Source organism: Saccopteryx leptura, chromosome X, assembly GCF_036850995.1.
Source record: "Saccopteryx leptura isolate mSacLep1 chromosome X, mSacLep1_pri_phased_curated, whole genome shotgun sequence".
NCBI lineage: Eukaryota > Metazoa > Chordata > Mammalia > Chiroptera > Emballonuridae > Saccopteryx > Saccopteryx leptura.
Window position 1 is genome coordinate 44821562 of NC_089516.1, and position 144179 is coordinate 44965740.

Below are 144179 nucleotides of genomic sequence, written 5' to 3' on the forward strand. Positions count from 1 at the left end.
GAAAGAAGCTAGGGAAATTCCTTGACAAGTCAAATAAGGGAAACTGAGACAAAACAATTTTAAAAAGCCAAACAATTTGAGTAATTTATAGTTACCTAATGAATCACAAGGTTTTATTATCTCTAAGCAAAGACACTTAGAAGCAAATGGCTTACATATTCCAGATATTCCCAGGGTAGACTGGCTTTTCCTAACCCTAAAAGTTCTATTTTTAATTGGAAAAACAATTTTCAGAAAACTAAGAATATTCCTAAAAGTATAGAGATGTGTTATAAACTTGTACACCTGAAATTTATATAAAATTATTAACCAATGTTACTCCAATAAAGAATATTCATATAAAAGGGAAAAACTGTATATTTTCTATGTACAATTTATTTGTAAATGCATAGAAAGTGGTCTGGAAAGGTATCCAGTAAACTGGCACACAGCAGTGACCCCCGGCATGAACTCTAGGATCGAAGTGAGTGGTCAAGGGTAAGACAATCAGTCCTGATTGTCAGAAAGCTACAGGAGAGAGTTCTTCAAGCAAAAAGAATGAATAAGCCATTTTTATTATTTGAAAGAGTGGACCCTAGCCAGACTAACTGGGTTTGAATCTCAGTGTCACCACTTGCTAGCCTGTGATTTGAGGTGATGTGGGATAATAGAAAATAGATTCTGGTCTGTGCCCCTGGTTCCTGGTACAGAGCTCTGCAAACTCTTGTAATTTCCTAAGTGATAAGAGCACTAGAAGCATCTTTTGTTCTGATAATTTTGGTCTTTGCCCCCTGACATAGGGCTCCTGAAACCCTTGTAATTTCCTGGATGAGAGGAGTATCTTCTGTTTTAATGAGGTAACTCTTGGTGGGCTCCTGGTTGGCTCCTAGATGGGGGCTGGTTACCAAAAGCCATAATTAGAAGCTTGGATTTTTCAGCCCTGCCCCTCATTCTCCAGAGAGGAAAGAGTGGCTGGAAATGGAGTTAATGATTGGTCACGGCCATGTGAGGAGGCTTCCGTGAAATCCTAATAGCATGGGGTTTGGAGAGCTTCCAGGCTGCTGAACACATGGATGTACCGGGAGAGAGGAGGGTCCCCCAGTTACACACACAGTTGCAAAAACATCCCCAATGGGCCCAAGACTTCACCAAGACACCCTTGAGGGCTAAGCCTGTCACAGTAACAAGTGAATCCCAGAGCCAGGCCATGCTCCAGCCTAGGTTTCAAGGACCTGTCCCATTTCAGCTTTGCTGTCCCCAGAACCCAGCCTGCACCAATATTGGGAGGCCAGCACCTTCAGCTGGCCTGGGTCTTGCACCCCAGAAGGAGCAGGCGGCTGAAAACTAGCCTCCTCTCAGGAGGAACCTTCAGAGACAAGTTTGGGGCATCTTCCCAAATGTGTACCCCACTCAGCCTTCATCAGATTTGCGAAACTAAATGTAGTTTGTCTCTGGCTCTCATGCTACTTGCCCAAGGGAGGCTTTTCGAGTGTTAGAAAAGGAGTGTGGCGGAGGGGTCCATGCTTGCTCTCCAGTGGTTTCCCTGTGGGTATGAAAAGGTAACGTTAGATCTGGGCCCCTTAACCAGGGGTGAAGACCAACGTAACCACTGGTAGAACCCAGAGTCCACCTGCTGCTCTGAAAAGCGGCAGCTGGGGCAGCGGAGTGAGAACTGCCAGGCTCTGCCTGTTCCTGGACGCGGTGTTGACCCAGTCCCTTCTTCTTTGCCTCCTTGATCTCTTCAAGATGAAATTGAAGTGGGGAAAACAGATGAGTTCTGGAGCATTCCCCAATGTCAAACTTGTTGGGCAGCTTCCCCAAGCTTCCAGCAGCTGCCAGAGAAGAGCACAACAAAGGAGGAGTGATTAATCCTTTTTAAAGGAAGTGCAGCTCCACTCACTGAAAGTGTGGTCCTTTCGGCAAACCTCTCAGGAGGCCAGCTGCTGTTCTGCAGGGGCTGCCAGATAGATCTTCAGGAGACGCTTCAGAGCTGATGAAAACCAGTCTTGTCCCTCGCTCAGAGGCGGATTTAACAGCGGGCACACTGGGCACGCGCCCTGGGCCCCAACTTCTGAAGGGCTCAGCAAAACCCCAACTTGACACTTTTTTCCTAATGATACCAAGTTTGGTTTCATATGTGCAATTTTAACATTAATAGTACATAATATTTTTTATTTATTTATTTATTTATTTTTTAAAGTCTATAGGTATTCTTTTTTTTTAATTTTATTTTATTTATTCATTTTTAGAGAGGAGAGAGAGAGAGAGAGAGACAGAGAGAGGAAAGACAGAGAGAGAGAAGGGGGGAGGAGCTGGAAGCACCAACTCCCATATGTGCCTTGACCAGGCAAGCCCAGGGTTTTGAACCGGTGACCTCAGCATTTCCAGGTTGACGCTTTATCCACTGCGCCACCACAGGTCAGGCCAATATTTTTTATTTATTTAAAAATATGGTTAACATGTATTTTTTTTTTCCCTGTCTCTTTTTTTTTAAAGGGGCTCAATATTGTTTTCTGTGCCTGGGGCCTCAACTGACCTTAATCCGCCTCTGCCCTCACTTGTCCCAACTTGTGAATGACTCACCTCACTCACCCTGCTGTTTCCCGGCTGAGCAAGGCTGAATCCAGGTTCACCTGCAGCAGGTAGATGTGGTGCCAGCAAAGACAATCAGAGGATGTATTGGACACCAACACTACTGCCCCTCTTGTCACTTACTAGTTTCTCTGATTCTGGGGTTGGAGCACAGGAATTTCATGCTGTGCCTTGGTTAGAGGAGCCATGTTGGGCTCTAACTCTAAGAAAGCAAGAGGGAATGAACTGCGCCTTCAGCCCCTAAGAAGGTCATAGACTACTGAAAGAGACAGTCAAGCTGACAGGACAGTGCTGTGATGGGAGCACAGCTGCAGGCTGTCCCCAGCCCTGGGATGTACCAGGGCTCCTAGAAGAGAGGGAACAGAGAACTGGTCTACAAGACGAGCCTTCCCCTCCACTCACCCCATGGAGGGCCTGCAAGGAGCAGCCTCACCTTACCATTAGGCAGGCTTAGTTAAGCTGTGTCTGGGTGTGGATAGGTGTTGCCACCATCAAAACCCACCAGCTGGCAATATCTGATGATGGCTGGTACAAGTCTGAAGGCCACATCTGGGCATGGGAACTCAAAGCTCAGGGTTTGTGGCTAGGAGGTCCCATTAACTGGCTTATCAGCTGCTTCTGCCTGCTCTTCCTACTGCTTTCCCTGTACTGGGAGTGGGTGACTCTCTTTTCTTGGGTGCCTCCATCCTGGGCAGAGAGGGGACTGTGACCAGGTTCTCCAGGTGGTTCTGGCACTCAACTCAGGGCAACAAGTGTGAACCTCGCCCTCACAAACCCTCTGTTCTGTGAAGAGAACAGAGCTCGACCCAAAGGATTAAGGCACATACCAGGGCTTTGGTTTGAATCCTGTCTCTGCCACTTGATTACTGTGTGAACTCCTTGCTCTGCTGACCTCTCTGGGTCTATTTCCCCATGTGTAAGACAACATAAAACACCTACTTATTAGGGCTGCCTTGAGGACGAAACGAGACCATGTGTATGAACCACTTCCCATAACACCTGGAACTTCCAGTATGCTGTCAGTGAGACATCTGACCCAAGTCTTTCTTCCCATTCCCAATGACATGGGGTCATTTACAACTTACATTTATAATTCAATTTACAAATATTAAGTTCTCATCCATTAAGATGAATTATTGGATAGAGGCAGAGATGGAAAGATGTAGCAAATATAGCAAACTGTTATAAAGCTAAAGTGAGCTATCAATAAAGTAAATATAGCAAAATCTTAATTTTATAATCTAGATGATAGGTACATGGGTCTTCATTGCACAATTTGAACTGTTCTGATGTTTGAAAATTTTCATAATAAAATGTTAAGAAAAAATGTGTAACAAAAACAATTCATGAAATATATGAAACAAAAACAGCAAATTGATGATAATTGTTAGAGCTGGGTAACAGTTCCTAGGAGCTCTTAAATGATTTTTTATTTTGTGTATGTTTGAAATTTTCCAAATTACAAGGATTTAAAATTTTTTTTACTTAGATGCACATTGGGGACACTATGCTAAGTGAAATAAACCAGTCACAAAAAGACAAATATTGTATGATTCCACTTGGCATGAGGTATTTAGAGTTGTCAAATTCATAGAGACAGAAAGTATAATGGTGGTTTCCAGGAGATGGGAGGGGAGGAAAATGGGGAGTTTAGTGCTTAATGGGGACAGAGTTTCAGATTTGCAAGATGGAAAGGTTCTGGAAATGGGTTGCACAACAATGTGAAAATACTTAACGGTACTGAACTGTACACTCAAAAATAATTCAGATGGCACATTTTATGTTCTGTGTATTTTATGACAAATTTTTAATTAAAAAATTTTAAATTTACCAGGCAAATATATCATGGGAGCACTTGACACAGACCACAGTGCTTAGGTACAGTATACAAACTTCAGTAAAAATTGACTCTAGATTTTAGTCATGATGAAATACTGGAAATACCATGCAATTCTGAGTAAAATTAAATGAGTTTCCATTCCAGTTCTTCCTCATCTTAGGTGTGAGAATAGAAAGAAATTGTTTCATTTTAACTTATTTTATCTTAAAGCTGAGTGTGAAAATTCATATAGGTCAATGCAAAGGTATTTTTAGGCAAGGAGTGTAGAAAATTTACCTGAATGTTCTTGGCTTGAGAAAAACATACCATAAAATTCTTTAACTTTAGAACAGAAATCTCAAAATAGGAGGAAAACAGTATCAAACAATGACTCTTGCAACATATGCATAAAATGAAATCTAAATGGATAATGACTGAGCACTTAAGATAAATATTCTCTACTAAAAGGAAAAAAAAAATAGCCCAGAACTTGAATGATTCTAGTAAAAAATTAAAATATAGATGCAGAATGTCATATAACACAAAAGTATAGCTTAATGGGTTATTATAAGGCAACCCTCCGTGTAACCATTACAGAATTCAAAGAAAAACTTCCACTCAGCTCTGAAGCCCTATTCAGTTTAAACCCATCAACCATTACCCTAACTTTGCAGCAATTATTTTGCATTTCTTTATCATTACATCACCCAAGTGTATATCCCGAATATTGCAGTTTAATCTTGCCTGGTTAAAAAAATTGTTAGGTTTTAAGTCTCTTTATTCTCAAGTTTCTCACTCAAGTCTGGATTTGCCACCGCCTTGATTTGAGTGATAGCATACGTGTGGTACAGCATATCGAAAGCCTACACTGCTTATCCTGTATGTTTCTCCTGTATTCTCACACGAGTACCACACTCACAATCCCTCTGATGCCAGATGGGGGGGGGTTCCCCACACCAAGCAATTCTCTACAACACCAGCTGGGTGTTTTACAATTCAGCTCAATTCTGACACTACCTACCTAGAGGTAGCATCAGATTCCTCAGGTTAAGGACTTAGTCCTGCAAGACTGCTCTCCCCCACTTTAGATGCCAATTGCAAGTCCAGGTTGTCACCTGTGTTTCTGATGTTGGGTTATGAATCAGAGTTTCCTACAACGCCCTCCTTAGGTTCAATTAATCTGCTAGAGCAGCTCACAGGAAACCAGTTTACTTACTGTTTACCAGTTTATTATAAAAGAATATGATAAAAGGCCCTGGCCGGTTGGCTCAGTGGTAGAGCGTCGGCCTGGCATGCAGAAGTCCCGGGTTCGATTCCTGGCCAGGGCACACAGGAGGGGCGCCCATCTGCTTCTCCACCCCTCCCCCTCTCCTTCCTCTCTGTCTCTCTCTTCCTCTCCCGCAGCCGAGGCTCCACTGGAGCAAAGATGGCCCGCGGGCTCTGGGGATGGCTCCTTGGCCTCTGCCCCAGGTGCTAGAGTGGCTCTGGTCGCAACGAAGCGATGGCCTGGAGGGGCAGAGCATCGCCCCTTGGTGGGCAGAGCGTTGCCCTTGGTGGGCGTGCCAGGTGGATCCCGGTCGGGCGCATGCGGGAGTCTGTCTGACTGTCTCTCCCCATTTCCAGCTTCAGAAAAATACAAAAAAAAAAAAAAAAAAAGAATATGATAAAAGATACAAATGAACAGCCAGATGTAAGAGACGCATAAGTCAAAGCACGTGAGAAAGGGCGCTTCCCTGCCCCCTCCAAGCACTCCTCACCTCCCATCGCCTCCGCCTGTTCACCAACCCGGAAGCTCTCTGAACCCCAGGTTTTGGGATTTCATGGAGGCTTCTTCACACAGGCATGACTGATCATTAATTAACTTCATTTCTTTTTCCCTTTTCAGGAGAATAGGGGATGAACCTAAGAATTCCAAGCTCTTAATCATGGCTGGCTCTCTCTGCTTAAAGCACTTACTCAGGAAAACACCCAGAGCCACCTTATTAGAAGAAAATACATTGCTGTCAGCCAGAAAAATTCCAAATAAGTGAGTTTTTTTTTTTCATGCTCTCTGACCCCTGGGAGTGAGTTTTGTTTTTTTTTTTCAAAAAATGAAATTAGTTCCAGTTCCAGTTTTATTAAGTTAAAGTCATGTTTGTTTGATAACTAATTTATGGAAACAAGAACATACATTTGCCTTTGTTAAATGTTGCCTTACACATTTTTAAAATAAAAATTTTCATACAATCATACTCTGAATGGTCAGGAGGCACGAGGACATACGTGAACGTTCATGCTACTCAAAGGGTTAAGAACTCTGTGTCAGGAACTGGAGTCAAGGACCAAATACCAGAACAAAAGATGCACCTAGTCTCTTATCACTTAGGAAATCACAATGATTTTAACAGCTTTGTGCCAAGAAAAAAAAATATATATATATATACACACACACACACACACACACATATATATATATATATACACATACATACATACATACACACACACACACCATTTCACAAGCAGTTTGAACATATTTCTCTGTACTGTTTCCTGCAGATTGGCAGCTGGATGCAGAGGTCAGATCTGGTTCAAGTTTGATCTCTTTAACAAAACTGCAGATAGTGGCATGTCTTCTCATTAGGGGGCACATGATGTCATTCTGTCTATGATGTTAGCAGATGCTAGATACATTCATTGGTGGTTACAAAATGATAGTATTCAAATTTTAACAATTATTTTTTGGGTATAAAATATTACCCTGTTAAATTTAATTGTCTGAATAAAATAAAAAAATTTTTTTACTGATTGATTTGAGAGAGAGAGGAAGGGCGACAGAGAAAGAACACCAATTTGTTGTTTCACTTATTTATGAATTCATGGGTTGATTCTTGTATGTGCCCTGATCAGGAATCGAACCCACAACCTTGGTGTATCAGGATGATGCTCCAACCAAATGAGCTACCCAGCTAGGGTGCAGTAATTTTATAGAGATGTTTTCACTCATCTATCATTTGGCTACCAATGTTACAGTTGTTAAAAGAAAGGCAGGATAAATGTTTTATTCTTTTCCCTTTCTATACCAGTTTTCAAGAAAAATACTTGGTTTCCCATCATTCTCCAAATGTCAACAGATCATTCTGAATTCATTAATTTAAACATATTAGGTGGTTTTCAATCAAATTGCAATTATCTTCTTGGAGCTCAGATTGTCTCATCTGTGGCCAGTGGGAAACTGCTGAAGCTGACTCCCAGGTCCTGTAACCATGACCCTTCTAGGACTTTACAGCTTTCTTAGCATCTGTTATTATGACAAGATTTCAAGGTTATCTTTACATTCCCAGTCCCAAACCTGGAATCAGCCATTCCCCCCACACACACACACACATACAAAATGCTGTTTTTTCTTCCCACAATCTGGGTACCAAATTGTGTTGCTCATTGCTACTGAGTTGGTCATTCCTTCTAGGCCTCTTCGGCAGACAGAGCTAGAAAGTGTACACACACACATATTTTTTAATAAAAAAGTGAACTACCTTATGAGATTGTACTACTTCCAATGCAAATTCAGGAATATAGGCTGTTTTTAATTTAAGCTATTTTAGGTTATATCTGTATTTCCTTTATTACACACACACACACACACACACACACACACACACACACACACACACACAAACGCAGGTTCTCAAAGATAGCATAGGATGATAGAATTAGAATATCTCATAATTACTTATTTACTTTATACCGCTATATTAAGGGTACTCAGGACCATCTCACATTTGATGACTCACTAGAAGGAGTGACTGAGCATATATTTGTGTTTACAGTGAAGGTTTATTACAGCAAATGGATATGCAGTGAAATCAGCAATGGAAAAGACGCAGGCAGAGGCTGAGAGATGCCATGCACAGGCTTCCTCCCTCAACGAGTCAAGCAGAACTGGCAGTTTCCTAGCAACAAAAATGCAGCAAAACATGTACGTTGTTTCAGCCCAGGGAAGCTGTTAGAAACCCAGTGCCCAAAGTTTTTGTTGGGGGCTGGTCACTAGACACTTTGTGTGTAGCCTGTACCTAAATTCCAGACTCTGAGAATGAAAGCAGGTGACCAGCATAAAATCTGTTTGCACAAAGTCCAGGCGTAATGAACCATCCTTATCAGTTAAGGAATAATGGAAACACTCCCCAAATGTAAGTTCCCAGCCAAGGACCAACCGTGCAAGCCAGACTTTCAAAGGATAGCAGTCTCAAGCTGGCTTTTTTAACCTCCTTCTGGATAGTTGACTGTTTGGGCCTTGGCCAAGGCAACTTTACAGCACAATTGTCAGTAGGACCTCCTGCATCTGGTGAGACCAACCTGCAGCATTGACCTCAGTTATAACTGACAGGGGTCCTAGATCTCACCTGTTAAAACAAATGCCATTCACCACAAAAAGCTATTTTAGAAAGCCAGGTAGCCTCCTCCTTAAACTTCTATACTGACCCCTTTTTACCTGCTCATGGCATCTATTCAGGTACAATATATTCTGGTCAGTAGGTAGAAGCTGACTGGAAAACCATTTAGGCGGAGGCAGTGTTGAGATAGTCAGGACACACACAGGAAGTGAAATCCTAGGCACATGTGGCACCCCTGGAAACAGAGGGTGTCTAATAATTGTTTGGGTACCCAGAGCAGGACAGACATTAGTAAGGCAGTACAAGTTAACAAGGCCTGCAGTGTTGCCGTGCAGTATGGAGCCCCCTGCCTAGTCCATCCAAATATACTGCTCACAAAAATTAGGAAATATTTCAAAATGAATATGAAGAGATTTTTAAAAAGCAGCATTTGATATTTTTATTAAAGAACATCAGAAAAGCAAATGACAAGTCAAAGAAAGTTGTTCAATTATGCAAATGAGATGCAAAACCTGCTTTTATTTCATTGGTGAACATGCACTATACAAAAGGCTGAAAGTACTGGAGTATCTGCTCGTTCCCTGTCCCCTAATTTTTGAGAGCAGTGTAATTGTTCAGCCCTTGGTTTCAGAGGGACTGCCTGAAAGCAGACAGTTTCCTTCAGTTATGTTTCAATCATTCCCCTCTTGAATGTGGACAACATCTGTAGGTACTGTGCATGGAAAGTACAGGGGCTGGGGCTCCTCCTGCTGCTTCACTGTCAAGCTCTGTCAGGAGTGATCTGCAGTCGTTTGAACGGTGTTCACAGCAGCTTGGTAATGAAACACCACTGGGCACGCTTTTCTTCAGAAAGAGTGAAAAGCAGTTCAGAAAAACAAAGATCATTAATGCCCTCTCTATTCCCTGGCACCTCTCCAGACTTTTCTTTTCTTTTCTCCATGATTACAACATCAGTATGTCTCACTCACATTTCCTAATCATTTTATTGTCCTCCGGGCCTTTTGTCTGGAAGGGTTGTAGGCGAAAAGGAAAAAAATATTTTCCCAGAAAAACATTTTTATACAGATTTAACCAGAAAGACACATCATGGTCAGGAAGAATCCTAAACTTTAGCAATTGGTCAGGAAGAATCCTAAACTTTCCATTTTCTTTTTTTCAAAATGGGTTTATATAACCTCCCACGCCTTTGGTCCCAATCATTTCCCCAGTGAACGGCCTGGAAAAAAAATCAATCCCTTGCTGGGGGCAGCTGCATTTAATAATCAAATGCCTTGTAAATGTATATGTAGCAAGGGTTGAGAGAAGCAGAGCCGGGCTATCAGTTCAATTGTACAAACTGCAAGTCATCTGGAAAGTTGAACACAGCAAGTCAACAGCTGACAGCTGTGAGCCATCTCCAAGAAGAGGTGGAGAATCTGATCTGTGGGGAGCAGGGGAAGGGGTCACACTTCCTGTGTTGTCCTTCTCCAGCTTGCAGCATTTAACAGTAACCCCAAGTTAGCCATATAATTAGTCTCTGTATCGGAAATATGAAGCTCATCAGCAGCTCAATTAAACAAGTGAGCAGTGTAATTGTTCAGCCCTTGAACAATTTGTATCATAATCAGTTATCATAGTCACTCATCATCTGTGATATTTTCACAGTTCATGGCCCTGTGAAAGCTGTCTTAAGTAGCTAACTGTTCCTGATTTTGAGTCCTGTTCTTTGAGATACATGTGCTTTCGGTTGGGCACAGCTCACAGTGAGGCTGAAACAGATGCAGATGACAGTTTCAGGTTTCAATTTAGAGTCAGGCCAGGAATATTAGGATCCTGAATCCAGGATTTTTTTTTAAAGCCAGTAATATTGTAATAATTATGTATGGTGCCAGGTGGTACTTGAAATATCAGGGGAGACCAGTTTGTAAAGTGTGTGGTTGTCTAACCACTATGCCAGGGGTCCCCAAACTTTTTACACAGGGGGCCAGTTCACTGTCCCTCAGACAGTTGGAGGGCCGGACTATTAAAAAAACTATGAACAAATCCCTATGCACACTGCACATATCTTATTTTAAAGTAAAAAAACAAAACAGGAACAAATACAATATTTAAAATAAAAAACAAGTAAATTTAAATCAACAAACTGACCAGTATTTCAATGGGAACTATGGGCCTGCTTTTGGCTAATGAGATGGTCAATGTCCAATTCCATATTTGTCACTGCTAGCCATAACAAGTGATATGACGCGCTTCCAGAGCCGTGATGCGTGCGTTCCGTGTCACCGGAAGTAGTACTATACATGAGCTGTGCTGTGCTTTGCGGCACAGCCACATACAGTACGCCAGGAGCACAGGAGGAGGATGCATTCTGTGCTCCTCTCACTGACCACCAATGAAAGAGGTGCCCCTTCTGGAAGTGCGGCGGGGCCGGATAAATGGCCTCAGGGGGCCGCATGCGGCCGGCGGACCATAGTTTGGGAACCCCTGCACTATACTGTACACTTCAAACTAATACAAAATAATATTGAATGTAAACTGTAATTGAAAAATAAGAAAAATTAAAAAGCTAGTGGCTTTTTCTTCAGTAGAAGCAAAGTGAGACAAGGAAAGGCAAGATAGCTGTGTTTCCAGCCCAAATGACAGCAAGCCCTTTTTACCTTGTCAGTTTTAGCATCCAAGCAGACCAACTCAAAAATATGTATGTGTGGCTGGAAACCCAGCCTCTTCTACTGTTAGGCACTCCATTTCAACAACAGCACATTAGCACAGTGGGTTTCAGATCTTCAAAAGTGCCATTTCTGTCTGAAGATTGCCTCTCTTTTCATGTTGTCCTCCTTTTTTCCAAGGGCTCCTATAGGCAAAAACATTTATTATAGGGTCCTGTTCTTTTCCCAATACTCAAAGAGTTGAAATTGCAATCTGCCCACAGGCAGCAAAAGGCAAGGGAGCTTTGATCCACAAATACTTTTTGTTTTTACCTTTGCAGCTTCCCCCTATCATAAGGTGACCACCTTTTTTACATTGAAAAGGACAAAAATAAATTGAAGAAAACAATATCGTAAGTAAAAGAAACATTTTATTCATTGCAACAATAATGCACTATAATGCCTGACCTGTGGTGGTGCAGTGGATAAAGCATCGACCTGGAAATGCTGAGGTCGCCAGTTCGAAACCCTGGGCTTGCCTGGTCAAGGCACATATGGGAGTTGATGCTTCCAGCTCCTCCCCCCTTCTCTCTCTCTGTGTCTCCTCTCTCTCTCTCTCTCTCTCTGTCTCTCCCTCTCCTCTCTAAAAAAAAAATGAATGAATAAATAAAAATATAATGCATTATAATATGATAAATGCATAATAAAAACATTTGTAATATTTTATATTGTAATTATGCTAACATGCCTATTAATTTTTAATAATAATTATAAGGAAAAAGTACTCATTTAGATACAAATACATCACACCACACGCAATGGATTGACTCTGAATCAATCGAACACGTACATTTACAGATTAGTCTTCCAATATCAAAAAGGAGGACAGCCTGACCAGGCGGTGGCACAGTGGATGAAGTGTCAGACTGGGATGCCGAGGACCCAGGTTCGAGAGCCCGAGGTCGCCAGCTTGAGCGCGGGCTCATCTGGTTTGAGCAAAAGCTCACCAGCTTGGACCCAGGGTCGCTGGCTCAAGCAAGGGGTTACTCGGTCTGCTGAAGGCCCGTGGTCAAGGCACATATGAGAAAGCAATCAATGAACAGCTAAGGTGTCACAATGAAAAACTGATGATTGATGCTTCTCGTCTCTCTACGTTCCTGTCTGTCTGTCCCTATCTATCCCTCTCTCTGACTCTATCTCTGTAAAAAAAAAAAAGGGAGGACATGTAGGAGGACACTTTTCGAGGGAGGACAGAACTTACAAAAGAAGGACTGTCCTCTTTAAAGGAGGACGATTGGTCACCTTACCTATCAGGATGATCTGTGTCTAGCACTGATGAAATAACGCATATAAAAATTTACATCAATTTTTATTATATACCCTGGTGCGAGAGCCATAAAATACAAAGCTTTTAACACAATACACCTCCTTCCCCTCAAACCCTGAGCCCTAAAAGCAGCATTCACAGGGTTAATGTGACAACAGCAACCTGCTGATCAAGGCTGCAAAGTAAAGAGAGGCTGCCATTGAGCTGAGGGGGATGCTAAGCTGAAGAAAAGGCTAGAGTGTTTTTTTTGTTCTTTTCTATTTTTAACCCTTCCTCTCCCACTCTGCTTTAATCTGTAACCTTGCTCCAGCTCTGGGAACCAATTTAGCTATTTTCTTTTGACTTAGAAGACAGAGCAACACAAACTTTTAACATTTCTGTCTACTCAAAGACTGCCTTCAAAATGTTTGGGACCCTTTATCCAACTACAAACTTATTTTTAAAAAATTTATTCTAGAGAGAGAGGAGGGGGAGAGAGAGAAACATCAATTCATTGTTCCACTTATTTATGCATGCAGTGTTTGACTCCTATATGTACTTTGACTCCACAACCTTGGCACATCCAGAGGGACAACGCTCCAACCAACTGAGCTACCTGGCCCAGACTACAAACTAATTTTTATTTTCTTTAGCTTACACAAACCTAGTTTTGAAGGGATTATTTGGGCCCTTTTTCCTCCCACTTGGAGGAGAAAAAAAAAACCCAAGTCAACAGCTGGGTTGCTCCTTTTTCTCCGTTTTTGCCAGCACAGCTAAGAGCAGCCAGGATCCAGCGAGCCAAGTTGCCTATGGTTGGATTTATCATTTTTGAATTCCATAGGTAACTGTTACCTTTCACAAGAGATGGCAGCTCAGTTGCTGTTTAACACTGTAGGTGGCTTTGTAGCCACTCAAGACACTATGATTTTGTCACCTTCCATCCTTTTTTCTTCCCTTTTTCTGAGTAACGCTGTAGACATATTTCAGTGAGTCAGGATTGTTCTGTTGAGTTCCGCCACCACCACCGCAGCTGGTGATTCACGAGAAGGACTCATAGAACTCAGAATAGAGCTGTACTTACAGCAAAGGTTATAACAGTAAATGAATATGCCATAGAATCAGCAAGGGAAAAAAGACACAGGAGGATGCCACGCATAGGCTGTGTCTTCTTCCCACCAGGGGTCACACAGAGAGTGCTGTTCCCCCGGCAACGGAAATGCAGCAATACATGTGTGATGTTTCTTACAGGGAGCCTATTAGAGACTCAGTACTTAAGGGTTTTTTTTTTGGGGGGGGTGCTTTAGTCACCAAGCACCTTCTGCTAAGCACGTACCAATATTCCATATCCCCAGAAGGAAGCAGATGTTCGGTGTAAAACACACTGTTTGCACAGTGGGCTGCCCTTATCAGGTAGGTAATGATGAGGACGCTCCTGAAAACAAGTTCCCAGACTTTAGCCAAAGGCAAACTTTGTGAGTGGGCCTTTCAAGGGCTAACAGTCTCAGGCCTGCTGTGCTAACCACTTTCTGAGAACCCACATTATTCAGTCTCAGAATAGCAATACTAATAATACCACCTCTTCTATAATGACTAAAAATAGTTTTAAAGTGTAAATATATTCCCCCCATTCTCTCTCAATATTTTCATGATTGTACTATATCTACATTACCTGAGCCCTTACATATACATACTAAACTCTCTCTTTGAACTTTTACTAGTTTTTAGATCAATGTTCACCACCAGTCCTTTTCCCCCTTCATTTCCCCTCCCCTTACCTCCACCTCCCCTTTCCCTCTGGCTATTGCTACCCTGTTGTCTGTATATATGGGTTATGTATGCATGATTTTGGTTAATCCATTCACCTTCTTGATCCTGTCCCTTCTTCCCTCTGACAGCTGTCTGTCTGTTCTTTGTGACCCTGCCTCTGTTTCTATTTTGTTCCTTAGTTTAATTGGGTTCATTAGATCCACATATAAGTGAGATCATATGGAATTTGTCTTTCTCTACCTGGCTTATTTCACTTAGCATAATAATCTCCATGTCTATCTATGCCATTGTAAAAGGTAAGATTTCCTTCCTTTATACAGCTGTGTAATATTCCATTGTGCATATGTACCACAGCTTTTTTAGCCACTCATCCACTGATGGACACATGGGCTGTTTTCAGATCTTGGCTATTGAGAACAATGCTGCAATGAACACAGGGGTGCACACCTTTTGAATAGGCGTTTTAAGATTCTTAGAATATATTTTATGATGTGGGATAGCTGGGTCATAAGGAAGTTCCATTTTTAATTTTTTGAGGAATCTCCATACTGTTTTTCACAGTGGCTGCACAAGTCTGCATTCCCACCAGCAATGGAAGAGGGTTCCTTTTTATCCACATTCTTGCCAACACTTATTTGTTGATATAATGAAAAGTCATTCTGGCAGGTGTGAAATGATAGCTCATTGTGGTTTTAATTTGTATTTCTCTTATGATTAGCAATGTTGAGCATTTTTTCTTATGACTATTGACCACCTGTATGTCCTCTTTGGATAAGTGTCTATTCAGTTCCTTTGCCTATTTTGTAATTGGATTGTTTACCTTCCTGGTGTTGACATTTATAAGTACTTTATAAATTTTGGTTATTAATCCCTTATCAGATGTATTGTGAATACATTCTCCCATAGAGTGGATTGTCTTTTTATTTTGTTAAGTGTCTTTTGTTGTGAGAAAGTTTTTTAGTATGATACAGTCCCATTTGTTTATTTTGTCCTTTACTTCACTTGTCCAAGGAGATATATCACCAAAAATATTGCTTCAGAAGACATCTGAGAGTCTATTTCCTATGTTTTCTCCTAGGACTTTTATGGATTCATGACTTACATTTAAGTCTCTTTTATCCATTTTGAATTTATTTCTGAGAATAGTGTAAGTTGGTAGTCTAGTTTCTTTTTTGTTCATGTACCTCTCCAATTTTCCAACACCATTTATTGAAGAGATTGTCTTTACTGTATACTCTTGCTTCCTTTGTCAAATAGTAATTGACCATAAAGGCATGGGTTTATTTCTGGGTTCTCTGTTCTGTTCCATTGATCTGTGTGCCTGTTCTCATGCCAGTACCAGGCTGTTTTGATTACAATGGCTTTGTAGGATAGCTTGATATCAAGAAGTGTGATACCACCCACCTTGATTTTTATTTTCAAGATTGCTGAGGCTATTCTTATTCTTCTTTGGTTCCATATAAATTTTTGAAATATTTGCTCTAGATCTTTGAAGTATGTATGCCATTGGTATTTTTATTTTTTATTAACTGAAAGGCAGGGAGGCAGAGAGACAGACTCCTGCATATGCCCCAATCAGGATCCAACCAGCAAGCCCCCTACAAGGCCATGTTCTGCCCATCTGGGGCTGCTGCTCCATTGCTCAGCAACTGAATTATTACACACCTGAGGTGAGGCCATGGAGCCATCCTCAGTTCTTGGAGCCAACTTGCTTGAACCATTCCAGCGATAGTTGTGGGATGGGAAGAGAGAAAAAGAAGGGGGAGGGAAACAGAGAAGCAGAAGGTCTGTTCTCCTGTGTGCCCTGACTGGGAATTGAACTCAGGACTTCCACATGCCAGGCTGACACTCTATTGCTGAGTCAACCAGCCAGGGCCACCATTGGTATTTTAATAGGAATTGCATTGAATCTATAGATTTCTTTGGTAGTATGAACATTTTAATGATGTGAAGTCTTCCTATCCATGAACACAGTATATGCTTCCACTTGTTTGTATCTTCCTTAATTTCTTTTTTCAATGTCTTATAATTTTCCGAGTACAAATCTTTTACCTCCTTGGTTAAATTTATTCCTAGGTACTTTATTTTTTTTCTTGATGCAATAATAAATGAAATTGTTTTCTTAATTTCTCTTTCAGACAGTTCACTATTGGTGTATAAAAATGCCACTGATTTCTGAATATTAATTTTATATCCTGCTACCTTGATGAATTCATGTATCAAGTCTACTAGTTTTTTGGCTGATACGTTAGGGTTTTCTATGTACAGTATTATGTTATCAGCAAACAATGACAGTTTTACTTCTTCGTTTCCAATTTGGATGCCTTTTATTTCTTCTTCTTGTCTGATTGCTGTGGCTAGGACTTCCAGAACTGTGTTGAATAAGAGTGGTGAAAGGGGACACCCTTGTCTTGTTCTTGATCTTAAGGGGATTAATTTCAATTTTTTCCCATTGAGTATGATATTGACTGTCAGTTTGTCATCATGTTCATCAGGGATATTGGCCTATAGTTTTCTTTCTTTGTATTGTCTTTATCTGGTTTTGGAATTAAGATAATGCTTGCCTTAAAAAATGAGCTTGGAAGTCTGCCCTTCTCTTGAATATTTTGGAATAACTTGAGTTTGTCATATATGGCCTTTATTATGTTGAGGTGTGGTCTCTTTATTCCCAATTTGCTAAGAGTTTTTATCATAAAGGGGTGCTGTATTTTATCAAATCCTTTTTCTGCAGTTATTGATATAATCATGTGATTTTTATCTTTCATTTTGTTTATGTGATGAGTCGTACTTATCAATTTGTAAATATTGTACCAGCCTTGCTTCCTCAGAATACATCCTACTTGATCATGATGTATGATCTTTTAAATGTATTTTTGGATGGGGTTTGCTAATATTTTGTTGAGAATTTTAGCATCTATGTTCATCAGGGATATTGGCCTATAGTTTTCTTTCTTTGTATTGTCTTTATCTGGTTTTGGAATTAAGATAATGTTTGCCTCAAAAAATGAGCTTGGAAGTCTGCCCTTCTCTTGAATATTTTGGAATAACTTGAGAAGGACAAGCATTAGTTCTTCCTTGAATGTTTAGTAAAATTTGCCTGTGAAGCCATCCAGTCCAGGACTTTTGTTTGCTGGGAGTTTTTTGATAACAGTTTCAATTTTATTTATTGTAATCGGTCTGCTCAGGTTTTCTGATTCTTCCAGATTCAGTTTTGGAAGATTGTATGTTTTTAGGAATTTATCCATTTTTCCCAGGTTGTCCAATTTTTTGGCATATAGTTTTTCTTTTAAAGTTTTTATTTGTTTATTTATTTTAGCAAGAGAGGTGGAGAGAAGGGAAAAGGACAGAAACAGATCTGCTCCTGCATGTGCCCCGACTGAGGATCAAACTGGCAACCTCTGCACCTTGGTATGATGCTCCAACCAACTGAGCTGCCCAGCCAGGGAGGCAAGTAGTTTTTCATAGTATTTTCTTACAATCCTTTGGATTTCTGTGATGTCAGTTGTTAATTCTCCTCTTTCATTTCTGAGTTTATTTACAAAAATTAGGGGATCAGGGAATGTGCAGATACTCCAGTACTTTCAACTTTTTGAATAGTGTATTTTCACCAATGAAATAAAAGTTGGTTTTGCATATCATTTGCATAATCAAACAACTTTCTTTGACTTGTCATTTGTTTAATAAAAAAATCAAATGTTTCTTTTTTTATTGCTTCATGTTCATTTTTAATATCTCCTAATTTTTGTGAGCAGTATATTTAGGTCCTCTCTCTTTTTGTCTTGATGAGTTTGGTTAAAGGTTCATCCATCTGTTTACCTCTTTGAAGAACCAGCTCTTGGTTTCATTGATCTTTTGTATTTTTTTAGCCTCTATGTCATTTATTTCCACTCTATGTGATTATTATTTCCTTCTTTCTACTTCCTCTAAGATTTGTTTGTTGTTCTTTTTCTAGTTCTTTTAGGTGCAGGGTTAGATTTTTTATTTAAGATTTTTCTTGCTTCTTAAGTCATGTTATAATGCTATGAGCTTCCCTCTCAGGATTGCTTTCACTGTGTCCCATAGATTTGGTGTTGTTGTATGTTCATTTTCATTTGTTTCAAGGAAAGTTTTGATTTCTTCCTTCATCTCATTGTTAACCCAGTTGTTATTTAATAACATGTTATTTAGTCTCCAAGTGTTTGAATGGTTTTCAGTTTTTCTATTGTAATTGATTTCTAGTTTCATGCCATTGTGATCAGAGAAGATGCTTGATATGATTTCAATCTTCTTAAATTTTCTGAGATTTGTTTTGTGTCCTAACATGTGGTCTATCCTAGAGAATGTACCATGAGCACTTGAGAAAAATATATATTCTACTGCTTTGGGGTGAAAGGTTCTGAAGATATCAATTAAATCCAGTTGATCTAGTGTGTCATTCAAGGCTGCTGTTTCTTTGTTAATTTTCTGTCTGGAGGATCTATCCAATGATGTTAGTGGGGTATTAAAATTTTGTACTACTGCCTCCACTTTTCAGCTCCTCCATTGCCTCTTGAAGTTGCCTGGTCTTCCCACAGAGTCTTCTGTGGAAACACTGTACAGTGGGTGAAGACTGGCCTCACCCCACCAACCCTTCCACAAGTTGCAAGCTTGGTGGGTTAGGGCAACTAAAGTCGAGAGGACATTGTTAATGGGACCCCCTATTTGGGAGGTCTTCTCGTCAGGAAGAGCTCAGTACAGAGAAAGTGGCCCTTACTGTAGCCTAATCCTTCAGCCACTGCTGGATACTCCAATTCTATTTCTCCTCAGAGAAGTTGGCAGTAGGTTCAGGTTGGGTAGGGCCAACTGTCTCCTCTGCAGAAGTCCTTTCAGCTGAGGAACCCCTAGTCTCAGGGAGAAAGATTGTGAGTCTTCCACTGGGGCTGATTGGGACCCTACCCCCAGAAGGTGGCTAAGCCCCTTGACCCATCCCAACAATAGGCTTCAAAGAACTCACACGTTGAATGTCTGAGCTCTAAGCCTCTCTTCTTTCCCCCTGTGGAACTTATCCTGAGGAGCTTATGGAGTAGGGTATCCAGAACTTGGGCCAGCTGACTGTGAGACTCTACCTCTTTCAATGCATGCAAGCCATTGTGCAGGTGCTGACCACAGAAAGCGGAATTTGCCTCAGCTGAGTTTGGTGCCTGATGTGCTCACCCTCTGGATATGCTACTAGTAATGTTCATTGAATTTTTCTTTGATTTTATCTGTAGCTAGCCACTGGATGTGTTGGTTCTGGGCCTCTTAGGAAGAAACCTGGTGCAGACTGGCATAGGACACTGCTGACGACTGGCCCTCAGCAAAATTTTTGGAGGTATAAGCTAACCAGAGTTTGTGGCTGCCTCTGCTAGGCTTAGGTGCACATAGAAGGACCAAGCTGTGCACCTAAGCTGGCTTTTACCAGCATCTTGCCTGAAGGAAAGTCAGCAAAAGACCCAAGGTTCCCTGAGAGCCACCTCCTGCTGCCTCCATCTGCTAGCTGCTTGTTAGGTTTGGCCCTTGAAACAAAGCTGGGGCTAATCAGGCATCCAGAAAGGTAGTGAGTGTGGCTCCCACTCCAGGGCCCCACATGTCAGTCTGTCCTGAGTTTTTTCACAGACATCCGTAGGGTGTGGCCACTAGGAGTCTGATGATTATGGCCTTTGAAACTCAGAGATTTGGTCTTCCCAATCTGGACAGTTTATACTCCATCTCCCACGGGGCAGAAGCACCATATTCTCAGGAAAGTGGGGTGAAAAGCTTTGGCCTTAATGCCAGACAACTGAGTCGCTGTCACCCTTGAGTCTTTTCAGCCCCTGCCAAGGCTGCTTACTTCTCAACAGGGCCTAAGCTCCATAGTCTGGGGCAAGAGAGATTCCCAAGGGTGAGGCAGTTGCTTTCTCTCAGGCTGATGCCACATGGAAGGAATTACTTCACCCAAGAAAGATGGTGACTGCAGTATAGGAGAATGATTCAGCATAGGGGTTCTGGTAGTTGTTCCCCACCATGTCTCTCCCTGGGTTGCCAATTTCACATTCTCCTCATGAGACTCTAATCCTCTCAGGCCTCCTTCTGCTGAAGCCCAGGATAAGTGGCTGTGAATGAGATATTCTGTGTCAGCCCTTTAAGAGGGTGCCTACATCTCTGACTCCATCTCTTTCTTGCAGACAGAAACCTCACCTCTTTGCATTATCAAATGCTGTAGGCACCTCTTCTAGTCTCTGGTGCTAGAGGTTGGGGCACCCAGCCTGGGGCTTAGGATCCCCAATTCTCAGGGAATGATGTCCCTCTGGACCTTCAGCCACCACTCACTCTTGGGAGGTGGGGTAGCCCTTTTCATGTTCCTCATTGTCTACCAGTATTGATGTGGTTTCTTCTGTGAATCCTTGGTTACAGACTCCATTTAGTCCTGAGTTGGTTTTGTCAGATGATTATCCTTAAATTTAGATATAACTCCAGTTTGGTCCTGGTAGTGGAACGTCCATACTCCTACTCCATTACCGCCTACAAGTTCCTAGGTCAAAAACTCTCTAGTCATTTTGGTTTCTGAATCTTTTCTTTAATAGATTCATTAGAAAGGACTTATGAGAACAATATTTTTTCAGTTCTTGAATGTTGACAGCATTTTGTCCATGTCCTTTATACTACAAAGACAATTATTCTTGGTATAAATTTCTTAGCTCACATTTTCTTTTCTTGTGTATCTTAAATATTACTTCATTCTGGCACAAAGGATTGCTATCAAAATCTGATGGTGATCTAAATTCCTTACGCTTATATAATAGATCACTTGCTCTTATTTTCTAGATGCTTAAAAACTTTTCTTCATCTTTAAATCTAATAATTTATGAAAATATGACTTGGTGGTAGTCATTCTGAATAGATATTATCAGGTACACAGTGTACTCTTTCAAATATTTCCTCCATCTCTTCCACCCCATCACTCCAACCCCCAGAGACACCAACTGCATGTATATTAGGCATCTTGAATTTATCGCAGGGTTGATACTGTTTATGTTTAAGAAAACAAAATTTTCCTTCTACATTTCAGTTTAGATAGTTTCTATTACTATGCCTTCAAATTCACTATAACCTTTTCTTCTGCAATGTCTAATTTGCTATTAACCCTATTCATGCATTTTTTTTTTTCTTCCAGATACTATAGCTTTCATCTTTAAAAGTTCTATTTGGGCTTTTAAAAAATCTTCCATGTCTCTGTTTAATATGCTTAATTTAGGTTTTTGAACATTTAGAATAGAGTTATAATGACTGCTTTAATGCTGGATGACAGACATTATGAATTTCATATTGCTTGGGGTTGGACAATTTTGTATTCCTATAAATAGGAACAGAAGCTTTATTCTAGGACACAGTTAATTTATCTGGGAATAATTTGATTCTTTTAGGTCTTGCTTTTAAGCTTTATTAGGCAGGACCAGGATAGCATTTAGTCTAGTGCTAATTTTACCCTCCCTAATGACCTTCTAAGTACTCTACTCAATTCCCTGTGAATTATGAGGTTTTCCACTGTATCTGGTAAGATCAGAAACTATTCCTAGTCCTCTGTGAACTCCAAGGACTATTTCTTCTAATCCTTTCTGGTGGTTCTTTGCTTAGTCTTGAATAGTTTCTTCATGTGCATGAGCTGAGGAGTACTCACTTAACCGAAGATTCCAGAAGGGCCCTCTGCAGATCTCTAGAGCTCTTTCAATCTCTATGGAGCGCTCTCTTTTTCATTGCCTTAGCTGCCTTGGTCTGCTTGGACTCTCAAGACCATCTCCTTAACCAAGGAAGAGTGTTGGGCTCTGCCTGGTTTCCTTCTCTCAACACTGTGACTGGAAACTATCCAGGCTAAGGCACTTGCAAGGCTCACTTTATTTGTTTCTCCTTTTTTCAAGGATCACTGTTCTTTGTTGCCTGATATCTAATGTTTTGAAGACCATTGTTGTATGTACGTATTTCATCATTATTTTATTTTTTCGAGTGGAAGGGTAAATTTGGTCCCTGTTACTCTGTCTTGGCTAGAAGTGAAAGGAAGTCTGGTGTGTTCTCTCAGAATATAGTTTCAAATTTTTAATTATTCCAGGAAGTTTTCTTGAATTATAGTTTTTAGTATTCATTTGTTCCCTTGATCTGCTTTTGTTTTTTAGGAACTCTTAAGGTGTATGAATTGGATCTCTTTTTTAACTGTGATATTTGTCATTTGCTCTCAAAATTTTTTCTTTACTTCTTTTAAAAAAAAAATTCCTCCTTCTTGCCTTCTATTTTTTAAAACTATCATGTATTGTGCTTATTTGTTTTGTGTTCTTGTCATTTAGTCTTCTATTCTGAAATGATTTTTTCTTTTATTCCAAAATATTCCCTGAGATTTATCAAGTAATTTCTGAAATTTTCTTGTTCTTATTTATGTTATTCTCTCATTGTCTTGCATCATTTTCTTAACATTTTTAGCTTGTTTGAAATAGTTGATTATAGTTTTGATCTGTTTGGTGAGCATGTGTTTCTGGTATGCTTTCATTGTCTCTAAGGATGGTATTCAACCTTTTATAATTTTATTTGTATAGCAACATTGTATGGGATTTTTCCCTCTGTACATTTTTATAAGAAATTAGTTTTCCTTAACTTTTAGAAGGAAGTGATGTTCGGGGTAGCTTCTCAAATGTCAGAGCTCCCTCTTCTGTTGTTTTTGCATAGTGCTAAAAATTATAGCAACTTGATTCTGAGATTTCTTTTTTTTTTTACAGGGACAGAGAGAGAGAGTCAGAGAGAGGGATAGATAGGGACAGACAGACAGGAACAGAAAGAGATGAGAAGCATCAATCATCAGTTTCTTGTTATGACACCATAGCTGTTCATTGATTGCTCTCTCATATGTGCCTTGACCGCGGGCCTTCAACAGACTGAGTGACCCCTTGCTCGAGCCAGTGACCTTGGGTCCAAGCTGGTGAGCTTTTTGCTCAAGCCAGATGAGCCCACGCTCAAGCTGGTGACCTCGGGGTCTCAAACCTGGGTCCTCCGCATCACAGTCAGATGCTCTATCCACTGCGCCACTGCCTGGTCAGGCTGATTCTGAGATTTCTTTGCTCTATTTCCCCACACCTATCTAGACATCCTCTTTACTTACTGAAGTAGGCTAAATAAGGCTTCCTAAGAGAGATCCATGTTCTGATCCCTGAAACTTGTGTGTGTTACTATATGGTAAAAAAGGACTTCGCAAGTTTTATTAAGGTTTTTGAGATGAAGAGATTATCTTGGACTATCCACACTGGCCCTAACTACATACAATAACAAGTGTCTTTATAATAGAGAAGCAAAGAGAGATCACACAAATAGAAGAGAAGGAAATGTGACTATAGAGAAAGATATTGGAGTGATGTGGCCATAAGCCAAGGAATGCCAGCAGCCACCAGAAACTATAAGAGTCAAGGATGGATTCTTTCTTAAAGTTTCCAGGAAAAGCATGGCCTTGCCAACATTTTTATTTTGGCCAAGTGATTCTGATTTTTAACTTCTGGCCTCTAGATATGTGAGAGAATAAATTTCTGTTGTTTTAAGCCACTAAGTTTATGGAAATTTATTACAGCAATAATAGAAAACTAATATAGGGTCTGTACCCAAAGTGGAGTATTGTTATAACAAATAACTAAAACTATAAGAATCACTTTGGACTAAAATAATTGGATAATAGTTAGAGACTGAAAGAATATTGAGGAGCATTACAAAAAAAGCCTAGATTGCTTAAAACAAACTTTTTGTAGACATACAGATACTGAAGGCACTGCTGGTGAAGGCTCAGAAGAAATGAAGAACATGGTAGAAATACCTATATTGTCTTAGATAGTGCATATATAATCATAAACAAAATGTTGGTACAAACACAAGCCTTCAGAAGGAAATGTGGAACACGTTATTGGAAACTGTAGGACTGGTAATCTTTGTCATATAGTAATGACAGAAAGCTTTATTGTGTCCTACAGTTATGTGGAAAGCAGAATTTAGAAGCAATAAACTTGGACCTTTAGCTGAGATCTCCAAGCAAATTGTTGAAGACGCAGCCTGGTTTCTACTTGGTGCTTATAGTAAAAGGTGAGAGAAAAGAAATAAACTGAAGGGAAAAAATGCTAAGCAAAAAACAACCAGGACTTGATGATTTGGGAAATTCTCAGCCTATCCAGATTGCCAAAAATGCTAAAATTCGGAGATTCAATGACCAAAAAGTGTTCTCTAGAGAGAAGACCAAGGTTGTGGCCAGACAACCTCTTGTCACTACTGAAGAAATTAAGCGTGGGATTTATGGATCCCTTCCACCTTCACAGCAGAAGCCAGGAATAGAGATGGGATTAATGAGAAATGATCTGTAGAGAATCCTCTTGTCTAATGGTGCAAATTCCTGTGACATACACAGGAAGCTACAAGGTATTTGAGAATGTTATACCAGCAGAAGTATTGCCAGCTTGGACTGAAAGGAACAGAGACAGGATATAATGAAGAAATGCAGTTAGACTCTTAAAAATTCTACAGGTAGAAGACTGGGTTACAAAACTCTTCAGCTTCAAACATGTGTTAACCATCAAGAAAACAAAAGAATGACTCCAAGAGTGGAATTTGGGGGCCATAGGGTAAATCCTTAAGCTACAAAAGATTATTCCCTAATGGAATTTGCCCTGCTGGATTTCAAAATGGTTCAGTTAACAATGACTTCTTTTTTCCCTTCCATTTTAACTCTTTTAGAATAGGAATGTTTATAATTCTTACCCTATGCCTGTCTCACCATTGTATTTTGGGAACAGATAACTTGTTTCCTATTTTCTTGTTTTCCGATTTTGCCCCAGGATGGCATACTTGGTCTCACCCATACCTGATTTATACGATGGGATTTGAGACTTCCAAACTGATGATATTTAGATGAGATTTTGGACTTGAGAGGATGCTGTAATGTTTTGACACTTCCAAGGGTGTTGGAATAGGGTGAATGTATTTTGTATGTGGGATGGATGGTGGCTCTCCCAAAGATATCCATGTGTTAACTCTTGGAACCTATGAATACTATCTTGTTTGGCCAAAAAAAAAAAAAAAAAAATGCAGTTGTAATTAAGTTAAGGATCTCGAGATAGAGAGATTATTTTGGAATTTCCAAATAGGTCCTAACTACAATCACAAGTGTTCTGATGGCCGAGAGATGACACAGAGAGAAGAGGAGAAGATAATGTAACCACAGAGGCAGATTTGAAGAGATACAGATGAAACAGCCCTGCTGACAACTTGATTTTGGCCCAGAGGTACTGATTTTAGGCTTCTTGCCTCCAGAACTGTGAAAGAATAAATTTCAGTTGTTATAAGCCACCATGTTAGAAGTAATTTGTTACAGCAGCCCTAGAAAATGAATAAACTTAGTCTCTATTGTCTGAACCAGCTCATTTTTATTTCACCCCCAGCAGTTTCTCCTCAATATAGAACCTTGTCTTAGAAGAGAGCCTTGATGGATTAGTGTATAGTAAAGGATTAACTTGGCAGGTCTGGGCATCTAAACCTTGCACATTTCAAAGAAAGGTTTGTACCTTGCCAGCTCCTGGAAGACAACCTCAAAGCTCTTGGACTATCTTACCTATTAAAATGGTCTTTGTTTACCAGAGTCCATGAGCTACACCAGAAAATTTGTCTTAAAACTGTGATGTTATCACTACTTAGCCTTTTGACTAAGGTCAAATGTAGTATCTGCTCTTATCAGCTTATTATCTGATAAGAACACAGGGAAAAACAATTAAAACTGTGATTAACGGTAGAAGCCTTGAGCCATGGAGTAACAGTTTGAACTTTAGAGGAACTGAGTAATATGCCTACGTGACTGACTGCAAATAAAAATTCTGGACACCAAGGATCAGGTGTGCTTCTCTGATTGGCAGTACTTCATGTGTGTTGCCCCACATCTTGCTGGTGGAATTAAGCAATGGCCAGATGACTCCACTGGGAGAAGACACTTAGAAACTTGCTCCCGGGCTCTGCCCTATGTGTTCTTTTCCATTGTTGATTTAAATCTCTAACCTTTTGTTGTGATAAACTGTAACCACTAGTATAACAGCTTTGATAAGTTCTGTGAGTTCTTCCAGTGAATCTCTGAACCTGAGAGTGGTGTTGGGGACCCCAAGCACAGTCAGTCTTAAGAGCTCATGGAAATTAGGCTGCTCCAGCCTCTTCAGATCTTACTGCGTGCAGACCTCACGCACTTACTTGTTACAGATGGAGCAAAATGCCTTTCAGTTTCAGCTGCTGAATTCAAGCTGTCTTGCCATCCCTATTGACTTTTTTTTTTTTTGTATTTTTCTGAAGCTGGAAACGGGGAGAGACAGTCAGACAGACTCCCGCAAGCGCCCGACGGGGATCCACCCGGCACGCCCACCAGGGGCGAAGCTCTGCCCACCAGGGGGCGATGCTCTGCCCCTCCGGGGCGTCGCTCTGCCGCAACCAGAGCCACTCTAGCGCCTGGGGCAGAGGCCAAGGAGCCATCCCCAGCACCCGGGCCATCTTTGCTCCAATGGAGCCTCGGCTGCGGAAGGGGAAGAGAGAGACAGAGAGGAAGGAGGGGGCGGGGGTGGAGAAGCAAATGGGCGCTTCTCCTATGTGCCCTGGCCGGGAATCGAACCCGGGTCCCCCGCACGCCAGGCCGACGCTCTACCGCTGAGCCAACCGGCCAGGGCCCCTATTGACGGTTTTATCATTCTCCTGTTCTCAGGTATGTCAAATGCCCCTTGCTTCCTTCTGCTTTATCCCATGCAGTTCTAGGGACTGTTGGTAACTTGTCCTCATTCATATGTATTTTGAAATTCATAGATATTATTTCAGCTGTTTCTATGTAAATAAACTACACCAAAACTTTGCAGCTTAAAATAACATTTTATTTCTCATAATTCTATAGGGCAGGAACTTGAGCAGGGCTCTGTGGCTCATTTCTTTTCCATATGATGTCTGAGGCAGCTGGAACGGGATGGAAGCATTCAAAATGATTTCATCACAATATTGGGACCTGGGTGCTAGTTGCCAGCTGGGGCCTTAGTTCTCATGCACATAACTTTTTCTTTTTTTTTTAATGGTGTCTCATCCTCCAGGGCCTCTTTCTTTTTTCTTTTTCTTTTTTTCAGAGACAGAGAGAGAGTCAGAGAGAGGGATAGACAGGGACAGACAGACAGGAACAGAGAGAGATGAGAAGCATCAATCATTAGTTTTTCGTTGCGCGTTACGACACCTTAGTTGTTCATTGATTGCTTTCTCTTATGTGCCTTGACCACAGGCCTTCAGCAGACCAAGTAACCCCTTGCTGGAGGAAGCGACCTTGGGTTCAAGCTGGTGGGCTTTTTGCTCAAACCAGATGAGCCCACACTCAAGCTGGCGACCTTGGGGTCCTCTGCATCTCAGTCCGACGCTCTATCCACTGCACCACCACCTGGTCAGGCTCCAGGGCCTCTTTCTTCAGAAGAATAGCATGAACTTACTACAGAGTATCTAGGTTTCCCTCTTACTAAAGCAGAAGTTCAAGACTTCATAAGGCCTAGGCACAGTAATCCAAAAATATTACTTTTACCACATTTTATTGGCAAAACAGAACTCAAAACCAGCTCAGTCACAAAGAGTGAAAAAACCACATCTTGATGGGAGGACTAGCAAGCACGTACAGGAATGAAAATATCATTGGCAGCCATATCTACAGAAAATCTACCACTCTGGTAATAAATACTATGTCCTTTAGTTTCATTATGAATGTTGTCCATGGGTTGTTGTTTTTTTTTTGTTTTTTTTTTTTACGTTTTTAAAAAAATTTTATTGATTGATTTTACACAAAGAGGAGGGGGTAGGGACAAGAAGTAGTTGCTTCACTCCAGCTATTCATTGGTTGCTTGTTGTATGTACCTTGGCCAGGCAAGCCCAGGGTTTCGAACTGGCGACCTCAGCATTCCAGGCTGGTGCTCTCTCTACTGTGTCTCCACAGGCCAGGAGTATCTACGGGTTTTGATTTTGCTATCTGGTTGCTCTGTCTGTATGTTGGCATGAAGAGAGATTTAAAAACTGCTTTGCTGCTACCATGTTCCAAGCATCCCTTCAAATTTTTAAAAATTGGCACAGAAAAGAACAGAAATTTTGGGTGAAGGTAGAATGAAGAAGTAAAAACATTCTAAATGGTTTATTCTTCTGAGAAATTAAAAGTAAAATGCAAATAATGCATTTGTGTGTGTTTGTGTTTAATATCCCAGTAGAGATAATTTTAATCATGTTTATAGGTAATGGAAGGATAATCACCAGCAGAATTGATAATCAGAGCTGAACTGAAAAATTACTAATAAAAGAAGAATGAACAGAAATTTGACAGAGATAACAAGTGCAAGGAAATTGAAAAGGAGTAAACAACCAGAAAGTAGAAAAAAGAAAAGCAGTTCTTGATGGAAGCCACCAGACCATGCATATCATTAACAAATAAATTGGACTGGGTTCTCCTATAACAGACTGTGAAATTGGGTTAAAACCAAAAGCTGTGTGCCTGACCAGGCGGTGGCACAGTGACTAAAGCATCAACCAGAACATTGAGGTCTTAGGTTCAAAGCCCTGAGGTTTATGGCTCTGAGCACATGCTCATCAGCACAGGTCACTGGCTTGAGCAGGGGATCATCCACACGATCCCAACTGGCATGAAAAGCCCAAAGTCACTGGCTTGAGCAAGGGACACTGACACAGCCCTGGTCAAGGCACATATGAACAACTAAAGTGAAAGCAACTATGAGTTAATGCTTCTCACCCTCTCTCTCCCTTCCTCTCTCTCTCACTCTCACTCTCAAAAAAATTTTAAAAATATAAAAGAGACATTGTGCATTCAATTGGCCTGACCGGGCAGTGGCACAGTGGACAGAGCATCAGACGGGGACGCAGAAGACCCAAGTTCGAAACCCAAGGTCTCTGGTTTGAGTGTGGGCTCATCTGGTTTGAGCAAGGCTCGCCAGCTTGAGCCCAAGGTCGCTGGCTTGAGCAAGGGGTCACTTGTTCTGCTGTAGCCCTCTGGTCAAGGCACATATGAAAAAGCAATCAATGAACAACTAAGGTGCTGTAATGAAGAATTGATGCTTCTTATCTCTGTCCCTTCCTGTCTGTCTGTCCCTATTTGTCCCTCTCTCTGTCTCTCTTTGTCTCTGTCACACACAAAAAAAAATTCAATTGTCTAACTTTGCATCAGAGAAATGGTTCATTAATACATTTTTTAAAGTAGGGTTTTGACAGGAGTTCTGCCACTGCTGCTGCCTCTGTCTACACCACCACCACACCACCCAATACCATCTGTTCACTTCCCTATCTGAGGGTGCTACGAGGCCATGCACATGCTACTGACTGACCAAGGTCAGAGCTGGAAGGAGGAGGTGGTGACCACGGAGAGCAGGCTGTAGGACTCACTCAAGGCCTACTGTCTATATGGGCTTTCCAAGTTCCAGGATGGAGACCTCACTCTGGACCAGTCTAATGCCATCCTGCCACACCTTAGTTGCACTCCTTTGGGCTGTATGGAAGGACCAGCAGAAGTCAGCCCTGGTGGACGTGGTGAATGACGACGTGGAGGACCTCCACTGCAAATACATCACCCTCATCTACACCAACTACAAGGCTGGCAAGGGGGACTATGTGAAAGGATTTCCCAGGTACCTGAAGCCTTTTGAGACCCTGATGTCTCAGAACCAGGGAGGCCAAAGCCTTCATGGTGGGCAACCAGATCTCCTTCACAGACTATAACCTGCTGGAATTGCTGCGGAATCACCAGATCCTGCCCTTGGCTGTCTGGAATGCAAGCTCAAGGTCTTCCTGGCCTCCTCATGCCCAACATGTGAACCTCCCTATCAATGGCAATGGGAAACTGGGAGTGCTCGTGGCACCCTTAGCAGGAGACAGGGCTGCCTTCCTCCCTTTCCCCAAGACCAATAAAATTTTCAAGAGAGAAAAGGAGAAAAAGCAAGGCTTTGAAGGATTACATTCTCTGATAAGACACAATAAAAGCAGAAATAAATTAAAATATTACCAAAATATCTTAACCACCTGGAAATAAAGAAATATTTTCCTAAATAAATCAAGATGAAATGGGTCTATGTTATATAAACTCTACTAGTCCATAGAGAAGATGAAAATTTACCAAAATATTTTATAAAAGGAGAAAAACCTTAATACCAAACAAATATAGTCCTCAAAATAAAAGATAATTAGAGACAATCTTTCATAAATATAGATAAAATTTTCTAAATAAAATGCAGCATATCAAATCCAACTGTCTTAAGAAAAAATACACCATAACCATTAAGATGATTCCAGGATTAACATTTGTAAATCAATCAACATAACTCATTACACCAACACTTTAGAAAAGCCACATAATGCTATTAATGAATACAAAAAGTATATGATACAATTTCTTTATTTATTTATTAATTTTTTTTTGAGAGAAAGATCGACAGGAAGGAAGAGAAATGATGAGAAGCATCAATTGTTAGTTGTAGCACTTTAGTTGTTCATTGATTGCATCTCATATGTGCCTTGATTGAGCTTAGTGGCTACTGTATAGGACAGCTGATACAGTGAAAATAGAAGAAATAATTACATCAAATATTGGATAAAAGAGATAATATAATATTTTCTATATCTGATATGATTATACAATTAGAAAACCTGAGAGACTATACTATGAAGCTACCAGAATTGGTAGGTAGTTTTATTATTATTATTATTGATTGACTGATTTTAGAGAGAAAAGAAAGAAGAGAGAGAGAGAGAGAAACATTGATCTTTATGTTCCTGTATGTGCTCTGATCAGGAATCAAACCTGCAACCTTTTTATCTTTGGATAATGCTCTAGTAGGTAGTTTTGATAAGGAACTGGGTATAAGATATAATTATAAATGAGTACTTTCTCTCTGGTGTTTTTTTTGTTTTTTTTTTGTTTTTTGTTTTTTTTTTTAGTGAGAAAGAGAGGGAGAGAAAAAGAGAGCCAGAGACAGAAACAGAAACAGGAAGGGAGAGAGATGAGAAGCATCAACTATGTAGCTGTTTACTTTAGTTGTTCAATGATATTGCGGGGGGGGGGGGGCTCCAGCTGAGCCAATGACTCTTGCAGCTAGGACTTTGGGCTCAAGCCAGCGACCTTGGTTCAAGCCAAAGACCATGGGATCCTGTTGATGATCCCACGCTCAAGCCAGTGACCCTGTGCTCAACCTGGATGCGCCTGTGCTCAAGCTGGCAACCTCGGAGTTTCCAACCTAAGGCCTCAGGGTCCCAGGTGGATGCTCTATCCACTGCACCACCACCAGTCAGGTGGTACTTTCTTTCTATACTAGCAGTAAGCAGATAGGAGTAGCAAAAATAAGCCTTAACAATGACAACAAAAATATTATAAATAGCCCTGGCTGGGTAGTTCAGTTGGTTAAAGCATTGTACTAATACACCAAGGTGGGTACATACAAGAATCAACCAATAAATGCATAGATGGGTGGAACAACAAATCTACGTTTCCCTCTCTCTCTCTCTCTCCCTCCCTCCCCCTTTCTCTCTCTCTCTCTCTTGCTCTAAAAATAAATAAATAAATACAATTTATTTTAAAATTATAAATGCCTAATAATAAATTTTACAATAAAAGATAATGAACTTATAAGAAGACTGTAAAATATCATTTCAGTATATAATACAAGACATGATCAAATAGAGACACATGTAAAAAGCATTAAATCTCTCCAAACCATTATTTTACTATAATACAATTCAACTCAAAATCACAATACTTTTGTTTTGTTGGGGTTTGGGGGGGCAAAGGATAGTATTAACTTTAAAATTTGATAAAATAATTTTAAACTTCAGAGTTCCTAAAATAATAAATTTTCAAGAACAAAACTTCTTTGAAATTAGATTACAGAGTTCCGATGAAATGAAATATATTTGTGACTTTATATTACAGCAATGATATTTAATTCAGTGAAATACTGGGCAATGTGTTCCATAAAAGATCCCAGCTGATAATGGATTTTACCTGAGTCCTGTGACCTTGGTAAATGGGGCAGGTTAAGAAATCCCCTTATTTTTTTGTGTTCCAGAAAATGTCTTACTGCAAAGAACCTCATGTATAAACTTACTCATAGTTGCCCCCCTTCTTTATCTAGAACAAGTCTAGAGATGGACCCTCCAAATTCCAATGCTTAGCCTCATAAACACTGACTAATTGGAACAAAATGCTTGTTAGCTGAACTTTTAGTCAGGCTTCTCTCATTCCTACAGGCTCTTGAACTCTGATTGCCCCCAACCCTGAGCAAGTACACAGAAAAAAAGTGAAAGGTGCCTCCTTCTCAGCTTTTCCTGAGAAACTGCTTATCTCAGCTTGCCTTGTCTTTACCCTGGCTATGAAAGAAAGGCCCTTTTTCTGTTCGGTTATGAGATGCTTACAGATTTCTGAGATGGGAGCTTTCTCCCTATTGCAAAAGTCTTTCTTTCTAATTAGTCTCTTTCTATTTATATCCGGATCTGTTTTTATATGACCCAGCAAAAACAAAACTTGACCTTGACCTCAAGCCACATACCAGAGTTAATTCCAACTAAAGGTTCAAGTAAAAAAAAATTAAAACAATAAAAAAGAAATATTAAGACTATGTTTTTAGGGTGAAGGTATTGAGAAGTACAGATTGGTAGTTACAAATTAGTCATGGAGAAGTGAAGTACAGTATGGGGATTATTGTCAATAGTATTGTAATAACTATGCATGGTGCCAAATGGGTTCTGAAAATATGGGGATGAGAACGCTTTATAAAGTATATGATTGTCTAAACACTAGGCTGAACACCTGAAACTAGTATAAAATAATATTGACTATAAACTGTAATTGAAAAAAATTAATAAAATTTTTCAACAATAAAGTTAGAGGCACACATGCAAAAGATAAAATAAAATGTACTTAATGGGCAATAGGTAAACTATGTGATGTTTATTTAAATGGACTTTTACTACATCTTAAAAATAAAAATCTTTTTAGGACTATTTGGAATGGGGAACGAAGACCATGCAAGACAGGCGATACAGAAGCCAGAAAAGAAAGCTTAGACTCTTCTGATGAGAGAATATTTTGCTGATTACAGATCAAAGGACACATAAAATACAAATGACAAAAACAGGGGGAAAATATTGCAATGCAACTAACAAAGGATTAATATCCTTAATATGCAAATAGTTTCTACAAATTGATAAGAAAAAGAAAATTGGACCAAGGGTTTGAAGCTTGCCAGAAGAGAAAATTGAAATGGTCGACAAACAGAAAAATATCCTCAGTTGCATAAGTACAGTGTGTCCGTAAAGTCATGGTGCACTTTTGACCGGTCACAGGAAAGCAACAAAAGACAATAGAAATGTGAAATCTGCACCAAATTAAAGGAAAACTCTCCCAGTTTCATACCTATTTAGTGCAGTTCGATGTGGGCTCACACACAGATTTTTTAGGGCTCCTTAGGTAGCTATCCCGTATAGCCTCTACAGACTCATCACTGACTGATGGCCTACCAGAACGAGATTTCTCCACCAAACTGCCGGTTTCCTTCAACTGCTTATCCCACCGAGTAATGTTATTCCTATGTGGTGGCGCTTCATTATAAACGCACCGATATTCACGTTGCACTTTGGTCACGGATTTGGATTTAGCGAGCCACAGAACACACTGAACTTTCCTCTGTACCATCCACAACTCCACTGGCATGGCCGTGGGATGCTCCGCTGTATACACGGTGTTACATCATCATCTGCGCATGCGCACATGCTGCCACTCATCCTACAGAAACTGGGAGGGTTTTCCTTTTATTTGGTGCAGATTTCACATTTCTATCATCTTTTGTTGCTTTCCTGTGACCGGTAAAAAGTGCACCATGACTTTACGGACACACTGTAGTTAGGAAAACGCAAATTAAAGCAGTTCAATACTACTAGCCCTCAGACTAGCAAAAGTTAAAAAGAGCATGGACATCCAATGCTAAAGTTTTGCCTTAATGAATTCATATTTTTCTGATAGGAACAGGAACTGTTACAGTCTTTTGGGAAAGTGATTAGGCTGTATCTATTAAACAACAAAATACCCTTACCCACATTTAAAAATAAAACTTCAAAATGTAGGCCCTGGCTGGATGCTCAGTTGGTTGGAGCATCCTCCTGACACACCAAGCTTTCAGATTTGATCCTGGGTCAGAATCAACCAATGAATGCATAAATAAGTGGATCATCAAATTGATATTTCTCTCTCTCTTCCTTCCTTTCTCTCTAAAACAAAACAAAATAAAATAAAATAAAAACTTCAAAACAGGAAGCACAAATTGGCTGGTGCTGTGAAGACTTGACTTAACAATACAGTGGGAGAATCTCCTCACTCACTAAGACATGGAGAAAGCAAAAGAAACTCATCAAGGAGATATACATTTTGAACAGCTCAACGAACAAGCTTGAATCAATAAACACATATGCTAAATACAACTGGAAAATACACTGTCTTTTCCATCAAGAGATGACATGTTTTTGAAAATTGGGCCAGTACTTAAGCCTTGAGGCAAGTTTCAACACATTTAGAAGACACAACATCATTCAAACAGCATTCTCAAAATACAGTGCAATTAGGCTAGAAGTCATTAACATCAGATTAACTTTGTGTTTAAGAGAAAGGGAAAACGTTGTGAGCAACTGTAAAGTTTTCTGCACTCCCTCTTAATTCTTTCTTTGAGTCATTAATTCTGAGAACAGGATGCTGCAGACAGAGGTGCCCAAATTGTAAACTGCTCCTTTCAGCTGCATTTCAACACCTGCGGATCAAAGCCCCACCAGACGTGCAGCTGGCAGCCAGGCACTTTGACTTCCTTCCCCTAGAACTCCTCTCCCTTATAAAACTCCGCTTGTGCCAGGGGACTCTGCTGGGCTGCTCTCCCCGTGGCACCCGCCCGAATAAAGTACCCATCCCGTTGCCCTTTTGGTCTCTAAGCATTTTTACAAGTTCGACAATGGCTTTCGAAATGATTCATAGGTCAATAAGGGGGGAAAGTTACTTGAAATTGAACACTAATGAAAATAAATCAAGACTTGAGTCTTTAGAACTTTAGCCTTAATGTTTATATAAAGAAAACAGAAAGGTCGATTAATCGATTTTGAAACATTGCATGACTTGTCCCATCGCAGATGTTACAGACCCCCTAGTTACTCCTTCCACAAATACTTGATATCTGGCGCTCTATCCCCTCAGCTCCCCGCGCCCAGAGTGGTTAAACTCTCGCTGCCGGCGACTTCCGCTTCCTGGCCTAAATCTGACACGTACTATTCCCCTGGTGGCAACGACCCAGGGTCGGCGACAGCCGAGGAGTCGGCCAGTGCCCTCAGCCGACGGGTGAACAGAGACGCCGTCAGGTGGGCACGAAGCGGCGCCCTGGGCTCGGCGAGCGCCAGCTGCCCGCGCCGAATGGGGGCCGGGGCAGGGGCGGGCCAGTTTGGGGGCGGGCTGCTCAGAGGAACCTTTCCAGCAGGGATGGGGGGGCGGAGGCTGGCGACGGGTGAAGCCGCCATGGGCCCCTGGGGTTACATCTGAGGACCAGCACCTGCATGCTGGGAAGGGACAGCGCCTGGCCTGGGAATCGGCGGCGGCCGCGGACAATGCAGTAGGAGAATTCCGGCTGGCACAGCCCGCGGTCTGGCCCCGTTGGCTACCGGGAAGCACCACAGGGGACGGTCGGGCCGGGACCGACGTCTCTGAGGCTGAACTGACCATCCTTTCAAGATGGCGACTCTGGGAGAGATACTCCCAAGGGAACAGCCATGTTAGTTGCTTGACAAAGTCACTCAGAAAATTTGAAAGCTGACATCTCCAACATGCACACTCACTAAGATGTGACTGCACCCGGTTTAATTGTAGGCGGACGGTCACTTCCCAGGCAACACTGAGCATATGTAGGGTGAAGGAGTCCCTCAAATGCACTTTCAACACTTAGGGCTCCTGGCCTGAGTTTAACAGGGGCAGCGATTGACCGCCAGGAAAGCATTCACATAATGATGGGGGTGTTATGACATAGATTTCATACTTAGTGATGGTTCTCTGGAGGGTGAGTGATGGGACTTCTCTGGGGTCACTTAGGAAGTGTGCAGAGTAAGTGCCAGGGGTCAGAGGGGAAAGTAATGGATAGTGTGTGAGATGAGGGATGGGGAGGTAAGTTAGTGATGGGGAGGTCTGTAGGGGTAAATGGAGAGTTTGTCGTATGAGTGATGAAGAAACTGTGGGGCGAGTATTCTGGGGTCAGTGATGTAGAATTTATTGGGTGAGTCATGGGGTATCTGTGTGGTGAATAATGAGGGTCCTCAGAGGTCACTGGTGGGGATCCTTAGAGGTCATTGAAGGGGTCTGGAGTGTAAGTGATTGGATCTGTGGGATAAGTGATGGAAGTCTGTGTGGTGACTGATAAGGGATTAGTCATGTAAGAAATGGGAATTGAATGGGAACTGTGCCTGACCGAGCGGTGGCGCAGTGGATAGAGCATCAGACTGGGATACGGAGGACCCAGGTTCGAGACCCCGAGGTGCTCAGGCTTGAGCACGGGCTCGGACCCAAGCTCGCTGGCTCGAGCAAGGTGTTACTCGGTCTGCTGAAGGCCCAGGGTCAAGGCACAAATGAGAAAGCAATCAATGAACAACTAAAGTGTCACAATGAAAAACTGATCATTGATGCTTCTCATCTCTCTCCGTTCCTGTCTGTCTGTCTCTATTTATCCCTCTCTCTGACTCTCTCTCTGTTCCTGTAAAAAGAAAAAAAAAGAAATGGGAACTGTGGTGTGAGCCTTAGGATCCCTAGGGTATGAGGGGTGGTCTGTGGGATTAGTGGTGGAGGTCTGTGTGGCAAATAACGGAGGGTCTGTGCAGTGAGTCATAGCATGTTAGAGGGGTAACCAACGGGGCTCTGCAAAATGAATGATGGGTGTTCAGTGGAATGAGTCATGAGGGTCTTTGGGGACATTAATGGGTGGTTTGTAGCATCAATGGTGGAGCGTTTGTGAGGTGGAGTATTGGGGAGTTGATCAGTTAGTGATGAGGACTTTGGGGTGAATGATGCAAGGTCTATGAGGTGTGATGTGGTTTACTGGGTGGGTGGTTAAGGTTTCTATGGTTCCATGGAGTAGGGTGATGCATTTATCTGGAACTAGTGATGGAGAGGCCTATGGAATCAGATATGCCATTTCATGGGGTCAGTGATAGTAGGTCTGAGATAGCGTTGTTTCAAAAATCTACTTTTGACTTTGTTGGTCCTCCTGTATCTTTGTTTTCTGTCATTAATTTCTGCCCTTGATTTCATTATTTTTTTATGTTTTTTTAATTATTTTAAAATTACTAACTGAAGGCTTATCTCATTAATATCCAGTTGCTTTCTTTTATAATGTACTATAAGCATTAAGTTCATGACTTTTTCTCTGAGAACATTTTAGCTCCATGTCCCAAGTCTTGATATGTGACATTTTCACTGTGGTTCACTTTTAATGTTTTCTAATTTCTGTTGTGGTTTTCCCTCTGACCCCTTAGTTATTTAGATATGAAATTTTGATTTCCCAAAAAGTTCAACTTTTTGTTATTGATTTCTCGATTATAGTCAGTGACTTTCATCTGAGTGATTGATTATTAGGTGCAGGAATGGATGTTTTTAAGTTCAATACATACAACCAAATTATTTTCTAAAACTTGCAAAATTGGAACTCCCAGCAGCAACATATAAAATGATTCATTCCAAGATCATCTATCTCCCACACTGAATGTTAGTGCTTTAAAATTTTTCCCATTCTAAGAGCCAAACACAAGGATCTCTAGCTTTTTTTCTTCTTCATTTTCCAAGTGAGAGGAGGGGAGATAGAAAGACAGACTCTCGTATGTGTCTCAAGCGAGATCCACCCACCAACCCCCGTCTGGGGCCAGTGTTCTGTCCATCTGGAGACATGCTTACAACCAAGGATTTTTTAGCACCTAAAGTGGAGGCTCCACAGAGCCATCCTTAGCACCCAGGCCGGGTCGATGTGCTCCAACCACTCGATCCATGACTGCGAGAAGGAAAGAGAGAGAAAGAGAGGAGGGGAGGGATAGAGAAGCAAATGGTCTCTTCTCTTGTGTGCCCTGATGGGAATTGAATCCAGGACCTCCACATGCTGGGCGATGCTCTACCACTGAGCCAACCAGCCAGGGCCATCTAGCTTATTTGGATGTGCATTTTCCTGACAACTATTGGTTGAACATGTTTTCCTCTTTATTGGTCATTGAAATGTATTTAAAAAATTTTTTATATCCTTGACTCTTTTTTTCCTTTGGGTGGCTTGTCTTTGTACTAATTTGTAAATATTAACCTTGTGTCATTTCTTGTAATTATATTTCCTTTATCTCTTTATATCTTGATTTTTATAAGGTGGCTTCACATATAATTAGAAAGAATAATCATCTGATTAGATATATGTCTTTATCCTTTACAGGTTCTGAGTGTCTTGTCTTGACTAGTGAGTTCTCCCACTTCATGCTTAAACAAATATATGCCTTAAATTTAACATTTTATGGTTTTAATTTTTAAATATTACTTTTAATGCAATTCAAAGTTATCCTAGTGTGTGGTGTGAGATAGGATCAACATTTGTATTTTCCATTTGCTGGAAAATTTGCCAGCACCATTTTTAAAAAAATTTTTAAAGATTTTATTTATTCATTTTTGAGAGGAGAGGGGGAGGGAGAGAGAGAGAGAGAGAAGGGGGAGAAGCAGAAAGCATGAACTCCTATATGTGCCTTGACCAGGCAAGCCCAGGATTTCGAACCAGCAACCTCAGTGTTCTGGGTCAATGCTTCATCCATTGGGCCAGCACAGGTCAGACCCAGCACCAATCATTTAATGCAGGGGTCTCAAACTCAACTCAGCATGTGGGCCGCAGAGCAAGATCACAGCCGTTCGGCGGGCCGCACTAGGTCTACAAAAGGCAACTGTTACGCAACACTTTTCTCACTGCAGTTGAAAACAAAAAAAAATCAGTACAACAAGCACAATCGTACATGCAGTTTACTCAGTGTAACAAAACGATCAGAAACTGTAGTTCGCATCACAACTGCTGTTAACTAAGCTAATATCTAGCTAGGATGCTAGAGAAATGAAAAATACAAGTAGGCTCCTAGGCTTACTTAATTTTATCCAAAATATTTTGAACTTCGTGGATTAGTCTGCGGGCCGCACAAAATTGTTCGGCGGGCCGCATGCAGCCCGCGGGCCGTGAGTTTGAGACCCCTGATTTAATGACTACCCTTTTCTAACTCAATTAAATGCCACTTTTGTTACATAAATTTCCAAATGCATATTGTTCTATTTCTGAACTCTATTCCTTTTTTTGTTTGTTTTTGTTCTTTTGTTTTTCTTCCTTTTTTCCTTTTATTGTATTATTATTATTATTATTATTGGTGAACTCTATTTCTTATTCTGATATATTTATCTATACCCTTTAAAAAATTTTATCGATTTTAGAAATACTTTGATTATTGAATAATGCTAGTGCCCTCACTGTTCTTTTTCTTTTTTTGGTTTTCTTTAATATTCTTTAGCATTTATTCTGACATGAATATTAAAACCACTTTATTTTGATTCAAAAACAACCATTAAAACTATAATAGGGGCCCTGGCCGGTTGGCTCAGCAGTAGAGCGTCGCCCTGCCGTGCAGGGGACCTGGGTTCGATTCCCGGCCAGGGCACATAGGAGAAGCGCCCATTTGCTTCTCCACCCCCCCCCCTCCTTCCTCTCTGTCTCTCTCTTCCCCTCCCGCAGCCAGGGCTCCACTGGAGCAAGGATGGCCCGGGCGCTGGGGATGGCTCCTTGGCCTCTGCCCCAGGCGCTAGAGTGGCTCTGGTCGCGGCAGAGCGAGGCCCCGGAGGGGCAGAGCATCCGCCCCCTGGTGGGCAGAGCGTTGCCCCTGGTGGGCGTGCCGGGTGGATCCCGGTCGGGCGCATGTGGGAGTCTGTCTGACTGTCTCTCCCCGTTTCCAGCTTCAGAAAGAAAGAAAAAAAAAAAAAGAAAAAAAAAAAGAAAATAATCTATCAATTTTTGTAGTTTCATTTTCTTTTGTATTTTATTTTCTATCTAATTCCATTAGCAAATTCTCATGTGAACTCGTTTCTTTTTATAGTATCTCAGTTTTAATTTTTTTTATTTTTAAGATTTAGAGTTTCCCTTTTCTTTATCTTTTCAAACCCTTGTGTTGAGGGCTGACTTTCAATAGATCGCGGCGAGGGAGCTGCTCTGCTACGTAGGAAACCCCGACCCAGAAGCAGGTCGTCTATGAATGATTTAGCACCAGGTTACCCACAAACGTGCATTGCGTGATGGGCGAGGGGGCGGCCCCCTTTCTCAGTTTTTCTATGTATAATAACCATATCACATCCAATTAACAATGATACTCTTCCTTTCAAATATTTATTCTGATTACCTCATCTTCTCCTATTGCATTAGCTAGAGCTTTCAGAACAATGGTGAGTGACACTTGATAGAAGGTGTCCTTATCTGTTGCTAATTTGAAAATGAAAAGTGTTTATTCATTCATTCATTCATTCAACAAACATTTATTAAGTACCCTCACTTGCCAGATACTAGATTTGAAATCCTGTATGGCCATTTACTATCTACATGGTTTTTCCCCTCCTTTTCTAACAGCTTTGTTAATATAATTCACCTACCATAAACTTCACCCATTTAAAGCTTATACAATTCGGCCCTGGCCGGCTGGCCCTGGCCGGCTGGCCCTGGCCGGCTGGCTCAGCGGTAGAGCGTCGGCCTGGCGTGCGGGGGACCCGGGGTTCGATTCCCGGCCAGGGCACATAGGAAATGCGCCCATTTGCTTCTCCACCCCCCCCCCTTCCTCTCTGTCTCTCTCTTCCCCTCCCGCAGCCAAGGCTCCATTGGAGCAAAGATGGCCCGGGCGCTGGGGATGGCTCCTTGGCCTCTGCCCCAGGCGCTAGAGTGGCTCTGGTCGCAGCAGAGCGACGCCCCGGAGGGACAGAGCATCGCCCCCTGGTGGGCAGAGCGTTGCCCCTGGTGGGCGTGCCGGGTGGATCCCAGTCGGGCGCATGCGGGAGTCTGTCTGACTGTCTCTCCCGCTTCCAGCTTCAGAAAAAAAAAATAAAGCTTATACAATTCAGTGTTGGTTTTTTGGGGGGTTTTTGTTTTGTTTTGTTTTTTTTTAACAGAGGCAGAGATAGACAGGGACGGAGAGAGATGAGAAGCATCAATCAATCATCAGTTTCTTGTTGCGCATTGCGACTTCTTAGTTGTTCATTGATTGCTTTCTCACATGTGCCTTGACCGCGGGCCTTCAGCAGACCGAGTGAACCCCTGCTGGAGCCAGGGGCCTTGGGTACAAGCTGGTGAGCTCTTTGCTCAAGCCAGATGAGCCCACGCTCAAGCTGGCGACCTCGGGGTCTCAAACCTGGGTCCTTCCGCATCCCAGTCCGACGCTCTATCCACTGCGCCACCACCTGGTCAGGCAATTCAGTGGTTTTTAGTATGTTCCTAGAGCCATCCCAGTGCCCAGGATCGATGATGTGCTCCAATCAATTGAGCCATGGCTGCAGGAGGGAAAGAGAGAGAGAGAGAGAGAGAGAGAGAGAGAGAGAGAGAGAGAGAAGGGGGGGGCGGGGGACAAAGCAGATGGTCACCTCTCCTGTGTGCCCTGACCAGGAATCAAACCTGGTACTTCCACACACCGTGTCAATGCTCTGCCACTGAGCCAACTGGCCAGGGCTGGCCAATTTATTTAGAATTTATGCCACATAAGCTTGTGCCAGTTTTAAAAAGAAATTCAGGAAATTTCTATCTTTTTATATGTTAAAATGGCATATAAATTGTCTTCTTTAAAGTTTAGCTATAGACCTTGGCTGGGTGGCTCAGTGTATAAAGCATCAACCCGTGCACCAGAGGTTGCAGTTTGAGCCCTAGTCAAGGCACCTATGAGGAATAATCAATGAGTACACAACTAAATGGAACAACTGAGAAGAGAGAGGGAAACAATGAGCTGAAGCTTTCTCTCTCTCTCTCTCCCATTCTCTTTCCACCCTTACTCTCTTTCCATTTCGTTCACTTGCTCTTAAATCAATGGAAAATTAAAAAAAAAAAGTTTAGCTAGCTACAAACATTTAGAACTGGTGCCATTTTAAATGGTTAATTTTAATTATTTCCTTTTCTCTGATTACTGATCTTCACAGATTTTTACTTTTGGGGGATTAATTTTGGTAATTTATGTTTTCTGAGGATTTAATATTTTCATTGAGCTGAACATAATGCTTAAATTATTTTGATCACTTCCACATCTGTGGGAATAGCTTCTTTTTCATTCCTAAACTATGTGAATATGTGTGTGTGTGTGTGTGTGTGTGTGTGTATTTTTTTTTCTTCTCTATCAGGTTTGTCATAAATATACTGTTCACAGCCTGACCAGGCTGTGATAGAGCATGGATAGAGCATCGGACTGGGACGCAGAGGACCCAGGTTCGAAACCCCAAGGTCGCCAGCTTGAGCCCAAGGTCACTGGCTTGAGCAAGGGGTCACTCACTCTGTAGCAACACCCCCCCCCAGTCAAGGCACATATGAGAAAGCAATCAATGAACAACTAAGGAGCTGCAATGAAGGATTGATGTTTCTCATCTCTCTCCCTTCCTCTTTTCTGTCCCTCTCTGTTTCTGTCACACACACACACACACACACACACACACACACACACACACAAATATATATATGTATACAGCTCACAAAAATTAGGGGATATTTCAAAATGAATATGAAGTGATAAAATATCCTCTAATTTTTGTGAGCAGTATATTTTCATTTTCTAATATCTTAGGTTTAACACTTAGTTAATTTATCTTTGACATTTCTTTTTCTTTTATTTTAAAATAATTTTATTGAATTTATTAGGGTAACACTAGTTAACATAACAATGCAGGTTTCAGGTGCCCAATTCTACAACACACCGCATACACCGTATTTGTGCTCACCCCCCTAAGTCACGTCTTTGTCCATCACCATTTCTGTCCCCATACCCTCTTCCACTTCCTCTCCTCCTGGCAATCACCACACTGTTGTCCTCGTGTCCACGAGTTTTTTTGTCCTTTTTTGCTCTATCCCTTCACCTCTCTCACCCAGCCCTCCTACACCTCCCCCATAGCTGTCAGCCTGCTTTCTATGTGTGAATCTGTCTCTATTTTGCTTGTTGGTTCATTTGATTCATTAGATTTCACATATGAGTGAAATCATATGGTACTTGCCTTTCTCTAACTGGTTTATTTCACTTGGCATAATGATCTCCAGGTCCATTCATGTTGTCACAAATGGTAAGATTTCCTTTTTTTTTATTTATTCATTTTTTAGAGATGAGAGAGAGAGACAGACAGAGAGAGAGAGAGACAGGAGAGAGAGAGAGAAGGGGGGAGGAGCTGGAAGCATCAACTCCCATATGTGCCTTGACCAGGCAAGCCCAGGGTTTCGAACCGGTGACCTCAGCATTTCCAGGTCAACGCTTTATCCACTGCGCCACCACAGGTCAGGCAAGATTTCCTTTTTTATGGCCACATAGTATTCCATTGTGTAAATGTACCACTGCTTTTTTTTTTAAGATTGTATTTATTCATTATAGAGAGGGGAGAGAGAAAGAGAAAGAGAGAGAGAGAAGGGGGGAGAAGCAGAAAGCATCAACTCCCATATGTGCCTTGACCAGGCAAGCCCAGGGTTTTGAACCGGCAACCTCAGCGTTTTCAGGTTGACGCTTTATCCACTGCGCCACTACAGGTCAGGCCTTTTTTTTTTAAAGATTTTATACCACAGCTTTTATATCCATTCATCTACTGATTGGCATCTGGACTGTTTCCAGATCTTGACTATTGTAAATAATGCTGCAATGAACATAGGGGTGCATATATTCTTTTGAATTAGTGTTTCAAGCTTCTTGGGATAAATTCCCAGAAGTGGGAATGATGAGTCAAAAGGCAGTTCCATTTTTAATTTTTTGAAATAACTCCATACTTTCCACAGTGGCTGTACCAATCTTTATTTCCACCAATAATAGTGCATGAGGGTTCCCTTTTCTCCACATCCTCACCAGCAGTTGTTGTTTGTTGATGTATTGATGAAAGTCATTCTGACAGGTGTGAGGTGATATCTCATTGTGGTTTTAGTTAGCAGTTCTCTGATGATTAGTGACATTGAGCATCTTTTCATATGTCTGTTGGCCATCTGTGTGTCCTCTTTAGGAAAGTATCTATTCAGGTCTTTGTCCATTTTTTAATTAGATTGTTTGGTTTCTGATGTTGAGTTTTATAAGTTCTTTATAAATTTTGGATATTATTCCCTTATCAGATGTTATCAACTAATATGTTCTACCATTCAATGGGTTGTCTTTTCATTTTGTTGATGGTTTCCTTTGCTGTGCATAAACTTTTTAGTTTGATGTAGTCCTACTTGTTTTTCTTTCATTTCCCTTGCCCAAGGAGATACCGTATTTTTCTCTCCATAAGACGCACTTTTTCCCCCCAAAAGTGGAGGGGGAAATGCCCGTGTATCTTATGGAGTGAAAAATATGGTATTTTATTAAATATTTTAACACACCATTTGGTTCAGAATATTTTTTTTCTTATTTTCCTCCTTAAAACCCTAAGTGTGTCTTATGGTCAGGTGCATCTTATGGAGTGAAAAATACGGTATATCAGAAAAAAATATTGCTATGAAAAATGTCTGAGATTTTACTGCTTGTGTTTTCTTCTAGGATTTTTATAGTTTCATGTCTGTTTCATGTTTCACTCAGGGCTTTTAACTAAAATTCCCCAATCCAAGTCATAGAGGGTTCAAGGTTAAATGGGTGATTCCTTACATGCCCCCTCATCAAGGCTCATATGAGAAGCACATATAGTTTCATGTCTTTAATCCTTTTTGAGTTTATTCTTATGTATGGTGTAAGAAAGTGGTCTAGTTTCAATTTTTTTTCCACTTATCTAATTTTCCCAATGCCATTTATTGAATAGACTGTCTTTACAACATTGTATGTTCTTGCCTCCTTTGTCAAATATTGATCATAGGTGTTGGTTGGTTTCTGGGTTCTCTATTCTGTTCCATTGACCTATATGTCTGTTTTTATGCTAGTATCATGCCGCTTTGGTCACTATGACCTTGTACTATAGTTTTATATTAGGTAGCATGAGTTCTTGAATTTTGTTCTTCTTTCTCAAGATTGCTGTGGCTATTCAGGGGTTTTTTTGTGGTTCTATAAAAATTTTGGAATATTTGTTCTAGTTCTGTGAAATACACCATTGCTCTCTAATAGGAATTGCATTGAATCTATAGATTGTTTTGGGTAATATGGATGTTTTAATGATGTTAATTCTTCCTATCCATGAACATAGTGTATGCTTCCACTTGTTTGTATCTTCTTCAATTTCTTCCTTTAGTGCAGCGGTTCTCAACCTGTGGGTCGCGACCCCAGTGGGGGTCAAACGACCAAAACACAGGGGTCGCCTAAAGCCATCGGAAATACATATTTTATTTAAAAATGTATGTATACAAATAAATGTATGTATTTTCCGATGGCTTTAGGCGACCCCTGTGTTTTGGTCGTTCAACCCCCACCGGGGTCGCGACCCACAGGTTGAGAACTGCTGCTTTAGTGTCTTATAATTTTCTGAGTACAGGTCATTTCCCTCCTTGGTTAAATTTATTTCTAGGTATTTTATTCTTTTGAATCAGTTGTGAATGGGATTGTTTTCTTGGTTTCCCTTTCCGATTGATCATTATTGGTGTATAAAAATGCAACTGATTTCTAGATATTTATTTTGTGTCTTGCTACTTCACTGAATTCATTTATCAATTCCAGTAGTTTATGATGTTAGTTGTGTGTTTGTCATAGATGGCCTTTGTTATGTTGATGTATGTACCCCCGATTCCCACTTTGCTGAGAGTTTCTAACATAAATGGGTGCTGTTTTTTAAAAATTTTATTTATTTATTTATTTTAAGTGAGAGAGAAATAGGAAGGACGATGAGAAGCATTGACTCATAGTTGCTACACTATAGTTGCTCATTGATTGCTTCTCATATGTGCCTTGATGGGGGGGCATGTAGGGAATCACCCATTTAACCTTGAACCCTCTAGATAACCTGAATTGGGGAACTTTAGTTAAAAGCTCTGAGAGAATGTCTCTTGGATGAAAACACCAAAGAACTGTGTGAGTGAGTGACCTTTGTGCAAATACAAAGGAATGCATGTGAACGGGCTTGGGCTTTAGAAAATTAGCCTAGAAGTTCTAGATTGCCCCTTCCTTTGTGCTTGTTAATTAGCAAAAGAAAAAGAATGTGCTGACCCAAATTAGCTCTTTCTCCATGTCAGCAAAATGGCCACTAGTCATTTTTCCCCTTATCACCTGGCCTCCCTCCTTTGTAATCCATTATCTCTATTCTGCTTCTTTTTTTTTTTTTTTTTTTTTTTTTTTTTTACAGAGATAGAGTCAGAGAGAGGGATAGATAGGGACAGACAGACAGGAACGGAGAGAGATGAGAAGCATCAATCATTAGTTTTTCGTTGCGCGTTGCGACTTCTTAGTTGTTCATTGATTGCTTTCTCATATGTGCCTTGACCGCGGGCCTTCAGCAGACCGAGTAACCCCTTGCTGGAGCCAGCAACCTTGGGTCCAAGCTGGTGAGCTTTTTGCTCAAGCCAGATGAGCCCGCGCTCAAGCTGGCGACCTCGGGGTCTCGAACCTGGGTCCTTCCGCATCCCAGTCCGATGCTCTATCCACTGCGCCACCACCTGGTCAGGCTCTATTTTGCTTCTGATCAATAAAAGCTAAGGGAGAAGGAAATTCAGGAGGTCTTCTTTGCCTTCCATGGCAGGCCTTCCCTTCCCCTTCTTCTCTTCCTCTTGACACAATTTTGTGTCTTGAGTAGGTTTCTTCCACGCGACCCTGGTAGTTCCCAGCTGGCTGGAGTACTACAGGGGAAGGTGCTACAGCAAGCCAGCAACCTTGGGCTTCAAGCCAATGACCATGGGATCATGTCAATGATCCCATGCCCAAGCCAGAGACCCTGTGCTCAAGCTGGTAAGCCTGTGCTCAATCTGGATCAGCCCACACTCAAGCTGGCAGCCGTAGAGTTTCAAACTTGGGACCTCAGCATCCCAAGTCAATGTTCTATTTACTGTTCCACCACCAGTCAGGCAATGGGTGCTGAATTTTATCAAATGCTTTTTCTGCATTTATTGATATGATCCTGTGATTTTTATGCTTCATTTTGTTTATGTGGTATAATCACATTTATTGATTTACAGATGTGACAACTTTGCATCCTGGAATAAATCCCACTTCATCATGGTGTATGACCTTTGTAATGTATTGCTGGATCCAGTTTGCTAATATTTTGTTGACGATTTTAGCATCTGTTCATCAGGGATATTAGCCTATAATTTTCTTTCTCTGTGGTGTCTTTACCTGGTTTTGAAATTAAGATAATGCTGGCCACATAAAATGAGCTTCGGAATCTTCTCTCCTCTTGAATTTTTCAGAATAGTTTGAGAAGTATAGGAGTTAATTCTTCCTATACTTTGATGAAATTCACCTGTGAAGCCATCTGGTCCAGAACTATGTTGGGAGTTTTTTGATTGCTGCTTTAATTTTACTGGCTATAATCTGTCTATTCAGATTTCCTCATTCTTCCTAATTCAGTTTTGGAAAATTGTATATTTCTAGGAATTTATCCATTTCATCCAGATTGTCCAATTTGTTGGCATATGGTTGTACATAAAATTTTCTTACACTCTTTTGTATTTCCTTCGTGTCTGTTGTTACTTCTCCTCTTTCATATCTGATTTATTTATTTGGGTTTTCTTTTTTTTGTTGATGAGTCTGGTTAAAGGTTTGTTGGTCCTGTTTATCCGTTCAAAGAACCAACTCTTGGTTTCATTGATCTTTTGTATTTTATTTTTAGTCTCTTATTTCATTTATTTCTTTCCTGACATTATTTCCTTCCTTCTACTCATTTTGGGTTTTGTCTGCTGTTCTTTTTCAAATTCTTTAAAATGTAAGATTATATTCCTCATTTGAAATTTTTCTTGTTTCTTGAGATAGGCCTATACTGCCATAGATTTCCCTCTTAGCACTGCTTTGATTGTGTCCCATAGATGTGGGTTGTTGTGTTCTCATTTTCATTGATTTGAAGGTATCTTATGAATTGTTTCTTGATCTCACTGTTAATCCATCCATATAGTAGTTTAATAATATGTTGTTTAGCCTCCATGTTTTTGTATGGGGTTTTTGTGTGTGTGATTAATTTCTAGTTTTATACTATTATAGTGAGAGAAGATAATTGATATGATTTCAATCTTCTTAAATTTATTGAGACTTCTTTTTATATCCTAACATGTGGCCTCTCTTAGAAAATGTGTACTTGAAAAGAATGTATATTCTGCTGGTTTGAGGTGAAATGCTCTAAAACTATCAATTAAATCCACATGACCTAATGTGTTATTTAAGGCCACCATTTCCTTATTGATTTTCTATCTGGATGATCTATCCATTGATGTTGGTGGGGTGTCAAAATCCCCTACTAAGACTATTGCTGTCAATCTTTCCCTTTATGTCTAGCAAGATTTGTTTTACATATTTAGGTGCTCCTATATTGGGTGCATAAATGTTTACCAAGTTTATCTTCTGTTGTTGGATTGTTCCCTGTTGGTCAAATAAGTTTGTAAATATGGTGTGTATGTTTGCTCATTTATAGTTTGCATTGAGTGTGGGAGACAGGCTGTAAGCTGGCAAAGTCCTTATAGCCTAAGACTAAGCCTTTTCCACCCTTTTAACACTAAGATCGTTTCAGTATCCTTCTAATACTAAGATCTTCTCAAACTAAGCTTTTCCCCATACCCTTGACTGTTGCATGATGGGGAGTGGTGCACTCTTATGAAGAATCCCATTTATGCCTCAGATAAGTGGCTTTGTATCAGAGACTTCCTTATTTGTATATTAGCTTAAAGGCTTTTTCTACACTATAAAATAAAGCAGACCAGGGGCTCTCTCTCTCTCAGTTCCTGCCATCAGCATTGCAGAGGCCTCCCTGATCCCTTGCCCTCCATGGGAAAAGCAGGTTTTCTGCTTTTCCCTTGGATTTGCTTGTGGCTTGCCTGTCTAGGTAAGACACCAATAAACAGAATGGCCCACCATCCTCCGACTCCACCATTTCTTTACCATCTGCCCAAATTCAATGAGAACCTGCATGTGAATGGCCACGATGGCGGCCCCTGGCCATACATTCCCTTTATCATTATGTAGTGTCCTTCTTTGTCTCTTAGTATAGCTTTAGTTTTAAAGTCTATTTTGTCAGATGTAGGTATTGCTACCCTAGATTTTTTTTTTAATTTCCATTTGCATGAAATATCTTTTTCCATCCCTTTACTTTTCCTGTGCATCTTTTATTCTGAGGTAGGTCGCTTGTAGACAGCATATATATGAGTCTTGCTTTCTTATCCATTTAGCCACCCTATGTCTTTTGATTGGAGCATTTAAGCCGTTTACACTTAAAGTGATTATTGATAGTTATGTATTTGTGACCATTTTTTTCTTTAATTTTGTTCCTCTCCTCCCCTTCTTTTTCTTAAAGAAGGTCCTTTAACATTTCTTGTAATGTTGGTTTCATGATAACAAACTCCTTTGGTTTCTTCTTGTCTGGGAAGCTCTTTATTTCTCCTTCAATTTTAAATGATAGTTTTGCTGGCTAAAGTCATCTTGTTTATATGCCCTTGCTATTTATCACTTTGACTATTATATGCCAGTTCCTTCTGGCCTGAAATGGTTCTGTTGGGAAATCAGCTGACAGTCTAATGGGAGTTCCCTTGTAAGTCAAAAACTTCTTTTATCTTGCTACTTTTAAAATTGTCTCTTTGTCTTTAACCTTTGCCAACATTTTAATTATCATAATTAATTATGATGTGTCTTGGTGTGGGCCTCTTTGGGTCTATCTTGTTTGGGACTCTCTGTGCTTCTTGGTCTTCAGTGTCTTTTTCCTTCATTTTCAGTCATTATTTCTTCAAACAGGTTTCCAATCCCTTGCTCCCTCTCTCCTTCTTTTACCCCTACGATAGGGATGTTTTCACACTTCATGTTGTCCTAAAGGTTCCTTAAACTCTCCTAATTCTTTTTAATTCTTTTTTCTTTGTGTTGCTGTTGGGTGTTTTTTTTCTTTCTACCTTGTCTTCCAAATTGCTGATTCAATCCTCTACTTTATCCAATTCTCTAACACCAACTGAAAGTCCAACAATTCAATTCTGACTTTACATACCTGGAGTTAGCATCAGATCCAACAAGTTAAAGGGATCCATCCCACAAGACTGCCCCCACTTCAGATGCCAGGCACAAGCTTTGAGCCACCTATACTTCTGACTTACTGGCTGTAAATTGGTGGTTCTTATGATCTCCTCCTTAGTTTCAATACTTTGCTAGAATAGGTTACAGAGCTCAGGAAAATGGTTATGTTTACCATTTTATTATAAAGGATACAACTCAGGAACAGCCAAATGGAAGCGATGCATATGGCAAGGTTTGAGGGGAGTGGTACAGAGTGTCTGTGCACTGTGTGGGCACACCTCCCTCCCAGCATGTCTGTGTGTTCAACCTGGAAGCCTGAACCTGATTGTTTAGGAATTTTTATAGAGAACTTTTTTTATATGGAAGTTCCATTATGAAGACACAATTGATTAAATCTTTGGCTTTGGTAATTAAACTCAGTCTCCAGTTTAGGAAGAAGCTGGAGCAGGGCAAAGGGAAGCTGAAAGTTGAAACCCTCTAATCTAGCACTCTAATTACATGATTGATTCTTTGGCAACCAGCCCCCAGCACTGAAGTTATCTAGGAGCCCACTAAGAGTCATTTTATCAGCATAAACTCAGACATGGTTGAAAGGGGCCTGTTAAGAATAACAAACTAACAAAAAATGCTCCTATCACTCAGAAAATTCCAGAGATTGTAGGAGATCTGTGCTAAGAAACAAGGACAGCCTGACCTGTGGGGGCGCAGTGAGTCAAGTGTCAACCTGGAATGCTGAGGTCGCCAGTTCAAAACCTTGGGCTTGCCTACTCAAGGCACATATGGGAGTTGATGCTTCCTGCTCCTCCCCCTTCTCTCTCTCTCTCTCTTTCTCTCCCCTCTCTAAAATGAATAAATAAAAAAAAATCTTAAAAAAAAAGAACCAGGGACAAAGACCCAATATATATTTCTTATTATACTGCATTTCGTCTAGCCCTAGATCCTAAAGATTTTCTTTTATGTTTTTTCCTTTTCTTTAAAATATTTTTTTTAATTTATTGATTTTTCAAGAGAGAAACATCAATCTGTTCATGTATGTGACCTGACCAGGGATGGAATGTGCACCTTTGTGTATCAGGAAAACACTCCAACCAACTGAGTTATCCGGTCAGGGTTGTCTGGTTTTTCTTTAAAAATGTATAGTTTCACATTTAAGTCTATGATCCATTTTGAGTTCATTTTTGTGTAAAAGAGTGAGATTTAGGTTGACATTCTTTTTTAAAGTATTGTTGGCATAAAATACTATATTAGTTTCAGGGGTATAACATAATGCTTCATTATTTTTTTAATTATTTTTTATTTATTCACTTTAGAGGAGAGAGAGAGAGAGAGAGAGAGAGAGAGAGAGAGAGAGAGAGAGAGAAGGGGGGGAGGAGCAGGAAGCTTCAACTCCCATATGTGCCTTGACCGGGCAAGCCCAGGGTTTTGAACCGGAGACCTCAGCATTCCAGGTCAACACTTTATCCACTGCACCACCACAGGTCAGGCCTAATGCTTCATTATTTATTTACCTTACATTGGGATCACCACAGAAAATCTAGTACACCTATGTCACCATACAAAATTATTAAAATATTAGACTATTTTCCCATGTATAATCACATCTCCATGACTTGTTTATTTTATAACTGGAAGTTTGTACTTCTTATTTTCCTTTATCTTTTTCATCCATATCCCCTAAGTTGAAGTTCTTTTTACCTATGAATGTACAATTGTTCCAGCATCATTGAATTGTTTTGCACCTTTGTCAACACTTAAGTGGAGCTATTTCAGAATCCTCTATTCTGTTCCATTGATTTGTGTGTTTATCCCCCTGCCAAAACCACAGTCTTTTTCTTTCTTTTGTCTTTTAAAAATTTTTTTATTGATTGATTTTTTTTTGGGGGGGGAGGAGCAGGAAGCATCAACTTGTTTTGTTTCTCATATGTGCCTTGACCAGGCAAGCCCAGGGCTTTGAACCAGTGACCTCAGCATTCCAAGTCAACACTCCATCCACTGTGCCACCACAGATCAAGCCAAAACTACAGTCTTGATTACTGTACCTATGTAGCTAGCTTTATTATTATTAGAATGATTCTCTCACTTTAGTCTTCTTTGTCTAGACTGGTTTAGGTATTCTAGAGGCTGTGCCTTTCTATATAAATTTTAGCATATGCTTGTTTATGGATGTTGAACATATTCTCTTGTGCTTTTTTGCCCTTTGTATACCCACTTTGGTGAAATGTCTCTATGTCTTTTGCCCACCCACTTTGGTGAAATGTCTCTATGTCTTTTGCCCATTTTCTAATTGGGTTGTTTGTTTCCTCAATGTTGAGTTGGGTTTTTTTGTTTTTGTTTTTCTTTTTTTAAAAAATATGGAATGCTTCACGAATTTGCGTGTCATCCTTGCACAGGGGCCATGCTAATCTTCTCTGTATCGTTCCAATTTTAGTATATGTGCTGCCGAAGCGAGCAGTCAATGTTGAGTTTTGAGAGCATGGTAATTCTTTTTATATATTGATGAATTACACTTGCTAATATTTTGTTAAGAATTTTTGCATCTGTGTTCATGAGAGATGTTGGTCTCTAGTTTTCTTTCTTTTTTTGTACTATCTTTGTCTAGTTTTAGTATCAAGTTTCTTGGAATGAGTTAGGAGAAATACCCTCTTTATTTCACTTAGTAGATTTTCTCAGAGTATTTAAAATTCTCCACTATGCAGTAGTAATAATCTTATTTATTCCAAATACTTAATTACATTATTTTTCTTTATTCAGGATAACTGTATATCAGATGCAAAGATCATTTCTCAAACTTCTTTCTTCTGATTTTGAGGTTTCTATCATAAGTTTATAATTATTTATACCATTCTTTTGAGTATTCTCCTGAGATAGAAATATTGGCATATTATGCTATAAACGTTTTTATGTCTAAAATCATCTGTCTTTTGCTTTGACAGAAAAATGGTATTGAGCAAGGGTGAGTTTAGAATTCTTAGATCTCAGTCACTTTCTCTCAATAATTTGTAGTTTTCTTCTAATATGGCTTCTATTGTTACAAATAAGGAGTCTAGTGCCATTGTGTGTTGTTTCTTCTTGGAAGTATTTTAGGTTTTCTTTTTATTCTTTATATTGAATGCCAAATCTGACTTGAGGTTGATTGTAAGAGAGGATCAATGAGTTAGAGTCCAATAAGATCCAGGACCTATATATGTCATTCATATTGAGACAGTGAGTGACAATCTTGAGGAAACCTTGAAGGAAAATAATTGAGACATCTGTGGATAAGTGACTGAGACGTCTGTAGAAATTCTGAATTTTAATAAGAGTTGGCAATGTAAGTATGTGAAGTCGTTGATTGGTCCATGAAAATTAGTAATTGGGTCACTGAGGTGGTGAATGATTGATTCATCTGGTATTACCATTCTTTGGGAATCAGTTTGTGGAGACTTATAAGAGTAATTGATTGGGATCTAGGTAATTGCACGGCTGTGTGAGTTGATAAGGACTAGAAGATCTATTATTGAGGGTTTTAGGGGAGTCACTGATTCTATATATGGGTTTTGAGTTATAAGGTCCTATAGGTAGTCAGGTTTGTCCCCCAAGGGACCCTAAGCCGATGTTTGGTAGATTTTTTATTGAGGGTATGTTGCCTAGTTTGATGATTATTTGAGGAGCCTATGGAAACCAGTTTATGGCACCTTAAGAATATGCGTTTTTTCTATCTTTGGCATAAGAGGGTGGGCTCTATAAGTTGCTAGAATATACATTGAATTATATGGAAGGTTGGTTTACGCACATGTGACACGGCCACCCTTCAGCTGAAGCATTTTGAAGGCAGCAAGAAACAAAAATAATGTTTATTGTGACTCTGCCTGATATAAAAATACCACATGGCACAGTAGTTAAGAAATGCACTTTGGAGCCAGGCATACCTAGGTTTGAATCTCTGTCCTTCCTCCTAATCTGAGTGACCTTGGGGAAATTTTCTTAGTATTTCTGAATGGTTCTACCTGATGGTAAATGTGAATAATAATAATAAGAGTTCACAGGATGAATATGAGAATTAAATGAGGTACCTAATAAAATATGACTGTCATGTTATAGTAGCAATATTTAATATTAATAGAGTGTATTCCAGGTGCCAAGTAAGAGTAAGTACTTTAGAAGCATCACTTCATTTAACTCTGACCACCATATGAGAGAAGTATTTTTAATTCTGTTTTAAGATGAAGAAAGTCAGGCAAAAGTGACTTCTTCAGAGCTGGAATCAAATCATTCATTTTACAACAAATTTCACAAGTTTTTCCCATATTCTATGCTAATACTTAGTGTTGGTTTCACTGAACTTTTCCACAGTATCCAGCACAGTGAGCCATCACTTGATGCCCCCAGGAAGCATTTCTGGTGTGAATGTAGAATGACTGACCATGTGGACACTTTCTTTTCAGAGTTCCTTGGAGTCCGTGGACCAGACCCCATAGTGAAGGCTGCAGGATCTTCTTTCTGGCCCCAGCATCTCTGGCTGAGTCCACAGGTGCCTGCTTTCAAGCTCCTAGAAAGAGTGGAGTTGTCAGCAAGAGAGCCCCAGGCTGAAGCTCAGCAGAATGCCAACCAACGCAAACTCTCCCCAGCGGACCTCGGCTCTGGCTGCAGAGGGACATAGCAGGTTGTGTGAGGTGAGAAGGGAGAGGACTCCCAGAGGCAGGAATTCACTCCGTAAAGAGACAGTCCTAACCTATCACCAGGGCCTCTGAGCAGAGGCAGATGGGTCACCAGAGCAACAAATTCCTGACTCACTGCCCCTGAGACAAATCACTATCTTCCTGCTGAGAGTAAGCACCACATGGCTGATGTCCCACACTCAGAGTCCTTTGTGTTTCCGTGGGAAATGTGATGTGGCTGGTGGAGGAAAGGTGGGATGGGAGGCTCAACACCACACCTGGAGAGGAAGCAGCTTCCTGCAGGGTGTTGCAGGTGTGTCTAGGTGGAAACAACCACCAGCCCTTAGCAAGGAGATATTACACTGTGGCCCCCTCATACTCCACTGGCTCTGCACAGACACTCAGCTGATCCCCACCAGAACCTCCGTTCCCCCGGTCTCTGGATACTGGCTGATTTCTCCTTATCCTGATATAAGGCAGAAAAATCCCTTTTCTTACGAATTTAGAGGATGGCAAGGTGGTAGGGCAACCACAGTCTCTAGGGCCTTCTAGTTCTTCCTCCATTCAAAGGTGAACAGAATGGCCTGAGAAGGGACATGACTTGTCCTGGTGGCTCAGATTGTGAATTGACAGTACTGGACTGGAACCCCGCCTCCTGAGTGTGCCCTCCACCCTCGCCACACTGCAGCCCAGACCAAGTATCCTACTAAAAGTTCCCCTGGAGATTCTGTAAACAGAGGAAGACAATGAGAGAACCAGACCCCACCAGACAACTGCCTCCTTCAAACCATCCTGTGGATGCTGTCACCTATGGGACAGGCTCATTGTCACAGGGGCTCAGGGTCATGTGGTCATTAGGATAATGTTAAACTTTTAAGTTTTATTTTATTTCATAATTTTACTATTTCACAATGAAATGTTAGAAAATGCAGGTAAGCAAGAGAGTAAAACATTACTTGTAATTCCAGCATTACCCTAAGTTAGCCAGTGTTAACATTTACCTATATTTCCTTTCCATTGTTTTTTTCCTTTGTATGTGTATGAGTGCCTGTATCAGGGTACATGTGTGGGGCTGTGAGTGCACATACATGCTGTGTGCATATAATTATATAGCTTAAGTTTGAAAATGGAATCATAGCATTTGGTTGCCTCCTTTTTAACTTGGCAGTTTAACATAAATTTCTAGACAATAAATATTTTTCTTCAGATACACATGACTCATAATAACATTATGTCTTTTGGATAGACTAATTAATTTAACCATTTAAAGTGTTACAGGTTTTCTGTTGTGATTAAAACTTCAATAGTGAAATTCCTACACTTAAATCTTTTTGCCCAAGTCACTGAAATTATGTTTTGAGTAAAAAATATAGGGGCATTGAATGGTAAATGAATTGCTGCCTAGCAGTAGTACACCTCTTCCCAGCGGAAAATTGACCTTGGCTAGGCGCAGCTCCATCATTACATCAGTCACAGACCCACAGAATGGAGCCACAACAATGCAGTCCTCCCTGGTCCTTCTGCACATGGCCTCTTGCCCAGCCCATGTGCGGGGAAATTCTAGATAAATGATTCTGGGCTCTGCAAGGTACATTTCTCCATTCACGTCTTCCTTCCCAACTAGAGCTGTCTGCCCCTTTGCAAGAAGAGATGAAAATTATCAAGATCCTGGTGGATACTATTTAGGTGTTAGGGCCTTGGTTTTTTCATTAGATGTCAGGGAGCAGGGAATGGACAGATATACCAAGTAACCAATAACAATGCCCCCAAGAATAGGGAACAGCCACTTGGATCAGGAAATAGTGACTGAAGCTAGGAAACAAGCAGAAGGGGCCAGGAAGAAAACGAGATGAGGAACAGCCATAGGGAACAGCTGGAGAGACCGTGGTGCACTTGCTGTAAATGAAAAATAGCCAAGGGGTCCAGAGACAGGTGGCAGTGCAAAGGGAGAGACATAAGAAATGGGAAACACAAGTCAGAGGTGGGAGCAACAGAGAGAACAAGAAACAGTTGTCAGGAGAAGTGGTGGTAGTGGGGAGCAAGGAAGAGCCAGAGGGTACAAGAATAGTCAGGGATCTCAAAATAGGGGCACGGGGCCAGGAGGCACTGAAACCAAATAGCAACCAGAGGGAGCAGGGTCCAGCCAGAGGGATGAGCAAACAGAAGGCTCAGTTAAATGGAAAAGGCAAAAGGTTCAGTGTTCTGAGTAAGAGCCTGTGGGACAAGCAACTTCGTGAGGAACCAGGGTTCGGAGGAAAACCTGAAGGGCTGGGGAATGCAGAGGCACCAGGGACCAAGGAATGGAAAGAGGAATCTGGGAGTGAGTAGCAGCCAAAGGAAGCAGGGACCATCTGCTGAGGCTGTAGAACAGGTGAAAGGGAACTGAAGGGACAGATCCATGGGACAGTTGGAGAGACAGAGAAGGGCCTCCAAGGCTGAGGAGTAGCCAAAGGCACTAGAGGCCACACAGAACAAGGAACAGCTGCTGAGGGCTGGCACCAGCCAGAGGGAACAGCAAAGGTGTGCTGGGTGTCCACTAGAGGTGCCAGGAACTAACTAGAAGATTGGGGAGTGGGAGACATGACCATCAAAAGTGTGTCTTCATGCGGGAGTCTGTCTGACTGCCTCCCTGCTTCCAGCTTCGGAAAAATGAAAAAAAAAAAGTGTGTCTTGTGTTGAATAACATCCTGACAGACTAGGCAACTGGTAGAGGGACTCGAGAACACTTAGAAGACATAGTATCAGTTCTTGAGCTAGTTAGCAGCCAAAGGCCCCAGACAACAGACACTGAAGCTAAGGGCAGTTACAGAATATAAGGAGAGGCTGGCGATCAGCCAGATTTTCCCAGGATAAGGTGATAGGGGTTCCCCAGAACGGGGGACTTCCAGTGCTAAAGTAGGGAAAGTCTTAGACAAACTGAGACAGCTGATCACCCTTCCCAAGAAACAGAGTCCCCAGCCAGTAGTCAGTAATGCATGTAAGTAATGCAGCAGAAGAAAGTACAGAATTAAACCACGGCACAGAGGACACAGAAAGCATATACTTTGGTGGTCAAGAGCCTAGACTAGGAGCCGTGTAGACCTGCACCCCACAAAGTGTGGTCCATGGACCAGACACAGCAGCATCGGGTGAGAACAAACCAGCAGCAATGCATTCCAGAACTGCCCAAGAAATGAAAGAATCTAGACTAGAGAGTAGTCAGAGGGCTCAAATGACAGTCATTGTCTACTAGAAGAAATGAGAAAAGCTCATTAGGACCAGGGAACAGCCAGATGGATTAGGGCACAATCAAAAGAATGATGCCACAGACTAAGGATTAGCTAAAGGGACAACTGTCAAGGGGAACACAGGACTGTCAGAGGCACCAAGGATTAGTCAAAGGGAAGAAGAAATAGGAGACACAGAATGGCTAAGAAGGACCCGGGGATAATCAGAGGAAACAATAAATAGCAGCCATCAGGAAAGAGGCCAGGGAATACTCAGAAAGAACAAGAAACACTTAGAAGGAAGAATAAACAGAATGACCAAGGAAGAGTCAGCTGGGAACCATGCAGAGGGAACAAGAACCAGAGGAGAGAGCAGAAAGAAGTCAGGGGACCTGAGTGGGAAGGGTAAAGGGATGCAGAGAACAGTCCTAGGGAACAGGGAACAGTCAGATGGATAGGGAACAGCCAGAGGGGCAGGAAAGACCAGGACGCCCCCAGCCAAGGAGGAGCATGCAGAGAGGTTGGAGCTGGCCCCATAGGAGAGCCCAGTGAACCAAGCACTCACTGTTCACAGTCAGCCAGCCTAGTAAGTGTCCTGGAAGGCCTCTGCTAGGCTGGACAGGATGTAGGAAGTCAGGATCCCGTCACAGGAACAAATGTAGAAATGCGCTCAGGCAGAAGCGAAAGCAGGCCTGAGAAGGGAGGTCTGAGCCCCAAGCTGGCTGTAGGGTGGGGCAGAATGGGCAGTGAGCAGACCAGCACGCCCCGGGGGTGAGGGGGCTTCATGTGCTGGGACTGAGACAACTCTGAAGGGAAACATTGCTGTGTGGTTCACTGGAGAGTTATGAGAAGCTGGAATGGGGATCCTCACCTAGCATGAGAAGCCCTGGTAAGGTTCCTGGGGGGCAGGGGGGGGGAACACATGCCATCCTCTGTGGCAAAAACAGCCCAGAATATCAAACCTTTTCATATGTGGCAAATGAGGCTGGAATCTGGGCGGGTCTGTCTAGAAACTTTGCACTCAAATGTCTAGTTCCACAGTCCTTCTCCATCACCCCATACATGCCTACCCAGCCAGGGTAGGGTCCGAAAAGTCGATTTTGGTGAATACAAGTGAAAGACGGGATTCCATAGGCAGTGTATCTTATCACTCTTCATCTTGTGCCTATTGACGCCTGGTCTGGTCTTTGCACACTTTCCCTGTGAATGTGGCCTTAGTGACTCCCAGGAAGGGAGAGAGGTGAAAGTGGTCTTTTGTCCACTGGCTTGTGCTGTCAGCTAACAGGTAGGCAACAGTAGTTAAAATGTTTAACAGTGTCAGAGACTTGATATTTTAATTCTTCTATACTGGCTGGTAAAAAGGCACTCCTCTCTGCCCCGAGGCTCCTCCCCAGTGTCACCCGCACACCTGCTGCTCGGCCCTGGGGTAACTGCCAAGAGAGCAAGTATGGATCAGGAGGATGGGCAGACAGAACAAGAACATCCCTCAATCCTGACTCCAGGCTTCTCCTTAGATGAGCACCCTTGCGTGATGAAGGGGGAACAGGTCAGGTGTGTTGCTAGGGACACAGGAGGACGTCCTGCTCTCAGCAACCCTGGCACTGTGCTCAGGAGAGCTGGTGGGTGGGGAAGTACTGGGCATGGTCCAGCGCTTACGGCTCTGCCTCCTCCAGGAGCTGCTAGTGTGGAAGCACAAAGCACAGCCCGTACAATGATTTCCCTGCCTGCTCTGCACTCCTCAACTGATAAGGGGAGGGCAGCCAGGGCCGCAAAGGCCAAAGGGTCTTTCAGTGAATAAAGCAGAGGTCCCCAAACTACGGCCCCCGCGGGCCGCATGCGGCCCCCTGAGGCCATTTATCCGGCCCCCATTGCACTTCCGGAAGGGGCACCTCTTTCATTGGTGGTCAGTGAGAGGAGCATAGTTCCCATTGAAATACTGGTCAGTTTGTTGATTTAAATTTACTTGTTCTTTATTTTAAATATTGTATTTGTTCCCGTTTTGTTTTTTTACTTTAAAATAAGATATGTGCAGTGTGCATAGGGATTTGTTCATAGTTTTTTTTATAGTACGGCCCTCCAATGGTCTGAGTGACAGTGAACTGGCCCCCTGTGTAAAAAGTTTGGGGACCCCTGGAATAAAGGGTTCTCGTTTACTCATTGTTGAATCATTAGATGTTTTCTCTGATACTTGGTGCATTTTTTGTCTTTTTTTTTTTTTTTTTTAGAAATCCTCACCTACCCAAAGACCTAAATGATATTCATGCACTTATATTTTCTACTGAGTTTTAAAACTTTGATTCTTTTGAAACTTTTTATTCTTTTGAAATAATTTTTTTAAATAAGAATTGTTACATGAATAGTACAAAGAATTATATATGCCCTTTTTCCCAAATCACCAATTGTTAACATTTTGACACATTTGTTTTCATTATTTTTTCAACATATGTATGTATGTGTGTGTATGTACACCCAGATATATTAGAACTGTTTTCTGAGCCATTTGAAACTTAATTTGCAGACAATAAGACCCTTTTACCATTAAATACTTCAATGTTTATCTCTTAACAAGGACATTCTCTTCTATAACCACAGTTACAGTTATCAAAATCAAGACATTTAACACTGATTTAGTATTATTTCATATACAATGTGTATTATCTAGTTATCTAACATACAACATGTAACATACAGTCTCCCTAGCTGTCACAATAATGTTCTTTACAGCATTTGCCCCTGTCCAGGACCCAGGCCAGGTTTATGGATTGCGCTCAGTTGTCACGTCCCCTTTAGTCTTTAATCTGACCAGTTTCTTAGCCTTTCCGCAACTTTCATGACACTGACGGTTTTGAAAATGACCCTCATTTTGGGTTTGTTTTTTTCATCTTCATCATTAGATTCAGGTTATTCATTTTTGTCAGGAATATCACAGAACTGATGATGTAGTTTTCTTTCTTTTTTTTAAGATTTTTATTTATTCATTATAGAGAGGGGAGGGGGAGAGAGAGATAGAGAGAGAAGGGGGAGGAGCAAGAAGCATCAACTCCCATATGTGCCTTGACCAGGCAAGCCTAGGGTTTTGAACCAGCAACCTCAGCGTTTCCAGGTTGACGCTTTATCCACTGTGCCACCACAGGTCAGGCCGATGTAGTTTTTTCTCAGTGCTACATGTCACTAGTTACTTAATATCAATTTGCCCTTTATTGATATTAACTTTGATCACCTGGCTAAGGTGCTATCTCATCCTGTGAAGTTACTATCTTTCCCTTTGTAATTCATAACTATTTTGTGGGGAGATTCTTTGATATATGTAAATATCCTATGATGGTTTTTGCCTGTAACAATTAATTACCTGCTGTTTCCCTAATGATGTCTTTGTAATTTCATCATTTTTCTACATTGGTTAGTTGGCATTTTATTGTATGGAAAAACATTCCTTGCTTTGATGCCGAAAAGACAGTGAGTGATGTGCCTCCCAGGCACAATGAGCACACTTTGATTTGCCACTTGTCACTAATAGGAGCTAGAGCTGCTTGTTCTTATAAGTGGAGAAATGACTGACTCCGGAGTTAAAACAGGGAGTGTACAGAATGATCTGGAAGAACTGGTGGTGCTGGAAAGAAATGAGGTACTTAAAAGATGGGGACATTTCTAAAGCACACAGGAGTCAGCTTGAAGGAGCTTTCTCTGGCCAAATCTGGGACATTTTGAGTTGCAAAGTAAATAATGATAGTAATAGATCATAACCTGCTGAATAAGGAAGGAAGTCACAAGTCCATAGTATAAGTAGGTAGGCAGGTGTGTCGGTAGGCAGATAGATAAGGAAGAGGTGAATGCTTCTTTGTAATAGCATCCTGATCTTTTCTGGTGTGTCCACTAAATTCTCCACTCTTTCTGAGGATAATATTGGCAGTTACAAAGATTTTACAGTATTTTGAAATTATAGATTTGTAGAAAGTTGCAATGATGGTACAGAGAGATCGCATGTAACCCTTCATTCCGGTTCGCCCAATGGTTACATCCTGCATCGCCACAGTGCAGTATCACAAACAGGAAACTGACATTGCTACAATGTGTGTGTGATTCTCTGCCATTTTACACATGCATAGATTCCTGTACAATAATCCAGATACAGAACTCTTCCATCACTGCACAGGTCCACTGGTGGTGTCATTTTATCAGTTAGAGTGAAGTGTAGAAAACTTACTTCCCTTTAAGTCTCTTTACCCTGGCAGTTTATTTTATTTTATTTTTCTAATTTTTATTTATTGATTTGAGAGAAACATCAACTTGTTCCACTTATTTATGAATTGCTTGATTCTTGGACGTGCCCTGACCAGGGATCAAACCCACAGCCATGGCATATCAGGATGACACTAACCGAGTTACCTCGCTAGGGCCACCCTTGTAGTTTATAATAAAATTGTCTTAAAATATTTTTTCTACATACATGGAGATCCACATCAAACAATGTTATACTTTTTGCTCTGAACTTCAAACACAATTTTAAAAACTGAAGAGCAGAAAGAAAGTCTATTGTATTTACCCACATTTTTGTTCTTTCTGTGTTTTTTCTTTCTGATGTTCCATGACTCCTTTTATAATCTCTTTCCGTTTAGAGAACTTCCTTTTTTGCTTATGAAGATTATATTACGCTTTTCTTTCATGATTTTTCCAACAACTTTCAAAAAATTGAACAGATATTTCCAAACATGCACAAATATAAGGAGAATATTATAATAAACCCACCCAGCACAATAATTATCAACATTCTACAATTGTTATTTTATTTATTCTCTCCCATCCCCTCACTGTTTTTTTGCTGAAGTTTCTAAAGTAAATCTTAGACATAATATCTTGTCACATTTGAATACTTCATAATATTTCTATAGCTGAGAAGAACTTTTCAAATAACAACTAACACACTCATCGCCATTTATGATAACTCCTTCATATCTAATATCTAGTCTGGCTCAGTTTTCTCTTATTTTTTTTCTAAATGTCATTCTGAGTTGGATTTTTAAATCCAGATTTAAATAGGGTCCATGTGCTGTGTTTGGCTGACATGGCACTGAAGTTTCCCCTCCCTTTTATACTCTTTCTATGCCATTTGTTGAAGAAATTCACAGCTCCACTTATGAAGTATTCTGACCCCCAAATTAAACCAGAAGTTTTTCGAGTCCATAGCTCTATCACTTGGTACAAACATCACAAGGATACAGTCATCTAAACCCAGAAAGTGGGAAACTTTTAGCCTTTCTTTCAGGGTTGGTCTCCCTGGCAACACATTTTCTTAATTTTCCTTCATCTGAGAATTTCTTGATTTCCCCTTTATTATTATTTCTTCTTTTCTTCTTCCCCTTCTTCTTCATTTTACTTATTGATTTTTTAGAGAGACTACATATAGAGAGAAGGCAGAGGGGAGCAGGAAGTATCAACGCATAGTAGTTGCTTCTCATGTGTGACTTCACCAGGCAATCCTGGGGTTTCAAACTGGCGACCTCAGCGTTCCAGGTCAATGCTTTATCCACTGCACCACCACAGGTCAGGCAGTTTTTTAAAGCTTTATTGAGATATAACTCACATGCCATACAATTTACCCAAAGTGTGTGGGGGTTTTATATATATATTTATAAATATATATAACCATAACCACAATTTTAGAACATTTTTATCACCTCAAAAAGAAACCTTATACATACCATTAGCCATCACTCCTCTGCCCTGTTCCCTCACTCCTTGCCTCTGCCAACCTTATATCACCACTAATCTATTTTCTGTCTCTATACACTTCACTATTCTGGACATTTCACATGAATCAAATCATATGATATATGGTGTTGTGGCTGGCTTCTTTCAATCAGCATAATGTTTCACTGTTCATTCATATTGCAGCATGTACCAGTACTTTATTCCTTTTATGGCTATATAATATTCCACTGTACAGATATACCACTTTTTTGTTTATCCATTTCTCAGCTGATATACATTTGGTTTGTTTCCACTTTTTGGATATTATAAGTAATGCTGCTATAAACATTTGTGTACAAGTTTTTAATGGATATATATTTTCATTTATGATTATTTGAAGAACTGCCAAACTGCTTTCCAAAGTAGCTACACCATTTTACATTCTCACCAGCAACATGTGAAGGTTCCGATTTCTCCTTTTCGTCATCAACACGTTATTATCTGACTTTAATTCGAGTCATCCTAGTGGATGTGAGATGGTATCTCATTGTAGCTTTGATGTGCATTTTCCTGATAATTAATGATGTCAAACATCTTTTCATGTATTTGTTATTACGTCTTCATTTATGAAGGGTAATTTCGCTAGATACTGAATTCAGGGTTGACAGTTCTTTTCTTTCACATTTGAAAAATATCTGGCCTGACCTATGGTGGCACAGTGGATAAAGCGTCAACCTGGAAATGCTGAGGTTGCTGGTTCAAAAACCCTGGGCTTGCCTGGTCAAGGCACATATGGGAGTTGATGCTTCCTGCTCCTCCCCCTTCTCTCTCTCTCTCTCTCTCTCTCTCTCTCTCTCTCTCTTTCTCTCTCCTCCTTCTCTATAATGAATAAATTTTAAAAAATCTTAAAAAAAAAAAGAAAGAAAAAAAAAAGAAAAATATCGTGCCACTTCCTTCTCACCTCCATGGTTTCTAATGAACAATTCTTTGTCGTTAATCATTTTTCCCTTGTAGGTAGGATGCCATTTCTCTTTTGCTGATTTCAAGAGCTTTTTCTGAATTTAGTTTTCTGAAGTGTGATTATAGTGTGTTTGGTATAGATTTCTTTGATTATCCTTTTGGGGTTTGCTCAACTTCTTGAATCTCTAAGTTGCTATCTTTTGCCAAATTTTAGAGATTTTCAGCCATAACTTCTTTAAATACTTTTTCAGCCCCACACTCTTTCTCCTCTCCTTCTGGGACTCTGATGACATGAATGCCAGATCTCTTGTTATAATCTCACAAATCTTTGAGACTCTGGTCATTTTTTTCCAGTCAACTTTCTTTCTGTTGTTCAGATCATTTCTGTTGTATTGTCAAGCTCTCTGATTCTTTCCTTTGTCCTCTCCATTCTGCTATTGAGCTACTGAGCTCATCCACTGAGTTTTATGTTACTGTATTTTTTTCAGTTCTAAAATTTCCATTCAGTTCTTTTTCTATCTTCTATTTCTCTGCTGAGACCTTCTATTTTTGAATGTAAGTATATGGAAGCATCTTTATGATGGATACTTTAAAAATCTGGTCAGATAATTCTAACATCCATGTCACCTTGGTGTTGGTGTCTGCTGATTATCTTCTTTCATTCAAGTTGAGGTTTTCCTGCTTCTTCATATGATGCCTGATTCTCAATTATGTCCTGGATATTTTGAGAAGTATGAGACTCTGGGTATCATTTAAGTCTTGTGTTTAGCAGGCTTCCTCTGACACTGTTCTACTGGAAAAGGAGAATCTCCTCCTCCTCACTGCCAGGTGGAGGCAGAAGTTCAAGCTTCCTACTTGGCCTCCTCTAACATCCCAGAGAGGAATGAGTACCTTGTTGTTGCTGGGCAGAGGTAGAATGTCAGGTTTCCCACTGGGTGTAGAGGCAGAAGGGCACCTCCTTACTGGGTGGGGTGGAAATTCACGATCCCCACTTAGAATAAACTGACATTACTGAGGAGGGACCTCATTACCCCCTGGAAAGGGTGAAAGTCTTGGTGCCCCAATCAGCCTTTGCTGATGGGAATGGTGGTAGGGGCCACAGATTTTCCTTTGAGGCTTGGCTGGAGTAGAACAATTATTATCTAAAATTTTCTTTCTTGCTATACTGCCTCATTTCCTGGTATTTTAGCTAGAGGAAGTAGGCTTTCCTGGCAGTTTCTGTCTGTGTCAGTTGGCATTCTGGGTTGCCAGACTGCACAACACCTAGTCTAAGACATATGGGCAAACAGAAAACTCAGGAAAATCACTGTCATGTCATTCCTCAGGTTCTGAGGTCCCTAGTCAGCTTGCCTTTTTTCTCCAACTGACACAATCTTCTTATCTTTATTTTACATATAATGTCCAGGGCTTTTAGCTGTAGTTAGCGAGTTAGAACATGGGAGACTCGTGTCTATTCATTCCATTTTGGTCTCATTGGTAATTTTTAACTTAGTTTTTTCTCAGATCTTTTTTTTTTCATTGATGAGAGAGAGAGAGAGAGAGAAGCATCAACTTATTGTTCCACTTACTTGTTCCATTTAGTTGTGCATTCATTGACTGCTTCTTGTATGTGCCCTGACTGGGAATCAAATCCTCGATCTCTGGTGCACCAGGTCAATGTCTTATCCACTGAGCCACCCAGCCAGGGCTTAACTTAATTTTTTTTTATAAATAAATTTTTATTTTAATGGGGTGACATCAATAAATCAGGGTACATACATTCAAAGAAAACATTTCCAGGTTATCTTGTCATTTAGTTCTGTTGCATACCCCTCACCCGAAGAGAGATCGTCCTCCGCCACCCTCCATCCAGTTCTCTCTGTACCCCTCCCCCTTCCCCTCTCCCTCCTTCCCTCCCCCCACCCCCCGTAACCACCACACTCCTGTCCATGCCTCTTAGTCTCGCTTTTATGTCCCACCAATGTATGGAATCCTGCAGTTCCTGTTTTTTTCTGATTCGCTTATTTCACCCCGCACAATGCTACCAAGACTCCACCATTCCGCTGTAAGTGATCCGATGTCATCATTTCTCCTAGCTGAATAGTATACCATGGTGTATATGTGCCCCATCTTGCATTTTTCAGGGATTTGGCATGGTGATGGGGCCAACTTGGACTTGGTGAACATATTAAGGACACTACTCTTTTAGGGATTCTTGCTGTATTGGCCAAGAGTTTGCTTAAAGGCTTTTAATCACTGTAAAAAAAAATAGAGGACTGGATTAACTTAATTTTTTGAACAGTTAATACATTCATTTGGTTCTCTCTTCCCCAAAACCCCAAGTCTCTGTAACACAGAAAAATAATCCTGATTAGTTTGTGGTTGGTTTGAGGGGGTATAGGCTTAGAGATTATGTGAATAAAAACAACAAAGAAAGTATCCTTAACATTTCCCCACAAAGATAGTAGATATTGTTACTGTTATATTAAACAAGAATTTTTTTAAGTTATTATTCATTTTTACCTTTTTATCATGAAATATTATGCATATTTTGAATAATGTTATAAATATTCTCAAACATACTTCCTGCTATATATGTGCACATATTCCAGTGAGGCATATTTCTATGAGTAGCATCACTGTGTCCTACTGTATGCATGTCTTCAACATTACTAAATGAAGCCAAAATGCTTTCCAACATGATAATACCAATTTACACAGCCATCAGTGATGTTAAGAGTTCTCTATGCACCATATTCTCTTTATCACTTCATATTGTCAGTCCTTTTCATTGAAGACATTCTAGGGGTTGTGTAGTGGTATCTCATTGTGGTTTGAATTTGCATTCCCTGATTAACTAAGGAAGTTAAACCCTTTTTGTACATTTTATTGATGCTTTGGATGTCTTTTTTTTTTTTTTTTTTTTTTTTTTAAAGAGACAGAGTCAGAGAGAGGGATAGATAGGGACAGACAGACAGGAATGGAGAGAGATGAGAAGCATCAATCAATCAGTTTTTCATTGCAACACCTTAGTTGTTCATTGATTGCTTTCTCATATGTGCCTTGACCGGAGGGCCACAGCAGACCGAGTAACCCCTTGCTCAAGCCAGCGACCTTGGGTCCAAGCTGGTGAGCTTTGCTCAAACCAGATGAGCCCAGGCTCAAGCTGGCGACCTGGGGTTTCGAACCTGGGTCCTCCGCATCCCAGTCTGATGCTCTATCCACTGCACCACTGCTTGCTTTTCTTTTTTTTTTTTTTTTGAGAGAGAGAGGCAAGGGAACATACAGGGACAGGAAGGGACAGACAGACAGGAAGGAAAAGAGATGAGAAGCATCAGTTCTTCAATCTGGCTCCTTAGTTGTTCATTGACTGCTTTCTCATGTGCTTTGACCGGGGGGCTCCAGCCAAGCCAGTGACCCCTTGCTCAAGTCAATGACCTTAAACTCAAGCCAACGACCTTGGGCTTCAAGCCAGCGATCTTTGGGCTCATCTTTGTACAATCCAAAACTCAAACCAGCAACCCCTCACTCAAGCTGGTGAGCCTGCACTCAAGCCAGATGAGTCCACACTCAAGCTGCGACCTCATGGTTTCAAACCAGAGTACTCAGCATCCCAGTTCAATGCTCTATCCACTGCACCACTGCCTGGTCAGGCTGACCATGTTGTTTTGAACAGGATTGTGTTGTTACAGGTCTCTGTGTCATTCGCGGATGTGACTGTGGACTTCAGCAGAGAGGAGTGGCAGCACTTGGACCCTGCTCAGAGGCGCCTGTACCGGGATGTGACACTAGAGAACTACAGCCACCTGCTCTCAGTTGGTAAGCATAGCTGCCCTATGTGTCTGCCAGAGGCCTCAGTGAAGCTATTTCCATTCTCAGCTGCTGAGTGCTTTGGTACATATCAAGTGTGTAATGATGTCATTTTTTATTTGTCTAGATTCTTCAGTTCGTTTTTGGCATTATTATTATTATTACTCTTTTTCCAGTGAAATGTGATTACTTTTCTGAAGAACAAATGGAAGTACCATTGAAAGGTCCCTGAAACCCATTTAGTTGGACCCAATCTTGTATCATGTCCTGTTGACAGGGTACCAAGTTCCCAAACCAGAGGTCATTTTCAAGTTGGAGCAAGGAGAGGGACCATGGACGTTGGAGGGGGAAACCCCACATCAAAGCTGTTCAGGTGAGTGAGTGTGACCCAGGCAGATAGGGGATATGGAAGTAAATCTCACTTTTGTAGAAGAGGTTGGTACCTTTCAGAGGCTATGAAGGTAAACTGTTTTGGAAATTCTAAACTTTTGGACTTGCTTAGGGGATTGTTGACAGAAGCCCTTCCAATACCTAAAAGCTATCTCTAGCTTTGACCCCTGCCGCATCTATTGTTTTCTTCTCTTGACTTTTTAACAAGAAAACTGTCTCCAATTCTGTATCCTGAATCACATACATACCACACTATCATATCTAGGACCTCTTTATACTTCCTACACCACCTCCATCCCCCTTATCTTAAGATTCTTTCCCTGTACGTTCAGGTATTTTTAAAATTTCTTCCCTTTTATTCCAATTCCCCATATCCATTACTTATGCCTTCTTCCATGGGCAACTGGTCACATATATTTGATCTTTGAATGTTTGTTTGATTGTTTTAGAAAGAGAGAAGGAGAGAGAGAGAGAGAGAGAGAGAGAGAGAGAGAGAGATTTGTTGTTCCACTTTCTTATGCATTCTCTGGTTGCTTCTTGTATGTGCTCTGATCGAAGACTGAACCTACAACCTTTGTCTATTGGGAAAATGCTCTAACCCAGTGGTCCCCAACCCCCGGGCCACGGATCGGTACCGGTCCATGGGCCATTTGGTACTGATCCACAGAGAAAGAATAAATAACTTACATTATTTCCGTTTTATTTATATTTAAGTCTGAAGGATGTTTTATTTTTTTAAAATGACCAGATTCCCTCTGTTACATCCGTCTAAGACTCACTCTTGATGCTTGTCTCTGTCACGTGATACATTTAGCCATCCCACCCTAAAGGCCAGTCCATGAAAATATTTTCTGACATTAAACTGGTCCGTGGCCCAACAAAGGTTGGAGACCACTGCTCTAACCAACTGACCTATGCAGCCAGGGCTCATCTTTGAATTTGTGTGGTATTCTCTTAAAGCCTGAAGTATTGGTTTATGAGTATGTATTTTTCATATACAGAAATTATATTGTGCTATATGTCTTAATTCTGTTCCTTTTTTTCACTTATCTTTTGTCTTTTTGATGATAGCCATTTTAACAGGTATGAGATGATATCACTGTGGTTTTGATTTCCTGGATAATTAACGGTGTTGAGAACCTTCTCATGAACCTGTTGTTCAAGAACTGTATGTCTTCTTAGAAAACTTTTTATTTGGTTCCTCTGGCCATTTTTTAATTGCATTGGGTTTGGAGGTCGTGGTGTTTGCTTTGCTATTGTGCTTTGTGAGTTCTTTATATGTCTTGGCTAATAACCTTTTATCAGATGTATGATTTGCAGATATTTTCTCCCATTCCATAGGTTGCCCTTCATTTTGTTGTTTCTTTTGTTGTACATTTTTTAAATTTTATTTTATTGATTTTAGACAGAAAAAAAGGGAGAGAGAAACATCGATTGTTGTTCTACTTATTTATGCATTCATTGGTTGTTTCTTGCATGTGCCTTGACCAGGGATAGAACTAGGAACCTTGGTATATCAGGACAATGCTCTAACCAACTAATCTACCCGGCCAGGGCTTATTTTGCTGTATATTTTTAAAAACATTTTCTTCCTGTCTAGCCCTTTTACTGTCTCCCTTCCTGAATCTGACTCTATTCTGTGCTGTTTGTTCAGATGATACATTTTCACCCTGTGATCAGATTTCACTGTTGCATAAAATGGCTCTTAATTTAGCATATATGGCTCTTTCCTTTTTCTCTTTCTTCATATCACAGGAACTTAGAGAAAAGCACAGGATTTTTAGACTGTGTGGTAACTGAGGCTTTTACCTCTGTTTTTAGAACGTCCCCAGAATTAAGACCTTGTTTCTATTATATAATTCAGAGTCTGATCGGGAGAGAGAAACCACATACTAATTTGAACAGGGAAAGTTTAATATAAAGAATTATTAGCGGCCCTGGCCAGTTGGCTCAGTGGTAGAGCATCGGCCTGGCGTGCGAGGGACCCGGGTTCGATTCCCAGCCAGGGCACACAGGAGAAGCACCCATTTGCTTCTCCACCCCCTCTCCTTCCTCTCTGTCTCTCTCTTCCCCTCCCGCAGCCAAGGCTCCATTGGAGCAAAGATGACCCGGGCACTGGGGATGGCTCCTTGGCCTCTGCCCCAGGCGCTAGAGTGGCTCTGGTCGCGGCAGAGCGACGCCCTGGAGGGGCAGAGCATCGCCCCCTGGTGGGCAGAGCGTCGCCCCTGGTGGGCGTGCCGGGTGGATCCCGGTCGGGCGCATGCGGGAGTCTGTCTGACTGTCTCTCCCCATTTCCAGCTTCAGAAAAATACACACACAAAAAAGAATTATTAGCTATAGTGGGATTGGAATAACAAGCAATGGCTAGTAAGAGTAAAGAGAACTCTACAGAATAAAATAATAGTGGGAGTAAAGAACAACTAGTACCTCTACCATTGTGATAGAGCACCCAAGGAAATGCTTCCCCTGCTTCCAAGAGATGAGATCTAGGCTTTGTTGAGAGGGCACCACCATGGTTCATAGCATGGCACAAGAGTTGCTGTGCTGCCACGCTGGTAGAACTTGCTGGAAATCTGCCCTCTGGGGTTCCAGAGAGAGCTAGCTGATCATGGGGAAGTGGCTTGCTGGAGGTTTTCTACTACCATGCATCTGAGAGGGGTGCCAAGGCAAACCACTGAGTGCTGCTGGCTCAGTGCACTGCAGCAATCTGGAGCTGGAGAAGCTACTAGTGCTGCAGGAGGTGGGTGCTGGAGAAGTCACCCATTACGGACAGAGCTGAGCTCTAGAGAAGCCACCTACACTGCAAGACCTGAGTGCTGGGGAAACTGCATGTGTATCAGGAGCCAGGTGTTAGCAAACTCACCCACACTGCAGGAGCCTGGTGCTAGACAAGCTGCCCCTGCTGAAAGAGTGTGAGTGAGCCCGCTAGAACCAGGAGGCAAAACCCCTCCACCTACAATGTCTCTCAATTATCTTCTACTGACCAAGCTCATCACTGTACCAGCTGGCAAAGGAAAAACAGACTTTGAGAGACCCAGATCCATTTTTGTAGAGTAGACAAGGAAGCATGAATTTGGAGTTGACAGGCGATAAATTAATAACTGGCACACTTATTCTTCAGTTTTCTGAAGTGGAACATGGAAAATTATTTAATAATTTTACATTTAAATTTATTGAATTTGGGGAGATAGAAGAGTATATTTTGTTTTTTTTCAGTAAGAGTTTTCAAGTGTCTGCTAAGAGGAATTCAAAAGACCATAGAATATATTTGGAAAGGGAAGATAACTGCATGAAATGTTAATAATTTCAGTCTTTGTGTATTAATTCTTTCTGTTATAATGCAAAACTGTGCCAAGTTCAGTATCAATATGTGCGGCACCATATTTCTTTTTACACGTAGAGTATACCGAAATTAGGATATCAAGGACAATTCATTTTGAATATGTACAAAAGAGTACAACAGCAAGTTTAATATAAATGTATATCCTCTCATGAGGTGAATGGATTCATTCAACAAGTCAACTCCTAACCCTAATGCATCACTCAGGAAACACAGCCCAAATCATTGTTCTGCAATCTCCTAGAGCAGTGGTCAGCAAACTCATTAGTCAACAGAGTTAAATATCAACAGTACAATGTTGAAATTTCTTTTGAGAGCCAAATTATTTAAACTTAAACTATATAGGTGGGTACATTCCTTATCGAAGTAGTGCCCGCACGTGGTATTTTGTGGAAGAGCCACACTCAAGGGGCCAAAGAGCCACATGTGGCTTGTGAGCCGCAGTTTGCTGACCACTGTCCTAGAGCATTGTGGTCAGTTGCATGGTTAATATTGGGTCATTGTTGAGTCCATTGGGGAAGGAAAGGAAGAATAGAGAAGATGTGCCCACTGTTTTGAGGCCTGACCTTTAAGTGGCACATACCGCTTCTGCTTATACTCCGCTGTGAGAACAAAGCAAAGCTGTTCAATGTAATGCCCAGCTACACTTCGTTACTATAAAAGGAGAGGTAAACAGGTTTTGGTAGATGGCTTGAAGTTTCTGCCATAGATGGCTTTTCCTCTCTTATTTTACACTTGTTAAAAGCAAATATTCCTGGGACCAAGGAAAACCTGCAGTTGGCTATAGAGTTGGAGCACAGATACTTATTTACTGTTTGTCTATGTCAAGATAGCTGGTGTTGTAAGAGTTTTTACTATAGAGATACAGGAATTGATGTTTGATACACATAAGTTTAATGTTGATGCTCATAATGGTCCAGAGAGAAAAGCAAAAAGAAGCAGAGAGGTTAATGAGGTTTTAGAATTGATATGTAATAAGGACAACAATCTAAACTATTTCTTGAGTGCCAGGCATCCCTTTAATAGACTTCAGTTTATACTTCTGGGTATTCTACTCACTATCCAGACCCCTTACTAGTGGATATGGATTCAGATCCCATCTCTCTCACTTATTTAGCTTTCTGATCTTGAGCAAGTTCCATAACTTCTCTGTGCTTCTATTTTCTCATCTGTGAAACATTATTTAAAATGACAGCTACCTCTTAGAGTTTAGTGAGGATTAAATGAGCTGTTATGTGTAAAGCACTTGGAACAGTGCCCAGTGCATCACAAATGCATATATATATTTTGTATATAGTGAGTGTTCTAGAAGAATTTTATATTACTACATTATTACTATTTTCATTATTGTATGGATTTGATGTTCATCCTGTCTGAACTACATGTACCCTCTATCCTCTGCTAATTGGTCCTTGAGTATTTTCACTTTTTTTATTTTTAGATGAGGATATTGGGCAAACCCAGCAACAGAGGATTTCTGGAGAAGTTTCATTTCACTGTGAGAAATTTGATCAATCCATAGAAGATTCACTGTGTTCCATTTTAGAAGAATTGTGGCAAGATAATGAACAACTAGAGAGATATCAAAAAGACAAAAATAACCTTGTAAGTCATGTGAAAGTATTCATTAAAGAGAGGGGCTATGAATGTAAAAACATTGAAAAAATAATTAATGTGAGTACCAAACTTGTTCCTTCCATTAAAAGACTCCAGAACTGTGACACATTTGAAGAGAGTCTGAAGCATACTTTAAACTTACATAATTATAATAAAAGCAATGCAACAATGAACCTTGATAAGGTTTTTGGAAATGGCAACAATTGTTCTCATAGCTCTTCCTGTACTAAGAATGAGAATGCTAATACAAGAGCAAATGCTTATGAACATAATCAATGTGGAAAACATCATGGCCACAAACAAGTTCTCAACCACCATCAGAAAATTCACATGGGGGGGAAACTTCATTTGGGTGCTGAGAATGTAAAGAGCTTCACCCAGAATTCAGATCTCTTTGAGCATCAGAGAATTCATGCTGGAGAAAAATCCCATGAATGCCACAAAAATGAGAAAATCTTCACTCAGAAGCCCCAGGCTGATGTAGCTCAGAGTGTTTATACAACAGAAAAACCCTATATGTGTACTCAATGTGGGAAGGCCTTTACTCTCAAGTCAAACCTCATTACACATCAGAAAATTCATACTGGGCAGAAACCCTACAAATGCAGTGAGTGTGGAAAAGCCTTTTTCCACAGATCCTATCTCTTTAGACATATGAGAATTCATACAGGAGAAAAACCTTATCAATGCAGTGAATGTGGAAGAAGCTTCTCCCAGAATTCAGACCTCAATATACACCAGAAAACTCACACTGGAGAGAAACTCTATGCATGCAGTGAGTGTGGGAAAGCCTTCACAAGAAAGTCAGCACTCCGGATGCATCAGAGAATTCACACAGGTGAGAAACCCTATGTATGCACTGAATGTGGGAAAGCCTTCATCCAGAAATCACATTTCAATACACATCAGAGAATCCATACTGGAGAAAAACCTTATGAATGTAGTGACTGTGGGAAATCATTCACTAAGAAGTCGCAACTCCACGTGCATCGAAGAATTCACACAGGAGAGAAGCCCTATATATGTACAGAATGTGGAAAGGTCTTTACTCATAGGACAAATCTCACTACACATCAAAAAACTCATACTGGAGAGAAACCCTATATGTGTGCTGAATGTGGCAAGGCTTTCAGTGATCAGTCAAATCTCATTAAACACCAGAAAACTCATACTGGAGAGAAACCCTATAAATGCAATGGCTGCGGAAAAGCCTTCATATGGAAGTCACGCCTCAAAATACATCAGAAATCTCATATTGGAGAGAGGCACTATGAATGCAATGAATGTGGAAAAGCCTTTATCCAGAAATCAACACTAAGTGTGCATCGGAGAATCCACACAGGAGAGAAACCTTATGTTTGTCCTGACTGTGGGAAGGCCTTCATCCAGAAATCACACTTCATTGCGCATCATAGAATCCATACTGGAGAGAAGCCTTATGAATGCAGTTACTGTGAAAAACGTTTCACTAAGAAATCACAACTCCATGTGCATCAGAAAATTCACACAGGAGAGAAACCCAATATATGTGTTGAGTGTGGTAAGGCATTCACTGACAGGTCAAATCTCATAACTCACCAGAAAATCCATACTAGAGAAAAACCCTATAAATGCAGCGACTGTGGCAAAACCTTCACCTGGAAGTCACGCCTCACTATCCATCAGAAATCTCATACTGGAGAGAGACACTACAAATGCAGTAAGTGTGGCAAAGCTTTCATCCAGAAAGCAACACTTAGTATGCATCAGATAATTCATACAGGAAAGAAACCCTATGCTTGTACACAATGTCAGAAGGCCTTCAATGACAGATCAAATCTCATTAAACACCAGAAAATCCATAGTGGAGAAAAACTTTATAAAGTCAGTGACTAAAAAAGTCTTCAGCTAGAAATTATAACTTCATATGCATCAGACATTTCAGAGTGGGGAAGAGGAGTGTCTGATGCTGCAATCATTGTGCAGGGGAAGGGGATATGACAGACTACAAGTGAAGTGAAAGAGAAGGCAGACAAAGTCAAGTATCTCCTAAATCCAAGTACCTGCAACCCCACAGTTGATACACAATTATATGTGTAGGGAGACTCTTCAATAAAGCCTTTGGGCATTAGTCTTGTTTGGTTTCATGATTCATGCAGGGACTCTCAAGCTTCTGCAAATGGTAGAAATGGATACCCCAGATGATTTGTAATCTCGTTTCACTTTTTGGATAAAGGGTTTTTATAAATTTAACACTGATTAGTTCTTCATGCCCTAGAACCCTGATGGTGAACCTTTTATTTATTTATTTTTAATTTATTTTATTTTTATTCATTTTTTAGAGAGGAGAGGGAGAGACAGAGAGAGAAAGAGAGAGAGAGGAGAGACAGAGAGAGAGAAGTGGGGGAGGAGCTGGAAGCATCAACTCCCATATGTGCCTTGACCAGGCAAGCCCAGGGTTTCGAACTGGCGACCTCAGCATTTCCAGGTCGATGCTTTATCCACTGCGCCACCACAGATCAGGCCATGGTGAACCTTTTAATAAAAACCACCCACTTTTGCAGTGCCGGTCAACCTGGTCCCTTCCGCCCACTAGTGGGTGTTCCGGCTTTCATGGTGGGCCAATCGCAGCACCCTTTGGTTGCTCCGCTACCTGTGCCTACTAGTGGGCGGGAGGGACCAGGTTGACCAGCACTGCAAAAGTGGGCAGTTTATATAAAAAGGTTGGCCATCACGGCCCTAGAATGTAAACGTACTCACTATTGGCCAGAATTTTTTCAAATTTCTAGGGTGGTGAGAAAAGTTTTCATTGTCCAAATACCTGCAGGGCACTGAAGTCAGGGGAAAAACCTATTTGGGAATGCAGATCTTCGTAGAAGCCAGAAGTTTTTGTGATCATTGACATTTAAGACACTGAAAGAGTGTGATGAGGGACTGCTTTTTCTCTTCCCTTTGAAAAGTCACCATGGTTTATTTTTTAAAAATGAAATACAATTTTAAAACTTAATATTAAGTCGACTGTATGCATCAGCAAATTAGGCAAAGCTCTGGTTTATGTTAAAGGAATACAATTGTTAAATATCACACACTAAGGGTGCTAATTGTTCCCTCATTAATTCCATGCTGTGGCAGCAGGTAATGAGTCGCACTCGAAAAAACTATGCATACTTTCTAACTTGTGCCCCAAAAGCTATCATTTATGTAAATTGCAGACTACAGACTTCTCATCCTTTCAGTGACTGACCCTGAGCTACAGGACTCTGGACTTCCAGTCATGTCCATTGAGGCCTTTGCTTTATTGGAGATTCTTGTTTGAAAAAGCATGAGAGCATGAGTGAGAAATTGGGTTTCAATACATGAAGTTTTTATTTTGTTTTTCTTCCAAGTTAGTTAAGGTATATTCATTCTCTACATGTATATTAAGAGTAGTTTTGTATAGATTGCTATGAGATAAATTTATTTTGCATTGTATTTACTTTAAGACATGATAATGGCTTATTATAGTTGAATAACTGAAAGACTTCTCTAGAAGAATATTGCTTTTTTAAAAGCATTAAATATAGCCTGACCAGGTGGTGGCGCATTGGATAGAGCGTCGGACTGGGATGCGGAGGACCCAGGTTCAAGACCTCGAGGTTGCAGCTTAAGCGCAGGCTCATCTGGCTTGAGCAAAGCTCACCAGCTTGGACCCAAGGTCGCTGGCTTGAGCAAGGGGTTACTCAGTCTGCTGAAGACCCGCGGTCAAGGCACATATGAGAAAGCAATCAATGAACAACTAAGGTGTTGCAACGAAAAACTGATGATTGATGCTTCTCATCTTTCTCCGTTCCTATCTGTCTGTCCCTATCTATGCCTCTCTCTTACTCTCTCTCTGCTCTGTCCCTGAAAAAAAAAGCACTAAATATAGACACCTCATTTTCCCTTAAATGTGTTTTTATAATACTCATGATAAAAGAGGTTTTCTTTCCAGCATGCAAATTTATTTTATTTTAGATATTTTTATTAAAGTATATAATGCATACAGACAATGCATATGTTATAAGCATACACCTCAATGAATTTTCACAAACTGGACATACTCAGATCAAGAAACAGAACATGAGCATCGGCCTGGCGTGCAGAAGTCCCGGGTTCGATTCCCAGCCAGGGCACACAGGAGAAGTGCCCATCTGCTTCTCCACCCCTCCCCCTCTCCTTCCTCTCTGACTCTCTCTTCCCTTCCCGCAGCGAGGCTCCATTGGAGCAAAGATGGCCCGGGCGCTGGGGATGGCTCCTTGGCCTCTGCCCCAGGCGCTAGAGTGGCTCTGGTCGCAACAGAGCGATGTCCCGGAGGGGCAGAGCATTACCCCCTGGTGGGCAGAGCGTCGCCCCCTGATGGGCTTGCCGGGTGGATCCCGGTTGGGCGCATGCGGCAGTCTGTCTGACTGTCTCTCCCCGTTTCTAGCTTCAGAAAAATACAAAAAAAAATTGAAAAAAAAAAAAGAAACAGAACATGAGCAATACTCCAGAAGCACTCCCTTCGCTCCCTTCCAGGCCTTATCACCTGCCCCCCCCCCAATGGTAAATGCTATCTTGACTTCTCACAATAGATTAGTTTTGCCTGTTTGGTATTTTATTTAAGTCAAACAATTGTATTTCATATTTCACTGTTTATCTTCTTTCAATCACATTATGAATGTGAGATTCATCTATATTGTTTAATGTATTGGTAGATAATTCACTGTTATGTTATATTCCATTGTGTGATTATGCTACAATATATTTATCTATCTTACTGTTGATGGACATTTGGGTTGTTTTCAGCTTCAGGCTATTAGAAATAGTGCTGCTATAAATATTTTAGTACCTATTGGTGAACATGTCTGAGTTTCTGTTAGGTATACATCTAGAATTTAAACTGCCTGGTCATAGGGTATACAGAAGTTAGCTTAAGTATATAAAACTAGTTTTTTGAAAGTGGCTGTACCACACAGTATATGAGTTCTAGTTTTCCACACTCTTTTGAACAGTTGGTATTCCCCATCTTTTCAAATTTAGCCATTATGGTGGGTGTATAGTGATATCACAGCATGATTTTAATATATATTTCTTTGTTCTCCAGTCCCACCATAGTATCTCCCCATGACAGCTGACTGATATCTCAGATCTGAGACCCAGGCACGGTACTCACATGGCTGTACCATTTTACATTCCATCAGCAATAGCAAGCCAATAGTAAGTTTAATTCTCCACCCCCCACACACAAAATACCAAAGCCAGATGATTTAATTGGTTAATTGCATCAAACATTTGTAGAAGAAATAGTAGCAACACTACACAAAATCTTTCAGAAAATAGAGGATGAGGGAGAATACTCCCCAATTCTACGAGGCCAGTATTCTCTGATACTTAAGCCATACAAACATATTACAAGAAAACTACAGACCACTGTTCCGTGTGAATATAGACGTAAAAATCCTCAACAAAATATTAGCAACTTGAATCCAGAAATAAGTAAGCATATATATCATGACCAAGTCAGGTTTATGCTGATGATGCAAAGCTGCTTCAAAACTCAAAGTCATGTAATAACATCTATCATATTAGCAGGCTAAAGAAAAAATCACATTATCTACAGGTGCAATACAACTTTATCCAATTTCCAATAAAGCTTTCTTCCCCAGAAATTGATAAACTAATCCTAAAATTTATATAGACATAGAAAGGACCAGCCTGACCAGGCAGTGGCGCAGTGGATTTAGCGTCAGATTGGGATGCAGAGGACCCAGGTTCAAGATCCGAGGTCGCCAGCTTAAGCACAGGCTCATCTGGTTTGAGCAGAGCTCACCAGCTTGGACCCAAGGTCACTGGCTCGAGCAAGGGGTCACTCGGTCTGCTGAAGGCCCGTGGTCAAGGCACATACAAGAAAGCAATCAATGAACAACTAAGGTGTCGCAACAAAAAACTAATGACTGGTGCTTCTCATCTCTCTCTGTTCCTGTCTGTCTGTCCCTATCTATCCCTCTCTCTGACTCTCTCTCTGTCTCTGTAAAAAAAAAAAAAAAAAATAGAAAGGACCAAAAATAGCAAAAAGGAGTTTGTCAAAGAATAAAGTGGAAGGACATTCACCTTCCAATTTCAAAATTATTATAAAAGTACAGTAATCAAGACAGTATGGTACTAGCATGGGGACAGAGACATATATCAATGGAACAGAATAGAGTCCAGGAACAAACCGTCATACTTATGATGACCATTCTTTATAAAAGTGTGAAGGCAATTGAATGGAGAAAGAATATTTTTTTAACATTTGGTGCAGGGATAAATGTATATAATACACACAAAAAGATGAATTTAAAATTTGTTTTAATGCTCTGGCTGGATAGCTTGGTTGATTAAGAGCTTCGTCCTGAAGCACAGAGGTTGCCAGTTCAATCCCTGGTCAGGGTACATATAGGAACAGATTGATGTTCCTGTCTCTCTCTCTCCCTACCTCTCTCAACTAAAATAAGTCAATAAAATAATAATGATGATGATGGATATACAACATAATTGTCCAAATGATGTGGAGATGTTTGCCCAAAATCTATGTACTCTTTTTGACCAATGTCACCCTGTTAATTTTCTAAATAATAAATAAATAAATAAATAAATTTTATTTTAACACCAAACTAAAAGTTAACTAAAAATGGATCAGAGATGTAAGTGAAAAGCTAAAGTTGTAAGTTTGGGAAAAAAAAAAAAATCTGTGTCCTTGTATTAAGCAAAGAATTCTTAAAGAAGACACCAAGAGAATGATGCATAAAGAAAAAATGATAAATTGGACTTCATTTAAACCAAAAAGGTTTGTGCTTCAAAAGATGCTATTAAGAAACAGAAAAGACAGAACACAGACTGGGACAAAATATTTATAAGTCATATATCTGATAAAGAACTTGTATCCAGAAAATATAAAGAACTCTTACAAATCAATAAAAAGAAGGGAAAAAAAACAGTTTAAAAATGGACAAAAGTTTTTTTGGGTTTTTTTTTTGTTTTTTTTTTGTTTGTTTGTTTGTTTTTTGAGGAAGAGAGACAGACAGACAGGAAGGAAGAAAGATGAGAAGCATCAACTCGTAGTTGCGACACCTTAGTTGTTCATTGATTGCTTTCTCATATGTGCCTTCACCAGGGGGCTACAATTGAGCCAGTGACCCCTTGCTTAAGCCAGCGACCTTGTCTATAATCCCATGCTCAAGCTGGCAACACCCCACTTAGGCTGGCGACCTCGAGGTTTTGAGCCTGGGACCTCAGCATCCTAGGGTGATGCTCTATCCACTGCGCCACCGCCTGGTCAAGTGTAAATGGGCAAAAGATTTGAAGAGACATTTCACCAAAGAAGATATACAAATAAGCATATGAAGAAATGCCCACCATCATTAGTCATTAAAGAAATTCTAATGACAACTACAATGAAATACCACTTTACATGTATGAAAAGAAGTATAATAAAAAAGACAATTATAAAAAATATTGTCAAGGATATGGAGAATCAAGAACTTACATACATTTCTGGTGCGAATGCATTAAAATGGTATACCACCTTTAAAAAGTTTTATAGTGTCTAAAAATTTGACCATAAAAAAATTCATCATAAATTTACCAGCAATGCCACCCCTATTATCTATCCAAAAGATATAAAACATGTGGTCACACAAACACTTGTACTTGAATATTCATAACAGCATTATTCATATGAGGCAGAAAGTAGAGACAATCCAAATAACCATCAACTGGTGGAAAAGTAAACAAAATGTGGTATATTCAGCAATAAAAAGGAAGAAATACTAATAAAAGCATACCTAGTTTTATTGCGCTTCACTTTATTGCATTTCACAGGTGTTGCATTTTTTACAGACTTAAGGTAAGACCCTCCACCAGCAAAAGATTAACACTCACTTTCTTGCAATACTCACTTTATTACAGTGGTCTGGAACTGAACCCACTATCTCTAAGGTATGCCTGTAAATACTACAACATGAATGAACCCCAAAAATATTATGCTAACTGAAAGAAGTGAAACACAAAAGATGTAATATTGTATTTATATATTGTATTTATATGAAATGTCTAGAAAAGTCAAAGCTATAGAGATCTGTAAATTAGTGGTTGTCTGAAGGTAAGAAAGGGAACAGTCATTAACTGTAAATTAGTACAAGAAACATTATTGGGGTGAAATAAATGTTAAAGAATTTGATTGTGGTGATGTTTGCACAATGGGAGTAAATTTAATAAAAGACCATTAAGTTGGTCCTTAAATCCATTCCTGTTTAAACATCTGGATTTCCTGTCATAAGATCTGTTGCCACTGATACCTAGACTAATGTGTTGTCTTGGAGCCTGTTGTGTATTTAAGAATAAAGTTTTGGATGTCACTGCTAGGCACCTGGTGGCACGTTGGCCAAAACTTCAGCGGGCTTTCTGGGAACAAAAATGGCTATGGCCGGCAATTTCTTTCTCTCTTTTTTTTAATAGAAACAGACAATCAGGAAGGGAGAGAGATGAGAAGCATCGACTCGTAGTTGCATCACTTTATTGTTCATTGATTGCTTCTCATACATGCCTTAACCAGAGGGCTCCAGCCAAGCCAGTAACCTTTGCTCAAACCAGTGACTACGGTCTCAAACCAGTGAACTTGGGCTTCAAGCCAGTGACCCTTGGGCTCAAGCCAGCAACCATGGAATTATGTCTATGATCTCACACTCAAAAGCCAGTGACCCCACGTTCAAGCTGGTAAGCCTGACTCAAGCCAGGATCTTGGGGTTTCAAACCTGGGTCCTCAGCACCCCAGGTCGATGCTCTATCCACTACTCTACCACTGGTCAGGCTGTAGCCATCATTTCTACCTGCACTACTATGTAGGGCACAAGCACACGTTTGGACATAAGTTTCTGGAATTCAAGTTTCAACCTGAAGGAAAGCTTAGATATGCCAATAACAGCAATTACAAAAATGATGTCATGATCAGAAAAAAAAGGCTTATGTATACAAGAGTATAATAGAAGACCTGAAGAGAGTTACTGTTGACAGTGAAATTACAAAAGAAGATGATTCTTTATGACCTCGCTCTGACAGGGCTGGAAGACAGGAGCTTGAAATTGTAATTGGAAATGAACACGTTTCTTTTACTACATCCAAAATAGGTTCTCTTGCCTGACCAGGCGGTAGTGCAGTGGATAGAGCGTCGGACTGGGATGCGGAGGACCCAGATTTGAGACCCGAGGTTGCCATCTTGAGCGCGGGCTCATCTGGTTTGAGCAAAGCTTGCCAGCTTGGACCCAAGGTTGCTGGCTCGAGCAAGGGGTTACTCCGTCTGCTGGAGGCCCGCGGTCAAGGCACATGTGAAAAAGCAATTAATGAACAACTAAGGTGTCACAATGCGCAACGAAAAACTAATGATTGATGCTTCTCATCTCTCCGTTCTTGTCTGTCTGTCCTTGTCTGTCCCTCTCTCTGACTCTCTCTCTCTCTGTCTCTGTAAAAAAAAAAAAAAAAAAGGTTCTTTGCCCTGGCCGGATAGCTTGGTTGATTAGAGCATTGTCCTCAAGCACAGAGGTTGCCAGTTTGATTCCCAGTAAGGGCACATACAGGAACAGATCAATGTTCTGTTTCTGTCTCAAAATGCGTTCTTCCTCTCTCTCCAAAATCAATAAAATAAACATTAAAAAAAATAGGTTCTCTGGCCCTGGCCGGTTAGCTCAGCGGTAGAGCGTCGGCCTGGCGTGCGGGGGACCCGGGTTCGATTCCCGGCCAGGGCACATAGGAGAAGCGCCCATTTGCTTCTCCACCCCCCCCTTCCTCTCTGTCTCTCTCTTCCCCTCCCGCAGCCAAGGCTCCATTGGAGCAAAGATGGCCCGGGCGCTGGGATGGCTCCTTGGCCTCTGCCCCAGGTGCTAGAGTGGCTCTGGTGGCGGCAGAGCGACGCCCCGGAGGGGCAGAGCATCGCCCCCTGGTGGGCAGAGCGTCGCCCCTGGTGGGCGTGCCGGGTGGATCCCGGTGGGGCGCATGCGGGAGTCTGTCTGACTGTCTCTCCCCGTTTCCAGCTTCAGAAAAATACAAAAAAATAAAATAAAATAAAATAAAAATAGGTTCTCTTATTGATGTAAATCAAAGGATCCCGAAGGCCTTTGAGTATTTTACTATTTGGTACAGGACCTGAAATATTTAGTTTTTAGTCTTATTGAATTACATTTAAAGATTAAACCAATCTAAAGTATTTTTGAAGCTGTTTTTATATTTAATTAAAGGATAGGTAATGGAAGGTTTGTCATTTATAATACTAGGATTTTTATTAACGTGTAGTGAACAAATTTTTTGTATGCAAATTGAAAATAAGAAAATACATAAATAGGCTTAATGATTATCTTCACTTGTGTCCAAGTGGGTTGGACAGTTCCCACACACATTAAATTCTGCAAATAAAAGTCATTTTTGTTGAAATTTTGTTTAAAAAAAACTTACCAAAGCCTGAAACAAATAAATAAAAATACATGAATAAACTTTTGTTTTAAAAAAGTTATTGAGGCCCTGGCCAGTTGGCTCAGTGGTAGAGCGTCGGCCTGGCGTGCAGAAGTCCCGGGTTCGATTCCGGCCAGGGCACACAGGAGAAGCGCCCATCTGCTTCTCCACCCCTCCCCCTCTCCTTCCTCTCTGTCTCTCTCTTCCCCTCCCACAGCCGAGGCTCCATTGGAGCAAAGATGGCCCGGGTGCTGGGGATGGCTCCTTGGCCTCTGCCCCAGGCGCTAGAGTGGCTCTGGTCGTGGCAGAGCGACGCCCCGGAGGGGGCAGAGCATCGCCCCCTGGTGGGCGTGCCGGGTGGATCCCGGTCAGGCGCATGCGGGAGTCTGACTGTCTCTCCCTGTTTCTAGCTTCAGAAAAATACAACAACAAAAAAAAAGTTATTGAACTGTACAATTTAAATATGGAATGTAAATTATACCTCAATAAAGTTGTTTCTTCTTTAGGCTATTCCAGGTCTTTGACATTTCCATGTGGATTGTAGAATAAGTTTGTCCATTTTAACAACAAAAAAGCTGTTATGATTTTTATTAAGATTAGTTTAAATATGTATATCAACATGGGGCAAATTAAAATCTTAACAATTTTGAATTTTCTGTCCCATAAATAAGGTATATCTCTCCATACTTTACGTATTCTTAAATTTCTCTCAGCAATATTTTATAGTTTTCAGTGTACAGGTCTTTCAAATCTTCTGATAAATTCTCCCTTAAGTATTTCATATTTCTACTTGGTGCTGTCTTACTTTCACTTTATTGTGTGATATTGGGGTTTTTTGTTTGTTTGTTTTTTACAGAGTCAGAGAGGGGGCGATAGACAGGGACAGACAGACAGGAATGGAGAGAGATGAGAAGCATCAATCATCAGTTTTTCGTTGTGACACCTAGTTGTTCATTGATTGCTTTCTCATATGTGCCTTGACTGCGGGCCTTCAGCAGACCGAGTAACCCCTTACTTGAGCCAGCGCCCTTGGGTCCAAGCTGGTGAGTTTTGCTCAAACCAGATGAGTCCGCGCTCAAGCTGGTGACCTCGGAGTCTCGAACCTGGGTCCTTTGCATTCCAGTCCGACGCTCTATCCACCGCGCCACCACCCTGTCAGGCTGATATTGGTTTTTAATTTTAATTTCTTGTCAATTAATAGTATGTAGAAAATCAGTTAATGTTTGTATGTTTACTTTGTGCAAAAGTTAAAAGAAACAGTTTCTACACATAATTTCCCTCCTAACGTCAATCACAAGTACAAGTTCAAGGGTCTCCAAGACCACCCTCAGATTCAACAATTTACCAGATGGATTCACAGAACTCACTGAAAACTATTATAATCATGGTTACATTTTATTACAGCTTGTGTATAGAGATTAAAATCAGCCAAGAGAAGAAGTACATAATGGATTCACAGAACTCACTGAAAATTATTATAATCATGGTTACATTTCATTATAGCTCAAGTATAAAGATTAAAATCAGCCAAGAGAAGAAGTACATAATGGATTCACAGAACTCACTGAAAACTATTATAATCATGGTTACATTTTATTACAGCTCAAGTATAAAGATTAAAATCAGCCAAGGGAAGAAGTACATAATGGATTCACAGAACTCACTGAAAACTATTATAATCATGGTTACATTTTATTACAGCTCAAGTATAAAGATTAAAATCAGCCAAGGGAAGAAGTACATAATGGATTCACAGAACTCACTGAAAACTATTATAATCATGGTTACATTTTATTATAGTTCAAGTATAGAGATTAAAAGCAGCCAAGGGAAGAAGTACATAGGGCAGAGTCCAGGAAGGTAACAAATGCAGTTTCCAGTTACCACCTCCCCATGGAATCAAGACAGCATTACTCTCCAGGCATTTACTGCAGTAGCATGGAGTACTGCCAACCAGGGAAACTCACCCAAACCTTGGTGTCCAGAGCCCTTAATAAACTCCATCATGTAGGTACAGTTGACTGTTCACATGGCTGAGCTCAGTCTCCAACCCTCAAGAGACCAAGTTTCATGACCCACAGCTCCCACCTTTCATCATGCTATTGATGTGGCTTTGAGCCCACGTCCTAAATCAGGGGTCCCCAAACTTTTTACACAGGGGGCCAGTTCACTGTCCCTCAGACCACTGGAGGGCCGGAGTATAAAAAAAAACTATGAACAAATCCCTATGCACACTGCACATATCTTATTTTAAAGTAAAAAACAAAACGGGAACAAATACAATATTTAAAATAAAGAACAAGTAAATTTAAATCAACAAACTGACCAGTATTTCAATGGGAACTATGCTCCTCTCACTGACCACCAATGAAAGAGGTGCCCCTTCCAGAAGTGCAGTGGGGGCCGGATAAATGGCCTCAGGCGGCCTGCAGGCCGTAGTTTGGGGACCCCTGTCCTAAATCATAGTTACTATCTGGATGGCACAAGGCCCCCAGGTAAACAAAGGCATCCCTATTAGGCAAGATATTCCAAGGGCCTAGAAATTACATCCTAGAAGCTGAGGGCAAAGGCCAGACCTCTCTTTGGGTAAAGTTAAATACTTTACTACACAAGCCACTCCTAGCCATTGGCTAAGGCTTTTTCACAGCAAAACATATTTGTCTAGGCATCTGGTTTTAGTATAGCACTTATATGATACACAGCAATAATAAAAATGAATTCATCCTATAAATCCATTATATATATTTTCATATCTTAATACTAATTTGATTTCTTTCTCCCTTTTCTCTACCTCTATTTGTACCTTATAATATAAATGTGCTGAATTATTTAACATAGAAATTAGTTGATCAGCTAAATCCATTTCTTCCTCAAGCCAATCATTTTCCACAGTATTATATACTGAAAAGTATTTAACTCAATTTGCTGATCGTCTCCAGGGGTCTCAAACTCGGAGACCAATTTTTGCAGCCCGCAGACTGGCCCACAGACTAATCCACGAAGTTTGATTAGTCTGCGGGCCACACAAAATTGGTGGGCGGGCCGCATGCGACCCGCAGGCCGCGAGTTTTGAGACCTCTGTGACCATCAGTATAAGTATAATCTTAGTAACAATGCCAGTTTTACACCATATGGTAGTATGGTAGCAGATGTAAACTGCATACAACACTGTACCTATAGTCAACAATAATATACATTTAAATTTTTGTTAGGAGGGTAGATTTCCTAAGTGTTCTTCTCAAAATAAAATTAACTAATAAAATAAAATACTAAAAATATATTGGCACATTACTAGAATCTCACTAAGCCATCAAAAATTGGTCCCGTATGTCCCAGCAAACATAATTTCTGGACCAAATGGCTTCACAGGCAAATTTTACCAAACATTCAAAGAAGAACTAACACTTATCCTTCTCAAGCTATTCCAAAAAATTCAAGAGAAGGGAAGAGGTCCAAATTCATTTTATGAGGCAAGCATTATCCTCATTCCAAAACCAAGTAAAGAAACTACAAAGAAAGAAAACTATAGGCCAATATCCCTGATGAACATAGATGCTAAAATATTCAACAAAATATTAGCATGCCAGATCCAGCAATACATTAAAAAGATCATACATCGCTTTTTTCTCTCCACCATCGTGGTGCATGCGGTTGTTTCTTCCTCGCCATGTCTTCTCACAAGACTTTCAGGATCAAGAGGTTCCTGGCCAAAAAACAAAAGCAGAATCGGCCCATTCCCCAATGGATTCGGATGAAAACTGGTAATAAAATCAGGTACAACTCTAAGAGGAGGCACTGGAGGAGAACCAAACTGGGTCTGTAAGGAACCACACATGAGATGGCTCACATTTATGCTGTGTTCACATTGCCTACACCTCATAAATCACTGGAAAGAGCACTGCTGTCGGACACTTGGCTGTTTTAATTGGGAGATTGTTGGGGAAATGAGTTATCTCTATGATAATTTTCTCCTTTTTTGCAATAGGATCTGGATCAGTAATAAATGTGAGACCTTTTAAACTGCAAAAAAAAATAAAATAAAATAAAAAGATCATACATCATGATCAAGTGGGATTTATTCCAGGGAGGCAAGGCTGGTATAACATTTGAAAATCAATAAACATGATTTATCACATAAACAAAATGAAGAATAAAACTCACATGATCATATCAATAGATGCAGAAAAAGTATTCAATAAAATCCAGCACCCATTCATGATAAAAACTCTCAGCAAAGTGGGAATAGAGGGAACATACCTCAACATGATAAAGGCCATATATGACAAGCACACAGACAACATCATACTCAATGGGCAAAAACTAAAAGCAATCCCCTTAAGATCAGGAACAATACAGGGTGCCCCCTTTCACCACTCTTATTCAACATAGTTCTGGAAGTCCTAGCCACAGCAATCAGACAAGAAGATGAAATAAAAGGCATCCAAATTGGAAAAGATGAAATAAATTTGTCATTATTTGCTGATGACATAATACTGTACATAAGAAACCTTAAAGTCTCCGCCAAAAAACTACTAGACCTGATAAATGAATCTGGCAAGGTGGCAGGATATACAATTAATATTTAGAAATCAGTGGCATATTTATACACCAATAATGAACTGTCTGAAAGAGAAAGTAAGGCAACAGTCTCATTCACTATTGCAACAAGAAAAAAAATAAAGTACCTAGAAATAAATTTAACCAAGGAGGTAAAATATTTGTACTCAGAAAATTATAAGCCATTGAAAAAAGAAATCAAGGAAGATATAAACAAGCAGAAGTATATACTGTATTTATGGATAGGAAAAATTAACATTAAACTATCTACACTGTGGCCCTGGCTGATTAGCTCAGTGGTAGAGCATTGGCCTGGGGTGTGGGTGTCCTGGGTTCGATTCCCAGTCAGGGCACACAAGAGAAGCGACCATCTGCTTCTCCACCCCTCTTCCCTTCTCTCTCTCTCTCTCTCTCTCTCTCTCTCTCTTTCCCTCTTGCAGCCATGGCTCAATTGGTTTGAGTGCATCAGTTCCAGGCACTGAGGATAGCTCGGTGGAGCCTCTGCCTCAGGTGCTAAAAATGAATCGGTCACAAGCATGGCCACAGATGGGCAGAGCATCAGCTCCAGATGGGGGTTGCTGGGTGGATCCAGCTGGGGGCACATGCGGGAGTTTGTCTCTGTATTTTTCCTTCTATCACTTGGAAAAATTAAAAAATATATATCCATACTGCCTGACCAGGCGGTGGTGCAGTGGATAGAGCATCGGCCTTTGATGCAGAGGACCCAGATTCAAAACCCCAAAGTTGCCAGTTTGAGCACAGGCTCACCAGCTTGAGTGCAGGGTCACTGGCTTGAGCGTGGGGTCATAGACAGGACCTCATAGTCGCTGTATTGAGCCCTAAGGTTGCTGGCTAGAAGACCACGGTTGCTAGCTTAAGCAAGGTGTCACTGGCTCAACTGGAGCCCCATGGTCAAGGCACATATGAGAAAGCAAAAAATGAACAACTAAGGTGCCACAGTGAAGAACTGATGCTTCTCATCTCTCTCCCTTCCTGTCTGTCTGTCTCTGTCTCTCTCTCTCTCTCTCTCTCTCTCGCAAAAAAAAAAATTAAATATGCACACTAGTGGCACAGTGGATAGAATGTTGGACTGGGACACAGAATACCCAGGTACAAAACCCCGAGGTTGCCGGTTTGAGCATGAGCTCATCTGGTTTGAGCACGGCTCACCAGCTTGAACCCAAGGTCGCTGGCTTGAGCAAGGGGTCACTTGGTCTGCTGTAGCCCCTGGTCAAGGCACATACAAGAAGCAATCAATGAAAAATTAAGGTGCTGCAATGAAGAATTGATGTTTCTTATCTCTCTCCCTTCCTGTCTGTCCCTCTCTCTGTCTCCTTCTGTGTCTGTCACAAAAAAATAAAAATATCCATACTATCCAAAGCAATCTATAGATTCAATGTAATTCCTATTAAGATACCAATGGCATAAAATTTATCTGGAACCAAAAAAAAAAAAAAAAACCTGAATAGCCTCAGCAATCTTGAAAATGAAGAACAAAGTGGGAGGTATCACACCTCTTGATATCAAGCTATATTACACGGCCACTGTAATCAAAACACCTTGGGGCCTGACCTGCAGTGGCGCAGTGGGTAAAAGCGTCGACCTGGAACACTGAGGTTGCCGGTTTGAAACCCTGGACTTCCCTGGTCAAGGCACATATGGGAGTTGATGCTTTCTGCTCCTCCCCCCTTCTCTCTCTGTCTCGGTCTCTCTCTCTCTCTCTCTCGCTCTCGAGATCTCTCTCTCTGTCTCCTCTCTCTAAAATGAATAAATAAAATCTAAAAAAAAAACAAAACACTTTGGTACTGGCATAAGAACAAGTATACAGCTCAATGGAACAGAACAGTGAACCTAGAAATAAACCCACCTGTCGGGAGCCGATCAACAGCTGCTGGTTGACACAGTCACAGCAATGAAGAGGCGCAGCAATACTTTCCCCCTAACTTCTTGGGTTTATTTTATTTTTCTCCCCCCTTTTTTTGGTGTGTGTGCTATCACTTATGGCACAAGGCTAGCATCTGGAGTTAATAGTCGCACCGTGCTTCCCTGCAGATTTGCAGTAATTTCTCTGGAAATGAGACAGGGTGTAAATTCCACAGAAAAGCCTATAAACCCCACAGAGAAACCTTGTATAAGATGTGTAAGATTTCATATTATAGAAGAATAGAAAAACTTTCCATTCCTCTTACATACCTGACCTTCAGGCAGTGGAACACTCTGAGAAAAATAAAATTAGAACTTAACTAGTAGATGAAAATAGTAGACAAAACATAATTTTACTAAACAATAGGCCATTAGGTAAAGCAGAGTTATTAATCAATAGTGACTTTTTAGAAACCTGCATAAGACTGATGCCAATATTCTTGTTGCCTCTCAAGGTATTGTATAACTGTACTTAGAATGGCTTATAGCCATTTATAGCTTAAAGAAATGTACTAACCTCTTCCTGGAATATTTATCCACATTAAAGCAAAAATAACTATTAATCAATGTATTCTGCATAACATGTGATTATATTAATAGAAATAAAGCTATACTAGCAATTGGCAGAGATGCCTGGCAGATGAACTAAAGAGTTTGGCTCTCTCACTCATATCTTGCTGACGCCATTCATTTCTGTGGGACCCCTGGATTCTCCCTGGGGTGGGACCCTGGCACCCACCCTTTATGGTCAATTAATATTTGACAAAGAAGGCAAGAATATAGAATAAAAAAGACTTTAATAAATGGTGTTGGGAAAACTGGACAGGTACATGCAAAAATGAAACTAGACCACCAACTGACACCATTCACAAAAATAAACTCAAAATGGATAAAAGACTTAAATATAAGTGGCAAAACCATAAAAATCTTGGAAGAAAACATAGGTAGTAGACCCTCTGACATCTCTTGTAGCAATATTTTTGCCAATATATCTCCACAGGCAAGTGAACTAAAGAACAAATTAAACAAATGAAACTATGTCAAACTAAAAAGCTTTTGCACAACAAAAGACACCATTAAAAAAATAAAAAGACAACACACTCAATGGAGAACACATTCACTGATACATCTGATAAGGGGTTACAAACAAAATTTATAAAGAACTTCTAAAACTCAACACCAGGAAGGTAAACAATCCAATTTAAAAATCCACAAAAAGCCCTGGCCGGTTGGCTCAGCGGTAGAGCGTCGGCCTGGCGTGCGGGGGACCCGGGTTCAATTCCCGGCCAGGGCACATAGGAGAAGCGCCCATTTGCTTCTCCACCCCCCCCCTTCCTCTCTGTCTCTCTCTTCCCCTCCCGCAGCCAAGGCTCCATTGGAGCAAAGATGGCCCGGGCGCTGGGGATGGCTCCTTGGCCTCTGCCCCAGGCGCTAGAGTGGCTCTGGTCGCGGCAGAGCGATGCCCCAGAGGGACAGAGCATCGCCCCCTGGTGGGCAGAGCGTCGCCCCTGGTGGGCGTGCCAGGTGGATCCCGGTCGGGCGCATGCAGGAGTCTGTCTGACTGTCTCTCCCCGTTTCCAGCTTCAGAAAAATAGAAAAAAAAATCCACAAAAAGCCTGAATAGACACTTCTCCAAGGAGGACATACATATGGCCAATAGGCATATGAAAAAATGTTCAACGTCACTAATCATCAGAGAAATGCAAATTAAAAGCACAATGAAATACCATCTCACACCTGCCAGAATGGCTCTCATTAACAAATCAACAAACAACAAGTGTTGACAAAAGTGGGGAGAAAAGTGAACCCTCCTGCACTGCTGGTGGGAATGCAGACTTGTGCAGCCACTGGGAGAAACAGTATGACATTTCTTCAAAAAATTAAAAATGGAACTGCCTTATGACCCCAGTATATCTTAAGAACCCCAAAACAGTAATTCAAAAGAAGATATGCACCTCCATGGTCACTGCATCATTATTTACAATACCCAAGATCTGGAAACCACCCAAGTGTTCATCAGTTGACAAGTGCATAAAAAAGCAGTGGTACATATACACAATGGAATACTATGCAGCCATGAAAAAGAAGGAACTCTTACCTTTTGCAATAGCATGGATGGACCTGGATATTATTATGCTAAGTGAAATAAGCCAGGCAGAGAAAGACAAATATTGTAGGTTCTCACTTATATGTGAAATCTAATGAACACAATAAACCAAGGAACAAAATAGAAACAGAAGCATGGACACAGGCAACAGATGAACAGCTGTGAGAGGGAAAGGGGAAGAGGGGATAGGATCAAAGAAGGTGAAGGGATCAACCAAAATATATATACATAACTCATAGGTACAGACAACAGCGCAGCAATTCCCAGAGGGAAAGGGGGGATAAAGGTGAGGGGGAGGGGTGAAATGGGAATGGAAAGAGTCTTTGCATGGGCATGGGGGGCACAATGTGGGGGGTTGAGGGTGTTTCATTGAGTGGGATACTTGAAACCATGTCAACACAATAAATTAAAAAGAAAAATTTTTAAAGAAAACTGATCTAGTTTGTCTCTCAAAGCAACTCAGGTTTGCAGGCTTCCAGTCAAACTTGTCAGTGTAGGAGTAGTCTTTTTTATTGAATTTATTGGGGTGACATTGATTAATAAAATTACACACGTTTCAAGTGTACAGTTCTATAATACATCATCTGTATATTGTATTGTGTGTTCACACCCCAAATCAAGTCTCCTTCTATAACCATTTCTCCCCCTTTTTCTTTCTATCTCTCCCCACGTCCCTTTCCCTCTTTTAATCTCAATACTGTTGTCTGTGACTATGATGTAGAAATAGTCTTAGCAACATATGATTTCATTCTTTCAGGCATATGGTATAATTGAGTTAAGAGACAATATAATTTTTTGCTCTGGGCCACTCAGGGGACCAATGTAATGAATTTCTGTTGTTACATACCCTGTTTTCATTTATTTTTTCTGTTTTCATTTTTTTACTGTCAGCTACTATTCCTCCTCTTTATCAATGAATTTGACCCTATCTTTTCCACCTTCGGAAAAGATAGTAAGTTTGGCCACTGTGCTGGTCCAGATTTCCAGCAGCAATACCAGTCTAGCAAATGCTTCCCTTCCAATACATTCCCATTCATACAAGGGTATCATTATATAAGTATAGAACTAGTGGTCTATTTCAACCCCTAGGTAATACAGCTACATTCTCTATCAACCCCAATTTTTCCAGATGGGATGAAGGCCCAATCTATCACATTAGGCCCTTAGGAATTCTGACATAAACATTTAAAAGTATACTTAAAATGTCTTGCTTGGGGATCATCCCTGCTTTTGGCACCTGCAGTTGCAGCATTGGTCCTGAGACCACTAAATCCAGTAGGAAAAACAAGAAAGTTGATGTAATATGGTAATACCAGCATCTTCTCTCACCTCTTCTTTCCCAGATCCTTCTGAAATGTGAAGGAATCTATACATCAGAGAGCCTCCTTTGCCCCCCACCATGTTGAGTGTGAGCACATACTTATGAAGGTGCATGAGCCAGTCAATCATTTCTTCACCTCCCCCAATTTTTTTAAGTTGGTAAATTTTTTGTAATGTGCATTTTACTACAATTATTTTTTATTTAGAAAATTAAATTTAACAGGGTGACATTGAGCAATAAGAATACATAGGTTTCAGGTAAACATTTCTATAGCATTTGAACTGTTGATTACGTTGCACACCCATCACCCAAAGTCAAATTATGTATTTTCCATCACCATGTATTTGTCTCTTTGCTTCCCTCCCCTCAACCCTCTCCCCCTGGTAACCACTTTACCTTTATCTATGTCCATGAGTCTCAGTTTCATATCCCGCCTATGTATGAAGTCATACAGTTCTCAGCTTTTTCTGATTTACTTATTTCACTCAGTATAATGCTCTCAAGGTCCATCCATGTTGTCATAAATGGCAATATCTCCCCTAATTTTAGACAACAAATGTTTCAATTGCCTGTTCTAATTCTTTATCATACCATTGCTCTGAGGCTATCTCTTTGCCCATTTGGGGGCATTATGTGTTATTATGGACTGAATTGTGTCCTCCCCATCTCTCTTCTCTAATTGATATATTGAAGCCCTAACCTTTAATGTAATTGTATTAGGAGATAGGTCCTTTAAGGATGTAATCAAAGTTAAACGAGGTCATAAAGGTAGAACCATAATCAAATAGGACTAAAGTCCTTATAAAAAGAGTAAGAGACATCAGTGGTGTTCATGCACAGAGAGAATCGTATGTGAAGACAGTGAGGAGGTGCTTATCTGTACACTAGGAAGAGAGGTTTCACCAGAAACAAACCCTGCTGGCTGTTTGATCTTGGACTTCCAGCCTCCAGAACTGTGAGAAAATAAAATTCTGTTGTTTAAGTCACTCAGTCTGTGGTTATTTTGTTATATTTTCCATGTCTCTAGTAACTTTCCAAGCATATGGAATATATGCTCCACTCAGTGGAGACAAAAGGCCTGGCTCCATAATCAATTTTTTTATAAAGTTTTTTTTAAAGACTTTATTCTATTTTTGGAGACGAGAGAGAGAGAGAGAGAGAGAGAGAAGAGGGGGAGGAGCAGGAAGCATCAACTCCCATATGTGCCTTGACCAGACAAGCCCAGGTTTCAAACCAGTAACCTCAGCATTCCAGGTCGACGCCTTATCCCATTGCGCCACCACAGGTCAGGCCATAATCAATTTTTTTCTGACACCACCTTGACAGGGGTGTAGCATGACTTTCAGAGCTTGTTGAAGGAAAAAATATAATCTCCTCACTTGGTATGTGTTGGTATGAGTGGGAATCGGGCCACATTTTTTCCTATACTGTTTGGATGCAGTAAAGCAATTATTTTCTTTAAGTTTATTGTCTTGTTATGCTGCCCGTATCTTGGTTGTTTGACTAGAGAAATCTGGCTTTTCCAAGTTGCCAGGTTCTCCAGCACAGTCTCAGATATATGAGGTAAAAAAGAAAACACATGAACCTGACCACATGGTGGTGCAGTGAATAGAATGTCAACCTGGTATGCTCAGGACTCAAGTTCAAAACCCCGAGGTTGCCAGCTTGAGTGCAGGCCCACCAGCTTGAGCATAGGATCACTGGCTTGAGTGTGGGATCATAGGCATGACCTCATGGTCGCTGGCTTGAGCCCAAAAGTCTGGCATGAAGCCCGAGCTCCCTGGCTTGAAGCCCCAGCTCCCTGGCTTGAAGCCCAAGCTCCCTGGCTTAAAGCCCCAGCTCCCTGGCTTGAAGCCCAAGCTCACAGGCTTGAGCAAGGGATCACTGGCTTGGCTGGAGCCCCCCCCCCCCACACACTGTCAAGGCACATACGAGAAGCAATCAGTGAACAAATAAGGTGCCAGAACTACCAGTTGATGCTTCTCATCTCTCTCCCTTCCTGTCTGTCTGTCTGTCTCTATCAAGAAAACACATGAAATTCACCAATATGCTCTTTTAGGGGTCCTGAGCCAGTCAACCTCCTACATTCCACCTTTCAAGAGTCATCTCATGTTTGTTTTATAACTATTTTTTCCAGGCGGGGGAGGGTTGTATTTAGTGGCAGGAATAGGGAAAAGTGCATCTACCAGTCACCCCTTTCCATATTGTGGTTCACTTCTCGCGGTCTCACTGTATCTCGGATTTTTAAATTGTATATATCTAATTTTGTATCATGGATTTTTCGCTATATTATGGGATTTTGCAGTATGTAGGTATTTTTACATATTTATTATTTTAATTATTTTTGCTGTAAAATAAGCATCTTCTAGCCTAAAAATTGAAAATATAAAAATATTAATTAAAAATATTAAAAGATTATTACTGTAGATTCACTGGTGAGTACCCATATAAAATTTTATATGTTGTTAAAATTACGTAGGTTTAAGAGTGTAGAAAGTGTTTAAGAGCATAGGAAGTGTTTATAAGAATGTGGGAAAGGTTAATAGTGTGGGAAAGGTTTATAAGAGCATAGGGAGGTTTTATAAAGCCTTAAAATATGTATAAATAATAAAATAAATATAAGGTCGCTACTTCACAGATTTTCACCTAGAACCCCTGTGACAGACGAGGTACCACTTTGTACTTCATTTTTCCACAAGTGGACATCCTATATTTGGGCCTTTTTCCCTATTTCCCATGCCTCTTCTCTCTCTCTCTTTCTTTCTTTCTTTCTTTCTTTCTTTCTTTCTTTCTTTCTTTCTTTCTTTCTTTCTTTCTTTCCTTCCTTCCTTCCTTCCTTCCTTCCTTCCTTCCTTCCTTCCTTCCTTCCTTCCTTCCTCCCTCCCTCCCTCCCTCCCTCCCTCCCTCCCTCCCTCCCTCCTTCCTTCCTTCCTTCCTTCCTTCCTTCCTTCTTTCCTTCCTTCCTTCCTCCCTCCCTCCCTCCTCCCTCCCTTCCTTCCTCCCTCCCTCCCTTCTCTCTCTCTCTCTCTCTCTCTCTTCTTTCTTCCCTCCCTCCCTCCCTTCCTTCTTTTTGAATTTTTTATTTATTTATTTAAGAGAGAGAAGAGGAAGGAGAGACAGAGAGAGAAGGGGGTAGGAGGAGCAGGAAGCATCAACTCCCATATGTGCCTTGACCAGGCAAGCCCAGGGTTTCAAACCAGCGACCTCAGCGTTCCAGGTTGATGCTTTATCTACTGCGCCACAACAGGTCAGGCTCTACTCACTTTCTGAGCACGTGGAATTCATTTACAATAACTTTTTTTAAAATCCTTGTTGAGTAACTCTAACATTTGTGTCAGTTTTTGGTTGGTTGGTTAATTGATTATTCTCATTATGTGTCTTGTTTTACTACCTCTTTGCATGCCTGGTATGATTGAATGTCAGACATTGTGAATTAACTTTGCTGGGTACTGAATATTTATGCATGTCTATAAATTAACTTGAGTTTTGTTCTGGGACACAGCTAAGTTACTTGGAAATACAGTCTGTCTGTAAAGTCATGGTGCACATGACTTTTGACCAGTCACAGGAAAGCAACAAAAGACGATAGAAATGTGAAATCTGCACCAAATTAAAGGAAAACTCTCCCAGTTTCATACCTATTCAGTGTAGTTTGATGTGGGCTCACGCACAGATTTTATAGGGCTCCTTAGGTAGCTATCCCGTATAGCCTCTACACACTCGTCACTGACTGATGGCCTACCAGAACGAGATTTCTCCACCAAACTGCCGATTTCTTTCAACTGCTTATCCCACCGAGTAATGTTATTCCTATGTGGTGGCGCTTCGTTATAAACATGCCGATATTCACGTTGCACTTTGGTCACGGATTCAAATTTAGCGAGCCACAGAACACACTGAACTTTCCTCTGTACCGTCCACATCTCAACTGGCATGGCCGTGGGCTGCTCCGCTGTATACACGGTGTTATGTCATCATCTGCGCATGCGCACATGCTGCCACATCATCCTACAGAAACTGGGAGGGTTTTCCTTTTATTTGGTGCAGATTTCACACTTCTATGGTCTTTTGTTACTTTCCTGTGACCGGTCAAAAGTGCACCATGACTTTACAGATACACTGTAGTTTAATTCTTATAGGTCTTCCTTATTATAAAATTTTAGGTGTATCTAATTATTCCCTACCACTGAAACAATAGCTTCCTGAATTCTCTACCCAGTGATCTATTTCTTTCAGTCTAGCTGGTGAGAACAGGCAATATCCCCAGCCCTGTGTAAGCATGAGACAACATTTCCTCTTATTCTTTCAGATGGTTCTCTCCCTGGTTTCAGTTAGTTTTCTCACACATGTCTGCTCATCGGTAATCTAGGAGGACCCTAAGCAAATCACCTGGGTCTTCCCTCTGAAGTTTTCTCCACTCTGGTGGTGTACCTTGTGAATTCTAGCTGTCTTGTTCTCCCTACACTTTCAGTTTTTTCTCAATTTAGGGAATTCACCAGCCACTTCCTCAGTTCCTCCTCTTTGCAGTGCCCTGGAAACTCTCTCAGGGAACACAGTGCTAACCTTGCTTCACTTTTCTCAGAGATCACTCTTCTTTTTTTTTTTTTTTTTTTTTTTTTACATAGGCAGAGATAGACAGGGACAGACAGATAGGAATGGAGAGAGAGATGAGAAGCATCAATCATTAGTTTTTCGTTGCGCGTTGCGACTTCTTAGTTGTTAGTTGTTCATTGATTGCTTTCTCATATGTGCCTTGACCGCGGACCTTCAGCAGACTGAGTAACCCCTTGCTGGGGCCAGCCACCTTGGGTCTAAGCTGGTGAGCTTTTTGCTCAAGCCAGATGAGCCCGCGCTCAAGCTGGTGACCTCGGGGTCTCGAACCTGGGTCCTTCCGCATCCCAGTCCGACGCTCTATCCACTGCGCCACCACCTGGTCAGGCGAGATCACTCTTCTTCCTTGCCTAATATCCAGCTTCTTGCAAACCAGTTTTTCAATGTATTTTGTCTATTTTTGTTTTCTTTCTTTGTTCCATGCACAAGGGTGAATCCAGTTCCCGTGACTCCGTCTTGGCTGGAAAAAGTCACAGGCATGAATTTATAAATGTGGAGATCTGTCAGATATTGTCAACAAGAGATATATTCAAGTTGGTGTGATTTCTATGAATAGGGAATATTGTAACCTGGGTTTGAGACAAGTATGCCAGTGAACTAATATCTATGAATGGGGAACTTGTATCTCATTAAGTGTTCATCTGTATGAAGTATCGTGAGAAGTATTTAAGAAAGGGGAGATATGCCAATGTAGGCTGTCAATGAGAGATATTTTCTAGTAGGTAAAAAATTATGACTATGTTTAACTAGGATTTTCAATGTAAAAATTCCAGTGGGCAGGTATTTGCAAATCAGATTTTTATAAGTTGAGTTGTCAATAAGAGCTATGTCTTTGGTGAGTATTTAAGAAAAAAGATTTGTCACCAGTAATCATCAATGGAGATACACCTGGGGGAAAGGTAGTTATGAATATAGATCCTGGTAAATGTAGAACTATCAGTCAGTGATAAATTGATAAGTATATGAATGGAGAGATATACAATAGCTATTGCCAATGGTATATATGTCAACAGGGGTATTTATGATAGGTATATTTGTAAAATGACTTGGACGGTAGGACATAAACCAATAGGCAGGTGTTTAAAAAATAAGGCAATTTGTCATCAAAGGTCATAAGTAGGTTATACCATCAGCTGGATATTTAAAAATATAGATATTTTTCAACGGACAAGCAATAATAGAGTATGTATTATGGGATTATGTATAAAAATGGAGATTTTTTTCAATAGGAGTTATAAGTAAGAAATATACCAATGAGTGTTTATGAATAAGATTTTTTTAAAGGCAGGCATCAATAGTTGATATGTCAATGTCTTTTTATTTCTCAGTGGGAAGACTTGTCAAGAAGACTCATGAAGAGAGATTTTTTTTTTCTTGGCTTAATTTATTGTTTATTTTTTTACAGAGGCAGAGATAGACAGGGACAGACAGACAGGAATGGAGAGAGATGAGAAGCATCAATCATCAGTTTCTCATTGTGCGTTGCAACTTCTTAGTTGTTCATTGATTGCCTTCTCACATGTGCCTTGACTGTGGGCCTTTAGCAGACCGAGGAACCCCCTGCTGAAGCTAGCGACCTTGGGTCCAAGCTGGTGAGCTCTTTGCTCAAGCCAGATGAGCCCAAGCTGGCGACCTCAGGGTCTCGAACCTGGGTCCTTCCGTATCCCAGTCCGACGCTCTATCCACTGCGCCACCACCTGGTCAGGCAAGAGAGATATTTTAATGGATACTTTTGAATGAAGTGATCTTTTCCCAAACAGGTTAATAAATAAAAGATTTGCCAATGGGTATGTATTTATGAAAGAGATTTGCCAGTGGGTATCATCAACGGAGATATTTCAGTGGGATATTCATGAATAAGAAGAGAGTGCAAAAGTGGTTACAGTAATCAGAATTCTAAGAAAGACCCCCAATATCTCTCTTACCCTATGTAAACTTCTCCCCTTAAATAGGGTGGAATCTGTAAATATGATGAGATATAACTGAATGATTATTTTATATTATAACAAAAGAGATCTTGCAAATGCAATAAAGATTACTAATCAGTTGACCTTAAAACAGGGAGATAATCCAGGTGAGCCTAATCTATATAATTAAGCTCATGAACCCTTAAAAATACAGTTTTCCTCTCTCTCTCTCTCTATCTCTCTCTCTCTCTCTATCTCTCTCTCCTTCTCTTCCTTCCTCTCCCTCCAAAATCATAAATAATTTTAAAAAGTTTTTTAAGCCTGACCTGTGCTGGCGCAGTGGATAAAGCATTGACCTGGAATACTGAGGTCACTGGTTTGAAACCTCAAGCTTGCCCAGTCAAGGCACATATGAGAAGTAACTACTATGAGCTGACGTTTCCCACTCCTACCCACCCCCTTCTCTCTCTCTAAAAAAAAAAAAAAAAATTCAATTAAGCATATTAAATATTTGCAATGTCTTTGGGAGAGATTGTTAAAATCACGAGTTGAATGTGCCAAAGTGTATAAAATTATCACTATTACACATTATTTCCAATATTGTAAATTATCATTCCTAAAAAACACCATTTGCAATATGTAAATAATCATTACTAAGATTTATCACTACTAAGTTATAAATTAAATTAGATTTACCATTACCACTACAAGTAATAATATAAGCAGCTATATGTCTAGCACTGTTTTAAGCACTTTACATATATAAATTCATTTAATAGTCACTCTGTCCTTATGAATTAGTAAGCATTATTTTATCCCCATTTTATAGATGTGGAAACTGAGGCATAGACAGGTAATATGATTTCCCCAAGGACACACAGCTAGGACAAGGAAACAGCAGATTTTTTTAAATGCAAGCAGGCATTAATTAATTTTTTTTCCTTATGACCTGACCTAAAATATTTTTTATTTTTATATTTATTTTTTAAACTTTATTGAGATGCAATTCACATACAGTAAAACTTATCCATTTAATGCAACAAATTAATTTTAGTATACTCAGAGTTGTGCAACCATTACAATTGAATTTTAAAATGTTTCCATCATCCCCAAAAGATACCCATTAGCAGTCACTTCACATTTCTCACACCATCCCCACCTCAGCCCAAGACAACCACTAATCTACATTTTGTCTCCATAGTTTGGACTATTCTAGACATTTCATATAAATTGAATCATACAATATGTGGTCTTTTGTGACTGGTTTCTCTGAAATAACATTTTCAAAGTTCATTCATGTTGCAGCATGTATCAGTGCATCACTTTTTTATTACTGAACAATAGACCACTGTATGGATAAATCAGTTTGATTATCAAGTCAGCAGCTGATGGACATTTTGGTTGTTCCCATGTTTTGGCTACAATGAATAATGTTGCCATATACTTTCATGTATAAGTTTTTGCATGGGCAACTGTTTTCATTTTTCTTGGGTGGATACCCAGGAGTGAAATTCCTGAATCATATGGCAACTCTACGTTTAACATTTTGAGAAACTTTCAAACTGTTTTCCAAAACAGCTATACCACTTTATATTCCACCAGCAATGTAAGATGAGTCCAATTTTTCCATCCTTATCAGCATTTGTTACTATCAATTTTTTTTTCTAGCCCCACTAGTGGACATAAAATGATATTTCATGGTTTTGATTTCCATCTTCTTGGTGCCTAATGATACTGAGAAGCTTTACAGGTGCTTAAGCCATTTGAATATCTCATTTAGAGAAATGTTTATTTGAATCCTTTGCCCATTTTTTAAGTTGGGTTATTTATTTGTTTTTATTATTGAGTTTAAGAGTTCTTTATATATTAAAGACAAAAATTCCTTACCAGATATATGGTTAGCAAATAAGTGCTTCCAGTCTGTGGGTTGATTTTTTTTACTTTATTGATGGTATCATTTGCAGCATAAAAGTTTTAAATTTTGGCCCTGGCCGGTTGGCTCAGTGGTAGAGCATCGGCCTGGCGTGCAGAAGTCCCGGGTTCGATTCCCGGCCAGGGCACACAGGAGAAGCGCCCATCTGCTTCTCCACCCCTCCCCCTCTCCTTCCTCTCTGTCTCTCTCTTCCCCTCCCGCAGCCAAAGCTCCATTGGAGCAAAGATGGCCCAGGCGCTGGGGATGGCTCCTTGGCCTCTGCCTCAGGCGCTGGAGTGGCTCTGGTCGCAACAAAGCTACCGCCCCGGAGGGGCAGAGCATCGCCCCCTGGTGGGCAGAGCGTCACCCCCTGGTGGGCGTGCCGGGTGGATCCCGGTCGGGCGCATGCGGGAGTCTGTCTGACTGTCTCTCCCCGTTTCCGGCTTCAGAAAAATACAGAAAAAAAAAAGTTTTAAATTTTGTGAAGTCAAACTTACTTTCTTTTTGTTTTATAGTGTATGCTTTTGGTGTTGTATCTAAGAAACTAATAAGGGGCAGGATACGAATACAGATTCGGCTCCAGTGTTCATGTTCTTCATTAATACAATACACTGCCTGTCTAAAAATTGAAACACTGTTAGTAATATTACACATGAAATTATTATGAGAGTTTTGTGGGGGTTTTTTGGGGGGATTGGTATTTTTCTGAAGCTGGAAACGGGGAGAGACAGTCAGACAGACTCCCGCATGCGCCCGACAGGGATCCACCCGGCACGCCCACCAGGGACGACGCTCTGCCCACCAGGGGGCGATGCTCTGCCCCTCCGGGGCATCGCTCTGTCGTGACCAGAGCCACTCTAGCACCTGGGGCAGAGGCCAAGGAGCCATCCCCAGCGCCCGGGCCATCTTTGCTCCAATGGAGCCTCTGCTGCGGGAGGGGAAGAGAGAGACAGAGAGGAAGGAGAGGGGGAGGGGTGGAGAAGCAGATGGGCGCTTCTCCTGTGTGCCCTGGCCGGGAATCGAACCCGGGACTTCTGCACGCCAGGCCGACGCTCTACCACTGAGCCAACCGGCCAGGGCCGAGTTTTGTGTTTTGAACTGAAAAAATTACCAAGGGGCAAATGTACCCATGGGTCATCCTCTATTCCTAGCACAGACCTCAGAAGGATTCTGGTTAGAGACTATGAGGCCATATTTTAGGGAGAACTACTGAGGCTGGGTTGAGGGAAGAGCCAGCCCCAGGGCTACCCATAGAACTGGACCCCGTGCTGCAACACCTCACAGGGCGTCACCCTCACATGCTTCCCCTCAGCCACCAAAGTCTCTCCCAAACAGAGATTTACACACAGACACTCCAAATACTGGCCAGGGAGAAACTTACTTTACTCACTTTAATGGATTTTCTGGAAGGATAATGGGAGGAAAAGTAGTGACTCTAGGACTACAGATATCCTATCAGGAGCCACACTAGGATTCTGAGGCAGCCTCTCTATAGGGTCTGCTTCTCCATGGCAGCCATAGCTAAAGGGATCTACCTGGAAGGATGATACTCCCACGACAGCCTGAGACTCCCACTGGCTTTTCAATGCCCCCAGCCACATCTACTGTATGCAACAGTCCTTGGTGTTGAGAAACAATTAGGGAATCCAGAAAATAGATAGAAGGAGGAAGTGTTAACATATGCAGGATGGAGGTAACAACTGGGAGGGTAAGGAAACCTATTCTAGGTTTTGGGGAACAACTAGAAGCAGCAGGAAGAGTCTGTGGTTCCAGACAATAGGCCAAGGCTGAGGAAACATCCCAGGACACTAAAAAATAGCCATAGGGCCTGACCTGTGGTGGTGCAGTGGATAAAGCATCGACCTGGAAATGCTGAGGTTGCCGGTTCGAAACCCTGGGCTTGCCTGGTCAAGGCACATATGGGAGTTGATGCTTCCAGATCCTCCCCCCTTCTCTCTCTCTGTCTCTCTCTCCTCTCTCTCCCTCTCTGTCTCTCTCCTCTTTAAAAATGAATTAAAAAAATTAAAAATAGCCATAGGGACAAGGTAACAGTCACTATAGTGATGTGAACAGTCAGAGAGACTATCAAAGAGTGAGAGGGCCAGAGAACAGTCCTTGTAGTTAAAGGACAGCCAGAAAGGATCTAGAACAGCCAAATGGAAGAGGAAGTAATCTCTAAATATCATGCAACAGCTAGAAATACCTAAGATACAGCCAGAGAGATAAAGGAACAATCTCAGGTTGAAGGAACAGCCAGAGAAACCAGGAAACAGCTGAAGGGATGAAAGAATAGTGTCTGGACTTGAGGGACAGAGGTATTGTCAAATATCTGGAGACCACAAAATAGTTCTTGTAGTTGAAGGACAGTCAGAAGGACTACAGAACAGCCAGAACAACAAGGGATAAGCCCTGAGGATCAAGCCACAGCCCAAAGACCAAGAAATAGTCTCTGAAGTGCAGGGAATTGAAAAATAAGAAAGCAGTCTGAAAGACTGAGGAACCACCAGAGTCCAAAGAACAACTGCAGGAATTGAAAGCACAGCCAACAAACCAACGTACAGAGATCAGGGAACAGTGATTAGTCCTAATATAGGGTCATCAGAAAATGTGGGGAGTAATCACAAAGATCAAGGACACTATACTGATGACTACTGGAAATTCAACAGAGTCATGGGAGCTAATACAGCGGCAGCAGACACGGCTATGGGAACTCATAAGGGTCAAAGACATTGTACTGGTGGTCAATACAAGATCATCTGAGCCTGACCAGGCGGTGGCACAGTGGATAGAGCGTCGGACTGGGATGCGGAAGACCCAGGTTCGAGACCCAGAAGTCACTAGCTTGAGCACGGGCTCATCTGGTTTGAGCAAAAGCCCACCAGCTTGAACCCAAGGTCGCTGGCTCCAGCAAGGGGTTACTCGGTCTGCTGAAGGCCCGCGGTCAGGGCATGTATGAGAGAGCGATCAATGAACAACTAAGGTGTTGCAACGTGCAATGAAAAACTAATGATTGATGCTTCTCATCTCTCTCTGTTCCTGTCTGTCTGTCCCTGTCTATCCCTCTCTCTGACTCACTCTCTGTCTCTGTAAAAAAATAAATAAATAAATAAAAAATTTAAAAAAAAATTTAAAAAAAGATCATCTGAAACCATAAAAGACTCTAATGTAGGATAGGCTCTAGTGAGTTCCCAGCATAGTGCTTTATGCTGAGACTCATGAAGTCAATACACTGTACTATTGGATAATGAAGGACCAGCATCTGCAGGGATGAGAATAGTGAATGGGTTGATGCTGGGATGTAAACAAAAATCACTTCAGGGGTGGCTAATGGCTAATCAGCAGAGTGATAAAGGGCTAGTGTGGGGTCAGGGGACACTGGGATGATTTTTTATGAAGATCAAAGACAATACTTGTGACCAAGATTAGCAGACACACTAATGACACTAATTAATATAGTGTCAGCAGTAGATACCATGAGAAATGTGAAACAAAGACTAAACTAGTGGCTGGTAGTCAGCAGTCAGAGCGCTGAGACTAATATAGAGTTAGCATACATAGTGATAGGCTCTAAGGCAGGGGTCTCCAAACTTTTTACACAGGGGGCCAGTTCACTGTCCCTCAGACCATTGGAGTGCTGCCAAATACAGTGGTCCTCTCACTGACCACCAATGAAAGAGGTGCCCCTTCCAGAAGTGCAGTGGGGGCTGGATAAATGGCCTCAGGGGGCCGCTTTGCGGTCCGCGGGCCGTAGTTTGGGGACGCCTGCCTAAGGTATGGTCAGCATGCACTGTACTGGGGCATCCTTGCATTTAGACACTACTAGTGCCTAATGGGGATCAAAAGGCACAGTGATAAGAGTTAAGGCAGGGTCAGCAACACTGTGATTGGGACTTAAGAGAGTCAAAGACACTTTACTCATGGCTAATGGGTGGTCAACAAGGTGAGGCAAATGTGGCATCAGTAGATACTGTGCTGGAAGCCCACATATGTTAGTGTCTGCTCTTGTGGCTAAGTGGGGATAACCAGAGTGATGGTAGGTAAGGTAGGTTTAGCAAATACATGCAAAAGTCTCACAGGGGTCAAAGAAACTGGATTGTTGGCTAATGAGGATCAACAGACATCATGATGAGGGCTAATGTGGGCTCAGCAGACTCTACTTAAGCCTCAATGGATCAAAGACACAATACTAGCAGTTAAAGGGAGTAGGATTCACCGAACACAATGATTCAACTACAAAAAGGACCAAAAATATGGTGATGGGCCTTCAAGACATACCCTGTGCTGGTGATTAATAAATCAGAAGACATTAATGTGTGGTCAGCAAATAGACTGATAGGCTATAATGGAGGATCAGAAAGACAGTGATGGGGGCTATTTTAAGGAAAGCAGATACCACTGGATTATCAGGTAAAAAAAACAGCCACCTTGAAACTTGGTAAATGGGGAATCAGAACACAACATGATAAGGCCATGTGAGTTCTGCAGACATTGTGCTGTGGCTCAGAGGATCAAAGTCACCACACTGATGGCAAATTGTGAAACAGCAGATAAATATTGGTGTAATTGTGCTATACTATGGATTTATGGGAGTCAAGACACTGTACTGGTAGCTAATACAGAATCAGCAGACATAGTGATGAGAGCTAATGCAAGATGAGCAGATACTGTGATTAGAACTCATTGGGTTAACTGAATTGTATGCTAGTCAATAAAGGATCAACAGACAAAAGGGTGAGGACCAACATGGGATCAAGCAGACACTACACTAGATCTAAAGAAAGGTGATAAAACATTCCTGTCAGCTAATGGGAGGTCAGCAGTCACCATTAGCTGACTCAAAAAAAATTTTTTTTTAATTGTAATAGCAGCCTGACCAGGCGGGGCGCAGTGGATGGAGCATCAGACTGGAATGCGGAAGACCCAGGTTCAAAGCCCCGAGGTCGCCAGCTTGAGCACGAGCTCATCTGGTTGGAGCAAGGCTCACCAACTTGAGCCCAAGGTTGCTGGCTTAAGCAAGGGGTCACTCGGTCTGCTGTAGCCCCCCACACCTCCCCCATTGGGGATATGTGAGAGAGCAATCAGTGAACAACCAGGGTGCCGCAACAAAGAATTGATGCTTCTCATCTCTTTCCCTTCCTGTCTGTCTGTCCCCATCTGTCCCCATCTGTCCCTCTGTCTCTCTCTCTCTCTGTCCCCCCCCAAAAAAAATTGTAGTGGCAGCCTGACTAGTGGTGGTGCACTGGATAAAGCGTCGACCTGGAACAATGAGGTCGCAGTTTGAAGCCTGGAGGTTGCTGCTCTAAATATGGGCTCCTCAGTGTGAGGTCAACTGGCTTGAGCAGGGAATCATCCAGATGATCCCAAAGCTCAGCAGCTTGAGCCCAAAGGTCACTGACAGGAAGAGCCCAAGATCACTAGCTTGAGCATGGGGACAGTGGCTCGCCTGGTCAAGGCACATATGAGAAGCAATCAATGTACAATTAAAGTGAAAGCAACTACGATTTGGTGCTTCTCACTCTCCTCTCTCAGAAGAAATCAATGCACAGTTAAAGTGAAAGTAACTATGAGCTGATGTTTCTCTCTCTCCCTTCTTTTCTCTCCCTCTCAAAAAACTGTAATGGGAGCTAAAAGAGGTAGTGAGATTTGAAACTATGAGCAATGGGGTGGGGGATCAGCAGAATTTGTTGGAGCAAAAAAAGTAGTGATAAGTAGCTGTGAGATAATGGTGGGTCAGCAGACATTGTGCTCTGAGCTAAAGAAGGTGATAAGAACTGCTGTAAGCTAATGGGGTGTTCATAGACACTGTGCTGGCATGTTATGAGAGTAAAACCTGCTGTTATGGTGGCTAATAGAAGATCAAGAAAGACTGTGTGCCTGGCCTGTGGTGGCGCAGTGGATAAACCTTCGGCCTAGAGTGCCGAGGTTGCCGGTTTGAAAACCTGGGCTTCCCTGGTCAAGGCACATACAACAAGCAAGCAATGAACAACTAACATGAAGCAGCTATGAGTTGATACTTCCCATTCCCCTTTCTCTCCTGTCTCTGTAGAACCAATAAATAAAGTATTTAAAAAAAAAAAAAAAAAAAAAAAGAAAGACTGTGCTTAGGCTATCAAAAGTCAAATACACACAGTAGGGAGATGACCATGTAAGTGAGGGTAGCTAACAGAGCACAATCCATCATGGGGCTTCAGTAAAGGTCATTTTCATGGAGTAAGACCATTTCTAAAGCCCTGGGAGGACTAAGTCTTCCGTTGCCAATGACTTTCATCTGATCTAGTAGTCAAGAGTCCTGGTCTTCTCCCAGGCAACTCCTGGTATGGGAAGATAAAACATTTGTTGTTTTTAAATTCTAATGGAGATATAACTTACATATGATAAAATACACAGATCCGAAGTTTACTCACTTGATGACTATTGTATAAACCATTAACAAACATGTGAACCAAGAATAGGTCCATCAGCCCAGAAAGGTCCCCCCTACTGCTTATGAGTTAATTTCTACCCCAGAGGAAACCACGGATTTGGTTTCTATCATTATAGATTTTTATTTATGCTTGACATTTTCCATAATAATTTTAAAACATCAAATTTAATGTTTTAAATGGATAAGCTAGAGGTTGGAACAATTAGATGGCATCTTGATAAATTTAATTAATACTTAGTAAATGGAGTGAGGGCATACTGTATATAAAATACAGAAAGTGTAATATGTATATTCAAATGTATGCTGAATTGGGGGTATGTGATGATTAATTGAAATATCCCATAATCATTAAGGGACATTCAGGGGTAAAAGCAAAAAAGGTATTTAATTTAGCATCAATTTACTATGGTATAATCATAGTGTCACCAAATACTAAAGGTAAAAGGCTTGTTTTTGCTCATCAAATAAGGTGTAATAAAAAAAATTCTCAGTTATGAGGAAACTGTTAAGAGAGCTCTGTGACAACATGAAGAGAAATAACATCCGCATCATAGGGGTTCCTGAAGAAGAAGAGAAAGAACAAGGGATAGAGACATTGTTCAATCATATCATCGCTGAAAACTTCCCTAAATTAATGGAGGAGAAACTCTCACAAGTTCAAGAAGCACAGAGAACTCCATTACACAGAAACCCAAAGAAACCTATACAAAGACACATCATAATTAAAATACCAAAGCTAAGTGATAAAGAGAAAATATTAAAAGCTGCTAGAAAAAAAAAGGCTAACACCTACAAAGAAGCCCCCATAAGGATGACATCAGACTTCTCAAAAGAAACACTTGAAGCCAGAAGGGAATGGCAAGAAATATTCAAAGTAATGCAGAACAAGAACCTACAACCAAGACTACTTTATCCAGCAAGGCTATCATTTAAAATTGAAGGAGAAATAAAAAGCTTCCCAGACAAAAAAAAAAACCCCTCAAGTAATTCATTACAACCAAACCAATGCTGCAGGAAATGTTAAGGGGCCTGTTGTAAACAGATCAAAGTGGGAAAAGAATATAGCAAAAGAGGAATACAGTTTTAAAGAATAAAATGGCAATAAACAACTACATATCAATAATAACCTTAAATGTAAATGGATTAAATGATCCAATCAAAAGACATAGGGTAGCTTCATGGATAAGAAAACAGGACCCGTACATATGCTGTCTACAAGAGATACACCTTAAATCAAAAGATGCACAGAGACTGAAGGTAAAAGGATGGAAAAAAACATTTCATGCAAATGGAACTGAAAAAAAAAGCTGGGGCAGCAATACTTATATCAGACAAAATGGACTTTAAAACAAAAGATATAGTAAGAGATAAAGAAGGCCACTACCTAATGATAAAGAGAGCAATCCAACAGGAAGATATAACTATTATAAAAATCTATACACCTAATATAGGAGCACCTAAATATATAAAGCAGACTTTGATGGATATAAAGGGTGAGATCAACAGCAATACTATAATAGTAGGGGACATCACTAGATAGATCCTCAAGAAAGAAAATTAACAAAGAAACAGTAGACTTACAGGACACACTGGATCAACTGGATTTAATAGATATCTTCAGAAACTTTTACCCTAAAGCAGCAGAATATACATTCTTTTCAAGTGCTCATGGTACATTCTCTAGGATAGACCATATGTTAGGGAGCAAAAGTGGTCTCAACAAATTTAAGAAGATTGAAATCATATCAAGCACTTTCTCTGATCACAATGGCATGAAACTAGAAATAAACAACAACAGAAAAACTCAAAAATTCTCAAACACATAGAAACTAAATAGCAAGTTGTTAAATAACAAATGGATTAAGAATGAGATCAAAGAAGAAATAAAAAAATTCCTAGAAACAAATGATAATGAGCATACAACAACTCAAAATTTATGGGACACAGGCCTGACCTGTGGTGGTGAAGTGGATAAAGCGTTGACCTGGAAATGCTGAGGTCGCCGGTACGAAACCCTAGGTTTGCCTGGTCAAAGCACGTATGGGAGTTGATGTGTCCTGCTCCTCCTCCCCTTCTCTCTCTGTCTCTCTCCTCTCTCTCTGTCTCTCTCTCTCTCCCTCTCTCTCTCTCCTTTCTAAAATGAATTAAAAAAATTTATGGGACACAGCAAAAGCAGTACTGAGATGGAAGATCATAGCACTACAGGCACACTTTAAGGAGCTAGAAAAAACTCAAATAAACAACTTAACCCTGCATCTAAAAGAACTAGAAAAAGAACAGTAAGTAAAACCCAAATGTAGTAGAAGGAAGGAAATAATAAAGATCAGAGCAGAAATAAATGACATAGAGGCAAAAGAAACAATACAGAGGACCAATGAAACTAGGAGATGGTTCTTTAAAAAAGTAAACAAGATCGATGAACCTTTAACTAGACTCACCAAGAAAAAAAGAGAGAGAACTCAAATAAATAAAATTAGAAATGAGAGTGGAGAAATAACAACTAACACAACAGAAATACAAAATATTGTAAGAAAATACTATGAAGAACTGTACGCCAAAAAACTAGACAACCTAGATGAAATGGACAAATTCCTTGAAACATACAATCTTCCAAAAATCAATCTGGAAGAATCAGAAAACCTAAACAGACCGATTACAACAAATGAGATCGAAACAGTTATCAAAAAACTTCCAACAAAGAAAAGCCCTGGGCCTGATGGCTTCACAAGTGAATTCTACCAGATATTCAAAGAAGAACTAACTCCTATCCTTCTCAAGCTATTTCAAAATATTCAAGAGGAAGGAAGACCTCTAAGCTCCTTTCATGAGGCGAGCATAATTCTGATTCTGAAACCAGGCAAAGACAACACAAAGAAAGAAAATTAGAGGCCAATATCCCTGATGAATACAGATGCTAAAATCCTCAACAAAATATTAGCAAACTGGATCCAGCAATATATGAAAAAAATGATACACCATGATCAAGTGGGATTTATTCTGGGGAGGCAAGGCTGGTACAATATTCGCAAATCAATCAATGTGATTCATCACATAACAAAAGGAAGGAGAAAAACCGCATAATAATTTCAATAGATGCAGAAAAAACATTTGATAAAATACAGCACCCATTCATGATCAATACTCTCAGCAAAGTGGGAATACAGGGAACATACCTCAACATGATAAAAGCCATCTATGACAAATCCACAGCCAACATCATATTCAATGGGCAAAAGTTAAAAGCAATCCCCTTAAGATCAGGAACAAGGTAGGGGTGTCCCCTTTCACCACTCTTATTCAACATAGTCCTGGAAGTCCTAGCCACAGCAATCAGAAAAGAAGAAGAAATAAAAGGCACTCAAGTTGGAAAAGAAGAAGTAAAACTATCATTATTTGCAGATGATATGATATTGTATATAGAAAACCCTAGTCTCAGTCAAAAAACTACTGGACCTGATAAATGAATTCATCAAAGTGGCAGGATATAAAATTAATACTCAGAAAGCAGAGGCATTTTTATACACCAACAATGAACAGTCAGAAAGAGAAATTAAGGAAACAATCCCCTTCACTATCACAACCAAAAAAATAAAGTATCTAGGAGTAAATTTAACCAAGGAGACTAAAGACTTGTACTCAAAAAATTATAAAACACTGATAAAAGAAATCAAGGAAGATACAAACAAGTGGAAGCATACACTGTGCTCATGATTACGAAGAATAGACATTATTAAAATGTCTATATTATCCAAAGCAATTTATAAATTCAATGCAATACCAATTAAAATACCAATGACATATTTTAAAGATATAGATCACATATTCCAAAACTTTATATGAAACCAAAAAAGAACATGAATAGCTTCAGCAATCTTAAAAAAGAAGAATAAAGGGGGAGGTATCACACTTCCTGATATCAAGTTATACTACAAGGCCATTGTACTCAAAACAGCCTGGTACTGGCATAAGAACAGGCATATAGATCAATGGAACAGAACAGAGAACCCAGAAATAAACCCATAAACTGCCTATGTTTTCTATGTATGAATCTCCATACTGAAAACAGTATGGAGATTCCTCAAAAAGTTGTCTCTATGGACAACTGATATTTGACAAAGGAGGTAAGGGCATACAATGGAGTAAAGACAGCCTCTTTAATAAATGGTGTTGGTAAAATTGGACAGCTACCTGCAAAACAATGAAACTAGACCACCAACTTACACCGTTCACAAAAATAAACTCAAAATGAATAAAAGACTTAAATGTAAGCCATGAAACCATAAGCATCTTAGAAGAAAACAGGCAGTAAGCTCTCCCACATATCTCGCAGCAATATGTTTGCTGATTTATCTCCACGGGCAAGTGAAATAAAAGATAGGATAAACAAATGGGACTGTATCAAACTAAAAAGCTTTTGCACAGCTAAAGACAATAAGAACAGAATAAAAAGACAAACTACACAATGGGAGAACATATTTGACAATACATCTGATAAGGGGTCAATAACCAACATTTATAAAGAACTTGTAAATCTCGACACCAGGAAGACAGTCAATCCAATCAAAAAATGGGCAAAAGAAATGAATAGACACTTCTCCAAAGAGGATGTACAGATGGCCAATAGACATATGAAAAAATGCTCAACATCACTAATCATTAGAGAAATGCAAATTAAAACTACAATGAGATATCACCTCACACCAGTCAGAATGGCACTCATCAACAAAACAACACAGAAAAAGTGCTGGCGAGGATGTGGAGAAAAGGGAACCCTCCTGCACTGCTGGTGGGAATGCAGACTGGTGCAGCCACTGCGGAAAACAGTATGGAGATTCCTCAGAAAGTTAAAAATCGAACTGCCCTTTGACCCAGCTATCCCACTTTTAGGAATATACCCTAAGAACACCATAGAACTGTTCCAAAAGGAGAAATGCACCCCCATGTTTATGGCAGCATTGTTCACAATAGCAAAGATCTGGAAACAGCCCAAGTGTCCGTCAGTGGACAAGTGGATTAAAAAGCTTTGGTACATGCCTGACCAGGCGGTGGCGCAGTGGATAGAGCGTCGGACTGGGATGCAGAGGACCCAGGTTTGAGACCCCAAGGTCACCAGCTTGAGCGCGGGTTCACCTGGTTTGAGCAAAAGCTCACCAGCTTGGCCCTGGCCGGTTGGCTCAGCGGTAGAGCGTCGGCCTAGCGTGCGGAGGACCCGGGTTCGATTCCCGGCCAGGGCACATAGGAGAAGCGCCCATTTGCTTCTCCACCCCTCCGCCGCGCTTTCCTCTCTGTCTCTCTCTTCCCCTCCCGCAGCCAAGGCTCCATTGGAGCAAAGATGGCCCGGGCGCTGGGCATGGCTCTGTGGCCTCTGCCTCAGGCGCTAGAGTGGCTCTGGTCGCAATATGGCGACGCCCAGGATGGGCAGAGCATCGCCCCCTGGGGGGGCAGAGCACCGCCCCTGGTGGGCGTGCCGGGTGGATCCCGGTCGGGCGCATGCGGGAGTCTGTCTGACTGTCTCTCCCTGTTTCCAGCTTCAGAAAAATGAAAAAAAAAAAAAAAAAAAAAAAAAAAAAAGCTCACCAGCTTGGACCCAAGGTCTCTGGCTCGAGCAAGGGGTTATTCAGTCTGCTGAAGGCCCATGGTCAAGGCACATATGAGAAAGCAATCAATGAACAACTAATATCTTGCAACGAAAAACTGATGACTGATCTCATCTCTCTCCATTCCTGTCTGTCTGTCCCTGTCTATCTGTAAAATAAATAAATAAATAAATAAATAAATAAATAAATAAATAAATAAATAGAATTTAAAAAATAAAAAGCTTTCGTACATATATACTATGGAATACTACTCAGCCATAAGAAATGATGACATCAGATCATTTACAATAACATGGATGGACCTTGATAACATTATATGGAGTGAAATAAGAAAAAGCTAAGAACTATCTGAATCCATACATAGATGGGACATAAAAATGAGACTCAGGGACATGGACAAGAGTGTGATGGTAACGGGGGTGGGGGTGGGGTGGGAGAGGGCGAGGAAGGAGAGGGGGGTGGGGGGAGGGGAGGGACACAAAGTAAACCAGAAAGAAGGTGACGGAAGACAATTTGACTTTGGGTGAGGGGTATGCAACAATCAAATGTCAAAATAATCTGGAGATGTTTTCTCTGAATACATGTACCCTGATTTATCAATGTCACTGCATTAAAATTAATAATTAAAAAAATGTAAAAATAATGAGAAGGCATTTAGATTTTTAATGGTCAGACGTTTCTTAATCTAGTGTTTCTCCTAAGCCCTCCTTACAGTATTCTAAATAAATGATATATGGAGATAATAAAAAAAACACATTCTCAGACAAAGCTGAGGTTTACCATTAATAGAACTCCACTAAAGAAAACTCAAAAGGGCCTGACCAAGGATTCCAAGATGGCAACTGAGTAGGCAGATGTTCCAACTGCCACCTCTCAGGACCAAATTGGATTACAACTCAAATTAAGAACAATCATGAAAAACCAACTTTGAACTAAATGAAGAGGACTCTATAACCAAGAAGCACAGAAGAAGCCACACAGAGAGTGGTAGGAAGGGCAGAGAAGTGGAAAGGGTCGCCCGGCTCCCAGGAGTAAGCGGCCGCCCAGAGGGACTCCCACGGCGGGGTGGGTTGCCCTGAGAGGTGTGGGTCCTCGACCCCAGGATAGGAGCCCCAGCCTAGAGCCCCCGAGCCTAGAAGAGGCGCCCAGACAGCATTTAGCTATAAAAAGAGGCGGGTTTCTGTCCGTGAGAAAGAAACACGCATCTCGGAAGCAGATTCCATTTTAAACGGTCCAGCAGAAAACCACGTTCACAGTCACTTACCCAGGGATCCAGGGGCGGGAGAGCTGAGAGGACTGGAGTGACGTGAGAAAGAGTGAAGTTGGAGGCACAGGGATAGAGTCGGTGACGGTGACTGGAACACCTGTGCTGAGTCATTCTCCAATACTGAGGCGAACATTTTCATGGGAGGGGCACTCCCTTTGTCCCATACCGGCCAGGGAAAAGGCAGCTGCTCCACCCCCGGAAATCTCTCCAGCTCCAACCAGGGGAAAGGGCTGTTCCAAAAGAAGAGGAAGCAGGGGGCAGGTCAGTGACTCAGGTTTCCAGTGAGACCCGAGCCACTGTGGAAAACAGTATGGAGATTCCTCAAAAAATTAAAAATGGAACTGCCTTTTGACCCAGCCAATCCATTTTTAGGAATATAACCTAAGAATATCACATCACTGATTCAAAAGAAGAAATGCACCCCCATGTTCATGGCAGTATTGTTTACAATAGCCAAGATCTGGGAACAGCCCAAGTATCCACCAGTGGATGAGTGGATTAAAAAGCTGTGGTGCATATACACAGTGGAATACTATGGGGCCATGAAAAAGAAAGAAATCTTACCTTTTGTGACAACATGGATGGACCTGGAAACTATTATGTTAAGTGAAATAAGGCAGGCAGAGAAAGAAAAATAGTATATGACCTCATTCATATGAGGAATCTAATGAACAATGTGAACTGAGGAACAGAATAGAGGTAGAGGCGGAATCAAAGGGACCAGAGGGAAAGTGGTCAGAGGGAAAGGGGACAAGAGGATGGGATCAGAGAAGGGAAAGAGATTAGTGTAATTATATATACATAATACAGAGTTATAGAGAACAGTACAGCAAATCCTGGAGGGAAGGGGGGAGGGCGTTGAGGGGAGGGGTCGAAGGGGGTATCAAGGAGAACACGGGGGTGGGGGGAAGGGAGATATATTTGGTGGGACACTTGAATCTATGTAGGCACACTAAATTAAAATCAATAAAAAAATTTTTAAAAAGGGCCTGACCTGTGGTCGCGCAATGGATAAAGCATTGACCTAAAACACTGAGGTTGCTGGTTCAAAACTCTGGGCTTGCCCAGTCAAGACACATAGGAGAAGCAACTATGAGTTGATGCTTCTCTTCTTCCCCTCCTTTCTCTCTCTCTCTCTCCTCTCTCTAAAATCAATAAATAAAATCTTTAAACAAAAACTCTAAAGGGTATATTTCAGGCAAAGAAGAATACAATCCTGAAAGGAATAAAGAGCAACAAAAATGGTGAATATGGGCATTAAACAAAATAAATGTATAAAGCAAAAATGTTTTCTAGGGAGGTGTGTATGTGTGTGTGTGTGTTTATACATACATATATTACATGTAAGTATATATATATATATATATATATATAAACCCTATAATACAACATTATATTTAGAAATATATATGTATATACATGTATATGAGCAAAGTTTCTATTAAAAGATTAGCTTTCAGCCTGACTAGGCGGTGGCGCAGTGGATAGAGCGTCAGACTGGGATGCAGAGGACCCAGGTTCGAGACCCCGAGCTCACCAGCTTGAGCCCAAGGTCACTGGCTCGAGCAAAGGGTTACTCAGTCTGCTGAAGGCCCGCAGTCAAGGCACATATGAGAAAGCAATCAGTGAACAACTAAGGTGTTGCAACGCACAATGAAAAACTAATGATTGATGCTTCTCATCTCTCTCTGTTCCTGTCTGTCTGTCTCTGTCTATCCCTCTCTCTGACTCTCTCTCTCTGTCTCTGAAAAAAAAAAAAAAGATTAGCTTTCAAAGATAATTTCATGGAGAAAACCATAAAATACTATTGACGGTCATAAACGATGCATTAAAAAAATAAAAAGACACACCACATTCATGGATGGAAAGGGTTAAAGCCATTCTATACCTTTCAGATTAGCAACAATTTTAAAGACTGATAATAAGTCCTGGTGAATATGTGGGAAAATGTAAACTTTTTCTCAAACTGCTCATGAGAGTGTAAATTAGTACAATTTGGAGGGGAAAATTCAATTATTTTATGAAGTTGAAAAACTTCTCTATTAATCAGAACCCAGTTAGGAGACAAAAACCATATCAGCTATTTTAATAGGAAAAACGTATTATAAAGAATTCTCCACTGGTTATAAAGTTATTAACCACATAAATGAGAAGACAAAAAGAGAACCTTAACATTATCATGGAAGTAGCAACTGCAAAAAGCAGCTAGGTTAAAGTAATAAGGGAAGAAACTGAAACTATTCAGAATTAGGAGGTTGGAAGAGGGGGTCTCATGAGGCTGGGACTCATACCTCTAAGGAGGTGGCACCAGCCAGATGCTGCTTATGTCTCAAGGGAGGTTGGTACCATAAGGCTATTATGTGAATGGTAGAAAACTGCAAACTGGGTTAAGTTGCTGCTGTTTGGAGGAACTGCTACGGTCCCAGTGAAGAAGTAATGCTGTCCTGACACCCAGATAAACAGGGAAGCCCAACAAGGAGCAGCTGGCAAGACAAAAATGTGTTCTGGGCCCTGGCCGGTTGGCTCAGTGGTAGAGCGTCAGCCTGGCGTGCGGAAGTCCCGGGTTCGATTCCCGGCCAGGGCACACAGGAGAGGCGCCCATCTGCCTCTCCACCCCTCCCCCTCTCCTTCCTCTCTGTCTCTCTCTTCCCCTCCCGCAGCCAAGGCTCCATTGGAGCAAAGATGGCCCCGGGCGCTGGGGATGGCTCCTTGGCCTCTGCCCCAGGCGCTAGAGAGGCTCTGGTCGCAACAGAGCGATGCCCCGGAGGGGCAGAGCGTCGCCCCCTGGTGGGCAGAGTGTTGCCCCCTGGTGGGCGTGCCGGGTGGATTCCGGTAGGGCACATGCCGGAGTCTGTCTGACTGTCTCTCCCCGTTTCCAGCTTCGGAAAAATAAAAAAAAAAAAAAAAAAAAATGTGTTCTATAGGGTCACAGCCCCAGCATCGCAAAGCACAGTATAGAAGAAGGCTGTTTGGAGCTGGCGCACAATAGCTTAACAACTGGCACAGTGCCTATACCCAATGACCCATTAGTTCCATTTCTAGATTTAGATACTGAACACAGAACAATGCAACCACTAGGGGAATGGAGACACAAGTGGATAAATCTGAGCTATGTTTATCAACATGGATAGATCATGGAAAGGAAACATTTTGTTATAAAAGCAAGCTGTAGAAGTTTATGTTAATTAAACATAGTGTGATACCATATATTAAAGTTTTTAAAAAGCAATATAGCATTATATATTGTAGAATTCATACTATATTAAAAAAACTCAGGGTACATTAAAATTCTAAATGTTGAAAGGAAAACTTTAACTTCAGAGGAAAGTATAGGAGAATATGATCACCTTGAAACTGACAATATTATAACATAAAAATTGAGCAGTAGAAAAGAGTTAACAAAAGAGAAGAACCAGGCACAGTGAGAAAGTCTTTGCAACACACATAACTGAAAAAAGAACTTTTATTGTCTCATATATTTAAAAAAAAAAAAACATTTTAAACCAAGAAGTAAAAGATAAACTGCCCATTAGAAAACAATGAACAAAAGGATATGAACAGTCAATGCACAGAAGAAAAATCAATCAACATTGGTTTTCTTTAGAAGAAATAGCCAACATCATATTTCTATAGAAGAAATAGCCAATCAACAGAGAGAAAGATGTTCAACTTCACCACTAATTAAGGAAATCCAAATGAAATAAAAACAATGATCTATCTCCCAAGGGGATCAGGACGTATTTTCACACCAATGTAGGAGCCAAATTGTTACAGGTGCACTCTGTGTGACCTGGTGATCAGATGGTCCAAATGACTTAATCAAATGGCAAGGAGAGCCTTCACAGAGAAGCTTTCTCCTTAGCATAAGGCTAGTGCCAACCTAAGTGAGTTAGCTGATGTTCTGTGAGGTGTGCTTTACGGCAGAAGGCTTTCCCACATTCTTCACATTCAAAGGGTCTCTCTCCTGTGTGAATTCACTGATGTTCAATGAGGCGTACTTTCAAATAAAAGGCATTTCCACATTCACTGCATTGATAAGGTTTCTCTCCTGTGTGAGTTTTCTGGTGTTGACAAAGAGATTTCCTCATACTAAAGATTTTTCCACATTCACTACATTCATAGGGTTTCTCTCCTGAATGCCTTCTCTGATGTTCAATGAGGCGTGCTTTAACATAGAAAGCGTTACCACATTTATTACATTCATAAGGTTTTTCTCCTGTGTGAATTCGCTGATATATCCCAAGAGATGAATGCACCTTGAAAGATTTCCCACATTCATTACATTGATAGGGTTTTTCACCTGTGTGAGTTCGCTGATGATTATTGAGAGTCGTCTTCATTCTAAAGAATTTCCCACATTCCAGCCTGACCAGGTAGTGACGCAGTGGATAGAGCGTCAAACTGGGATGTGGAAGGACCCAGGTTCGAGACCCCGAAGTCGTCAGCTTGAGTGCGGGCTCTTCTGGTTTGAGCAAAAGCTCACCAGCTTGGACCCAAGGTTGCTGGCTCGAGCAAGGGATTACTCGATTTGCTGAAGGCCCACAGTCAAGGCACATATGAGAAAGTGATCAATGAACAACTAGGGTATAGCAAGGAGCAATGAAAAACTAATGATTGATGCTTCTCATCTCTCCGTTCCTGTTTGTCTGTCCCTGTCTATCCCTCTCTCTGACTCTCTCTCTGTCTCTGTAAATAAATAAATAAATATTTTTTAAAAAATAAAGAATTTCCCACATTCCTCACATTTATAGGGTTTCTCACCTGTGTGAGTTCTCTGATGAATTGTGAAGGTTGCCTTCTCATAAAAGGTTTTCGTACATTCATTACATGCAAAGGGCTTCTCTCTTGTGTGAGTTTTATGATGAGCAATGAGGTATGATCTTGCACTAAAGGTTTTTGCACAGTCATTACACTTATAGGGTCTCTCCCCTGTGTGTATTCTCAGATGTTCAATTAGGTTTGATTTTCTGCGGTAAGTTTTCCCACATTCATGACATTCAAAGTTTTTATCTCCTCTGTGTGTTTTTGTATGTCCAACAAAGCCTGTTTTCTTATAGAAGACTTTCCTATAGCCATTATATTCAAGAGTTTGATCCAAAGTTTGAATCTTCTGATATTGAAGAAGGTTATTATCATGCCTGAGGGCATTACACTCAATAAAATTGTTGCCAGATAGGAGGGAGAGTGATCCTTTTAAAATAAATTGGATCATATCACTCTTTCACTCAAAACCCAACAACTTTCCTTGTCACAGTACAAAATTAAAGTGCTTAACATAGCCTATAAAACTGTGCATAATTTGGAGCCCAGCTAACTTTCTGATATCACCTCTTACCACTCTCACCACTTACACTTAAGCCATACTGGCCTCTTTGCTATTACTAGTATATATCACTCAGACCAGGCTTGGCACTTACTGATCACTGGGCCCAAAATATTCAAAATCTTCATGGCTCCATCTCTCTCACTTCAGTGATGTTGTTGCAATGATGTTAACCTCACCAAAAAGTCTTCCCTGACCACATTCTCTAAAAGGACACAACCCATCGTTGTCTATCCCTCTTATCTTGCATTGATTTTCTTTTCACTACCAAAAATTATGTGTTTGTTTACTTTTGGTCTCTTTCCCTCATGGAGAATGCATGCTCCAGGAGAGCAGAGGTATTCATTTATTCACTGCCAGATCCTCACTCCAGAAAACATGACCAACCTATAGTTGACACTTATGAAGGTGTGAATGAATGCCTACAACAGAAGGCATCCAAGGCAAAGGAGAGAAGGAAGGCATTGAAAAATAATACAGAGAGACAAGCTAAGGACAAGTGTCTAAGATGAGGCAGGCAGGATAGATAAGAGTGGTAAATAACCATAAAAATCAAGATAAAATAGGAGAGAGCACTTAAGTGTGACATGATATTGGGATGTGTGATTTACACACCTGAAGCTTACAGACCTTCTTTCCTCCAGTCATTTTCAAAGAATAAGGGCCTCTAAAGAAAGATTCCTGAAAAATACTGCCGAGAGATAACCTTAGACCTGAACTCCTGGACTTTTATCTCCCCTGTTATCGACATGTACAGTTCTTACTCACTCACCTGAGGAACCATGGCCTGAGGATTCCTCCTCTAATACCCACAGCTCTTCTCCTTGCTCCAACTTGAAGATCATCTCTGGTTTGGCCACGCAGAGGCCTGTTAATGGGAAATGGCACAGGACGTGGGCCAAGTTGTCTGAGCTTTAGGGCCTCTGATGGAGGAGGAAGGTGCATCTTCATGAGCTGCACAAGGAAGGAAGGGGGCCCGTTTAAACCTTTCATCAGGGAAAGTGAGGACGCACATACTCTTCCTGGTACCCCAAACTGATCAATTATCTGTGACCCTCGAATCTAAAACTAAAGTATCATTAAACTCTACAAAGGCTATATGCATTTCAGCTACCAAAAAAGGAAAACGAACACATGCTACCAGGAGTTACATGGACAATAATTCTCACCCACAGATGCCAAGTTGCTGTAGTTCTCCAGCATCACATCCTTGTGCATGGTCCTCTGAGCTGTGTTCAGTCTGTGCCACTCTTGTTGGGTAAAATCCACAGCCACGTCCTCAAAAGACACAGATCCCTGTAACAACAATCTGAAATGATCAGAATGGGACACATGGAAAAGATGTTTGGGAACTAATTCTCTCAAGAGAGCACTATTAGAATTGACTAGAAAAACTACACTGAACACATGACTTTGTCTTGCTTGATATTATACTTTGGGGGTGGGGAAGACCCATAACAGCCTTGCATCTGTGCTCCTTTATCAATTCATGAAGAAAAGACTACTTAATACTGAGTCAACACTACGTACTTGGACCTGATCTAGTTGTTGGGGAAACAAAAAGGAGAAAAAGGGAGTGTCTGTTCTCGAGGAGCTCATCATGCCCCAGTAAGGGTACCTGTACATGAACACATCCCTGTGGTGAGGAGTTACAGGAGCTATGCTGGACATGTGTACAGGGGGCAATGGGCTTTCACAAGGGAGGGAACCAGATTCTATTGTGTTAGCAGACTGAACTTCACTTGGTTGAGGTAGCACTTTGAATCCTTAAATAAGAATATCATTTCCCTCATAAACATGGGGCAATAGCATAAGAAAAAGCAGGAAGATAAGAAACACACATGGGCCCTGGCCGGTTGGCTCAGCGGTAGAGCGTCGGCCTAGCGTGCGGAGGACCCGGGTTCGATTCCCGGCCAGGGCACAAAGGAGAAGCGCCCGTTTGCTTCTCCACCCCTCCGCTGCGCTTTCTTCTCTGTCTCTCTCTTCCCCTCCCGCAGCAGAGGCTCCATTGGAGCAAAGATGGCCCGGGCGCTGGGGATGGCTCTGTGGCCTCTGCCTCAGGCGCTAGAGTGGCTCTGGTCGCAACATGGCGACGCCCAGGATGGGCAGAGCATCGCCCCCTGGTGGGCAGAGCGTCGCCCCTGGTGGGCGTGCCGGGTGGATCCCGGTCGGGCACATGCGAGAGTCTGTCGGACTGTCTCTCCCTGTTTCCAGCTTCAGAGAAATGCAAAAAAAAAAAAAAAAAGAAACACACATGATAAGTTATAAAACTACATATAGCACAGTATGATAGGAAAATAGTGTTTTAGGCTGTGATGAGATAAAAGGCTATCACAACGATTTTCAACCAGTGTGCCATGGCACAGTGGTGTGCTGCAAGAATTTCTTTTTTTTTTTTTTTTTGCATTTTTCTGAAGCTGGAAACAGGGAGAGACAGTCAGACAGACTCCTGCATGCGCCCGACCGGGATCCACCCGGCACGTCCACCAGGGGGCGATGCTCTGCCCACCAGGGGGCGATGCTCTGCCCATCCTGGGCGTCGCCATGTTGCGACCAGAGCCACTCTAGCGCCTGAGGCAGAGGCCACAGAGCCATCCCCAGCGCCCGGGCCATCTTTGATCCAATGGAGCCTTGGCTGCGGGAGAGGAAGAGAGAGACAGAGAGGAAGGCGCAGCGGAGGGGTGGAGAAGCAAATGGGCGCTCCTCCTGTGTGCCCTGGCCGGGAATTGAACCCCGGGTCCTCCGCACGCTAAAGAATTTTTAAAATATGCAATACCTGATTTTTAGTCAAGGGCACTGACTTCTTTTCCCTTAGGTTGTCAAATAAAATAAAATGACAACAGCCAACACAACAATAGCTGTCCAGTATGAATGAATCAAAATTATGTTGTTGTTTTTTTGTCAGAATGATAAAATAATTTTTTTTGGTGTGTCACAGAATTTTAGTATTTATGTGTACCATGAGATGAAAAAGGTTGAAAATTGCTGGGTTATAGAGACATCTGGGGGCCAGATAGTGGAGGGATTTTCAACTTTTTTTCTATAGATCATCAGTGTCCAAAATACTTAACTCCATACACCATCAGGATATTTGCTGACCTTCCCACAATATATTTATGTTTATATCTATATTTATATTTATATTTATATCTATATCTACACTTATAAATTATACAGAAGAAGTGTCAAGTTGGAGAAAGGAAGACATTACTCCTACGATGAGCAAGTGGGGAGAGGTTGGTGTCATATATTGAGATTAACAAAACAAGAGAGACCACAGGTTAGCAAAAAGGGAAACTATGATTGATTCTGGAGCTCAGAAGAGAATGCTGAGATAGAGCAAGGACTGGGAAGCAATAGCATTTCAGTACTAGCTGAAGCCACAAGAATAAATTGGGTGGCTAAGAGAGAACAGAGCTTAAAATAAGCACCAAGTACAGAATCAGTGGGGACACCAATATGACATGAAGACTGAAAAAGGGCCCCTGTGTGGCAGAGAAAATGAGAGAAATCCTTTTCTTATTCTCCTGCAGTCTTGTCCCAAAATAAGCCCCGGTGCCAAAGCTGCAACCATGCAGCAGAAGGCACCTCAAACTCTGAGGGAGAGTGGGAAGGATCACCACTGCCTTCTTTCTAACCTCTCACCACTTAGCCCCAAGAGCAAACCTGGCTAAGAAAGGGAATGCCAGAGTAGTAAGACTAAAGCCTTAAACGGTCTAGCCAGAGGACCAAGAAAGAAGATTCCTGGGAACAGAAGTATGGGGAAGATTGCCCTAATAATATAGCTTCAAAATACATGAGCATAAAGCATCAACCTGGGATGCTGAGGTCGCTGATTCAAAACCCTGGGCTTACCTGGTCAAGGCACATATGGGAGTTGATGCTTCCTGCTCCCCCCTTCTCTCTCTCTCTCTCTCTCTCTCTCTCTTTCCTCTCTAAAATAAATAAATAAAAATCTAAAAAAGTGTAATTCATACAGTCTAAAAAAAAAAAAATTTTTAAAAGCCTGACCTGTGGTGGCACAGTGGATCAAGCATCGACCTGGAATGCTGAGGTCGCTGGTTCAAAACCCTGGGCTTGCCCAGTCAAGGCACATATGGGAGTTGATGCTTCCTGCTCCTCCCCTTTCTCTCTCTTTCTCTCTCTCTCTCTCTCTCTTCTCTAAAATAAATAAATAAATAAAAATAATTTTAAAAAAGTGACACAATTATTTAAAAAAAAAATACATGAGCAAAACTAAAAGAACCAATAGGAAAAGTGGGCATATCTGTAATTATGGGTTCCAATTTTCAAGACCTCTTAGTAATTAAAAGAACTAATAGAAAATTAAGAAGGGTATAGGAAAACTGAATACTTCTGATCAACCAATTGACTTTGCAAAACTTTCCACTCAAAAATAGAAAGATGAACAGTTTCTTTAAGTACACATGAAATATTTGCCAACCTAGACCATATCCTGGATTACAAAACAAACCTCAATACAATTAAAGGGTGCCAAGGAAAACTGACCTGGAACAATCCACTCTGAGATATATCCTAACAAAACTATCAGAATCTAATAGCTTTATTAAAACTATTAAATTCCTCAGGGCTTCCAGGCAAAAAGATGAAATAACTTACAAGGCAAAGGAATTAGAATGACATCAATTTCTCAAAAACATACAAAGCAAAGCAATGCTAGAACAGCATTTTCAAAAACCTTAAAGAGCCTGACCAGGCGGTGGCGCAGTGGATAGAGCATCGAACTGGGATGCAGAGGACCCAGGTTCGAGACCCCAAGGTTGCCAGCTTGAGCGTGGGCTCATCTGGCTTGAGCAAAAGCCCACCGGCTTGGACCCAAGGTCACTGGCTTGAGCAAGGGGTTACTCGGTCTGCTGAAGGCCCACGGTCAAGGCACATATGAGAAAGCAATCAATGAACAACTAAGGTGTCACAATGAAAAACGAATGATTGATGCTTCTCATCTCTCCATTCCTGTCTGTCTGTCCCTGTCTATCCCTCTCTCTGTCTCTGTAAAAAAAAAAAAAAAAATACAAGCAAAGGAAATTATATCCAGCCAGGCTACCCTTCAAGGTTCAAGGCTTTTAGAAAAAAGGTTAGGAATGTGTTAGCACATGTGTGCCCTACCTAAGGAATTTATTAGAGCTGTGCTATCCAATATGGTAGCCATTAGCCACATGTGACCATTTAAATTTACATTTTCATGAGTTAAAACGAGATACAATTTAAAATTCAGTTCCTCAGTCAAACTAGGCACATTTGTACATATCGCTAGTTACAGAACTAGACATTATAGATACAGAACATTCCTATTATTGCAGAAAGTCTTTTTGGACAGTACAATGCTAAACAATGACTTTCATCCAACCAAAAATGATGAACAGGAAAATTTTAGCAAAAGAACTGACAGTGAGTGTTTCATATATTTAATTGTAAAGCTAAGACTAAAATAAGGCTGGAGTCATGGGTTGAAGGACGATATATAACATTACATGTTCTGGAAAAGAACATGTACTCATTTTTCTCATCTTCCAAGAAATAGGAGATGAGAAAGAAAAAGGAGAAAGCTGAATAAGATCATAGACTGCTGTATAGGTAACAGATGAGAGCCAAATTAGATGGTAAAAGATTAATAGAAAAGTCAATTGATATAGCCATTATGGAAAACAATATGGGTCCTGACCAGTTGGCTCACTGGTACAGGGTCCCAGGTTTGATTCCCAGTCAGAGCACACAGAAGAAGCAACCATCTGCTTATCCACCCCTTCTCTCCCATCCCCTCCTGCAGCCATGGCTCAATTTGTTTGAGCGAGTTGGCTTGGGTGCTGAGGCTGAGGATGGCTCCTGGAGCCTCCACCTCAGGTATTAAAAATAGCTTGGTTGCTGAGCAACAAGCAACTGCTTCAGATGGGCAGAGCATCACCTGGCAGGGGGCATGCTGGGTGGATCCCGTTGGGGCACATGCGGGAGTCTGTCTCTGCCTCCCTTCCTCTCTTTTTTTTTTTTTTTTTTATAAAAGAGGAAAACAACATGGAGGTTCTTCAAAAAATTAAAAATAGGCCCTGGCCGGTTGGCTCAGTGGTAGAGCATCGGCCTAGCGTGCGGAAGACCCAGGTTCGATTCCCGGCCAGGGCACACTGGAGAAGCGCCCATTTGCTTCTCCACCCCTCTGCCACGCTTTCCTCTCTGTCTCTCTCTTCCCCTCCCGCAGCCAAGGCTCCATTGGAGCAAAGATGGCCCGGGCGCTGGGGATGGCTCCTTGGCCTCTGCCTCAGGCGCTAGAGTGGCTCTGGTCGCAATATGGCGACGCCCAGGATGGGCAGAGCATCGCCCCCTGGTGGGCAGAGCGTCGCCCCTAGTGGGCGTGCCGGGTGGATCCCGGTCGGGCGCATGCGAGAGTCTGTCTGACTGTCTCTCCCCGTTTCCAGCTTCAGAAAAATGAAAAAAAAAATAAAAATAAAAAATAAAAAAAAAATTAAAAATAGAACCACCATATGATCCAGCAATCCTACTTCTGGGTATATACCCAAAGAAAATGAAATCACTATACTGAAGAGCTATCTGTATTCCCATATTCACAGGAGCATTATTCCCAACAGCCAAGACATTGAAATAACTTAAGTGTCTGTTGAAAGATAATTGGATGATATAGATGTAGTATAAGATACATTCATTAAATCACTCCTTTCTGCCAGCAGACACCACCAAGTAAGCATTGTTCAAGTCCTCCCTCTTGCAATCATCATATCTACGTCAGTCTCCCCAAGAGCCAGACAGCTGTGGAAGCTCTCTATTGGAATTTTGAGATTTGAAACAAACAATGAGAGAATGAGGAGCCATTCTGAGCAAGGGGAAACCTCAGGCTGTGTGGTGATGAGAGATGCAAACACCAAGTGCTCCAGAAGCTTTGGGTTTGCTACCCATGGCACCGTGGAGGAGGTCGATGCAGCCACAAGTGCAAGGCCAGACAAGGTAGATGGAAGAGTTGTGGAACCAAAGAGGGCTGTCTCAAGAGAAGATTCTCAAAGACCTGGTGCTCACTTCACTGTGGAAAAGATTTCTGTTGGTGGTACTAAAGAAGACACTGAAGAGGTTATTTTGAACACTATGGAAAAAGTGAAGTGATTGAAATCATGACTAACCAAGGCAGTGGCAAAAGAGAGGCTTTACTTTTATAACCTTTGATGATCAAGATTCTGTAGGGGGCCTGACCTGTGGTGGCGCAGTGAATAAAGCATCGACCTGGAAATGCTGAGGTTGCCGGTTCAAAACCCTGGGCTTGCCTGGTCAAGGCACATATGGGAGCTGAAGCTTCTAAAAATGAATAAATAAAAATTTAAAAAAAAAAACAGAAAGAATTTCAAATAAGGTACAATTTAAAAAAAAAAGATTCTGTAGGGAAGACTGTTATTCAGAAATACCATACTGTGTCCTGACTGGGCGGTGACGCAGTGGATAGAGCGTCGGACTGGGATGCGGAAGACTCAGGTTCGAGACCTCGAGGTCGCCAGCTTGAGCGAGGACTCATCTGGTTTGAGCAAAAGCTCACCGGCTCAAGCAAGGGGTTACTCGGTCTGCTGAAGGCCCGTGGTCAAGGCATGTATGAGAAAGCAATCAATGAACAATTAAGGTGTTGCAATGCGCAACGAAAAACGAATGATTTATGCTTCTCATCTCTCCGTTCCTGTCTGTCTGTCCCTGTCTCTCTCTCTCTCTGTCTGTAAAAAAAAAATAAAAAAGAAATACCATACTGTGAATGGCCACAACTGTGAAGTAAGGAATGCTTTATCTAAGCAACAGATGGCCAGTGCTTCATCTGGTCAAAGAGGTCAAAGTGGTCCTGGAAACTTCGAAGATGATTGTGGACGTGGTTTTGGTGGGAATGACAACTTCAGTCATGGAGGAAACTTCAGTGGTAGAGGTGGCTTTGGGGACAGTTGTGCTGGTGGGGTATATGTGACAATGGGATGGCTATAATGGATATGGTAATGATGGAAGCAATTCTAGAGGTAGAGGAAGCTATAATGATTTTGGCAATTACAACAGTAAATCTTCAAATTTTGGACCCATGAAAGGAAGAAACTTTGGAGGCAGAAGCTCTGGCTCCTAGGGTGGTGGAGGCTAATACTTTTCCAATTTCAGCAGCAGCAGGAGAAGTGGCAGAAGTTTTAGTTACTGCCAGGAAACAAAGCTTAGCAGGAGGAGAGCCAGAGAAACGACAGGGAAGCTACAGCTTACAAGAGATTTGTGACTTGCCAAGCACAGTGGTGGCCTAGCTTCTACAAAGACATGTTTTACACCCTATTCATGTGAATGGGCAAAAAGCTTGAGGACTGTATTTGTAACTAATTGTTTAACATGTTATTTTAGCTTCTGTTCTGTGAAAAGTGTAAAGCATTTCAACAAAGGATTTCAATGTAGATTTTTTTTTTGTCCCCATGGTGCTGATTGCTAAATGTAATAGTCTGATCACGATGCTGAATAAATGTATCTTTTTAAAATATTTTATTTATTGACTTCAGTGGGAGAGGAAAGGAGAGAGAGACAGACAGACAGGAACATCAATCTGTTCCTGTATGTGCCCTGACCAGGATCAAACCAGCAACCTCTGTGCTTCTGGACAATGCTCTAACTAACGGAGCTATCCAGCCAGGGAAAATAAATGTTTCTTTAAAAAAATTTAAAAAAAGATGTGGCATATACAATAAACTTTTAAAAACTTAAAAAAAACCCTAAAGCCCTGGCCAGATAGCTTGGTTGGTTAGAGCATGTCCTGATGTTCAAATGTTGCATGTTCAATCCCCAGTCAGGGAACATACAGGAACCAATTGATGTTTCTGTCTTTCTCTTCCTCTCTCCTTTTCTTTCTCTCTGAAAATCAGTAAGCCTTTTTAAAAATTTAAAAAAGATGTGGTATATCACAATGGAATATTATTCAGCTGTGAGAAAGAAAGAAATCCTGCCATTTGCAACAACGCGGATGGACCTTGAGGGTATTATGCTAAGTGAACTAAATCAGAGAAAGACAAGCACTGTATGATCCCACTTACATGTGGAATCTTAAAAAAAAACAATCAAACTTGCCCTTTGGCTGGGTAACTCAATAGAGCATAATCCCAATACATCAAGATTGCAGGTTCAATCCCTGCTCAGGGCACATACAAGAATCCACCAATGAATGCATAAGTGGAACAACAAATCAATGTTTCTCTCTCTCGCTCTCTCTCTCTTACCTCCCATCTTCCCTCCCTTACTCTTTTTCTCTAAAATCAATTTTTTTTAAATCAAACTTATAAAAGGAGAGGATAGAATGCTGGTTACCAGGTGTGGGGAAAATGGGGAGATGTTGGTCAAAGGGGACAAAGTTACAGTTATATAGAATTAATAAGTCTAGAGATCTAATGTACAGATACGATGACAATGTTTAATAACAACTGTATTGAACAATAGAAATATGCTAAAAGAGTAGTTTCAGGTGTATCCATCACACAATAAAAGGGTATGTGGAGATACCTTAATTATATTGACAATAGTAACCATTTCACTATGTATATACATATCAAATCATCATGCTGTAAACCTTAAATATATATAATTTGAGGAGGGGAGTAAGGAACGGTTTATTGATCAAGAAGGTGCCAAGAGAGAAGATGGCAGCCCTAGTGGTACCTCAAATCCATCTTAAGAAAGTACAGACTTCAATTTTTTTTCTACTATTTTCTCTACTTAAAAAAAAAAAAAGAAACTATAGACTTCAGGCTTCTCTTTTGTAAAGGGAAGGGGAAATGAAAGGAGCTGTTTTTGTAAAACTCAAGCCACAGGCAGAATTTCTCTAATGATTAGCATTTCTCTATGTGAGACTGAACAAAAACTATTAGCTTGAAGTCCATGGGCACAAAGCAGGCTCGAACAAGTTGGAGTCAGAGAAAGACTGAACATTTCATTCTGTTAAAATTCCCCCCTTTTTGTCCATTCCTCAGTCTTGAAGGAAATAGGGTAACTAGTAAATATATACAATATGTATAAACAAATAAGTAAATAAAAAGAAAGAAAAATGGGTCAACTAAGGGTACTACAAAAAGTATTAACTCAAAGGTAACCACCAACCTGACCAGAAGGTGGCGCAGTGGATAGAGCATCAGCCTGGGATGCAGATGACCCAGGTTTGAAACCCCAAGGTCTCCAGTTTGAGTGCGGGCTCCCCAGCTTGAGCGACGGAATGCTGGCTTGAGCATGGGATCATAGACATGATCCCATGGTCACTGGCTTGAGCCCAAAGGTCGCTGGATTGAGCCCAAGGTTGCTGGCTTGAGGAAGGGGTCACTTACTCTGCAGTAGCCCCCCCCCCAGTCAAGGCTCATATGAGAAAGCAATCACTGCACAACTAAGGGGCTGCAATGACGAATTGATGCTTCTCATCATTCTCCCTTCCTGTGTGTCTGTCCTTCTCTCTGACTCTCTCTGTCTCTGTCAAAAAAAAAAAAAAAAAAAAAAAAATATATATATATATATATATATATGGGAACCCAGTAGGCTTATAACAAAAATGAGCATGGAGACAGGGCTAGAGGCTATGCATGGATTTAGCAGTATGGACTTCCAGGCACCAAGGCTGACCTGGCTACAGTAGGGTGCTTAACTTGCCAGCAGCAAAGAACAACACTGAGCTCCTGATATGGCACCATTCCCCAGGGTGATTAGCCTGCTATCTGGTAGCAGGTTGGTTCCATTGGACCACTTCCATCATGGAAGGGCACATTGTTCTTACTGGAATAGACAGTTACTCTGAATATGGATTTGCCTTCCGTGCACAAAATGCTTCTGCCAAAACTGCCATCTGTGGCCTTAGAGAATGCCTCATCTACCACCATGGTATTCCCACACAGCACTGCTTCTGAAGTGAGTTTTGGAAGAAATTTACTTCACGGCAAATGAAGTGCAGCAATGGGTCCAAGCTCATGGAATTCCCTTGTCTTACAATGGTCCTCACCATCCCAAAGCAGCTGGCTTGATAGAATGGTGAAACAGTTTTGTGAAGACTCAATTAGGCCTGTGAGACAAGATGGAGTTCCTGTAGGTCCTGAAGCATGAACTGCAGAGGGTCAGTGGCCACAGAATCATGTGCAGCTATACACAAATTTTCTTCAGAGCAAACCTGTTGGTACATTAGTGGGGGAGACAAATAGGGGAACAAATACTATGAAGACAACAAGCAAGTTTTTAGCTGTCATCAATAGGTTATACATACAGCATTCTCCCGGCCCTTATCCATGGGGAATATGTTCTGAGACCCCCAGTGGATGCCTAAAGCTGCAGGTAGTGATATAACCACAAGCCAAAGAACACTTCAAACCACTAAAAGCTAGAAGAGGTAAGTGAGAGTTCTCCCCTAGAGCCTTCTGAAGGGCCATGGCTCAGCCAACACCTTGATTTCAGACTTCTGGCCTCCAGAACTATGAGAGAATAAATTTTTATTGTTTAAAGCCAAGTTTTTGGTCATTAGTTATGGCAGACCAGGAAACTAACACAAATTTTATTGGGATGTGTGGTATTACTGTAATAAATATCTAAAAATATGGAAGTGATTTCGGCTTGGGATGTTTTGTAGATGCTGGAAGAATTTTGAGGCATGTGACAGAAAAAGCCTAGATTGCTTTGAAGAGACTGTTGGAAGAAATATACGCATTACAGGTACAGCTACAGCTCTGACCAGATAGCTCAGTTGGTTAGAGCATCTCCCCAATACACAAAGGTTGCCGCTTCAATACCCAGTAAGGGCACATACAGAAATGGATTGATGTTTCTGTCTCTTACTCTCTCTCTTCCTCTCTCTCTAAAATAAATAAAATAAAATAAAAATTTAAGGCACTGCTATAGCTTGACTGGTGGTGGTGCAGTGAATAAAATCTCAACATGGATTGCTGAGGTTGCCAGTTCAAAACCCCAAGGTTGCTGGCTTGGGCAAGGGGACACTTGTTTTGCTTGAGCCCAAGGTCCAATTCCTGGTCAAGAAACAAGATATCTCATTTGGTTACAGTATCGTCTCAATGCACAAAGGTTGCCAGTTCGATCCTCGATCAGGGCACATATGGAAACATATCACTTCTGTCTCTGTCTCTGTGTGTGTGTCTCTCTCTAAAATCAATAAATTCTTTTAAAAAGAAACATAAGAGAAGCAATCAATGCACAACTAAAGTGAAATCAACTACAAGTTGATGCTTCTCTTTCTCCTTCCCTGTCTGTCTCTCTCTCTCAAAGAAAAGGAACGCTACAGAGGGCTCAAGTGGAATTGAGAAAGACAGGAAGCTTCTGTGGTTCCTAGAGAATATGTGTATCATGACCAGAATGTTAATATGAACATTAGCCCTGGACGGGTAGTTAGAGTGTTGCAAGTTCGATCACCAGTCAGGGCATATACAAGAAGCAACAAATGAATGCATAAATAAATGGAACAACAAATTGATGTTTCTCTCTCTCTCTCTCTCCCTGTCTCTCTGCCTTCCTTCTCCCTCTAAAATCAATTTTTAAAATTATTTTTAAAATATGAACATCGAATGTGCTTCTAAGTGAGATTTCAGATGAAAATAAGGAACATGTTATTGGAAACTGGACGAAAGATTATCCTTGTTAAATAGTGGCAAAAAAACTTGATAGAATTGTGTTCTTTGGTTGTGTAGGAAATAGAACATAAAAGGAATGTACTTGGATATTTAGCTGAGAGGTAACCTGGTTTTGCCTTGCTGCTTATAGTAAAAGGTAAGACAAAAGAAACGTATTGGGTAAGGAACTGTTAAACAAAAAGGAACCAGGCCTGATCTGTGGTGGCGCAGTGGAGAAAGCGTCGACCTGGAAATGCTGAGGTCGCCGGTTCGAAACCCTGGGCTTGCCTGGTCAAGGCACATAAGGGAGTTGATGTTTCCAGCTCCTCCCCCCCTTCTCTCTCTCTGTCTCTCCTCTTTCTCTCTCTGTCTCTCCCTCTCCTCTCTAAAATGAATAAATAAAAAATAAATAAAAATTAGAAAAAGAAAAAAAAAGGAACCAACACTTGATGATTTGGGATATTCTTGGCCTACCCATATAGTAAAGAATGCTAAAATTAGAAAATCCACTGTTAGAAACTAGTGCTATGGAGAGAAAGCCAAGAGTGTGGCTAGACAATCTTTCCCTGAAGAGTTAGGCATGTGACTCATAGACCCACTGAAACCATCTAGGAATAGAGATGAGATTATCCAGTAAAGATCTCTTGTCTAATGGGGACCTACACAGAAGAGCCATAGGCTTTTGAGAATGTTTTATGTGCAGGAACACTGCAAGCTTGAACTGAAAGGGACAGATATAGGACAAAATGAGAGAAGGCTATCAGGCTTCTAAAATTTTACAGGTAAGAAACTGTCTGATAGAACTACCTAGCTGTATACACATGCAACATTGCAAAAATAAAAAAGGAAGAATGACTTCAAAGGCAGAGTCAGAGGATGAAAATGCAGACCCAGATGTAGAGGTCAATGGAGCAGTAGGCAGTACTGTACAGGGTATAAAAGTGTTGCCACAGGTCCAGAAGATGGAGCCACCATAGGCCCAGAGGGCAGAGCATTAAGCCACAAAGAATTATATTCAGGCCTTGTGTACAGATGTAGTTATGAACAAAACTGACTCCATCTTTGTGTCCCTAATTTCTTTTCTTTTTCTTTTCTTTTTTTTTTTTTACAGAGACAGAGAGAGAGTCAGAGAGAGGAATAGATAGGGACAGACAGACAGGAACAAAGAGAGATGAGAAGCATCAATCATCAGTTTTTCGTTGCAACACCTTAGTTGCTCATTGACTGCCCTCTCATATGTGCCTTGACCACAGGCCTTCAGCAGATGGAGTAACCCCTTGCTATAGCCAGTGACCCTGGGTCCAAGCTAGTGAGCTTTGCTCAAACCAGTTGAGCCCGTGCTCAAGCTGGCGACCTCGGGGTCCTTCTGCATCCCAGTCCGACGCTCTATCCACTGCGCCACTGCCTGGTCAGGCTGATTTCTTTTCTATTCAAGTTTTTCATGCTATGAATTCTGACCAACTTCGCTGTTCTCAACCATCATTCTAAAGCCTTAAAGTTAATGATTACTTGTATTTCTTAAACCTACACAATGTAGTTAGAAAGATTCTTGTCAATAATGGCCAAAATGGCATGGGAACTGAGATGAATGTCAAACTGGTGTTAGTGTCAATTCTAAGCAGTCATCTATCACAAGACCACCAGGAGGCACATATGTTCCTGGCATATAATGCATTCTTTGTCCGTTTGTCTTGTCAATCATTAGTACCTAAGCTATACAATAAAAAATGTAGTCTAGTCTGACCTGTGGTAGTGCAGTAGAAAAAGCGTCAACCTAGAATGCTGAGGTTGCCAGTTCAAAATACCAGGCTTGCCTGGTCAAGGCACATACAGGAAGCAACTACTATGAGTTGATACTTCCTGCTCCTTCCCCACTGCCTTTCTCTCTCTCTTTCTCTCTCTCTCTCTCTTCTATTTCTAAAATCAATCAAATATTTTTAAATGTAGTGTAAAAGCAGTCTGATAGCAAAAAATATCTTCACAGACTGCTGAGTCACCTGTCCATTCCAATCCTATCCCTGTAAAGAACTTACCTTATAATAAATTGTATTATAATGTATAGAGTTCCCTACATCATTTTTTGGTTTCAAAGACCCTCTCACTGCAATGGCCACTACACCAGCATTCTACACTCAGACACCTTGAAACCTAATGGAATAGCCATGCTGAATTTCAAACTTGCTTGAGACCAGCGAAGCCTTTATTCCTTGCAATTTCCCTCTTTTGAAATGGGAATGTCTATCTTATGCCTAATCTGCAGTTGTATCTGGGAAACAGATAACTTGTTTTCTAATTTTACAGATTCACAGATGAAAAGAAAGTTTGGCCTAGGATGTATTATACCCAGAGTCTCAACCCATCCATACCCTACTTAGATGATTTATATAATAAGATCTAGGGCTTTCTGAGCTGATGATACTTAGATGAGATCTTGGACTTGGAGTTGATGCTATAAAGTGTTAAGATTTGGGAGGATGCTGGGATGTTAAGATTTTTGGGGATGTGGGACAAATAAGAATTTGAGGACCAGAGGATGGGCTGTAATGGGTTGAATGGTGCCCCCCCCCAAAAAAAAAAAGTCCACATGCTAACACCCAGACTCTGTGAATATTACCTTATTTGGAAGAAGGATCCTTGCATATGTAGTTAAGGAACTTGAATTGAGATCATCCTGAATTACCTGGATGAAGCCCAAATGCGATGACAAGTGTCCTTATAACAGACAGCAGAGGGGAGAGGAGTGATGCTGTGCTTTCTGGGCATCATTCAAGTTGCCAACACATTGGTCAAGAGGAACAGCACAGTCTTCATGACTAGTGATAAGGAGCACTTGACACAGATGGCTACAAGTTGAGAAGATGACAAAGTGACAGAAGCATCCTCAAACAGTTCTGCTGTTGTTAAAACCAATACCAAAAGATGTACTCACTGAAAGTTGAAACATCAGTTGCAAATGGAAACCAGTCAGAAAGTTTATTCTGTTTTCATCCCTCATTTGAACCCTATAACACTTTAAAAAACTCTCACTCCAGATTTTGTGATACACAACCAACCTCTCCTAATACAAAGTTATATACTTAAACAGGAAGAGAAAGTTCAGGACGTGTCACTCCCTATCAGAAGCTTAGCCAATGCACAAATAAGAGACCTACCCAGAACCTCACTGTTAGAGTAAAAAAAATAACCAAAACATTTGAAGAAAGAAAAGTGAAAGAATAAAGAGAAATTAAAAAGGAAAATGAGGAGAAAAATTGGGGGGAAATTGGATATTAAAAGAAAGCAAGAGCCTGACCAGGTGGTGGCACAGTGGATAAAGCATTGGACTGGGACACGGAGGACCAAGGTTCAAGACCCCGAGGTCGCCAACTTAAGCACGGGCTCATCTTGTTTGAGCAAAAAGCTCACCAGCTTGAACCCAAGGTTGCTGGCTCGAGCAAGGGGTTACTCGGTCTGCTGTAGCCCCCCGGTCAAGGCACATATGAGAAAGCAATCAATGAACAACTAAGGAACCACAAGGAAGAATTGATGTTTCTCATTTCTCTCCCTTCCTGTCTGTTTGTCCCTATCTGTCCCTCTCTTTGTATCTTTCTGTCTCTGCCGAAAGAAAGAAAGAAAGAAAGAAAGAAAGAAAGAAAGAAAGAAAGAAAGAAAGAAAGAAAGAAGAAAGAAAAAAGAAAGAAAGAAGTGTTGACAAACAGAATGTAAGAAGAAAAAAGAAACAGAAAAAGCAGAAGAGAGAGGGCAGCTCAAGGACATATAAAACAGCAGATTGCACTGAACCATGAGGAGAGAGCTGCTTGTTTTATAAAGACAAAGGAAAAAGTAGAAAGTGCCAAAGCAAACTGACCTGTGGTGGCTCAGTGAATCAAGCATTGGCCTGGAATGCTGAGGTTGCTGGTTCAAAACCCCGCGCTTGCCAGACAAGGCACACAAAGGAAACAACTCTGAGTTAATGCTTCTTGTTCCTCATGTCTCCTTCTCTTTCTCTCTCTCTCTCTTTCTGTCTCTATCTCTCTCTTTCTGTCTCTCTCTCTCTCAATCTCTCTCTCTAAAATGAGTAGATAAAGTCTTTTTTAAAAAATGTGCCAAAGCTGCTGCTTTACTGAAAACAGGAAGAAATAGAATTTAAGGAGTTTTATGCAAGAGAAACCTTCCTGACAGTTCTTCCTTTACAAACCAGTTCCCTGAGCAGAAGCATGGCAGTTTGCTGCACAGGCAGGAAGACCAACTACATCCATGGTGCACTCTTCAGTGAAAACAGATGGACACTGTTAGGAACAGTACTATATAAACGCCATGTCATCTGAATATTGATTAGCAATTTCTTATTTCATGATGCTCCTCCTGCACAGACTTCTTTGATAACATTATCAGAACACTCAAATTGACAACATCTAGCTACTCAGAAATAAAGACAACTAGCCAGAAGAGTGCTGGAAAAGCCTGGGAAAGACTTCAAAAGGAAGAGAAAGTAGATTAAGGACTGAAGATGATAGTGAAGATGAAAACACTTGGAATACAAATTCCACTCAACAGATGCAATGAGACTAGTACAATATGTACAATAATCAGTGTTTCTCTTTTTTTAATTTACTGATTTTTAGAGAGAGAGGAAGGGAGGGGGGAAAGAGAAGGAGAAACACTTATTTATGCACTCATTGGTTGATTCTTATATGTGTCCTGACCACGGATTTAACCCACAACCTTGGTGTATCTGGACAATGCTCTAACTAATCTATACATTAAAGTGTTTTTTTTTAATCCTGCTTAGTGGATATAGGTTAAAACTGTTTAACTTAGAAAGGTCAAGAGATAAAACAACTAAATGGCTGCAAAGTCCTTGTATATGACAACCAACTTTTAAAAGCCTAAAGAATCTAAATGTCTGACAAAACTTTCCTCCTCCGGCTTCTTTTTTCTTTTTTTAAGTGAGAGGAGGGAAGACAGAGAGACAGACTCCTGAATGCACCCCAACCAGGATCCACCCAGCAAGCCCCATCTGGGACCTATGCTCAGCCATCCTCAGCACCCCCGGGCCAATGCTGGAACCAATCGAGCCACTGGCTGAGAGAGGGAAAGAGAGAGAGAAGGGGAAGAAGGAGGGGAAGAGAAGCAGGTGGTCATTTTTCCTGTGTGTGGTGACCGGGAATCAAACCTAGGACGTCCATATGCTGAGCCAACACTCCATCTACTGAGCCAACTGGCCAGGGCCTCCGTCAGCTTTCTTATGCAGTATTTCATGTACTGAACCTCCCTGTACTCTCAGATGGTATGTTTTGTTTGGAGGTATTTTGCTCTAAAACACTTAAACCACCCACACAAAATAATTGATATAACACAAAAATTTAGCTTTGGGTCACATGCATTTTAATTAACCAGTCAGATGATGATTTACGCTTATCTTTTCTCTTATCAACTGCAAGCAAAATCTTGGAGTATTTAACCTTACTTAAACACTGAATGAAAAATCTTTTCAAAAACAACAATAAAAATATCCACAGACCTATAATAACATTTATGACAAGTTGTAATTGAAAATATTGTTTCAACCTGACCAGGCGGTGGTGCAGTGGATAGAGCGTCAAACTGGGACGTGGAGGACCCAGGTTCAAGACCCCAAGGTCGTCAGCTTGAGCGCGGGCTCATGTGGTTTGAGCAAAGCTCATCAGCTTGGACCCAAGGTTGCTGGTTTCAGCAAGGGGTTACTCAGTCTGCTGTAGCCCCACGGTCAAGGCACATATGAAAAAGCAATCAATGAACAACTAAGGTTCAAAAAACTGCGACAAATAAGTCACAACAAAAAACTGATGATTGATGCTTCTCATCTCTCTCCGTTCCTGTCTGTTCCTATCTATCCCTCTCTTTGACTCTCTCTCTGTCTTTGTTAAAAAAAAATATTGTTTCAGGCCCTGGCTAGTGACTCAGTGGATGGAGCATCGGTCGACGTATAGACATCCCAGATTAGACACAAGAGAAGGTACCATCTGTTTCTCTCCCCCACCCTCTCCCCTTTTTCTCTCTCTTCCCCTCCTGGCAGCCAGTGGCTCAATTGGTTTGAGTGTGTCCCCAGGTGCTGAGAATGGCTCAGTTGGGTCAGTCTCAGGCTCTGAAAGTGGCTCAGTACACAAGCATTGGCCTCAGACAAAGTTGCTGGGTAGATCCTGTTCAGAGTGCATGTGGGGAGTCTGCCTCTGTATCTTCCCTAATCTTCCCTAAAAAAATTGTTTCCATCCATCTACCTAAATATTTATTGACCCTCAAGTATCAGGAAATCTTTACTATAGAGGAATTATCTATTTTTCTGTGGAAGGCATTATAATTCATGTGTTTAATTGCAATAAATCTAGACTTCAAAGTTTCTAACTGTTAGGTGTGTTGACCAGCATACCTACCTTCTAAAACTTGTGCTAATATTTTCTCTTTTTATTTTTACTTACTTTTATCCTAATATTTATCTACTTATACTTAGAAGCTTCTTTAAAATCACAGGAAAACAAAGGCAAGAAGTAAATAAATTAAAAAATAAAAACTAACTGGGAATGTAGGCATTTCTAACTCATCTGTGGAAGAGCAGGGAAGGAACAGTTGGGGAGTGGTAGAGTATTGAGGGTAAGGTGAAAGCTTCATGTGTGGCTCAGAATCATCAGCCTCCAGCCTGACCAGATGGTGGCACAGTAGATAGAGCATTGGCCTGGGATGCAGAGGACCCAGGTTCGAAACCCCGAGTTCACTGGTTTGAACACAGGGTCATCCACCTTGAGCGCAGGCTCACCAGATTGAGTGTGGGGTTACTTGCTTGAGCGTGGGATCATAGACATGACCTCAAGGTCACTGGCTTGAAGCCCAAGGTCCCTGGCTCAGCTGTAGCTGCCCCATCATGTCACATATAAGAAAGCAATCACTGAACAACTAAGTAGCTGGAACAAAGAATTAATGCTTTTCATCTCTCTCCCTTCTTGTCTGTCTGTCCCTATCTGTCACTCTCTCTGTCTCTCTGTCTCTGTCTCTCTTGCTTAAAAAAAGAGAATCAGCCTGACCTGTGGTGGTACAGTGGATAAAGCGTCGACCTAGAATGCTGAGGTCACCGGTCCAAATCCTGGGCTTGCCCAGTCAAGGCACATATGGGAGTTGATGCTTCCTGCTCCTCCCCCTCCTCTCTCTCCCCCCTTCTCTAAAATAAATAAATAAAATCTTTTTTTAAAAAAAGTTTCTACCTCACCAGCCTTAAAAAAAAAGAGAGAGAGAGAGAGAGCCTGACCTGTGGTGGCGCAGTGGATAAAGCGTCGACTTGGAAATGCTGAGGTCGCCGGTTCGAAAACCTGGGCTTGCCTGGTAAAGGCAAATATGGGAGTTGATGCTTCCAGCTCCTCCCCCCTTCTCTCTCTGTCTCTCTTCTCTGTCTCTCTGTCTCTCCCTCTCCTCTCTAAAAAAATGAATAAATAAAAAAATATTAAAAAAATAAAAGAATCATCAGCCTCCAAATGGTATTCCATGCAGTGTGAAGGAGACTTTTCACTGTCATCCACTGAATTTCTTACACTGTAGAGATCCCCGTCCTGTGACACACAAATTCAATTTCTAGAAAAATATATTTAACAGATAACCATGGATATGCATAAAAAATAAATTGAGAAATTTCACCACCAAATTGTCAATTATAATGAAAACCCATTGCCATTGCAAATGTTCAAAGGACGGAATGCTATGTAACCATTAAAATTATGTAGAAAATTATTTCTGGACATGGAAAAATATTTATATAACACTACTATTTTTTTAAAGAATGCAACCATTCTTATTACTTTACCTTTCCATTTGTTTATAAATTATAGGATTAACCAAGAAAATAATTATGTCAATGTCAATATGACCCTGCTACCAAGAAAAAGATACCTAAGCATAATATGAAAGAAGTAAAAGTTGTGTAATTTTAATCTGAATTGGAATTGAGCTCTGTATTCTTCTCAGAAAAAGTAAGCTGACCTCTGCTTCCAGAAAAATAGAGTAAATGTACATTTCCCTATTCTTCCTAAGTACAATTAAAACTCCGACACTATATATAAAACAAAGGAAAAAAGACTCTGCCAGTTGGGGAGAAAGCAGACCAGCAACAGACTTCAGAACCTGAGCAGCAAGATAGCAGTGAGTCCCCAGAGTCTGCTTTTAACCTCATATACGGTCTACTGGAAAGTTCTGTCCATTTTTGGAATAAAACAAAATACAAATTTTTCTTACTGTCAATAAACTTTATTAAATAATATAATTGCCATTATTATTAATGATTTCTTGCCAGCATGAGGGCAATTTGTATATCCCATTTTTGAAAAATGTTTTATCTTTTGATGCGAAAAATTGAACCAGTGCTTGTTTGATATCTTGTTCATTTTTGAATTTTTTGCACTTCAAAAAATTTTGTAAGGACAAAAACAAGTGATAGTCGGAGGGTGCTAAGTCCGGGGAATATGGTGGATGTGACAGAATTTCCCAGCCTACTTCTGCAATTTTTTGGTGAGTCCCCAAATCAGCATGTGGCCTGGCATTATCATGATGCAGTATGATGTTCTTCCTATTGAACATCGCTGGCCTCTTTTCTTGGACTGCTGTCTTTAAATTATCCAGTTGCTGACAGTACTTCTCCAAATTGAGCTTTTTGTTCAGTTTCTGCGATCTCCGATGTTGTCAGAAAAGGATCTTGCTCCAACATGGTCTTAACAACATCATCATCGATCAAAGATGGTCGCCCAGAACGTGGCTTATCAGAAAGGTCGAAATCACCTGTTTCGAATTTTTCGAACCATCTTCTGCATGTCCTATCAGAAACTGTACCTTCACCAAACACTTTCAATAAATTTCTATGTGCTTCTGTAGCATTTCTTCTTGTTGAAATTCGTATACAATAGTGGTGTAAATGAACTTTATCAGTAGCCATGGGTACACTATCACTTTCACACATAAGACTAAAGTGAATCAACTTTGTTTTAGTTAATTTGCTACGTCAGTATGTATACATTAAGTGATAAAAATAGAGAGGCACACATGCGCTTACATGTCGAAACTTGTGATAGAAACGGACAGAATTTTCCGGTAGACCATATATATCCCAGACTAGATGCTAGAGAAGCTGGAAACCCCAAAATGCCATTGGACACAGACAAAAACACCTATAGGAAAGCCTGCTTTCTCTTGTCAAAGGACAAGAAAATAAACAACCTAGCAAGACAGAAAACTTTTAAATAATAAGCACCTTACTCCAGTCAAGCACCATGGAAAAGTCTGTGGATCCCAACATCCCATCAGCAAAAACCAAATGGAGAGCATACACTTCCACTTCTGTCTGGCTATAACAAGATGCTATGCCCCTTACAACACTGGTGTGATATCAGCAAAGACCAAGTAGAGGAGCTAAGGCTCATCCCTTCTTGGCAGTAATCAATGAGGCTCCTTAGTGCAGGCAGTGGAGAAACCAGGGGGAGCCTGGACTTCAACCCCAAATTAGCAGTAATGAGGAAAATGTCTTCCATCCTATTGGAATAGTGTCAGAGGAGACCTACTAGAGTCGGAACTTTCACCACTGCGGAGGAGCAGCAAGCCCCCACCCCCACATGGTGTCAGAGGAGAAATGGGAAGCAGTAATTAGGTACTACTACTCCTCCCACCAAGGGAGGAATCAGGAGACATAATAGAAAGCTGAAATTCCAC

General features: G+C 41.1%; 3 protein-coding genes, 1 non-coding gene and 4 pseudogenes across 6 annotated transcripts; 6 read left to right on the forward strand and 2 right to left on the reverse strand.

Moving 5' to 3' along the window:
• Window positions 1-24433: 24433 nt before the first annotated feature.
• LOC136386324 (glutathione S-transferase P pseudogene) lies at window positions 24434-30526 on the forward strand (annotated as a pseudogene).
• On the forward strand, window positions 26131-26244 carry LOC136386551 (U2 spliceosomal RNA; annotated as a pseudogene).
• Window positions 30527-35794: 5268 nt separating the features above from the next.
• Window positions 35795-76972, forward strand: ZNF41 (zinc finger protein 41). Of its 3 annotated transcripts, none has more exons than XM_066356393.1 (5): window positions 35795-35880; window positions 55275-55502; window positions 69013-69139; window positions 69408-69503; window positions 74302-76972. In XM_066356393.1, the coding sequence occupies exons 2-5, from the start codon at window positions 55431-55433 to the stop codon at window positions 76350-76352; spliced, it is 2346 nt and encodes a 781-aa protein (XP_066212490.1). In that variant the 5' UTR covers window positions 35795-35880; window positions 55275-55430; the 3' UTR covers window positions 76353-76972. The 3 variants fall into 3 exon arrangements, with proteins under 3 accessions (XP_066212490.1, XP_066212491.1, XP_066212492.1); XM_066356394.1 differs by lacking the exon at window positions 35795-35880 and adding an exon at window positions 36028-36287; XM_066356395.1 differs by lacking the exon at window positions 35795-35880 and adding an exon at window positions 42949-43004.
• On the reverse strand, window positions 53196-53302 carry LOC136386579 (U6 spliceosomal RNA). Its single transcript, XR_010747949.1, has one exon. It is a non-coding gene; the product is annotated as a U6 spliceosomal RNA (small nuclear RNA).
• A 6297-nt stretch (window positions 76973-83269) lies between the features above and the next one.
• On the forward strand, window positions 83270-84686 carry LOC136386325 (protein mago nashi homolog; annotated as a pseudogene).
• Window positions 84687-88556: 3870 nt separating this feature from the next.
• On the forward strand, window positions 88557-88878 carry LOC136385531 (large ribosomal subunit protein eL39). The gene has a single exon (XM_066356548.1). The coding sequence runs from the start codon at window positions 88600-88602 to the stop codon at window positions 88753-88755; it is 156 nt and encodes a 51-aa protein (XP_066212645.1). The 5' UTR covers window positions 88557-88599; the 3' UTR covers window positions 88756-88878.
• A 31519-nt stretch (window positions 88879-120397) lies between these two features.
• ZNF157 (zinc finger protein 157) lies at window positions 120398-123552 on the reverse strand. The gene is given in 5 exon segments (XM_066357802.1): window positions 120398-120923; window positions 121283-121748; window positions 122654-122749; window positions 123051-123190; window positions 123500-123552. Coding segments are annotated over 5 exon segments (1281 nt in total).
• Window positions 123553-125345: 1793 nt separating this feature from the next.
• Window positions 125346-130006, forward strand: LOC136386327 (heterogeneous nuclear ribonucleoprotein A1-like; annotated as a pseudogene).
• Window positions 130007-144179: the final 14173 nt, after the last annotated feature.

Bases quoted from the DNA above. Each gene is read 5' to 3' on its own strand.
- ZNF41 (XM_066356393.1), top strand. From the start codon at position 55,431: ATGCCAACCAACGCAAACTCTCCCCAGCGGACCTCGGCTCTGGCTGCA. The intron at 55,503-69,012 runs GTGAGAAGGGAG...GTGTTGTTACAG, and splicing joins GACATAGCAGGTTGTGTGAG to GTCTCTGTGTCATTCGCGGA. The intron at 69,504-74,301 runs GTGAGTGAGTGT...TTTTATTTTTAG, and splicing joins CCCACATCAAAGCTGTTCAG to ATGAGGATATTGGGCAAACC.
- LOC136385531 (XM_066356548.1), top strand. From the start codon at position 88,600: ATGTCTTCTCACAAGACTTTCAGGATCAAGAGGTTCCTGGCCAAAAAA.